This window comes from Neovison vison, chromosome 7, assembly GCF_020171115.1.
Source record: "Neovison vison isolate M4711 chromosome 7, ASM_NN_V1, whole genome shotgun sequence".
Lineage (NCBI taxonomy): Eukaryota > Metazoa > Chordata > Mammalia > Carnivora > Mustelidae > Neogale > Neogale vison.
The window spans coordinates 30,440,424-30,584,602 of record NC_058097.1 but is presented as its reverse complement, the minus strand read 5'-3'; the positions used below and the strand labels follow the sequence as shown (position 1 = coordinate 30,584,602).

The window sequence follows — 144,179 nt, the reverse complement described above, 5'->3', positions numbered from 1 at the left end:
TCATTGTTCGTTTTGGTTTTGTTTTTGTTGTTGTTGTTGTTGTGGGTTTTGGTTTTTTTATTTGTTTGTTTGTTTTTTGAGAGAGGGAGGGGAAAAGGGAAGGGGAGGGAATCTTCAGCAGGCCCCACACCGATCATGGAGCCTGAAACGGGGCTCCATCTCACAACTCTGAGATCATGACCTGAGCCCAAATCAGGAGTCAGACGCTAACCAATTGAACTATGCAGGACCCCCTCCCTTCTCCACTTGGTTCTTTATCCTGCACCCTCCTTGATTTCCATGCTATTCCTCAAGTCCACTGTACTCATTCCCTACTTCTGGCCCTTGTACCACTTGGGCCCACTATGTAGATTTCCTCCTGTTTTCCACTGGGATGGTTCTTCTTACCCCTCAGATCTCAGCTTAAAAGTGATTTTTTTGGAGGCACCTGGGTGGCTCAGTTGGTTAAGCAGCTGACTCTTGGTTCCAGCACAGTGTCCTGGGATTGAGCCCAACAGGGAGAACCCCATTCAGCCAGAAGCCTGTTATCTCCTTTTTCTGTCCCTCTCCCTGCTCACATGTGCTCTCTCTCTCTAAAATAAAAAATAAAATCTTTTTAAACAAGTGATTTTTTTTTCTTCCAGACTTTCCTTGACCACTCAGTATCTAATTCATTGCTCTCCATCTCATTCTCTACTTGAATCCCTTCAGAGGAGATGGCTTATTGATAAATAATTATTCATTTATATAGTGACTATCCCCTCCAGTTAGAATGGAAGATATTTGGGGACAAGGATCTTGTCTGACTTGTTTGGTGTTGTATTCCAGATCCTAGAAGAGTGCCTGGTATATAATAGGTTCTTAATAAATACCAGAAGATGATCAAACAGCCCTCAGCCTTCAGGTCTCCAACTTGTCCAAAAGGGCAACACAAGAAACCAGGTTAAGGGATGTTAAGATACACCATTGTACTGCATTCCCTTGAACTATGAGTATAATAATCGTATTTTTAAAAAAGAGGAAGAAAGAAATGAAATTAGTTCTGCATTACTTGTTAGCTCCTGGATCATTGCATTCTTTACTCAATGCTCACAAACTATCTGGCTAATAATATATTTTTTCCTTTATTGGTTTTCTTAAATTACAAAAGCAGTGCATGCTCCTTAAAAGAAATTCTAAGAACACAGAAATGTATACAGAAAAAGAGGCAATATCTATCCTCTACTCCCATCTCACTTGCCAGATGTAACCTCTGTTACTACTTGATGTATGTCTTTCTTTTCTCTATGCATATATACATATAGAGAGATATACATATGTAGCTTTAAGACAAACATAGGATGTGTGTGTATGTATATGTATTTTCTAATTTACTATATGGTAGACGTTTTTCTATGCCCATACAGGTTGATCCACTCTATATTTAATGGTTACATAGAATTCCATTGTATTCATTACTTTTTCAAAATATGCTTAATTATTTTATGAGCAAAGAAATAAAAATGTGGGATTGTAGATAAACAAGAATGGCAAGATATTGACAATTATTACAGCCTGGTGATAGCACATGGAGCTTATAATACTATTCTTTCTACCTTTGATGTAGAATTTTAAAAGAAATACTTAACAGACTTCTTTCTAATGGTGAATTGCTGAATACTTTTCTCTGAGACTATAAACAAAATATGGATACTCAGTATCACTTCTCCTGAACATGATAATGAGGGTTCTGGGCAGTATAAGTTGGCAAGAAAATAAAAGGGATATGAGATAAAAAGGAAAAAATAAAAGTCATTATTTACAGTTGATATAACTTCATATAAAGAAAGTCCAAAAGAACCCACAAAGTCTTAAAATCAATTAGTGAATCTAGCAAGGTCTCTGTTCACAAGGTTGACACACAACTCAATCATGTTACTATCTACCAGCAACAAGGAAAAAGAGTTTTTAAAAATCTACTGAAAACATCAAGTACTTCGGGATAAATCTAATGAAATATGTAAGACTTCGTTGGTGACAACTACATGATATGGAGAGAAATTAAAGATAATCTGAAACAATTACTTAACAAAACTTTGGTGTTCTATGCCACACACTCTGGCCGGCTGAGGATACAGTGTGAAGTAAAAAGAAACACAATCCTCGTATTCTTGAACTTGCAGGCTGGTGGGGTAACCAATACCCATTAGGTAACCATGAAAATTAATGTCATATTGCAAATGTGGGAAGGGTTCCAGAGAAAGGTACACAGCTTTTTGAGAGCTTTAGAGATTGGATTTGAGCTGATCAAAAAAACCAGGGAAGCAGTCTCAAACAGCATTCCAAATAAAAAGGAGAGCATCATCAAAGACTTTGTGCAAAAAGTATGAACCCTAATTAAATCAGCCATTCTTGGCACTGATGGTTATTGAGGTTATGGGGTAGACTTTTGGATAAAGAGGCTGCAAGGTTTCCCTTCTCTTGGGTGGTATGCTACTCTCTGGACTCTGTGGGGAGATGACGTGGCTTCCCTCGGCCGATGGGATTATATCAAATGTTGATTCAAGTAGATACTTAAAGATATCATACCCTGGGACCTTCTCTCTCTCGTGGCACTTTGAATCTTGGGAATGCCACGTGATCGAGTTCAGGCTAACCCACTGGAGGGTAAGAGACACAGGGAACAGAGATTGGCTCTCCCAGCTGACCATCCAGCTGCAAGCCCAAACCCTGCCAGACACCAGGGAGCCAAAAGCAGATCTGCCAAGTCGGCCAAGACCCAAAGCCCACGTGGTCAACTCAGAATCATGAGCTGAATAAAATGGCTATTGTTTTCCACCCCCACCTTTTGGAGTAGGTGTTAGGCAGCAAAAGCTAACCAATACAGGGTGACTGCAGTTTTCTTACAAATGTGATTTAAGAAATGACTTTGCATTTGCATCTTGCTGCGCCGGGCACATATCAAGGTCCTCGGGATGGGTACTTTTACTGTTACCAAGACAAATTAGGAAGTTACCCAAATGAGGAAACTGAGTTACAGCTAAATGAAACTTCAATACCAACCTTATGGTTGGAGAAAGAGATATTTGGGATTAGTGGCCAGGACTTCAAATCCCAATGCAGCAGTCATCCAAATCCATCATTGTCTTATCTCACTAGTGGAGAAAAGCGACACATTTTTCAAAGCCAAAAATCAAAGAAGTTCAGAACCAGTTCACTGGCTTACAACCCATCTATATTAAAACAAAACAAAAAACAAAAACAAAAAAAACCAAAACCTTGTGCCTTTTAATCCTGACAACAAACCTGAGTTTCTCAGGCTTTAAAGAAGGGCAATCCAACAATAAAGACTACTGGGAGGACTGACCCCAGTTTCAACAGAAAAAGATTGCTGTCCCCTGGGAAGGAAATATAGCAGACAAGCATTTTCCCTGACCCGGTTGGTCCAACAGTAGCCACAAATCATGAAGGGTTAAACAAAGATTATAAAGTCTCCTCAGAAGAGAGTGGTAAAGTTTATTATTTTTTTTAATCCAGTCTAGAGAATTACAAAAATATTATTTTCCTGGAACTTGGAAGGAGAGTTCAGCAGACAATATGAATTTCAGGAAAATATTTTTGCCATTAATTATGTCATAAGCAAAAGAGTAAAATAAACTGTTTATTATCACATATAAAATGCTTTTGATCAGTCAACTGAAAAACTAATTTCATTTTCTCATTACCCTGCCTCAGGCATCCGTTAACGTCAATTTTTATTATAGCAAAAGCAAGGAAATTAAAATGATCAGTTATGGTGCAGAGAGAAACATTTGCTTCACAATTTTTAAAAGTAAAAATAATAAAGTACTCAACCTCTTTATCATTCATAATAATCACAACTCATCTGGCAAGGGAGGAATTTGGCTCCAGGGGGACCATGCCACCATAACCCTCTCCTGGAGTCCCTGGGAACCGATAGGGTTGGTCAGCACTGAGAGATGCTAGCGGCCCTGTTCAGGTACCTAGTGGAGATTGGATTGAATTTCCATTCCAAGTGGCTCAACGTTCCACAGATGGAACAGGGTAGGAGGGAGCTCTGTGGCCACCCAGAGGAGCTAAAGAAGGAAGCTTGGTGGACGATTAGGGGAGCCTGAGCTTGGTCTCCATCTTTTGGCCCAGGAGCCAATGTTGTGGAAAGAGAAGTGATTTTATGGAGACGTGTTTTCTCAACGTGCTCCTGCCTTTTGCAAACTTCTTGATTGTGGGCGCCATTCACGGACCAAGGGTCCTGACTCAACACAGCATTATAAAAACATTAACGACCTATATATGTGAAAGTGAAAGCACTTTGTAAAGCAGTTATCAAGGTCCATTTTATAGTGGTTTTTAAGACAACCATGCCCCGGCTCAGGTGACCCTGGGACTTGGTTGTGTCCACTGGGGGAACCCTGGCTATGAACGGACCTCTTGTTTTCTGGCTAGAGGAAGAGGAAGTGATTCAGGGGTAGAGGGTGATGGGAAGAAGGGAAAGAAGTCTTGGTAACAGAGTGATGACAGAGCGTCTGACCCCTTGTCAGCCTGAATGGTCTGACGGAGGGCCCCATGGAAAGAGAAATAGGAAGAAACTAAATGAGCCATGACTCCATGATTCTTGGGTGAACGTCCCGACCCGGAGCCTAGAAGACAAGGTTGTTGAGGGGCCGTGTTCTCTCTGACCTGCTTCTCCACACTCACAGAGCAACACTGGCAGTGTCAGAGGTTACACTTTAGGAAGCAGAGGTGGTGACGTAATTCTTCACAAGATGGCAGAGGCAGAAGGAAGTAGGAGACCTACTCACCTAACCCTCCCTGCCCTCTGCCTCCTCCCTTCAATCCTGGGAATCCCCAAAGAAGCTCCGGCAGCATTCCTTCCCTGTGTCTGTTGGGGCTGGTTAAGAGAGAAGAATCTTAGCCAAAGGCAAGCACACTGTCCCCTCTGGTTTCCCCATGGGACCCATGAAGAAGCCACTGTCCTCTGAGATTTGCATAGACATCCCCATTCCCCAAGTTGTCCCGGCAGAGATGAATCTTGAGGCTGGACTCTTTCAGCAGCTCTGTAGGCCGGGGAGAGACAAAACAAGCCCGCAGAAGACCCTGCCCTCAAAGGTAAGTCAGTCTGCTGGGGAGTCAAAAGTCAGACACAAAGTGACCTCAAGGGCAAATCACAAACAACCTAGAACTGGTCCAGTTAGGAGGGAGGGGCCAGGTGGAGTGGAGGAGGCTGTCTTTTCAGAGGAGGATAAAGCCCACCCCCGTATATAAGGCTCCCCCTGCTCCCTGTTGTCCCCCTGGCCTCTGAGAAATGTACATGGGCTGTCCTCCCACTGTCCACTCCAAGGATGGACCTGCTCATGGGGCCAGCATCCAGATGCCAAACAACACAGGTGACTTTATCTCTGGGCTTTGTTTTCCTTAGCACCAGCCCCATTCCCAGGCGTACTATCCTACATGCCAGGCCTTTGGGCTTTCCAATCTTACATCCTGCCAGCATGGACAGAAAGAGGGCTTTGGATAGAAGTTCTAGAATGGGGTCTCTTTGACCCAGGATGGCCTTGGTAAGGGACCCTCAAGAGCCTGACCAATGCCATAATCTGATTGGCCAGCTTTGGGTCACATGACCCTCATCAGGGTGGAGAGAACAGGGTCTTTCTTCAAGGAAGAGGCTGTCAGGGAGGCAAAACGCACAGATGGCTCTGTAAGTACCAATGACTAGGCTCACCTTTTCCAAGCTTTCATTAGGGCTTGGCTTGGAGCAGGAAGATCTGAGGACAGATCTAGATCCCCTCATGCCTGTGGCATTTCGACAGGCACACGCAGGTATGGGGCAAGTCCCGGGCAACCCTGTTTTTCTCCATCCAAGATCGCCCAGCCTGATGAAAAGCACGATTAATCCAGCGGCCTCTCGGTAATCCAGCAGCCCATTTGCTAACCATCTGGATGCCTCATTCCATGGGGCAGCCCAAATGAAAGAGGCCCGTATTTGTTTTTTTGGAAAATGTTATGATTTTTCAAGTAAACAACAGAAACTTTGCAAAGCCATGAGATTTATTGAAACTGCCAGGCTGTCTGGACCTGATCACACTGGTTTATGCAGGTTTAAATGTGTGCTCTATTCTCTCAGTTTTATCATCATAAACAACAATTTCTATTTATTTGTACAGGATCACAACTTCTCTTCATGTTTCTCACATATTATTTCACTGACTCCCCACCAAATCCATGTTGGAAACAAGGGCAAAGACTATTCTGGGGCCCGTTTGATGGAGAGGGACGCTGGTGTCCCAAGTGGTAAAAGGGTTCTGGAACTCACCTTGGTACAGTCTTGGGCGGGTGGGGGGAGGTGTTGGAACCCCACTCTTCGGATTGAAAACCGTGTTTCTTCTGGTGTGGCTTGTCGTGTCTTGACTCCGCTTACAACCGTTACATCCCTCACATGCCCTCTGGCCTCATTCTGCACCAGTCAGACTACTCAAAAGAAGGTAAAAAGTAGATGAAAGAAGCCTTTGCTCATTAACCATACCTGAGATTTGTGCTATTTCTGACCTAGAGAGCCAAGGCCATTCTGTTCCATTTTATTCAATCAGCAGACTTAGTGTTTCTATGGAAGAAGCATTGTTCTAAACACCCTGGTAAAGGGTCACAGAGGAAGGAGCAGTCTTACTCATCTCCTAAAAAGCATGATGCCTAGTTGTGGATACAGGACAAACGGGGGGAAAAAAATGCGGTACGCTTTTGCAAATTTTATAAAAATGGTATTTTTATAATAATGTTTTTAAAGAGATTTTATTTATTTATTTGCCAGAGAGAGAGAGAGAGAGCAAGTGCACAAGCAGGCAGAGGCGGAGAAAGAAGCAAGCTCCCCACCGAACAGGGACCCCGCATCAGTGCGGGATTCGATCCCAGGATCTTGGGATCATGACCCAAGCCAAAGGCAGCAGCTTAAGCAACTGAGCCACCCAGGTGTCCCTATAATAATATTTTTTTTAAGTTTATGGATAAATTTACTTAAGTAATCTCTCCACCCACTGTGGGGCTCGAACTCACAACTCTGGGATCAAGAGTCACACACTCTTCCGAATGAGCTAGCAGGGTGCCCCAATTATAAATTGTATAAAATGTAGATAGAATGAAAGATACACAGATAAAAAAGCTCGAGTCGAGACAAAGGGGATGAGCAGGTGGCCGTCACAATGTGAGGTAAAATAGCACACAAATTGTACGGAGGACAAATGGAGAAACGCTTCAAAGAAAAGATGGCATCTTTAAGCCCTTGCCGAATCACACCTGTCAGATGATAGCAAATCGCCTGAAGTTCAGGGTTTTCCCAAGACTAGGTCAAGACCCGGATCCTCCTAAAAGCATCGCAGTTGCTACCCTGTAGGCTGTGTATGAACAATTAGATGCTTTTTTTTTTTTTAATGGCAATTAGAGACAACTCTTCTCAAATTTGGAAATGCTTGGGCTTGCCTTGTCTTTATTAGTGAATCATAAGCCTCCGGAGGACCTAAAACTTGTTTTCTACCTTTTCTTCCTCTCCTCACATTCCCTAGCAAGAGTTTGCCTCCAGAGCAAAAGCTAAGTCCTATAAAACTGATATTGAAATAAATCTAATTTAGCTAATGAGCTGTAAGTACCCAGCTGCTTTAACCATGCAATGTTTAGGGAAAACATTCCCTGAGAGGCTGGCATAACTTAGATGGGGGTCCTGAGAGCAACTGGGGAAACAAGGTGCCATAAATTTATCCTGCTGCCAATTGCACCTGGACTTTCCCACCTACTGCACCGTGAGTCACCCCAAAAGAAGGGAGAGGTGAGTAACTTGGTTGACCAGAGGCTTATCCCAGATTCTTAAGGCTGGGCATATCTCCCAGGGGACTCGTCTCTACCCTTAGTGACCTTTCCTTCATGGTCATCTGAACCAAGGAGGGACTTAGTTCCTGTGAACAGATCATTCATGACAGAACTGAAAACCGGAGACCATGGGAAGATACATCTGATGGAAATCAGTACATGACATAAATGAAATATCTGGAATCATTTGATGAAATCCTATGCTTCACGTCCTTGGGTTTTTTTTTTTTTTCTCCTCCTCTATCCTGTTAAATGTTCCCACTTGTGCTTGCAAGATCTGTACTGAAACCGCCTTAATACATTATTTCTCTTCCGAGCAATGAGTTGATCGAGTCTTGTTTGGTACATCTGTTATAACACATCACAGCCTCCCATAATTGCTCTTTTATTTAATTCTACACATTCTGATTAGCTGTGTCTGTTCCGGGCGAGCGCTAGGAGTGTGCTGAGTGTCCTTCATTCGAAAAGAGTTCTTCAGAACAGTATGAAGTGAAATTAAAGTAATTATTAAGTCATAGAAATTAAACACAGTTCCATAATTGGCAGATAGCTCGCACCCCGCAGGAAGAAGGGATCAGAGCGTCCTTCTGAAAGAATCCCTAAGTTCTGCTTCTTGGGAATGGCATGCAGTGAGTGAAGAGGCAGGAGAACAGAGTCGCGAACTGCTTAAGGATGGAAAAGGAGCCCTCTCTCAAACACGGATGAGGAACTGGAGAAGCAGCAGCCACGGAGAAGTGGTGTGTGTGATCCTGAGGCCCGCCAGGCTTGTCTTCCGGAGCTCATCTGCTTAGTTCTCATGAATATTCTGTGAGCCGAGAGGCTTTTAGTAGAGAAGAGACAATTAAATGCAAGCTTTTCACCATTGTATCTCTTGCACCAGAGAGAGTAATAGGGCACAGGGCAATAGACTGAAATTACATTGTAGCAGAACATGTGTACTGACCTTTCCTCTGAGCAGATCTATTTACTTGATGCAGCAGATCAACTTGTAGGAACTGATATACTCCTAGCTGGAGTAAAGGTTAAAAACTGTGTGCATCTTAATTCATCTGGATTTCAGCTCTGCTCGATTCCTCTGCTTACTCTACAGACCTGCATGGATTGGCATCAACCAAAGTGAGGAGGCGACATTGTTTTGAAGTTAGCAATACATTGGCTCTTCCCTCTCTGAGCTCATGGGTCCTCCAAGTGTGGTCTTCGGCAGCAGTGTCTGTGTTACCTGGGATCTCATTAGAAATGCAAATATTGAGGCTCTGTGCCCAGCCTGGTGAGTCAGAAACTGTGTTGTTCGACAAGTCCTACAAGGGAATCTGTTGCACGCTAATATTTGAGAACCGTGTTTGTGCATGCGTGTGAGTGCACTCAGTTTGTGAGGGGATCCCCTCGGACTGCTTTAAATATGCAGCCACCAATGTAGTACATGTTTCCTAAAAGGGGGCACGCAGCAGATAGGACCAGCAATGTATGAATACGAAGTGGTAGGTGACTCACTTTGGGTGGTTTGGAGAAAGTGATTTTAAGTGGCACTGGAATGCACTTTTAAATCATACTGAATCTTGTAGCGAGAAAGTTAATCCTTTTCAATCCTTCTCACTTCTCAAGAAGACTCAGTTGAGTACTAATAGACTTTCCACCATCTTTCTAACTTGTGATAATCTCCCTTTGAAATAAAGACAGATCAGGATCCAAGCTTAGAACCTTCAGCATTCAACAGTATCAAAATAGAATACAATTAATATCATTCCGTTTTATCTGGGTTATCCCTCTGGGTTGCTTTCTATTTATCCCAAATGACACCAGTTTTCATACTATGACAGTGAGATACATTTTCTTTTTAATTAATTTTTCCTAAAAAGAAAGGAAACCAATTTAAAAAGAAATCTGAGATCATTCAACTAATAGAGTACAAATGACTCTGAGGGACTCATAAACAGGCTAGGGCAGGAAGGCAATTTCCAGGGCAGTACCCAGTCAGTATAGATTAACTTTAATTTCCAACACCAGCTCGGCCTGGATCTCTAGGCCTTGACCTTCAGAAAAATGACCTGAAGTCTGAGACATTTGCCATCAGTAAAGAAAAATCCCATTCCGGTTACCACACAATTGAAAAGAGAGAAAAATGACTCATACATTGCCGGACGACTTCTAATCACAACCTTTTGAAATCAAAAGGGTTCTGAGGTGCTCAAAAATTAAAATATCAAAAATAGTCCATTACTCAAAATTCAGATTCATTGAATCTGTGTTGGTCATGGGGAAAAATCTTACATTTCCTAACTTTTATAAGAGTAACAAGTTTTCTAATATAACGTTTGAAGAAAAAAAGAGCCAAAAGTAAAAAAAAAAATCACACCATCTATATTTAGGTCCCTAAAAGGGACTTATTAAGATTTTGGTCCGTTTCCTTCTAGTCTTTTTTTCTGCGTGATAGTAAAAATTTTCCTTTTTATTTTAATGAGGATTTTATTGTGTGTGTAATACAGGAATAAATAGATGACTTATAATAAGTTTCCAGGTCCATATTTTCAGTATAAAAAGCATACCTTAGGTGTGCCTGGGTGGCTCAGTGTGTTAAAGCCACTGCCTTCGGCTCAGGTCATGATCTCAGGGTCCTGGGATGGAGCCCGGCATCGGGCTCTCTGCTCGGCAGGGAGCCTGCTTCCTCCTCTCTCTGCCTGCCTCCCTGCCTACTTGTGATCTCTGTCTGTCAAATAAATAAATAAAATCTTAAGAAAAAAAAAAAAGCATACCTTAGGATGCTTTTGATGGCAAATAGCAGAAAACCCAACTGGCATGGACTAAAACCACAAAGATATTCATCATGCTCATAACAGAAGGCCCAGAGTAAAAGTACACTGCAGGACTTAGTCTGATGATGACGTGAAGGATCTAGGTTCTCACGTCTTCCCAGAATAGTCTGGGGAAGAAGAATAGTCCCTTTCTAGGGAAAGAGATCCCTTTCCACAGAAATTCCTCCAACAGACTTTTCAGCCTTTGGGAGATGGGCTGGATCCCATGCCCACCTCTGACCCAGTCACAGGACAGGGTGGCCTGCTTGGTTTACACCAAACTCCTCAAGAGAACAATCATGCTGGTGTGTCAACTGCCTTTTGCTCCAAAAAGGAAAACAGATTGGCGGTTTTTGTAACAGACCAGCCTGGCAAGTAATGTCTGCAGTGCTTGAAGATGGATTTAATATCTCTCGATGGCTGGTTGCTTTCACATACTGCATGGAATCTAGCTCTAGATAACTTCTAGTCCTTTGATGTTTTGGTCCACTCTGCTTCTCCAGCTTCATTTACTCACCATTTCTGAGATAATTTTACGTTCTTGTCAGTCTTTATTCTCCCTTCTTCCTTCCAAGAACACAGCATTTTCCCCTCATGATGTCCTTCTGATTAAGGTTCACTTCAGCTCCCACTCATGACCAACCTCCATACTCCCTTATGTTTGTAGGACATTTTTTTTCTATAAAGATTTTATTTATTTGACAGAGAGAGAGAGAGAGATCACAAGTAGGCAGAGAGGCAGGCAGAGAGAGAGAGAGGGGAGGAAGCAGGGGGCTCGATCCCAGGACCCCGGGACCATGACTTGAGCCGAAAGCAGAGGCTTTAACCCACTGAGCCACCCAGGCGCCCCTATAGGACATTTTTTAAAGAGCGTTTCCCTCTTATAGCCGTGTCTTAGATTTGTCGATCTAACACCTATTCGCCCACTCATCTGCAGACGGCACCCCAAATTTCCAGGATGAAACACCCCTCCCATTTGCGATCCACATGACTCTACCTTCTGCTTAATAGGACAAGACAGCCACGATGTCTATTTCAGGGATGGACATAGGACCCAATCAGAGCCCATGAGGCTGAATTCCAAGACTTTGGGAACTGTTTAGCAGAACGAATTTGCTTTTTGTTGGGGTTGCTGATGGGATTTAAATCTGGACATCCTGGCAGACCTCTTGCTACCAAAGAGACAGCCTGCCTGGGAATGAAGCCAGAGTAAGGTAAAGCAGATATAAATCAGGAGATGGAGAGATAAGACCAAACTCAGAGAACCCCACCAGGCTCCCTGGATCCAGCTATGTCTGAACAGTATTCCCTCCGGGGTTTTCAGATGTGAACAAAGGCATTCCCTTTTTTATTTACACCAGTTTGAATTTGATTTTGTCCCTTGCAACCAAGAGAACCATGGCTTATGCGGCTCCTCCATTATTCTAACTCTGTTCATCCTTAAAGGCTCGGTGCTTTCTCTTCCAAGAAGTCTTCCCCATCTGCCATAGTCTTCACTTTTTTCTCTCTCTTAGCACCAAAGCATAGGCAGTTTCATCTATTTATGGCCTATTGTCCCTTTTTTTAAAAATGAATTTTAACTCAATGTGCACTATTGCAGGCAAAGGCCATGTTTCATGGGTCTTTTGTATTTATATCAAGAACTGAAACAGAGCTTAGTGCATAGTAGGGACTCCCTAATTTATTGTATGAAACAGGTCTCAAGAAGAAAAAAAAAATTAAAGATGCTTATTATGCAGAGGTACTCAAAAAGGGACCAAGATGGGCGCCTGGGTGGCTCAGTGGGTTAAAGCCTCTGCCTTCGACTCAGGTCATGATCCCCGGGTCCTGGGATCGAGCCCCGCATCAGGCTCTCTGCTCAGCAGGAGAGCCTGCTTCCCTTCCTCTCTCTGCCTGCCTCTCCCTACTTGTCATCTCTCTCTGTCAAATAAATAAATAAAAATCTTAAAAAAAAAAAAAAGGACCAAGATTTTGGGGCAGCTGGGTGGCTCAGTGCATTAAAGCCTCTGCCTTCAGCTTGGGTCATAATTCCAGAGTCTTGGGATCAAGCCCCACATCAGGTTCTCTGCTCAGCAGGGATCCTGCTTCCTCCTCTCTCTCTCTGCCTGCCTTTCTGCCTACTTGTGATCTGTATCTGTCAAATAAATAAAATCTTTAAAAAAAAAAAAGGGGGGGACCAAGATGCTATTGGACTTTCCAAATACAATGCTATGAGTTTCTGTCATTTTTCCACTATGATTCAAGGAGTCACATCCTATTCCATTCTCTGAGGGAGGTCCTTGAAAACAGAGCCCCCCAACCAGAACTGGCTTCTATGTCAGTTGAAGAAACAAAGAAAAAAGGTGAAGGCCAAAGCCAAAGGAGTACATGAATAGGAATCAAGGTGGAAGACCAGCTGTACTGATACCATACTAATAGCACCTCAGGTAGAGTTAATGACCTAGTCTTAGCAGCCCTGGGCCAGAGAAGCTTCCCCCAGAGTGAAAGGGCGAAGCAGAGATATCATGATCCTTGTGGACAGCTCACTCCCAGAAGAAAAAAGGTCAGATCTGAGTCTCCCATACTCAATCATTCCCCTCCTCCTTACAATCAAGTAGGTCCACTCTAACCCCCCACGGAAAGGAGAAGGAGAAGGAAACTAGGAGTTACCACATCTGAGGCCTTCCGTCCACCTCAGAGGGAATGTCAAGGACAGGGAGGTAGTACCTCCGTCCCTTAACACATGCTCTAGCCACTTGCCTTTGTCAAACCTTAGCACGTGATTGATGGCGGCTAACACTCTCTTCTTGCACGCCTAGTGATAGAAAAGAATTCCCAAAGAGACTTTGTGGAAAGAGTCTGAGAGAGCGATACCCTTGAGGAAAAGAAGACACAGTGTCTCTTCAGAGGAACAGTTTCTTTCTTTCTCTCTCTTTTAAATTCTTATTTCAGACCTGGCTTTCCCTCCTTCTAAGTTTGCTTTCTAAATCTTTCTTTTCCATGTTTTTGGATCTATGCTGAAGAGGAATTTTATGCTTCAAGAAGAGAGTTGATGAATCATGGAAAGTATAATCGACAAAGAATTGGCATGTTTTTCAACTCTTCTTTTTTCTGCATCAACTGAATAAGATTAGTGTCTTACATGGATTATTTTTTCAATAATAGAGAAGGCTATGTTGGCAACAAAAATTGCAAAACAGCAACATCATAAGCTTGCCTAACCATCCAGTGGCAGAGAATTTTCAACTTGAAAAATACTCTTGGTCCAGCAAACCAAGGACTAGAGTAACAATTACAACTGAAATCATTAAACATTTGCCTTTTCTCCTACTGAGAAATTGGATCCTCTAGGATTCTTAGAGAGAAAAGCAGAAAACACGAGGGGGAAGACCTTACATAATAACCTTTCTGTAAAGCTTGGATGGCATAAATGATTTTGTGAGACATTCAAGTCACATGTCATTAATCAGAAATGACAGTCTTTATTCACATATATTTGACTGAAGTCGCATAATTTTAGACTCCAATAGGTCTAGATAAATGACCCTAAGTATTGTACTTTTTCAAATTGACAATGATTGATGATGGAGGGGGGAGAAAAATGCATGCTGAAAAGGGACCCTGAAGTAAACATTGAAAATCAGTTGCAGTACTTTGGGGAAAAAAGAGTTTGGGGATTTTTTTTCTTTAAGACTTTCCCTCTTTCTGGGGCGCCTGGGTGGCTCAGTGGGTTGAGCCGCTGCCTTCGGCTCAGGTCATGATCTCAGGGTCCTGGGATCGAGTCCCGCGTCGGGCTCTCTGCTCAGCAGGGAGCCTGCTTCCCTCTCTCTCTCTCTGCCTGCCTCTCTGTCTGCTGATCTCTCTCTGTCAAATGAATAAATAAAATCTTAAAAAAAAAAAAAGACTTTCCCTCTTTCTGAGCATCTCTCACTCTTTAATTTTCAGTTTAATCAGGTGGGCATTGCAAAACTCTCCATATGATCTCAATGAAAATCTGAGACTTACTTAGTTATGTTTGTTCACATAGGCAGAAAGGGAAAATAATGACTAATTAAAATTTATCCCACTGCACAACTATTTCCTGGGGCCGTTATGTTCCGGGTGATATTCTACATACTAGGACTTCAGTAGAAGCTAAAAGAAATATAGTTTAAGTTTTGGGGGAGCTCACATTTTAGGGGAAGGAGACAGGCAATATCCAAGAGAATAAATAAATGAATGGGGTCCTTTCAGAAAGTGCTAAGTTGCATGAAGGAAAAAAAAAAAAAAAAAAACAGCCCAGAGGGAGGAGCAAGATGGTGGACGAGTAGGCGATCTAAATTTCCTCGGTTCCCAGGAGTTCACCTAGATAGTTACCAAACCATTCTGAACACCTACAGACTCAACAGGAGGTCTAAGAGAGGAAGAGCAGCAATTCTAGCAACAGGAAAGCAACCACTTTTTGCAAGGTAGGACATGTGGAGAAGTGAATCCAAGGTGGTATTTGGGAGGACAGAGTAGGAGAGTGGGGGAGGAGCCTCTGTGAGCCACTTACGGGCAGGTGAGAGAGCAGCAGAGCACAAAATCGGAACATTCAGAAGTCTTCTCCATGGACGTCGCTCCAGTGGCTAAGTGGGGTGTGGAATCCTCACAGGGGTGGTGTGGTCTCAGGGCCCGTGGGGTCACAGAAAGCCCCGGGGGTGTCTGAGTGCTGCAGAGCTCCCAGGTATGGGAACGGGGACGCTGGCTGCTGAGACAGAGCTGAGGAGGGGCTCTCAGCTTGGGGTTGCCATAAACTATGATCCAAAGCACAGTCGGGCCACTGCTCTTCGAGCAGGAGCCCCATAAGTGGCAGTCGGGGAGACCCTTCCCCCTTTCTCCACTGGGAGAAGCAGCGCAGGAGCACGTGACAAGAATATGTTGGGTTTGGAGACTCCAAACAGGGCAGTGCACCTGAGATAACAACACTCAATCACAGGCCTGGTGAGCATGGAGCGCACCCGGAAACCACGGAGTTGGGAGGGATTGGCTGCTTTTCTCCAAGGTGCACTGAGGAGTGGGGCCCCAGCTCTCCATCCCTGGGGGCTGGAGATTGGGAAGCCGCCATCTTCATTCCCGTCTTCCAGAGCTCTACAGAAAGCGTTCAGGGAACAAAAGTTCCTAAAGCAAACCTGAGAAGATTACTTAGCCTGACCCCTGGCAAGGGCCATGCAATCACATCTCGGGCAAAGACACTTGAGAATCATGGCAACAGGCCCCTCCCCGAGAAGATCAGCAAGAACATCTAGCCAACACCAAATGTACTGATCTATGAGAACTGAAAAATACCACTGTTAGGGGTATAAGCTAATAGAATTCATGGCTTTTTTCCCATGATCCTTTAGTCTTTCAAAGTTGAATTTTTAAAATTTTCATTATTTTTTTTCTTTTTTTTGAATTTTTCCTCTTTCCTATTTTAACTTACTCTATTTTATCTTATCAATACCTTTTTTAAAATCTTTTTTTAATTTCCATTTTTATAGTCATTCTATCCCTTCATTGTATTTAACCTTATTTTTTGTACACACATAAGTTTTATTTTCTTTAAAATTTTGGAGTACAGTTTCTTCTAACAGACCAAAGTACACCCAAAATCCAGTGTGTGGCTCTGTTCTATTCACGAGCCTGATCATACTTTTTTTTTTTCCCTTGCTTCTTCCCCTGGTTTCAGGTCTCTTGTGATTTTGGTTAGTGTATATTTTTCTGCAGTCATTGTTATTCTTTCAGCATTTTGTTCTCTCATTCAACTACTCTGGACAAAAAGACAAAACAGAAAAACTCACCTCGAAAAAAAGAACAAAAGGCAGAACTGACTGTTAGGGAACTAATCAATATGGACATTAGTAAGATGTCAGAACTGAGTTCAGAATGACAATTATAAAGATACTAGCTGCGCTTGAAAAAACACATAGAAGAAACTAGGGAATCCCTTTCTGGAGAAATAAAAGAACTAAAATCCCACCAAGTCAAAATTTTTAAAAAAGCTATTAATGAGGTGTAATTTTAAAAAAATGGAGACTACTACTAGGATAAAGGAGACAGCAGAGAGAATTAGTGATATAGAAGACCAAATGATGGAGAATAAGGAAGCTGAGAAAAAGAGAGATAAACTATTGGATCATGAGGGGAAAATTGGAGAGATAAGTGATACCATAAAGTGAAATAATATTAGAAGAATTGGGATCCCAGAAGAAAAAGAGAGAGAGGGACAGAAGGTATAGTGGAGGGGTGCCTGTGTGATTCAGAGAGTTAAGCCTCTGCCTTCAGCTCAGGTCATGATCCAAAGGTCCTGGGATCGAGCCCTGCATTGGGCTCTCTGCTCAGCGGGGAGCCTGCTTCATCCTCTCTCTCTGCCTGCCTCTCTGCCTACTTGTGATCTCTCTCTGTCAAACAAATAAACAAAATCTTTAAAAAAACAAACAAACAAAAAAAACAAAAAAAGAAGGTATACTGGAGCGAATTATAGGAAGAACTTTCCTAATCTGGGGAAGGAAATAGGCATCAGAATCCAGGAGGCACAAAGAATCCCCCTCAATATCAGTAAAAATAAGTCAACACCCTGACATCTAATAGTAAAACTAACAAGTCTCAGAGACAAAGAACAAATTCTGAGAGCAGCTTGGAACAAGAGGTCTGTAACCTACAATGGCACAACTGGGTCAAGAGGCCTCAATCATGTCCCCACACTCAGGTTTGCTCTTGCATCATCTTCACCTTCCTCTGTTGGACGCCATTTTCAGTGATGGGAGTGTATCTCCTAGAGCTGGTTACGATAACCTTCCATTTACTTCTGAACAAGCTAACAACAGATAGAGATTTTCCCTTCCCTAGAGATTTAGACTGTGGCTGTGTCCAGTCTTAGAGACCATGCGGGACTCTAAGTATATTCTTGTGGCCCATGAGGTGTGATGCTCTAATTGGCTGGGCCTGGTTCATATGTCCAAGTTTGGGCCAAGAATGAAGTCAGTAACACTCATGCCACACACAGATAAGGAAGAACCAGGATTCAGATACCAAGAGAAGAGGACTAGATACTAAGCAATCAAACACCTCTGCAAATTCTACTTCACTATGAACATGGGGAGGAGTAGAAGATGGACCCCAAAATTCAGGCTAGCCTTGTCCATCAGTGAAATCATTACCTAACACATAAGCAATAGGTAAGTCTCAACAAACTCTAAGGCACACGACAACCTTGTCAACGCAACCTCGAAACTGGGGGAGGCTGTAAGCACAGATCTAAAGATAGTCTCACTACAGCAGAGGAGGCATGAAAGAAGGTTTAAAGCTTTTCAGAATTCATAGTGTCAATTCCACTCTGGTATCTTGTGAGCAACCTTAACTGATACACTTTTATGGGGACTCAAAATAAGATGGCACTTCGTCCTGACGGTGGGCTCCTACAGCTGATATCAGATCCCGAGTTGCAAGGCCAAAATAAGAATGCTAAATACTGCTCCCCTGGAATGTTCTTTCCCAATTCCTCATTACCCAGGGGACTTAATATTAGATGAGTGAACTAAAGCTGCCACAGAGCTGATGGGCCCTGGTGAGGAACTGCTAACAAGATGTGAACATGCTTAATAAAATGACCAACTCTTGCTGATATATAGCCAACTAATTACCTGCCAAATATCGAGGCTGTGTTCTCCCAGCTGGAATTGATAGCAGGCTGTCAGTGTGAGGGGACAAAAAGGCAGTTCAAGATTGAGAAATAAGAAGAAGGGTTTGATGTATTATAGTGGACACTGTTACTCTGTATATCAAATTATCTTGGGCTGCCCAGGGTCGCACTGTCAGACAAGTCCAACCCAGTACTGTTAGGGAAATCTAGAGTGACATAGAGTCCCATCTATGAATCAAATTTTGGGGAAGGGGTGATGAAAGATATTTGTAGGGTATGGCTCTCAGGAACAGGGGAAAGAGACAGTACACTAGTACAGTAGAACTAAAAAAAATAGATGTCTTCTTTGCACATATCCCTCACTCTGGGACTGTAAAATATGCATGCATACATTCTCATAAAAATACCTTCCTTCTTATGAAGAACACCCACTTTGGAAACTTCTGCTTCTTGCATTGCTATTAATTTGGAGAGCCTGAGCTGCAAATCTAGTGCTTAAGACTAAAGTTTAGCTAGAGATTTCTGGCTAAGTAAACAACTAGCCACGTAACATGACTGCTAGAATTTGGCCCTTTGGCAAGAACATCCACATGCATTTAACAGGCTCACCTTGCTTAAGTGGTTAGAAGCTACTATCTGGGAACTAAGAGACTTTATATGAAAATAGAAAAACTCACTATGTGCTCAAGGAAAAAGCATTTGGTCTACTGGCCTTTCTTGATCCAGCTGTCAAGTGGTGCATCATGGTGCTTTTCCAATTTAGCCATGTGTTTATCTCATATATTAATGTTACATCTGAAGTTGAACACTTCATTCTCACACAAAGGGTATATTGACCAGGAAAGCCTGGGGGTGTTGGCACTTTCTGAAAATACAATGATAGGAAGCAAAAGAAGTCATCAGACATCTAATAGTAGGTCATAGAGGGCTCCAAAAGCAATAGCTACAGTTTGTTCATTTGCCCAAAGGGTTAGATTCCCTCTTTTACCACGTTTTTCTCTTTCCCAGGACAAATGACTGTAGGGCATACCATAGTATGGAATTGTCTTCAACCAGCTAGCATCGTGATTTAATTAGCTCAACTTCTTCCATATTCATCTGTAGCTCCTTCTGGTTTCAACATGTAATGCCCTTTGACTGGTCCCTCGAGACATGGTATATTTCCAAATTAGTAGTCTTTCGTTGTAAGCAAGAGAAACTAATTTTAGCCAATTTAAAAGACAAAAGAGAATGTGTTAAGTTTCTTTATAAAGAGTTGAGCCCTCTCAAGAACTTGGGAAGGAAGAACCAATATACCATGGAGAACCCTGAGTGGAAATTCCTAGACTTCCAAGTTATTTTCCAAATCAGCGTGAAGATAAGAAGCACCTAGGAGTGTTTGCTAAAACTGGTTTCTGCTTCCAATCCAAACTTACTGAATCAGTTTTGCAGGGAGTAGCCTGGAATCTGCATACTTAACAGAAAAGACTGAGAATATTAGCGAAGTGCTAACATTAATTCCACTCCATTGGCCCTCAGGCTCTGCTCCAATTGGCAAGTTCTGGGAGGGGTTGATCTGATTGGCTCACTGAAGCACAGGTGTCCCTGGTCCATCAGCTCTGGCCAGAAAGGCTATGTCGGAGGACCCTGTCCAATGTATCAGGAAACAGTGCCAGACAAGAAAAAATCACAAAGAGCAGGGAAACCATCATTAAGTGGTGCCCATTACCAATAAAATAAGCCAACTCTTTGTGGAATTCATTATCAGCTCTTCATAATTCATTTAGAGTTCTGAAATACCATATCAACAGTTTTTAAAATTAGGAAACATAGCTGTACTGAAAAACTAGAGGCAACGTCCCCATTGGCAAATCCAATCTGGATCGGGAGTTTGCATGAAGTGGAAAGATGTCAAGATACAGAGCCTTCCAGTGACAAATGCAACCTCCAGGATATCACGTAGGTTGTGGAGGTCCAAGGATGCTTCCCAGCTCCCAGGCCTGCACCCTGAATGCCCGCAAATTGGAGTACATCCCAGTCGTGCTGAATGTAAAGCATACAGTCAGTGTAAGAGCTTGGGCAGGGGTCACCTACCATGTCTTCTTCTCCTCTTCCCATGGGAGGCCCCACAGAGAGGGCTTTTGCCAAATGATGGCAGCTTTACAGACAGCCTTCTTTGTCCATGAGGTCTTAGTCACAGCAAACGTTCAATAGATGGTTTAGCTGCAGGCACACTTTGAAATGCCAGAAAAGCATCTGACAGTGTTGGATGTTTGCAGGGCTATTGTTAGGAAGATAAGTGCTGTCCCATGTTCAATCATTTATTCAACAGTCACACAGGGGAGCTCAAGAGGGGAGGCAAGTGAGCTCGGATGTTTTGGTAGGTTTTGCAGAGAAGACTCTCTCTCCTTATTTTATATACATAAAACCACGCACGGGGATTCTGAACAATAGGCGGGTCATACGGCCTCAATTTTCCAGGATGGACTATATGGGTTGACTCCAGGCAATGTCCTCACTTAAAAGGCAGGCTGAGAGCAAGAGCGAACCCATCCCCAAAGCCACAAAACTAATTATGTTGGCACACACCAAAGGCAAGTTTACCCTTTTCCCAGATTCCTGTTAGATGCTTTGAAGCAGCCAGCTCTATGAGAGGACTTTCCTTTGCAGAAAGTGTGTTACTTGCACTGTTAATGCCTCCTAGAATCCACTTGTTCTTCTAGCGACAATTCTCTAATTTTCCAGAAGGGAACAACCTCTCCCTGTTCTTACTCCATGTACTTCTAGGGGAGCGAAATCCATCCTCTCCAGGGATGAACACGTGGTTTGAGCCTAGCCAATCAGAGTGATACATTATCCTAGACCACTGTGATTGGTTCTGCTGGAGCACAAGACCCAATCAGAACCAACCTAACTCAGTGAGATTTTACTGGGTTGGGGAGAGAGTACATTCTCCTTCCTCCTGGGAATGCCAGCGGTGAGGGTATTATTGTAAACCAGTACTTCCAGAAGTCAAGGAGTGGAACCAGAGGATGAAGATAACACAGTAGAGGACAGAAAAAATGAGCCCTAAGGACTTGTCTGTGCTCTTGGTACCAGCTGTGCCTGAAGCCAGTTCTATCCCTGGACTTTTCAGTTACATGAGCAGATAAATTCCCTTATTTCCCCTAAGCCAATTTGATTTGGATTTTTAATCTCCCACAATTGAGAGTCCTAATTAAAACAGGAATGAACACAATAATCCATTTTGTTAATTCCATTTCTTTAAACACTATCTCTTGAGCACCTGCTGTGGGGCTTCCAAAGAAGTAGAAGGCATCGTCCTTCCACCAAAAGTTGCTTATTGCCAAAGAAAGAGACAATGTTCATGCAGCCGTGAGGTACAGAATCACTTCTACTTAAAAAAATGAAAAGGGTTAAGTTTTATGGATCAAATGATATACAAAAAGCTTGAGGTGATGCAAAGAGAAAGATCAATGTCGAAGGCAGAAGTCCTATTTTCTTGGAGGTGAGATAAGGTAGCGCAATGTCAATTTGGAATTTTTTCCCTCTTAGCCAGATAGGCCTGGACTAAACAGCTTAAGCTTGAGATAGCACTAAGAGTCATGGTCAAATTTGGGATCTTCTTAGGGGCCACGGGAAAATCCAACCAATTCAACTTCTCCTTCTCACGTGCTCCTTGTGAAGCTGGATTCTGGGGACCATCCCAGTGCTCCAGAGGCTGGGAGAGATCATTTGAAGTCATCTTGCCATCCCCCTGCACTAACTGTTATTAACATACTACTCTTAAACTAAAGAATTATTAATAAAGTAAATGTTGATTAAAAGTTAAGAACTCTTATTTAAAATCAATAAAGTCCTCTTCTTGATTTCACATGAAAATTATCTGAAAAATCAATCAACATATTTAAGCACCCATTGTGGACCCAGCACTTTCCTTGGTGATGAGGGACTGTGAAAGATTCAGTGTAAGACCCTGTGTGCCATGAGCTTTAAAATAGGTAGCAACCTATACAACAAAGAAGATAATAATTAAGTGCTTATTTGTTTGTTAACTCAAGTGCTCCATGAGCAAAAGCACCACATAAATATTTGTGAACAGATGCATGAATGAATGAGAATACTATTATTAATATTATGCCTACACTTGAGCCAAAAAGATAATGGGATAAAGCATAAGAAGTCAAGTCCATTGATACTCCATTTCATAAAGCTTAGAGAAAAATCAAAACATTTGTAAACATGAAAAGGTGAGAATAATTAATTGGTATCACATTCACAGTGAGCCATTAACAAAAACTAGGGTCTTGGAAATAAAATCCTAAACTCCGAGACTAACACCAGAAGGAACAATTGTGGGACGCCTGGGTGGCTCAGTTGGTTAAGAATCCACTTTGGCTCAGGTCATGGTCCCAGAATGCTGGGATCAAGTCCCGCATCAGGCTCCTTGTTCAGCAGAGAGTCTGCTTCTCCCTCTGCTTGCCACTCCCCCAGCTTGTGCTCTCTCTCTTTCTCTCTCTCTCTCTCTGACCAATCAATCAATCTTTAAAAAAAAAAAAAAGACAATGATTCTCTTTCATTAACAGTCCCTTGGGCTGCTTGCTGCTTGAACTGTAGAATTAAGCCAGGTTGATTAAAAGGGGTGACATATAGTCAAATAAACCAAACAGTTGTGATATATTGGTTAAGCTTAGTAGTCCATAAATGCATATGCATGTTTATCTGATCTATTAAAAAAAATAGGGTGTGTCAGTGCAGGTCCAAGGAGGGAAAATCCTGAGCACCCTTGCTTATTGAATATTCATATTCTCTTTTGCAAGAGAACCTGATCCCAGAGTTGATTATACATGCTGCTGCACTCATGGAGTCAGGAGCGTTCTTGGCCATCTTCCAGGAGCAGGAAACAGCAAGACAGTTGAGAATCTCTGGAAGGCTGGAGCCAGCCACATACCCAGACGTAATGCAGCAGGGTACCAAAGCCATGCTTCACTGCGTCCCTCCTCCAGGGCCAAGGAGAACAACCAGGAGCAGTTCTCCTTTTCGGAAACCATGCCTAAAACAGGTCGTTTCAATCTAGGCTTGGAACATTCAGTATTGGCCTCCGTCATAACAAGGGAGCTAACTCTCACTCTTCCTGGCTGCTAAGGCAGAAGACATCATGCTTGTTGTCACCTGGCAGATAAATATTCAAGGGCAAGGTCCTCGGAGCCACAAGGAGTGAGCTTATGTGAGTAATAGTCTCCAGCCTGGAGCTCACTCTTCTGCATTAGAAATCGTGGACATTAGAGAGGGGTCCAGACGGTAAAGATGCTTCTCCCTTCTTAATGATAACACAGGAACGTTGAAAACCCCTGATACTGCTGTAATAAAGACTCCAGTCATCAGAGTGCAATAATTACCCTCAAGAATCAGGCAAAAGTTCAGCAGTGGATGCCACCCATGAGCAGGAGTTGGGGGGGGTGGCAGTGCAGAGAGCTGCATTGATTTCAGTGTCCATTACACATGCATTGGAAAACAAGACTCTCACTGAAGTCATTTGTTCTGAAATTTACTTCCCATGCTCTACTGTTCCCAGCGAGAAAAGCTGCTGCGCTCACGGACACAGACCTGCTTTGTAAATGCAATTAAAAGGAAATGAAGTTTCGCTTAAAACGCTAATGAATTTTCTTTGTGCTGGTTTTGTAGCTTGGGGGTGATAGGGACATAGGCTTATCTTTTCTTCCTATTAGAAGACATAAGAGTTTATGTGTATAATGATCTGATGTCTGTAGATTCACTAATTCCATCCAGAAACATTAAAATAAGCATTATGCCGACGTACCAGTTGTCACAATGTGGCGTAACAGAACTTTGCTTGGAAAAAACTGAAGAATTGGGTGCTTTCAGCAGCACAGACCCATTTTTTCCTTTTTTTTTAAACTGCTAAAATATTGATATATCCACAACTATCCATTCATTTCAGTGGCCTACAGCAATTGGCTCCTCAAGTCCCAGGTGGCTTGCTACTGGAAGCAAATAAGGGCAACTGGTTTTCCTAGGGATGCCAAGAAGGAGAACCTGGGCGTTTTATATTTGCAACTTTGCCAAACCTTGCAGAAGTTTGTAAACACCATAAAATATGTTACGATGTTTACAGCATATGTCTCTTATTGTTAAGAACTATTATGAAAGTATGAACAGAGTCTACTTCTTAAAATATTTTTTATATAATAGTTATGGCATCCAATTATACAATAGTAATTGTGAATAATTATACCAAACCCCAGTCTGTTTTATGACTACTTCTCACGCTGAGCTCGTATACTCCACATAAACACCATCTGTATCAAACATAAAACTCTTAGTTGTTCTAAGAATACAGGCTTACAAAATGCAGCTTATTAGTTCTGGGGCCAAGCAGTTTCAGGGCTGTTCTCCGGGCCCCCAGAAACCACAGGAATCCAATCATCTCCTCCTTCCCGGGGCTGCGTTCTCTTTCATTGACGTAGTTCCTACTTACCTGTCAGCTCAGGCCTGTTGGAGGAATCGCGGCCAACGTGTGCAGACCCCTGACACACTTCTACAGAGTTTTTGTGTAGCACCGAGCATGCGTAATATGCTCTGGAGAGTTGTGTTCATTTCCTGCAGGAGTGACAGTGATGTTGACCAAATGGTGCTTTGTGAATTTCCCCCCGGGGAAGTGCTGGTGAGGTCTTGGGAGTGCCAGCCTTTGCATCCAGAAATCCCCAAAGGAAGTTTTCCCAGGGAAGAGGCCCCTCACTTTGTAAAAATTTTTAGCAACTACAGAGAACAACTTTTAAAAAACGTGACTCTGATCTTAAAGCAGTTTTGATTCAAGCATTTATTTTTTTAAAGACTTTATTCATTTAGTTGTCAGAGAGAGAGAGAGAGAGAACAAGCAGGGGTAGTAGTAGGCAAAGGGAGAACTGGGGTCCCTGCTGAGCAGGGAGCCCAATGTGGGACTTGATCCCAGGACCCTGGGATCATGACCTGAGCTGAAGGCAGACACTTAACCCACTGAGCCACCCAGGTGCCCTTTGGATCAAGCCCTGAATCGGGCTCAGTGCAAAGCCTGCTTCCCCCTCTCTCTCTGCCCCGTGGCTTGTGCGCGCTCTCTCTCTCTGTTAAAAAACAAAAAACAAAAAACAAAAAAAACTTAAAAAAAGAAAAAAGAATTTAAACCTCTGTAGAAAGTTACCTTCTCAAGAGTCTGACTTCCCTATTTTGTTCAAAATATGAACAAAGCACATATTTTATCCCCAATAAATAATATGTTCTTTAGCAATAAACAAACTTCAGGCACAACCTGCAAATAAATGTCTTCAGAGAAGTTAACCCAATGCAAAAAAGATCATTTGCACCCATTCTGAGTCATTCGGGCTGTTTGTGTCTACTAGTCGACTGAGGGCCAAGCAGGGCTCTCAATGACCTAGAAGCAAGATGGCTAGTAGAAGCCACCTTTTCTTGGCGTATTTCAATCCTGAAATTTTTTCCTGCCCATCATCCCAATCTCCTTACTAACTCGGATTTTAGGATTTAAACTGTGAGAAAACACACTTTTTTTGGTGGGGGGGGTAAGACGTTTCTACCTCCAAATAGCTTAAGCAACAATTTTATTTTCTGCCTAGAAAGGCTAGCACATTTCCCCCATGGAATTACGTTCTGCTTTGAAAAGAACGATCGCTCTCCTCACATTCGTTGGCCAACACATTCTGAACATCATTAAAAAGTCCCATGCTAGGTATGCCAGCATTTGGACACAATTTATAAAAATGTTATTATGGAGAAAATGGTGCCAGTCCTTCCAGGTAACTGTCCAAACATCCAAAGACGGATGTCTTAATTTGGCACCCAAAAAAGCACACCCGAGGTCGGGCTACATGTAGGTAATTTCCTCTGATGCTATTATTTGTCCCCTGGGATTCTACATACTCAATAGCAATTACGGAAGAGAGGATTAAGAATGAGCGGAGAGGACGGGGGTGGAACAGCAGGCTTGAATGATTTGGACTAAGATCTTGTATCAAATTTGCAAATTACCAATTAAGACAGGTTTAGAACACGGCATCATTTTCTCTCCTTGTGACAAAGTGAAAATTAAGACTCTCTCTGCATGTCAGAGGCATGACATGTAACAAGGACTGGTATCAGAAAGCATCTTACCGGATAACAATAGATCCATAGATGCGAGGTGACGCGACCAGAAAGAAAAAGTGGGCCAAAAATCTGAAGGTAAGCGTAAGATGTGCATCTCAAAATAGCCAGGACTCTGTGGACTCCGTAGAAGTCACTTACTTTGCAAATGAAAGCCCCTCCTGCCCCCCCAAATATTCATTTACCAGAATGCTCACGCCTGGTATTCTGGGTTTTAGAATAGTTATTCATTTCTTTCTTTCTTTCTTTCTTTTTTTTTTTAAAGATTTTATTTATTTATTTATTTGACACAGAGAGAGAGATCACAAGCAGGCAGAGAAGCAGGCAGAGAGAGGGGGAAGCAGGCTCCATGCTGAGCAGAGAGCCTGATGCGGGGCTCGATCCCAGGACCCTGAGATCATGAGCTGAAAGCAGAGGCTTAACCCACTGAGCCACCCAGGCGCCCCTAGAATTGTCATTCATTTCTATTTGATTTTAGCAAGGGACTGTCTGTGAGATTGCTTTAGAGCTCCGTTCATGTCAAGTTGTGGCAATAACAAAATCTTGCAGACAGGGGACAAAGGATTAGCGAGGTCCTCACCTATGTATTTCCTTTAACAAGTGGTGGCCCGGGGCAGAGCCCACCTCGCTCAGCTGTGGAGGAAGGGGCTGTGGTTGCAGAGATGGAGCGGTCGCTCACAAAACAGTAGGCAGGGTCACTACCGCATAATCCCTAAGGAGATGCCTTTCCTATACAGGCAATGATTTCCCTTGCTCAATATTGATTCACGGGATGCCCTAAATAATGCATAACGACCCACATCTACCTGATGTTCACCCATCCCAATTTCCTTCAAACCCAATTTTTTCCTTCTTTTTTTGCACAGGTGGAACGGTATCATGCTCTGGCATTTCTGGGCTAACTCTGGTCCTAAAACTCAAACGCCACAGGTCAAATCTGTTTGCCTGAATACAAAATAATTACAGAGAGACCTTGGTAGAGAAAACAATCTGACTGGAAAGTATTCACGCTCAAAACCCTGCCATGTGGCATGACGCCCCTTGGAGAACACAGACGGGGCGGCGTTCACTCTGGTTTAAGGTCTGTCCAGCCATAAGGAAAACATGGGTTACTATTCTCTTTTGTATTGATGGATTTCTGTCATCTATGCAAGTATCTATCTATCATCTGTTATCTCTGTATCTATCATCTATTCACACGCATATCTATTTGCCTATCTTGTATACCAATATAAAACAGATATAAGTATGTATCATAGATATGCCATTCCTATGCAAGTATTAGAAGATGAAATCACAGGAAAGCTACAATGAGGATATTTCCATTCCAGTTCCGACTGTGCCTCTTCTAAGCAGAGCTACTGGAACACGTTACAACTCTCTCTGTGCCTCAGTTTCCTAATTTGTTACAGGAGCTTAACACCTGCCTAACTAGAAAGGGAACGGCTTTGAAAAGGGCAGAGCACTATACAGAGGCTCGGGATAATGAGATGTTTTACAGAAAAGCATTATTCCTCTGCTAAGAAGTGTACATCCACGTTCACATTTTCTATCTGTGAAGGTTCGTCTTTGAAATTAAATTGAGACCATAACCAACATCCCTCCCAGTGCTGCCTGCCCGAGGTTTTACTCAGCAACAAAGCACGGGCTTCTTTTCATCATTCATCACATTTGAGTTCAAGCACCGAGAGGTACTTTTTACAGTGGTGAAAATAGCTTTCTTTTCACAGCAGAAACACAGAAAAATGATCTCCCTCTCGATGCTAATGTAGGGATAAGGCTTATTCTACAGTCGTCGCCCCAAATGCCTTCCTTTGGCTGTGTCGTTGGTGTGTTCTTGCACCAGGAAGGTAGACGTGGGGTGATATGAGACGACATGAATTGACAGATTTATTGAGGCGTGTGAGTCATTAGAATATTGAGGTACATTTTCAAGTGGCAATCTTGTTCCATTTTTCTTTCTGCTTCAAGGCCAACTGGATACCCCCTTCTTAGAAGTCAGTTGATAACCCTTCATGGATTTTATCAATCTTGATCATAGCTTGCTCATTTGGACTTCAGAGCCTTTTGAGTTAAGCCTAAGTCCCTTGCCAGCCTTACCCAGACCTTTGACAAATCTAACTCCTAATTTCCTTTCTAGTACATTCTCCTGCTCCCCTTCCCAGAAGCACTGTGTCCCCGGTTTGCTATAATGTCTACTGCTGTTTTGATGGGGCTGGTGCTATCAACCTGAATGGCTTTTCTCCTGCTCTGCTTGTCCTGATATCACTTCCATCCTGGCCCACTGAAATCCCACCCAAACTTCGAGGTACATCTTAAATGCCAATGATCCCATCAGCCTTCCCTAATACCCCTAACCAATTGCGACCTCTTCCCTTTCTCAATAAATGTTCAATTTCTTAGATTACCAAAGAAAATCCCAAAACCCAAAAACCAAAAAAACCCCACCCAGAACAATGTGCTATATGTGTCTTGTTGGCACACTCATCATTCTATCTGGGGATACGTTTCTTTGCCATCATAAACAAAATGTTCCTGATGTTGAAGATGGTTTATTATTATTATTTTTTAACTTTTTAAATCTTTATTATGGAAAGTTCAAACCTATACAAAGTAAACAGAAGGTCTTGTTTATTTTTGCATCTCCTTTGGGACCCATCACAGTGTTTTGCATGTAGCAGAAGTAAATTTAAGTAATTAGGGCAGTAGGCAAATGGAGTGTCTGTCTGCCTATCTCACTCCGTGATTCGTGGGTGGTTAAGCTTTTCCCCTCCGCAACATGCTGGCACGCACATAGCCTTCACACCTGTAGGATCACAATCAACATGGGTTGAACAGTTCACTGACTTTAAAATTCAGGAAAAGTGTTTAATCCTGAAGGTTACTTCAGATAGTTGGCAAGCTAACTATATTTGAGGGGTGAAAACCATCTAGGAATATTTTCTAAGAGAATACTAATCTGGTTGTGCATCTGTGTGATTTTCCCAGTAAGGCAAATTTTTTTTTTTTTTTTTACAAATTTACAATATTTGATGGGTAACTAACAAATAGGAGGGCTGTCTGTCTGAACACACCTGGATCAGAGCTTTTCTTTACCTTGCACTGTTAGCTCACAAAAGCCACGAGCATCCTCACAAGATATCCTTCCCTTCCCCACACCTCAACCTTGGGACTCCTGTTTATAATTTTTTTTTTTTTTGAAACTTGTGTCTACTTAGCCCGTTAATTTCTGCTATTACTCTTGTGTGTGTGTGTGTGCAATGAAATCCTGAAAGCGAACCAGAATTCTAGAGTGATAGATTACACGCCCATGCTGTGTCATATCCAATTAACTCAAATTGACTGTACAGTGCATTATTCTGTGAGTGCATGGAAGATCAATAAATATGGGGACCGTCCACCCCAGCGCCCCACTTTCCCATCCGATTCTCGTAGATCGGTGGCAGATCACGCTACTGTGATGTGGACGCCACAGCCCAGGCAGGCAGGTGGTGCACAGACACCATTCAAACTTGGCCTATTCAATCTCAACGCCTCTAACTCGCCATTCATGCATAGCAAAACACCATCTGGTCCTATTTTGCCTCCAGCAATCACAGCTGACCAAAACCGATAATAACAGCTGTTGCAAAACAAAAGCCAAACAAAGGGGGTGGGGGTGGTGGTGGTGGGGGGAAGGAAAGGTTAGATTGAAGTCCAGTGCTGAAAAATGCTCCATGAAGTGAGTTACGGGAAAGAAACCATTCAGAGGTCTGAAGCCCGCTGAATGGACACAGCGGAGGACTTCTACTTAAACTTGAGATATTAATCCATCTGTCTAGAACGCCTTCAAACCTCCGTCAGGTGCTAATAATATATGGCAGAAATTATGCTGCACGGAGGCATTTAAGCTTTTGTTCTTTGAGTTGAGAACTAATGACCCCGTGTCAGCTAAAAATGAGAACCCCCTTATGCTCCTCCATCATATGGCAGTGCAGGTTAATGCGAAAAAGGAAACGTGTTTAGCAGGAGTAACCTGGCAGGGGGAGAGAAAAGGTGTGCGTGATGGAGATTGCGGGGGGGGGGGGGAGTTTGTGTGGTGGGGGGTGGATAGTGCGCAGGAGCCTCCTTAATGCCCGAGACCACTTAGGAGGGAAGGCAGTTAGACCATTTAGAAATCCCACTCATCAGTTACCAACATTTCTCGCGCCTTATTTTTCATGGCCCTGATTTATCTCTGACCTGTAACCAAAGCAGCACAGCAAGTACTTACTGACGTTTCAGGACTAGGAACCAGTCACATGTATAAACTGAAATACAGGTTGATCCATAATATGCTTTAGCGAATCCTGAGAAAAATAATCGGGTGACAAGGTTGGAGAAGTCTTTTCATGATTCAAGCCTTTTGACATTTTAAACATACAGTTTTGCCTGATGATTAATTTTCCTAAACTGTAGTCATTAAACTATTTTTTTCCCCTTGAAATGGACCGTCAGTGGCTTAGCAGCATTTAATCAAATGTGATAAAACCCAAGATTTATAAAATCATTTAATAGATGTTGCAACACCTGCTTCTAACTGCAAACAGTTGAAAACAGACTTCGCTTGCAATTAAGTCTTATCACTAGTGACATTTTTTTCCCAAGCAATACTTCATGGGTTTTCAAAATGACAATGACAGAACTAATACACAATTACTGTCACATGTAGTTTAGCAATTAATTTTGAAGACATTTGTCTAAAGGTTTCACAACAGAATATAAAATGGTTCTTATTGTTATGTAATGTTAGTTTCAATTCACAGAAAATCTCTTACCATCCGCTCTGCTTCTGATGGGTCGGAGGCAGATCATTTCTTTGTGGAACACAATTGCCTCCTTGTAGATGTGATTAGGCATCGTTCTAAGACTGTTTGAACACTGATACCTGTCAACTAATACATCTTATGAAAAGCTTCAATTTAGACATAAATTTTCCTACAGCAAGAAATCTATAAATTTATAATTAGAATCTCTTGCTGTTCAATATTTGTACATAATACAGAGTACAAGAGGATTATGAAATATTGAAAGCTGAATTCATTATTCATAGCCCACAACATACAGTAAATATTCTTTGAAATACAACAACAACTTTGAGGAATCCATATCCCGTTCTTTCTGAATGTCTCATACACAGGAACTATGGACACCATAACCCACGCCCTCATTTTTGCCAGATTAGGATTCTGGTCAGGGTTGACACTTTCTGTTTTTAATTTTCATTTTATCATAAGCAGTTTAAGACTGTTGCCAGTGGTAATTTGCAATTTTTATCAAGACCTCTTCATTATAGCTTCTGACAGGACAGATGCTGTAATTAATCATGCAAGACAACTGGGGATAGTGGTTCACACTGTTCGCAAAGAGGAGCCACTACAGAGCAAGAAAAGGGGGGAAGAAATGAACACTGAAATAATTATTTTCACCATCCTTTTTAATAGCAAGAACACAATGCCATAAGTTCTAGCCCCAGACAGAGGACAACTGCTCTTTCCTCTATACTTACCTTGCCACCTGCATCTTAACAAAATGATAAAAAAAAAAAAAAAATTTCCGATTTTCTTAAGAGGTCCTGGATTTAGACCATATGATCCAAATTCCTAGCAATGAATATCCTGTTTCCAATGGAACAAAGAAGATGACGCTTTGGCTCAAATAAATGTTGATATGTGGCGTCCTTTCCCATCATACACGTATTCAAGGAACCAAAAGTGAAATTTGACATATCATTTTATTTGAAAAGTGAACATTTTCCTGGTTGTTGCATCAAAATACAGTCCACAGTTTTTACTGAAATGTGTTTATTCTATAGCAAGATAAAAGCATTTTTGTTTTAGTTAAGCAAAATACAAACAACTTAATTGCTGCTATCATAACTCATAAAAAAGTATAAAACAGCATAAAAACACAATAAGCAACGTAGCAATGAATGGTTTATGTCACCAGTGTTTACGTTAAAGCCTCGTTTATGAAAACTTTACAACACATGATATGAAAACTTACAACTTTGAAAGAAAATATTTACATTGATTATTCAGATGTGGTGCATTTTTTAAATATTCTACCGGTATCACATCATAATAAAAACTCTTGCATTTTTTTTTAAATCTTAACTTTTTGTAATAACTGTTTTCATTTAAGTGCATTTCCCTTTTTAAAAATACAGTGTTTTTATTTTTCGAAACTTGTCACTCAAAACACAGAATATAATATTCACATTCTTTTCTTCTAATTGGAATGAGTATAATGGGCTAACAGTGGCCATACATATCGTTACAACATATACTGTGGTCTGATTTGGAGAAGTCATGGGTTAAAAAAGTGGAAATGAGTCAATAATGGAATCTAATTACTTGCATTTTTTTTTTTCTTTTCTGGAGAGATTTAGGAAAAAAAAATAAGAGCTTTGGCAAAAGTCTGTGATTTACATTATTTTTTTTTCATGACAAAAAATGCCATCAACGATTCACGTCATACAAATGTTTGTATGAAACCGGATCTTCATATTTCAGGTAATTAGGACTGTGCTTTTTTATTATTTTAGGGCTCCGGAAGTTCAAATAGCCTCGAAGTGTGGTTTATTCACTTCTGGGGGGGAAATAAGGCCGTTTTCTATGACTCAGAGAGGCCAGTCTACAGTCATCAGTATGTCCCAGGATTCATTAAACTGTTTGATTCACATATTGTAGGTATATAGCCTGAATAAATAAAAAAAGGCATCACATAAAAGAGCACAGCTTCTCTTGTTTAAAAACAAAGTGATTTATAGTCAGCTAGAAGATGATACTCAGCTACACTGTGTTCTTATTGCCTATCTAATAGACACTTGAGAGGACCATGTGATCTGTTACACGTTTCCGCGTCACCGACAGCAACTTACAAGCTGCGGCCGCCGGCGCGCGGCGGACCCTCCTTCCGTGCGCCCACCCCCGAGCGCACCTGCCTCTGCCGCGGGCGTCTTCAGAAAATACTGACCTGCGACAGTACTTGAGTCTGTGTCTGAGCCTGTATTTGCGACTGGTGCTGCTGGGAGGCCGGCTGGGGGCTCCCGATGGCGGGGAGGGGCGACGTCATCTGGGAGGCGGCGGGGGAGTGCTGCCGGGGGGAGGGCTGGGACGGGTGCTGCATGTGCTGCAGCTGCTGCTGCAGCTGCATGTGCTGCTGCAGCTGTTGCTGCAGCTGCTGCTGGCTGATCTGCTGCTGGAGGTGCTGCTGCTGTTGCTGCTGCAGGTGCTGCTGCATGTGGTGCTGGAAATGCTGCTGCTGCATCTGCTGCTGGATCTGCTGATGCATTTGGTGCTGCTGCAGTTGCTGCTGCTGCATCTGCTGCATCTGCTGCTGCTGCTGCTGTTGCTGCTGCTGCTGCAGCTGCTGCTGCATTTGCTGCTGTTGGGTCTGCACGGAAGGGCTCACTTGGGTGGAGGAGGCCGAGCCCACCAGGGTCGCTCCCATGGAGCTTATCAGCGGGGCCCCAATGTTCGATGGCATGTTGGCTGCGATGGTGACCGACGCCACGATCTGGTTCATGGGGAGTCTCATGGTTAGGGGCTTGGGCGCGATTGACCGAGGGAGCGATTGTTGGAGAGTCTGAGGGGAGGCCGACACGGTTGTGTGTTGCGACAGCGGAGGGTTGAGAAGGAGCGAGGATGTCAGATTGGTGGACGCCAGGGTCTGCTGAACGGAGCGGATGGTCTGGGCTTCTGCTGATTCAGCAGCAGCCTGCATGGTGGGGGAGAAAAGTCCCCAAATATTAAGATAGGAAGAGACTGACAGATTGAACTGTTTTTAAGTACTATAAATGGATTTTTTTAAATAAAGATTTTATTTATTTATTCGAGAGAGACAGAGAGAAAGCATGAGAGGGGAGAAGGTCAGAGGGAGAAGCAGACTCCCCGTGGAGCTGGAGCCTGATGTGGGACTCGAACCCGGAACTCCGGGATCATGACCTGAGCCAAAGGCAGTGGCTTAACCAACTGGCCACCCAGGTACCCCTGTAAATGGATTTTTAAAACATGACCGCCGTTACTCATTCTTCCCTAGACCCAAGTCTCTGGTCATGTGACTTTTTAGCTTTTCCCTCCCCAGAGGGAGAGTGAAATGCCCCACCCCTGGGATCTTGGCCGAGCCTGGTCCCTTCTAATCGCTCTGGGAATCTGCCATCACCATGTGTGTGGTAAGGGACATACGGCCCAGTCACCACTGGGAAGTCAGCCAGCCAACGGCCGCGTACGGGAATGAGCCCAGGCCCCGCCAACCTCCAGGCTGACTGGAGACTGAGAAGCAGGACCAGCAGATCCTGTGGGGCCGAGACTGCATAACTAGCCAGTTCTCTGGTACCCTCTGAGATAAAGACTCCTCTGTTTTGGGAGTCTTTGGGGCTGGTTGTTACACAGCATGATGTAGCAAAAGGTGGCTGATACACTTCTTCAGTAGTTAAGTCTGAGCTGACCTGCATCACTAAGAAGCATATTGAAAGACAACAGAGTATCGATGCCTCTGTTCCAGTCATGCTCTGCTGCTGAACAACTTTGTGACTTTGGACAACTTAATGCACCCATCTGTTCTACACTTTTCCTTACCTACAAAATGGGGTTCTATGGCATTTACCTTACATAGAGGTTTTGAGCATTAAACTGGCTCATATTTGTTAAGCATTTAGAATAGGGCCTGGCCTACAGAAGCATTTAGCATATGTGAGTAATTTTTTATGAATTAACAGTTACTATTACCAGAAAACCATGACTTGAAAACATCAGGGCTCTGCACGGGCACAGCAGCGTGGGACCATGCTCTTGTGAATGTAAGAAAAATGTAACTCAATTCTGCAGAGATACTAAATGGAAGTATTTTACAACCTAAGAAATTGTTGTAGTTGACCTGGTATTTTCAAAGATCTGCACAATTTATCACAGGAGTCCTAGATGAGGGGAGAATGTTCAGCACTCAGGTGACTCTGTAACCTCTCACAGGGTAAGAACAACTGATCTGATGTGAGGCTCAACGACAGAGAGAAATGACCTATTACATTCTGCACTGAACATACACAAATACAGCCACAAAAATAAATACTTTTATTCATGCAACGGTGATGCACATAATTGTGCTTACTATTTTTTCTTATTCGTCACAGAATTAGGGGTTTCTGGAGGCATCGAGCTGATATCCAGTCTCTTCAGTGATATGGAATGCTTACTTCCAGATTTGTATTACTCACATTTTAAAAATCTACCATGAGAAGGAACCTGAGAGGTGATCTTATATTGGAAATCACTCAGTGTGGGAGAAGCCATGGCTAATGGCTTCTGTTTCAACACATTATCATTGTAAAGCACCATGCATCCGTGGACAGCTCTCTGGTTTCGTGCAGAGGCTTGGTGGCCTTGCATGTCTACTGGAGGGGCACATTCTAAACCCTTAGGGTAAGAAGAAACCTGCAAAGACTCATTCACCATCTTAAAAAACCGTTAAATCACCCATAAGGTAAAATACACACAGTGCGGTACATATTCACAAGAAAATAATTCTTATATACTCTAATGTTTAAAAATCACCCAGCTAGTCTTAGTATGAAACTACAAGGGAATCTATATTTAGACACCTGGGCAATCATACCCGTGTGCCTTTCAGATGCCACCCTGGGGGTGAATAGAAATGAGTAGATGAAAGAGATCTTGCTTGCCTGCCAGGTTTACTCCCTTATGTTTTACTATTAGGCTCCTATTAATTTTTGTTGGTTGTTGGGAAGATTAAAAGTAATATAGTACGGTGGCGCCTGGGTGGCTCAGTGGGTTAAAGCCTCTGCCTTCGGCTCAGGTCATGATCTCAGGGTCCTGGGATCGAGCCCCGCATCGGGCTCTCTGCTCAGCGGGGAGCCTGCTTCCCTCTCTCTCTGCCTCCCTCTCTGCCTACTTGTGATCTCTCTCTCTTGTGTCAAATAAATAAAATAAAGTCTTTTAAAAAAAAAAAAAGTAATATAGTACAGACACATCTTAAGAGAGGGGGCCCAGGCTCTGAATGTAGGGGCAAATGTTAAATGCATGTATGATGCAACGCTACTCACTATTTCTAATGAACATTGAATTTTTGCTGCCTGTGACCTCACTCCTTTGATGAGATCTTCTATCTGGGGCACAGAGTTCAAACTTGGGCTTCCCACGTGATGGCCTTTAACTTGAGGATCAAGATCACATGCCCCCAAGTCCTTGCCCCCATGATTCTTTCAATTATTTGAATACAGTCTGATTTTCAGTCCTTACCATCGTGGAGGCAACCCTCCAGAAGGGCTTTCAGCTGGTTACCATTCCTTTTTCAATTGTAGGGGCCAAAACAGAACGAATTCTTCAGATGTGGTCTCATCACCACGTTGTACAATGGATACTGCTTCATGTGGGCTCACCACTTTGGACGCTATCTCATACGTTTGGTTCAGACTGAAATTATTCGGAACATCTAACCTCAAGGACTATTTGAGTTCCTGCTAGGACTCTGAATATAAATTAAGGATGCTCTCAAACTGCACTAACTTAATGAAAAACAAAACAAAATGAAGAAACCCCAACAAACACTATTTTAGATTTTTTTTTCCTTTTAAATTCCATCATACTGGTTTTCGGGAATCACGGACTTCCATTCGGAGCTACTTCTGAATCCTGATTCTGGAACCCATATGTAACTTTCACAGTACCCCTTCCACCTCAGTGACAGACTCGATGAGTCCAATCGCGGTTGCTGTTTCCTGAATGCCTTTTGAGATACCCGCTCTTGGCTGAAATCCATGTGTGGTCAATTATTCATGCTCTAACGCACAAAGATCACCTATTCCTACTTCTGGGTAAATGAATGAATAAATGATCCACTTAGGAAGTACATGTACACTGTTCCTATTCACGTCACCCCATCTCATTAGCCAACTATATACCTCCCTTCTTAACATCTGTAGCCCACACATTCGGCTGTTGTCTGCCAATATGCAAATCTGAGGCCAGGACTGGTACATCTTACATGATAGGTCTTGCAGCGCCTCAGAAAAAGGTTTTACTATTGACCTGATGAATGTTTTCTCTTTCTAATGAAGTGGAAGGTATCCTAACAGCTGGCAGTGGAAAAAAGGGAGGACCTCTCCTGATCTGATTTGAGTAGCTGCCAATGGTACATCTTAATATAAAGAAGAGACAGCTCAGGTGAAGAAGAGAAAAAAAGGAATGACATCCTTTCTAAATGGCTTTGCTGGCAACACCTACCATGCCTTGTAGCCCTACGTGGAACCTGAGGCAACGCGCAAGACCATGGAATGGAATGCCAGATTGCCAGAGGAAATACCTCAAAAGCAAAAACATTAGTTCAAATTATTCTCCCGAAAGCCTCTCTAAATTCTAGGAAGGCCAAAGACAAAGTTAATTAAATGTTAAAATATAACCTAATAGCTCATGCTCCTTTTGGATCAAGGTAATAATAATCTAGACTGACATTTGCTTTGGGATATGGGTGCATTTTATAATACATCAAGGTCCATTTTATACTCTATGTATAATACATATACATGTCTTTTTTTTAAGTACTTGGAGCATAATTTTATTTTAAATAATCATGAGGTTTATTTATTTATCTGATATGGAACAATTTGGTCAAAAATGCGACACCCCCTATTACAATAATATAACCATTAGAGAATTTACTTTAGGATGTCCCAAATATGACCAAAACACCACCTGTTTAAACAGAGGACATTCGCATAGATCTCAGTCCCCGACAAAAAGGAAAGATAAAGAGGCTATTAAAAACCTGTCTACCCTATTTGTGTCTGTTATATAGTTTCAACACACAGAAAGAAAGACCACAGAATCTTCTGGAAACAACTCAGATTCAGCAGCTTCCATTAACTCCTACTTTTCGGGCCATCACTGTGGTCATCTCTCATGGAAACGAGTTTATGAGTTGTCCAAGATGCCTTTTTTTTGGTCAACTCTAAGGGGAGCTGCCTTGAAGTTTTCAACGCCCAGAGGGTGTTCTCAATGCCATGACTCAGAGACCCGCCATCCCCGCACAGGCTTACCTTAGAAACGAGGCTGGCCCGGTATGCGGCCAAGGCCTTCAGGTACTCCTTTTTGGCAGCTTCTGTTTTTCTTTTATACACCTATTAAAAAAAGACCACAATTAGCACCACCTTTAGCATACAGTTTCTCAGCCATAAAATCACAGCCGCGCAAATGAGGTCACAACCGAACTCACTGAAAAAGTTGGTCTGTGTGGCTTTGATTTTCAAATGTGAACACACACACACACATGCACACACACACACAGACATATTAAAACAAAACCCTGCCATGCTCAACAGAGCACAGTCTTGAGGTTTCCGATGATAAATGGAAACAAGATTTCCAGTTGTAGCACAGATGCCTTGGGAGAAACAGCGGAAGGCCTCACGCTAGGGCAGGAGATAAGGTGCAAGAAGAGTCAAATTGGCTACAAACGTTCAAATTACAGAAAATCACAAGTTTCTCTATCAGTGCCTCCTTTCCCTCACACACATTTGTAACCCGCACCAAATCAGAGGATTTAAAGACCAACCATAACAGGTACGTGTTGTGAAGGCACAAGAGAAAAGATGAAGCCATCTTGGGTTTCTTTGGAAGGAAAAAAAGAAGTCAGGAATGAGAAATTTCCGTTAGTGAGGCCAATGAGTTACATAAACAAGTTCCAATATATTAAACGTGATGGGTGCTTCCTTTTCTTAACGGTGTCTGATGGCCATCTGTTAGACCAAAGTGCAATCATCTTACCAGAGATAAAAGAGATAGGAGCCTGCCAGTCCCCTTAGGATTACATTTCGGGGACAGAAAATCAGTGTGCCACATACAACAATAAATGGTCAAATTCTACAGCTGCACTGCACCATCCCAAGCTAGTAGGAATGAGGTCATGATTTGTAAAAAAAAAAAAAAAAAAAAAATCGAGGATTTTCCCCCCATGTTCATTTCTGAGATGGTGATTCTATTTTATTACTAAGAGAGGTCCAGTCATCTGAAGACATGGAACGTCCATTCCTACTAATGGTCATTGGGAGTTTCACGCAAGGAGCAAGGAAGCCATTCTTCCTCTCTGTTTGTAGCGGAGATGCTGTAAGGGGAGGCCCAGGAGTGCAGACCCTAAAGAAGTATCTCCTGCCAGCTTGGCTAATCACTCAATACCTCTCATATGGCCAAGTTTTTCAATGACCTTGGAATAAAATTTCAAATGCCCAGCGATGGTAGTGAGACTCACGGAGGTGGGTTCAAAGTTTGGAGACCCACCAGGACGGCATAAAGGTTTGGACAGATGATCAAAGACAAGGCAAGCGGGATGGACCTAATTCCTTTGTAGTGCCCTTTCTGAACAAAGGGGGCAAATTTCACATTACTTAAAATGAAAAGATGATCATCAAAATTTAGGTGTGCAGGATGCCACCTGAATTTCCCCATTTCTCCTCTGAATGGGTTCTGAACACACACCCTTAAGGGGGACCGAGAAATCCATATAACTGGGGAGGGGCTTGGATTTACTCAACTGTGTTTCTAAATTCCATAGCTTAGAAAGGCCTTGATGAGAAACAGTCATATTAAGTGAACGTTCATGCAGGAAAGATGTAAGAGGGGCGCCTGGGCGGCTCAGGCTTAAGTTAAGCATCTGCCTTTGGCTCAAATCATGATCCCGAGGTCTTAGGATCAAGTCCACATGGGGCTTCCTGATCAGTGGGGAGTCTGCTTCTCCCTCTCCCCTTTGCTCCCTCTGCCCCCCGTTCATGCTCTCTTTCTCTCTCAAATAAATAAATAAATAAATAAAATCTTAGAAAGAAAGAAGAAAGAATGGAAGGAAGGAAAGGAAAGGAAAGAGAAGGAAACGAAAGGAAAGGAAAGGAAAAAAGTCCAGGAAATACTCTGGTGACTTTTTCCTATATGGCCGTGCTGGGTCTTTACCTCACCTGCTTTTGTTCTTCTCCAAGGCTGTCCCACATGGATGCCACAATTTTTGAGACCTCTCCAAAAGTGGCATTGGGGTTTTGCCCTTTAATTGCAGCCTGTGTGTCCCTGAAAAACAGGGCATATGCTGACACCGGCTTCTGGGGCTCATTGGGATCTTTCTTTTTCTTTTTCTTTGGAGTCTTGGGCTTCTTGCCAGAATCTGGAGCAGCTCTTTTCTCTCCAATGGCCTGCAAAGCAGGAAGAAAATTCACTGCTTAGAATGTCCTTGCAGAGAAGGTGGCAAGACCTACCCAGGTCTGCAACTGTACTGTGAAGGTTTTGTTCAGCTGATTCATCAACAGAGGAATCCCCAGCAAAAGCAGGGGAGGGGTGAGTTTTCTTAGAGTTAACTGGACAGCAGAGATTAGCATTTAGAACATTGATTAATGAGACCCAGAAGTATCTTCAATACATTCACAACATATGCTCTAAATAGCAATTATGAGTAATGAGAAACAGAGCAGTCTCTGTACCAGGCAAAGACATGCATGTGTATGTGTGCACGTGTGTGTGTGTGTGCATTCCATGTGTACACATACAATATTTTACATTTTCAGAGGCTTTAGAAGTAACTGTAAGTAATTCAGGATGTTGATCTTATCCAGATATTTTAAATGAGGTCCCTGGCCATAGTCACGTGAATCGGCTTTTGCAAAGTTTCATTTTTTTATTTTACCAGAATGTTACCTTGCTCAAGGGTCTCCAGAAACTAGCGGAAATTAGCTACAATCCCCGAGCTTGCACAATAAAAGAAAAGTCATCTCTATTTCTTTAAGTCATGATAACGTTCGAAACAATAGGCTAACAAGAACTATAAAAAATGTCAAAATTCCTTTAAGTGGAGATAGAGAGGAAATTTTCTTCATTAAAATTAAAAACCTCTAAGAGTGCGATGATTGTTCAAATCACCAAGGCTGAAAAGAAGATCGATAAGGAAATAGTCCCACGGAAAGGAACTCTGTTCAGAAGCCGACTGCCACAGGGACAGTAAGTGCCTCACACATCGTTACCATTGTACGCTCTGAGACCAAGGCCACAGAAATGACCTGGGTATAACTCCCCACGTTCATATACCATGCAGCTCCAGATTCACCTGCTACTCCCCTCATCTAACTTCAGTGATCATATATTATACTTATGAGAGAGGCAGGAGGAAAAACTGATCAGCCTTGCATTCTCTCCCTAGATTACAACAGGACTGAACTGAAGATCATCTTGTAGCTAACTTCATCGGGGAAACTGAAATGTGTGACAAAATCGGTTTTACAAGCCAGCCGTGGGGAAGATCAACAGAGATAGACTCAAGTCACTAACAGATTGGTTTTTAATGGCCTTGAGTTTCGGATCCTACATTCAAATTTTCCAAGAGTATCATTACCTCCTGAATGAGAGTCATTTGGAACTTAATCCGATTACTAAAATTCTTAGGGAGAAGACTGTGAAATAACTTGTTTTCTGAGAGCTCTGAACCCTCAAGATGGGGGGGGGAGCCACAAGTTTACTTCTCTGTGAACCCCCTCGAGTCATAACAACTGGTACTTCACACAAGTAGTTTACATACCTCCAATGGTGGTAAGCCACATCTCAACTCTCCTCCAAAATGCCATCTTTCATAACTCACGATTAATTCAATCATTTTCAATAATGGTCTTTTTGTTTTTCCTCTAAATTCTCAGGATAAATGAGTCTTGTTTATTTCTAGTTAATGAAACTGAACTTTTAAGAGACTCGGATGCTTTTCAGTTAGAGGTTCAGCAGGGGCAAAGTTTTCCTTCAGTGAAAAATATCACTTTAGGGGCGCCTGGGTGGCTCAGTGGGTTAAAGCCGCTGCCTTTGGCTCGGGTCATGATCCCAGGGTCCTGGGATCGAGCCCCGCATCGGGCTCTCTGCTCAGCAGGGAGCCTGCTTCCTCCTCTCTCTCTGCCTGCCTCTCTGCCTACTTGTGATCTCTCTCTGTCAAATAAATAAATAAAAAATCTTAAAAAAAAAAATTACTTTAGTCCCACAGGGGGGAATATATATATATATGGAGAGAGAGACACAGATTTTTCTAATTGAGTCCAACAACTATACTGTTTTCCTGGAAGAAAAGTTGATACTGTTGGCACCATCAATGTCCCAAACAATGGCAAGGTGAGAGTAATTTCCGGGGCAGCCTTTCCAAAAGAAAAACAATAAAATAAACAAAAAACAAAAAAGAACAACACAAAAGAATAAAAACAAAAGCAAAAAATAAACAAAAGAATAAACAAAACAACAACAAAAAACCAAAACAAAAGAATAAACCTAAAATGAAGAATCTCTTTTGTTTAAACAAAAGCTCGGAATTAATTCTCCAAAGGAAACCTGAGCGTTCGGGAAGGGGGAAGGTGGAGTTTATCCTCAATGATGATTTTAATCTTTCTTTCTCAGCTCAGGAGCTTGGAAGATAACCAATTGGATTCTGTGCCTTTGTACAAAACCTAGACCCTTGCTTACAACGGAGTAAGCGATGAGTTGTGGATAAGGTTCTCCTTAGCCAGGACAATTTCAGAGTGGTACAAAAGTAAGTGGATCAGGCGCCTGGGTAGCTCAGTGGGTTAAGCCGCTGCCTTCAGCTCAGGTCATGATCTCAGGGTCCTGGGATTGAGTCCCGCATCGGGTTCTCTGCTCAGCAGGGAGCCTGCTTCCCTTCCTCTCTCTCTGCTTGCCTCTCTGTCTACTTGTGATCTCTCTCTGTCAAATAAATAAATAAAATCTTAAAAAAAAAAAAAAAAAGTGAGTAGATCATCTGTGGCAATGTGAGTGAAATGAAAGGAATCCATGTGAATTGTGTCCTGGCCAGCTGTAATTTGGTGGGGCCTTTTTCACATCCCTTGAGTTTCTTTATAATCATTGTTCTCAGGTCACCTTCACAGAAATCTGTGAGCAGAGACTGTTAATGCATTAATGTGTTGACCCCATCTGTGTCCAGCAGGGTGCTAACATGTCCAGTGAGGAGCTAACATGTCCAGTGAGGTGCTAACATGTCCAGTGAGGAGCTAACATGTCCAGTGAGGTGCTAACATGTCCAGTGAGGAGCTAACATGTCCAGTGAGGTGCTAACATGTCCAGGGGGTGCTAATGTGTCAGGACAGATCAAACCCTTCTTATTCCAATCCCTGCAATATATTCTTACCTCCCTTCCCTCCTCTTCCTCACTCTCAACCTTCTCTAGTTCCTCTTCTTCCATTTGCTACTTAAAAATAAATGATGCCCAGGGCTCTGGCCTTGACTTGTTCCTTACACACACTGAGAAATCCCAATTACTTCCCTATCTTCACATCTAGGTGCTGATGGTCCCCAAATGTGTAGTCCCACCCCCCACCCCCCCGCCATGAACTGAGTTCTAGACTCAAACATGCTGCTTTGACTTCAACCAAGACCACGGCAAACTCTCATCTTCTCCATGGGAGAAAAAGTAACACTCCTCTTTCTGGTCCGATTCTCTCACTCCCTGATAATCCATGCTGGCTCTCATACTAAAATCCCATTTATCTTTCCTGGCTTCAGATCCCAGTGGATTACCAATACCTCGTGATCCTCTCTCTTACTTACAAGTCTCGCTCTTCTGGTACCTCCTGCCCATTCCCTCCTTGGCTAAAAGGAAACACTTCATAGCAACTGTTGATCATTTTCCTTTCCTCCAGTCCCTCCCTCTGTAATACATTCTCTACACAGCCAAAGCCATCTTTCTAAAGCATGAGTTGCTTATGCCCCTCCTCTACGCAAATAATTAATCAGCTCTCAACTACCTGCAGGAGAAAGGCTACCACATTTCAGCGATGGCTTTCTTCAATTCCTATTTCTTTCTTCCCCACATCAAACTGTTCATGATACTCATAAATTGACATGTACTTCCACTGCTCCCTCGACCAGAATGCTGGCCTCTCTCTTCTGCCTCACAAACTTTTATGTATCCTCTTAGACCTAATTCAAATATCACCTTCTCAATAAAGTCTTCCTCAAATCACTCTCCCAAGCAGAATCGATTACATTCTTAGCACACCAAGATACATCAATTATGCCTCTAATCACATCTGGAGCTAGTATTAAACATTGCTTTTCATCCCCAGTGGGGAGTCCCCCAGGTAGTAATTCTCTTATAAATCTTTATATCACCAGAACCAAGTAAAAGGCCAAGCACAGAGTAGGTGTACAAAATATGATGAAAAAGGAAAGTACCTAGGACAGGTAACGTTAATGAAACAGAATACCTTTCTAAGCATTCAGAAAAGTCCTCCCTGAAAAAAAAAGAAAAGTCCCCCCTGAAATTAAGTTTTGATTTCAAACCATGTATATTTGAATTACCATCCTCCATGACAAAAGCAGAGATGTGGAACGATTAGAACTTACTAAGTGGTCAACATAGAAGGTGTCAAATATGACAGTGGCTCAGCCAACTAACTGGATGAAACTTATCCACATGAACATTAACTTAGAAGCAGAGCACTTCAGAACTCCTGGGGAATCTAGTGGAATTCCTCCCTTCCGCAGAATGGGAAAATCATGCCTACAAGAGTTAAGTGACATTTCAATGCCTTATAACCAGTAGGAGAAGCTAGATCTCCCAAGTTCCAGTGGAATACGCTTTTTCACAAAAACAAGTAAGTAAAAGAGAGAAGAAAAAAATTAAACTGTCACGAATGTAAATGCTAGCCAAATGCAGAAAGGAGGTCATACCATGAGTGAAATTCGAAGACACAGCATGGGCTGATTCCAAATTCTTAGGTAGTGACATAACGAAGGCAGTCAGTCAACTTACTCTGTTGGATTCATCAGCATCCTCTTCATTGATGGAGCTGGAAGGGGAAGGGGTTGCAGACTTGCTCGCTGGTGGTGAAGGAGACGTGTGTGGCATACTGGCACCTCCCAAATTCAACCCCAACTGGGCGCTGAGCTGAGACTGGTTGATCGTGGTGAGCTGAGTGGGAGGCATGATCCCAGAGCGAGCAGCGTCAGTCATGTGGACGATGGACCTCATGATCAAGGAGTGATCCTGACGGTACTGGGGCACTTGTGTGTGGCTCTGGTCCTAAAAAGACAGCAGACAATGGTTGTGGGGTTGTGGGGGCGGGAGAGATCTTAGTCTTCCCAAATATCAACAGGCTGACAATGTTAGCACTGGTTCCTCAGATAGGTCTGACCTACTCCAGGATGATGGTCCCTGTTCATCAACTCTAAGGACTCATGCCCCAAAAGTTGAAAGGTCAAAAGCACAAAGCCCAAATGGTCCAGCCTCATTAGTCTATTTCACTCTAGAACTGTCACTGGGTGACTTTAAAAAAAAAATAATAAAAGACCTGGCAGTGAAAGAAAACTTCCAACTCTTATGGAGGAAATGGGTAAGAAAGGGTTGAAGCAGAGGCTCGGGCCTTTCTGGCTCAGCAGTTGGTCTAGTCCTTCATCCTTCTCACACACACTTTCTAGCTCCATTCCCCTTGACCCAGCTCTGTGAGGGAAGGTGAATCCAGTCTTTATTTTATCCTTCTGGGAATGCATCTGACATGTAGAGAGGACGGGCTTAGGGAAGCAGAGAGCCAACATCTGTTTGCTTCAGGGCACCCTTTGTATAAAACCCTCTGTGGCTAACCAGAGGGTCATTCCAATTCTGAATTACATTGTCAGAGGCATCTGGAAGTCATTCAATGTCTTTGGAATTGGATATCACTTTCTTCTTCTTAGACCTGCCTTGTTTTCTTTCCTTCAACCCGACATGATTTAATGGGCTAATAGATTTTAAAAATATGTATAAGGAGGAGGCAGAGATCATCAGAATTAACTTCTCTGAAAATTACTGCGGTCCCTTCAAAAGTAGCCTTCTGTTTTTGGCAGTCATGTAAAAGGCTGTAGAGTTGTTGCCGCTGCTCCTTTTTTTAATTCCAAAGAATCAAAAAAATGAAGACGTGCTTTTAAACAACTTACTTTAAGACTTATCATTTAGTGTGAGTCTGTGATTTTTACTGAAACCAAATTCTCTTGAATCACAGTGACCCAGAATCCAATTTTATACACAAGCCTACAAATTTTTAAGTGTTCTTCTTTTGAGTTTTTCCAGTATCTTATTTTTTCTTTTTAAAGAAGCAACAAAATGAGTTGTAAATATCTAAACTGGAACATTTGGTTTCTTAATATTAAATATATAAACACCACTAAGTAAGAAGCCATAACTATCAATAGGAAACTAGTTGAATAAATTATGATCTACCGTACTACAAAGTATTATGAGGCTTTTTAAAATAATGAATTAGATTTATGTGTATTGACTTAGAACAGAGTTTCCAATCTTGGTTCTATTGACATTTTGAACCAGATAATTCCTTGTTGTGGGGCTGTCCTTTGCCTTGCGGGATGTTGACCGCAACCAGCCTCTATTAGATGCCAGCAGCAACTTCTCCCTCTGCACCAGTCATGGCAATCACAAATATCTCCAGACGTTTCCCTGGAGAAACAAAATTCTCTCACCGGAGAACCACTGACCTAGAGTGATATCCCAGCTATCATAATTGAAAAAAATGAGTTGTAAAATAATTACAGAGTATAGCCCTTCTTTTTGTTTTTGTTTTTGTTTTTAAAAGAAGTATCTAGGGGCGCCTGGGTGGCTCAGTGGGTTAAGCCTCCGCTTTTGGCTCAGGTCATGATCTCAGGGTCCTGGGATCGAGCCCCGCATCGGGCTCTCTGCTCAGCGGGGGAGACTGCTTCCCTCTCTTTCTCTCTGCCTGCTTCTGCCTACTTGTGATCTCTCTCTCTCTGTGTCAAATAAATAAATAAAATATTAAAAAAAAAAGGACTATCTAAACTTTTAACAATAGCTATATTTTAAGGGGTAGAACTGGAAGGGTGAAGAGAAGAGCATCTTAAATGCTTCCATTTATAAAAACACAAAATGAATGAAAAAACCGAAAATACTTGAGTCAAGAAAAGCTTAAAACGGAATAGCTAATTGCTTGGGTTACATCTTAAATATATAAACTTCCCATTCCTAAATAGTTTGAGTTATTAAATTGCTGTGCCATCCCAGGCGAAACGTGTCACAGGTACTAGAACAGTCACACTCTTTTCTGTCTCACTGACAGTATCGATATCCTCTTCCACTGTTCCTAAAATATCACATTCTATTGGCAGGTGTTCCTCTGCAGACTTGTATCACAAAAGTGGATTTTACATTATCGGTTTGTCCTTTTTTTTTTTGATTAGCATTCTACTACTCGTTTAGCTTTTTCTCCTCAAAAATTTGAGCTGTCTACTCTTCCATGTTCTTCTCAAAAAAAATTTTTTTTAAAGATTTTATTTATTTGACAGACAGAGATCACAGGTAGGCAGAGAGACAGGCAGAGAGAGAGGAGGAAGCAGGCTCCCTGCTAAGCAAAGAGTCCAATGCGGGGCTCGATCCCAGGACCCTGAGATCATAACCGGAGCCGAAGGCAGAGGCTTAACCCACTGAGCCACTCAGGCCATCCTTACTCTACCATGTTCTGTTGAAGTTCCACCATTGCTTGCTTACATCACTTCCACCCTCCAACTACTGGCAATTAAGCTACCCTCTTCTTTTTATTTTTTTCTAAGTTTAACTATTATTTTTTTAAGTAGGCCCCATGCCCAACGTGGGGCTTGAACTCACAACCCCAATATCAAGAGTCATATGCTTTACTGACTGAGGCAGCCAGGTGCCCCTGAAGCTATCTTATTCTTCAATCTACACTCTATATATGTTCTTCAGAATGCACTTTAAAAGTCCTTTCAAACTTATTTAAATCTAGATGTTTTAAGTGTTTACAAGCAACTTCCAGAGTCCATTTGAACTACGTATTTTAATTTGGACTGTAAAATAGTAAATTAGCCGACTGGCATGACCGGGAGATACGATGATCTGATTTATGCAACTTTCTCATTAATGTAGAAGTTGCTTTGCTCCAAAACCTATGAAAATCAGCACGTACAGATACTTGTGACTTGTCCCATATCTACAGCATTCCAGATGAATCTCATCATCAAACAGAAGGCCAGGAAGTAAGTTTCCTTGGCTTCATCAGCTCTTTCTAGCCTCTGTGGAGCTAGGGGGATGGGAAAACTGTGCTCTAGGGAGCCATGGCCCACCAGTGCAGGCACGTGTTGACAGAGAGAGATGAATGGGGCCCCAAGGTCTCTACCACCATCACCTCCCCACCCTGCCCTTCAATGAAAGCACTCTGTATTCATTTATTTTATAAGTTGAGCATGCTCGTAACATTTCACTTTAAAAAAGAGAGAGAGAGAAATAATGGGGATGTTCTGCAGTGGGGACAGGGGAACACTACTCATGAAACATACTGGTGGTGAGGCCCAGGCCCGACACAGCTTAGAGCCTTCACATCTGCAAACATGCAGGCCCCATCTTTCTGACCTCCCATGGGACAACACACCGAGAGCCTCTGAAGTCTTTTCAAGGAACCCCTGACCACATCACTGATGCGTCAAAATGTGCTAGCTTTTGCCATGGTCCACAGCTGTCCCATAATAACTTCCTATGCGTGAGGGTTACAGGATGAGGAGATTAACGGTAAAAGGGTCTTCAAGTTCCTTTAGGGCTGCCAATTATTCACAACTACCTTGGGGAAGTTGGTGACTCTTAACAGTTCCAATCGTTTTCCATAAAAAAGGGTAACCTTTGAAAGACACTTCCTTTGATCTTAGGATTCCCACTTAAAGAAAGATGTCAGCACAGTTCAAAGGTACTTACTGAGCACCTGTTATGTGCCAGGCCAGAGAAACCAATAGACCGATTGCTCAAATCCTTGAAAACTAGAAAACCAGCATGTGATTCTTTTAAACACTACCCGAGTTAAGCATAATTTAGAATGGTTTAATAGATTGACAAAGCCCAGGCAAAAAGAATTCATATCTACTCCTCAAAAATAGCTTGCGATTTCTCCTAGTAGTCGTAACACAATAAGGAAATATAGAACCATCGATAAAGCCCTAAGAGATTTAATGCATTTTTGAAAATCATGACCTCTCCCCTATTAGAATTCAGTCTTAAAAGACTTACCCATGATCACTGAAAGGCAAAGCAACTAGTGGGTTCTAAGAGATTGCCACAATCATGTCCGATGTAAGAGCTGAACGCTAGCTTTCACCATTACATTTTCTATCTAGAGTTCTCTTGTATCATTTCCTAAACTGTTCATCCTTTGGGAAAAAAAACTCCTTCTTTCCTTGGTCTCACTCTGTCCTCTGATGTTTTAAGATAAGGATTTCCCAACCTCAGCAGGACCGACACTGTGGTCTGGATAATTCTTCATTGGGGGAGGAGTATCTTGGGCACAATAGACTGCTTCGCACCATCTCTGCCTCCTACACACTAGATGGCAGAAGCCTCCCCTCTCCAACCTGGTTGTGACAATCAAAATGTCTCTCGACATTGGCAATTGTCCCCCTGAGGATGGGGGGCAAAATGCCCCTTGTTTGAGAACTACTTTATTAAGCAATTATAATGTAAACATCTTGGGTGTGGAGGAAGAGGAGGAGCCAATCAGGAAAGGAGGGGAAAGAAATCATGTTCCAGGCACAGGGAACAGCATGTGCAAAGTCTGAGGTAGGAGAAAGCTTGGCATGCCTGAGAAATGGAAAGGTGGCGGGTACAGGTGGGAGCAAGGTGGGCCAGGTGAAGAGGGCAATGCAATGGACGGAGAAGTGGGAACGAACCATTCCCAGATGACCCCATCGTGCAAGGTGGGGTCATCTGGGAATGCTCCCTGAGGAGGTGACCCACTAGAGCCAAGGTGCAAAAGGAGCATAGAAGCTACTTAGCTAGAAAAGAGGGAAGAGCATCCAAGGTAGAGAAGAATATGTTCAAAGGCCCGGCGCACAGAGAAGTAAAGGAGAGGCCAGTGTCACCGGGCCAGGAAAAGCAGGACTAGCTATGAAACTGGAGAGACAAGGAATGGCCATAAAATGACAGGGTATCCTAGGAAGTCTGCATATTATTCAGAGTGTAGAAGGATGTCACGGGAAGCATAAAGGGTGGTTATCTATCTAGCAGGGTTACTTATTCCAATAGATATTAACTGATTGCCCCTCCAGGGCAACCCATCTAAATCAATGGTAGGCTACTGGATTATAATATAAGTAATATAAATATATATCCTAACACTTTAACCTACATTCTGAAGAGGACCCAAGTCTTTCTGAACGGGCAGGCCATGGATTTTTCAAGATAAGAGCAGGCACACTGCTTTCCGGTTGCCCATAAGTACAATTCAACAGAGCTTTGGTGGTCTGCACACGTCTTGGTGCGGGGAGTGCCCAGATGACATGCCCTTCGCTCTCCACCTGGTAAGAGCCTCTCTGTCTTTTCTTCTTAAAACAGGAAACCAGGGAATGGATATTTCTGGTAGTGGTCCCTCATTTTCTTAAATTGTCTGAGATCCAGTTTATTCCTGAACATTAATTATTTGAGTGAACTGTTAAAATCCGAATAATTTTATGTGAAAAGGGAAACCTCTGGAACACTAGTATAAATTAAAAGCCAGGGACATGTGGACCAACGGAATGCCAAATAAATACCCAGAAAAGAAAACAACACGGTTGTAGTCTGTCTAAATACAGGGCCTGCCTAAGGCTCTGAGCCAGACTTCTGCTTTCTCTTATTTAAAAAGGATAAAAGAGGTGCGGAAGACTTATTAGCCCCACACTGAGACTTTCTCCTGGACTTAAACAAGACTGAAAGCAACTGGCAAGGTGAAAAATGTCCTCACTAAATTACAGTGGGGTATTACCCTTGGACATGAATCATATAGAGATATGTCGGGATTCTGGGGGTGGGAGGGGGCTGGGTGGGAAATGGGCAGTTTCTTACCTTTTCAGCCAACAAAACTCTGCCTCCTCTACATATTAAATCTGTTCTTTCTCATTCTACCAGGCCTGGAGCAAGGGCCGGTCCTCCATGGCATTTCCTTGGTGCACGGGTGAAGCCCCTTTCCCTCTTCCATTGGCATTTATTATAATATCTGTGTGTCGCACGCTTAGTAGTGTATAATTACACATCCTCAAGTACTGGGTTCGGGTTTCTTTGGCAAATGCGAGACGGAGGCTTTCGAACGGATACCTTATTTGAGGGATCACACATGATTTTATTTATACTTTTCTCATGGCAGTGTCACTTACTTCCTTCTGGGTTGATTTTTGCCATAAAAGATTTTTAAACATCTAATGTGCATCTTCTGTGCACGTTTACAAATAAATAGTCTCTGTAACGATCCAATGTTAGGTTTTCATAACAGAAGACAGCATCTAATTAAGAAGCAAATAACCCAAATATATTAGCGAGTGTGACTAAACACATTGGCACTGGGGTGGTTTTTTAAATCAATATTTCTTGAGAAATGGAGCAATTAAACAATTATCAGTAATAAAAATTGCTTTGTATTAATAAAGATCAGAGAACTACAGATATGAAATTCAGGTCAGTAATTTTACGCTCAATTATTTAAGTTCCTGCGTCCTATAGCAATGTTAAAACTTTGTCTCCAAATGAACAACAATCAACCGTCAGAGCCAGCTAGTGTATTCCTGACCCCAGTAAACCCTGAAATAAACACCGTTATGACAAATGCATACCAAGGATAATTACAGACCTACATACCACAAACCTTAACTCCATCAAAATATCTGCCCTGAAATAGATAATTTTTCCTTAATAGCTACCCTCAGGGTTATAATCAAACATACCTACACATGAGTGTTTTGTGAAAAACAGTCTTCCTGGAAGTTAATTAATAGTTTCCTAGCAAAATAAAATTTCCAAGAGTTTGCCATAAAACACTTAATGGTATTGCACCTGTAGACCCCGTAACTCCCTTTCTTTTACCAAGGAGTCAGCTCCTTGTTGATTTCATTCAGCCCCAAGGAAAAGTTCAAGGAGGAATTTCATGTTTACAGCTGTTTATACTTCAAATGGCCTCTTTCATTTTTACTTAATAATCAAGTTATGCTCTTAATAGCAAATACATAATCTGTCTTCCATTCATTCTTTTATGCAACAGATAAAACACTTATTGAGCGCCTAGTGTATTTTAGCCCAGACACCATTCCAGGTGTGAGCCTGCCTGCCGCCCATGAGACAGGCAAGAGAAGGGGACAGGCTGTGTATGGGCAAAGGAGGTCACTTCAAAGAGTGACAGGTGCCACAATTAAAGGAAATGGGGCAACAGCACGGAGTATAACCTTCATACCTCTACAAAAAAAGTCTGAGCCCTCACGCCAGTTTTATTCGGTAATCTGAGCATTTTTGTAAAAAATGCTGTCTCTCCTGTCCCTGACCCACTGGGAGGTGCTGGCGGTATCACCATATAGTAGGTGACTATAGCTTATATAGGCTAAAAGCAAGATCCAGGGCAATAAATCAGGGCATGACTTTCTAACAATTCTTTTTCTTGAGTGTTACCAATTAGGCAAGTGATCACGTGTCACGCTTTGCACACACGCAAACCGGGGTTAGCAGAAGTTTGGAACATGCTCCACCTTTTAATGGATGACCGTGAAGTTAACTCAACTTTAAAGACAGAATAAAGATAAGCCACCTGGGTGGCTCAGTGGGTTAAAGCCTCTGCCTTCGGCTCAGGTCATGATCCCAGGGTCCTGGGATCAAGCCCTGCATCGGGCTCTCTGCTCAACAGGGAGCCTGCTTCCCTGCCTGCCTCTCTGCCAACTTGTGATCTCTGTTTGTCAAATAAATAAATAAATAAACTTGAAAAAGAAAAAAAGAACATTTATTTTAAGCTATGCCTGGGCCAAGGCTATTTGCTCTACAGAGAAAGGCAGATCATAAAAATGCCTGTGGCCTGTGTATTTGGGGCACACAATGGTCAAGGTGTAGTAACTGCTAAGTTAAAAGTGTGGATGAGAAGCCCCTTTAAAGCAGTCATCAGACTCCGCAAGTTTTTGGATGGCCTGGAAGAGACGCTGCTATTTGAGAAAGTAACTTTGTACATAGGATAATCACTCTCTAATCATTGAGAACAATATATGGCACTCTGGTAGGTCTCAGCAAATACCTGCCAAAGGTTGATACCATTTCAATGTGCTCACATTTGGACTTGAAACGGATAGGTCCCACTCCACTCAAAGTGGGTGTTCTGTTGAGGTCATTGGTGCCTTTTCTACTGTTGACTCAGGATAAAAAATACTTTTTTTGACTAATCACTTGACCAAAAACATATCTAACTCGTTGTTATCATTCAATCTGTAATCATTCAATCTGTATGAGAGACTGTCGGTCCCTCCAATGGCTATGTGGTAATTATCCTGTGGCATGTAGCTGTGCAGACTCTGTTGACAATGGCAATGAACATGTGCATAACAATAATAAGGGCTTGTTTTAATAGAACGTTCCACGCGTTAAACACATTAATGACCCATGAAATAACTGTTTTATCTGTAACACATTAAGCAACATCGCTAAAACAATGTATTAATTGAAAGTCTGCTATTTCTCTAAATGTAAGATTTTTTCTTAAAGTACAAAAATGGCATGAAAGTCATTTTGTAAAAACGAAAATAATTCAACTTTGAAATCAGAGCCATCACAAACAATGACTGTGAGAAAAACTTTGAAAACAGTGCTGGTAGTTTTCGGTGTGTTATTCTGCTGGTAGCCCCATTTCTCTGCTTATAAGTGGTATCTGTCCAGAGCGTGACTTAAGAATCTTATGAATATTTTAAAAGCTTTTAATTTTCTTTTCTGCACGCATATCTTCTATAGGACTTTTATCACTCCTTTTCTTTTTCCTTAACAGGTACAGAGCCTCCCATACTCCAATACGCCTCCCTTACTTCCTGCCTTTTCAACTTCCTAACACTATGTCTGATATGACCAGAGCAACGGGAGTAGCATTTTTATAAATATGCGGGATCACAATTAAATCCAAAGCAATATCAAACAGAAAAATGTCAGTCCTCTAAACATGAAATATAATGTATGAAGGAAAAGTATGGGAATTATCAGTGTGTTTTATAAATTCTCTTTTGGGGGGCATACAAAATATCAGACTAGAGACAATTATTTTACTGTCTGTTTCTTGGATATCAAAGAGAATTTTGAAATTCATCAAAGCTAACCTTCTGTTATGTACAACAGGCTAAGCTGAAAAGAATGTTAACAAGTTCAATTTTCATTCAATCAGCACTACTGCTCTCTGAAATGTTTCATTGCAGGAAAGAAATAAAAATAATCTATATGGTAATTATGAGGATGAATCCCCCAGTAACTTTCAGCTACATGAAAGGTCAGTTCTATTCAAGATATTTTATCAGTCCCCTGCACATACTCCTGTCCTGTCATTTTAAATCTGAACAGCATTTTATTTTCCCATTTACTGCTACCTGCAGAATTAAGTACTTAAGCCAAATAAGAAAAAAAAAAAAAAAGAAAAAAAAAAGAAAGAAATGTTGAACGCTGGCAAAGGCTATAATAGCACAGAGATAAATCGTTCAGCTGCTCTCTCAAGCCTCTAGGGCTGCCGATTTTTCTTCTCCTGGTGCACTGTGGGTATTCAAAACTTGTTCAACATGATTTCATTTCATTTCAGGCACTGCCTCAGAAAACTAAATTACAGAATCAATCATACAGAAGGTCAGAGTGAGACTTCATTACAAGTATTGCATGCTTGCATGAATATCTTTCATTTATGACTGACCCAATATGTCACAATAGCTGTCTAGTAAAAATAATCCACTTTCTGAAATTGATGTACTACTGATGTCAGTACTACTCAGCAGGCTGGGCAGATTATAGAGAGGTGTTAAAAAAAAAAAAAAAACAACACCATCAAACCCTTTGGAGCGCACGTTGTAGATTTTTAGAATTGCAATCTTTTGGAGATTAAAATAATTTCCAGATGGTCATCTGTACGACAATAATGCTTAGAGGTAGAGTTTTTTTTTTTTTTTTTTTAACCAGAATATACTGTTGGTTTTGACTGGCCAGCCGTGTCCTGTTTCAAAATACACATATACCCTCCTCCCACACCCACACACACGCAAATCAAGGTTGTTCTCTGAAGTCACAAACACATCCACGTTCAATTTTTCAACAATTTGCTTTCAACTACGAGGGCATTCTTTGCATATGTTGCAAAATGAATGCTAATCACTGGGCTCTTTTTAATCCCTCCTGTTTTGTTCCCTGCTTTCTGTTTTTACATATAATGGCATAAAGGTAAGGAAGATAAACAGGTTGTGTTTGTTGCCAACAAAAATGCGGCTCATCAGTCATGTGACGAAGCTGTCAGTCTTTCTAAAGGAAAACCAGTGAAGCTCTGAAGAGAAGCCGGTTGGATACAGCATAAACAAGCTGGCTTCTCTCCTTCTGGGATAGTCTTAATTCACCGCAGCAATCCTTAACAGACGGCCATATTAATTTGGATAATAAAACTTCTTACTTGGATAAGGTCTGAAATATCCTGAAATATCCAGCACACACCGGGAAACTGAATGCATGATGTATAAAGTATTATTTATTATTTTTCTGGTGACCTTCCTAAGGCAAATCTCCAAGGAGCTGCTGTGGAGTATTATGATGAAGCCAGCCAACTCGGTACCCGGAGGGAGATCTAGAAGAACCTTGACATAGCCTATTTTTAACCATGCCTCTGGCGATTCTGAATTCAAGTTTATAGGTGAACATGTCAGGTAGTACACAGAACAAAGCCAACGACACATTGTATTCATCATAATTCTGTCCAAGTACATTTTATTCTTTCCAACATTTGTGATTTAAAATCCCATGACATTTCTTCAAGGTGAAATCCGACTAGAATTTTCAATACAAGATTAGTTTGTTTCAAGCCAAAATAAATATCACTCAGGTTCAGCAAAACTTCAGAAAGGCACTCCGTAAATGTGATGAGGTCTATGTCCGTACCGTGACAACAGCCTGCACTTAGCTAAAGCACTTCTCCTTTTAAAAATCAATGAAATAATTCAACTGCTTTAGTGATTAGCAATACATTACAAAAGAAGCATTAAAAATTGAGTCCTCTCTCCCAAGGCCAGTCCGTGAAAGCATTGTTCTTTAAGTGTATGTGAATATCATAATTATTTTATGATTCCATCTTTAGTTCTTTCCAATATAGTAAATTCAATTGACCATGAAATGAAATTTCATAGTCAAAATGCCTCCTTTACACTTTTTTATAGCAGCAATAACAGTTTTAGAGCGTTAAGGCAAGGTAATTCATCAGATGTTTAATTTAAAGGCAGATTCTTATATTATTAATAAATATTTACCAATTTAATAAAATACACATTTTAGCATGCATTATATGGTCTTTTAACTATTTCTGCAACTGAAATGAGCCTCGCTGAGCATCTGTGAATAATGGCGAACCCCGGTAAACTCCCCTGGTGACTAAACACCCTTTTTATTTTCATGAGTTTCTGGGCACAGCACTACAAGGCTGATTGTAGAAGAACAGAGGACAGAACCCTCCATTCCAGTGTCAAAGGGACAGCAATGTTAAGAAAGTCCACAGGAAACAATTATTTGCGATGGCAAGGGACGTTTATGAATACTTAATGACCATTTCCCGACTGTTCGCTGCATTCTTTTCTGACAAAAAAAAAAAGTAAAAATAACAGCCCTGATGTTCAGCTCAAACACAAAAGATCACAAGCAAAGAAAATTATGTTGCCGCAATCCTATTTGGGAAAGTAATCTTATATCTCAGAGAGCACGCTGAATCTTTGCGCCGTTAATCCACTATATATTTTGCAATCATCTGTTGTTATCTGGGGAATTAACAATGAAACCAATAAACATCACTGGCATGGTCCTAATGTGCAGAGAAATATGTAAACAAGAAATAGGATTTGTTTTTTGTTATACCAACACATCTGTTTCATTTTAGCAGGGTTAAAAAAAAAAAAAAGCCCTATAAACCATTAATCTTGTTTTAAGACGTCTGCTTAGTACCTCACCTAGATAGACACAAATGTATTATATACAGTATGATGGAAGAAAAAACCAATCCCAGCAGAAGACTTTAAAATACTTAAGCAGATTTACTCTGGTGATTGCTGACTATAATTGCACACTAAGAAAAACAGAACCAAAATTATTGCATTAGTGATTTTGGCTCTCTGGAGTGCCTTAGTCCATGTTTATGACAATAAATAACACAATTAGGTATATTTCACACAATAACCGACTCTATGTTTTCCTCTGCTGGCTATGAGCAATTACTCTTTTTCCCTTTCTCTGTATCACAGTTTGATATTTCATTTGAGGTAGGAGCAAATCATGTAGCATAAACATTATGTTATAATCCAACGAATGCAAAAGGCCTAGGTACCCGGTAAGGGCCTCCATTTCTAAAATCTCTCCTGGGCAAACTTCCGACTCAAGTACATCTCTGTGTTAGACCAAAGCCAAGGGAAGACTGCCTACTTCCCAACCAACGGATCAGACTTGTTGAAAATCATCTCAGATCAGAAGGATCTTGCTGGGTCATCCTCCTTCATGTGATCGTTAATAAACCCATAACCCTCTCGCCTCTGTGTTTAAATGGCACCGGGAAGAATAATCCTCAGGTCCTTCGGCAGATGGGCAGAAGCCCCTTTCAGAACGTGCATTCTCAGGTCTTTATCATGAGAAGAGGAAACAATTAAAAAAAAAACACTTTCAGGCAATAAAGGTAGCACCTACCATATGCAACCCACTGCTATGAAGCACGCCATCTTGTTCCACGAGATTTCTTGAGATTGTAATGGAAGGAAGATCCAGGCTTTGAGGGGGAAACTGGGGTGTGAACTCACTTCCCTGGGAAGGCAATGGATCACTGAGGCCTTGAAAGGGTAGAAGAACATCGGGCATGCCCAGGGCGGGGTCTGACTCTGGAGGAGGCGTGATAGGGGGGATCTCAAACTCCTCATCCCCAAGGCTTGGCGTATGGAATGTCTGCTAAAAGGAAACAAAATAGAGACATCTTCATATTCTCTTCCTACGTCTTATTTCTCCTTAGAGGGAAAAAGAAAGATTTTGCATGATAACACTGCATAGCTAGGCCAAATATTTATTTCTCAAATGAAAACATCTTAAACACAGATTTCCATATATAAAGTTTTGCTGATCGTTCTGATTAAAGATTTAAGTCTCATTATCATATGGTTTTAATGGAGTATCAGTATTAACAGTTTTTTAATGCGTACTTAATTAGCAACATCTGTCTTTGTTGTTAGTGAGAGCATCAGCGACATTAGACTTGGCTATATAACAAATTGCCACTTTATTGATATGTTAGCGAAACAGCTCAAACCGCTTACATTATCCACATGCTTCATAAAATGCTGACGATTTTGTGGTGCGCACACACAACATTAATCCGGAAGTGAACATTACACATATTTACTTTCTGCCACAACATATAAAACACGTAATATTAAATTTGGGGTGAGCTTTTTTAATTTCCTTATTGGTCTACTCCCAAGCGCAGTGAAGGCTTCTATGGAAATTGTTACGGTTTATAATACAAAATTTTATATAAGGATTATCGGAGCATATATTAGAAGGTCCCAGGGCTTTTATTTAAACTATAGGGAGAGTTCTTTTCTTTCATGATGATTTTAATATGTATCCATCAGAACACTTCTGGCAGTCTTCAACTTCGAAAGACTATCTATAGGGGTGCCTGCGGGGCACAGCTGGTTAATCATGAGTCTTGATCTCAGCCAAGTCTTGATCTCGGGATTTTGAGTTCAAGCCCCATGTTGGGCTCCACTTAAAACAAAACAAACAAAAAGACAAAACCAAACAAAAAAAAACCTAGAGAATGAGCACAGAAATACACTGATACCGACGTACTGAATCGACTGAGGTTGCTCACTTACTCGGAAAAGTGTTATTTCTCAAGACCTAAGGAAATAATAACAGTATATTCTTCATTGCTACTTCGAGTCTTAAAGAGAGTGTCTGAAAACTGGGTATTTGGATGCAAACCAGGGCTGCCATGTTCTATCAAGCTAACCACCTTTCTTAAACTAGAACTTGGATTTGGTGGGGTTGGGGTGGAAGACTAATATCCAGGATATTCGTTTTGGCGGGGTGAAGGGGTCAAATATTTTTTGTTCCTAGCTCAGAGGATCAAAGGTATCATCCATTACTAGTAGCATTTTTTTTTTTTTGAAGAATTAACTGATGCAAGGTAATTTGAATCTGCGACAACTGGTTTAGAGAACTAATTAAGAGCTACAAACCATCACTCCTCAAACTATTAATGATACTAGAACTTAATAATCACTTGTGAGAAAATAGCAACAAACTCAAGGAAAAAAAAAAAAACAAAACCATTCCCCATATAGGATCTGTCCATTGTTCGTTGTATCTTCCCAGAAATAAAGAGGTCACAAGCTATGGGAGGCTACGGTGGCACAAGTGAACATCTTGAGGTCCCTAGCAGATTTGCTATATATGCAAAACATGAGAGCATAAACAGATATTTGAAAGCTAGGATGGAGTATGAGATTCTTTGACATACTTATTCTAATCCTGACCCCCCCAAAAGATATCAATGTCTGACTATGGTACCCCGAGTTCTCAAACACAAAGGGATAGATTGGCCACAAACGTGGTTGGCTAATGAACATAGCCCTATAGCTGGCATTTGCCGTTACTTTGGCACTAATGTGGTCTAGTAACAGATGCAACTGTAATTTGTGACTCATTTGCTACCCCATTACTGCTTAATGAAATCTAACATATCACATTAACAATACGGATAAACACTCATTCTTGATATGTGGCATTTGGCTGTTTTCATTACCACTGTAATTAACACTTGAAATATTATTTCAATAAATATTTAAAGTACTTTAAAAATGGTCAGGGTAATCATGACACAGACAGAAAACATAAAGCAAATGTGTGAATTTCCAACTCGGAGTATCTGAGTCCCCGTGGTGTTATCTACAGGGCAGTATCTATGGGAAGGGAATTGGTTTCAGGCACAATTTCGACTTTCCAGCATTCAAACCTAAAGTCTGCCTGAATTACTTTGCACTCATTAAAATGTTAAAAAACCAAATAAATTTACTTTTAATGCAATGATTGGGAAATTAGGCACATGCTATAATGTGGTGCATTAACATTTACTTGGGCTTTATTTTTTGTTCAAGAAAAGATGTACGGCAAAATCATTGCATAAGATCAGGTCTTAAACTCTAACGTAAAGCATGTCTTCTGCTAGGCGGTCAAAATTAAAGAGGCTTTTGTCTTTATTTTTGTTAAGGGACAGAGAGATGTCTTACGTGTAATATGTCCCTGTGGGGTAATGTAAAAAAAATTAATTTTAAGGAAGACTCGGGTCCATTACTAGAGCATAACCTAGCAAAACAATATAATAAAACGACATTATCATAAATAACCAAAAAAATGCTAAGATCTTGAAACACTTTTAAAAAGAGGTAATATATGAACAATAAAGTTAAGCATTCCTTAGAGAAACGAGAAGGTGCAAACACTGGGTATGTCTGAAAAGCTACAATAACTATGTACGGTCCCACCACCGACAAAAAAAGACAGACTTTTGCAGCCCTGCCGTATGACCGGTATCAGGTTCATCATGGAGAGCCAACATGATTCCTTCTCACAGATACGGACTCTTCAAGTGTTTACCTTGAACATGTTAAAATAGTATGTACATGGTTAAATACCATCTGTACTGAAATGTTCAAAACATTTGTTCCTTTTGATAAAAATGCAAATCCCGAGAACTGTTGTATCAACATATAACAGCCAATGTCTGACACGGTGAATTATCACAGCTGGAATTAAATTGTCTCTGAACAGCTGCTGGCAGTAGAGCTTTCATCAATGTTTGATTCAAATGTAGGGAAAAAAATCCTACAGAATGAAACATCATGTTGTCCTTACAGATGGGGTTTGTGTTCATTATCACAAACAACACAGCAGCTAGTGCCAGACAATATCCCTTATCTGGGCCGTCTTCTTGGTGAGAGAGAGGATGGTCACTGGGAAAAATGATTCATCTACGAATACCCTTAATTCTTGATTCCTCATTTTTTTCTAATTTCTCCAAGTTAATTTCTTTCGTACCACTTGCTTCCCTGTACCGAGATCATTTACAAAGCCATTATGATTTTCATCCTCTGGGGTCAAGTTAGTTCAGTTTCCTATATTTGAGAATGTATTTGGGAAAATGAAGACTTTTTATTATAGGAACCCCAGGAGGAAATGTCCCATTTGGACCACTTTCACCTGTGTGTTCTTGTTTAAAAATCTGGTATCTCACAGTTTGCCTTTTTTTTTTTTTTTTTTTTTTTCGTTTTAGGAAACTGTTTTCTTGATCTCGTCAAGATTGAGGTTTTTCTTGAGGGCCAGCCAGTGAGCACAGAAAACAGCCATAGGACAGTAAGCAGGGCATGTAGTAAAAACAGCAACAGGAAGACGTTTGATCCCTTTGTTCCAGTACGTTCTAGACAGACCCAGAGCCTACGTGGTGCTGCCTCTCAAGTCTGCCACCCAGTTTTTCCCCCCATGGCCAAGTCTTGGAACATATCCTTTCATTCATTCATTCTATCTCTATTCATTGAACACCTACTAAGTGCCAGGCACTGTAATAGGCTATGGGGACTCTAACGAGAAAACAAAACACTCGCTTCATATCACTCTCCTGAAGACCCAAGAAACCATAATACTACCCTCCCTCATCCTTTCCCCAACCAGGGCATCTTAATGAAATTATCTCCAGAGCTCAGCCAAGTTGAAGTATTTTCTATTGAAAGTCATTTCCACCCTAAGTTTTTTTTTTTTTTTAAAGATTTTTATTTATTTATTTATTTGACAGATAAAGACCACAGGTAGGCTGAGAGGCAGGCAGAGAGAGAGGAGGAAGCAGGCTCCCTGCTGAGCAGAGAGCCCGACGTGGGGCTCGATCCCAGGACCTTGGGATCATGACCGGAGCCAAAGGTAGAGGCTTTAACCCACTGAGCCACCCCAGCGCCCCCCACCCTAAGTTTTAAAATCACCACTTGATTTGCTCAGATACCCATTTGAGAAGATAGATTTTATGTACTTTCTTATGTATTCACTTTCGTTTGCATGAGCATTTCTTTGCATCAAGAGATGTGTGTGAATTACTAACGTTGGTAACAGCCTCTGGACAAGTGATAGACTTGTCAGGTCATTTTCTTTTCCAAAAGGTTTTTCTCGTTTCTCCTCCAGAGTCATTACCTTGCACCACATAAGAGAGATAAATTCGATCCTTTGCTTTTTCCCTGCAAGCCTTTTAAACCATCTAAATGGCACACAAAACATGAACAGACATATGAAGGCAGACACCTACCTCACTGGCTGCAAAGAAAGCACTGTTTGCCTCAGCCATGTTCATGTAATTATTGTTACTCCCGAACTGAAAGAAAACAGATTGTTTTACGTTAATATGCAGAAAAATAAAGAATCCTGATGGTTTCCTTAATACTCAGATGGGATTTGGCAAGAACGGCGGTGTCAAAAGATATAAGAGTGGTTTTCCTCAGACCAAATGGGGCCTGGGACAGAGGCTCTGTGCTACGTGCTTTCGGCTGCTTCTCTCAGGAAAGAGAGCACAGAGTTCAGCTAACTTGGAAATTCTAGAAAATGGTGCTCCTCATCAAGACGGGCCACGAAGGGAGACGATGGACAAACATTTGGCCAACTGGCCACGAGTGGGTGTGGCTTGCTGAACCGGCCTTTGTCAGAGAGCGGAAGGCAAAGTTCCCAAGAAAATCACCTTGACACATTTTTAGAGCATGTTGGGATTTCGCAGCGTCCTTTTCAGGAACAGATGTCACAAGTGTGAGGAGGTTAAAATGTGAAATAAAGGGAATAGAATTCAATTCTCGGGACTCAAATTCTATTTTCTTGTGAATGGGGTGTGGCATGAATATAAATAAATAATGAGACGAAAGAATTTTTTTTTTAATCTCCAAACAGAGTTGAAAACGATATCTGTGTCCATCAGAGCTGTTGAAAACACTGAGAGATATTTAATCTCTCAATGTAACATTAAGTGCAAAGAGGTTTAAAAAATAAGCGGGATCCTATGAACACAGCAATTTTTTTTAATTCCCTAACACAATAGCCTATTCATACCATCACAAATAAGACTGTATCAGCATTTCAGACATAAGCTCTTTACTGCGACAGACCTGTTATCAAAATGTAAAACTTGGATTTTGCCAGAAATGTATTTTCAGGTTCAGATGGTATAAGTAGGCACGTTTTGTTGCTTTAAACATTTCGTTATCAGTCTGGCAATGTGGAAACTTTCCATGAGCGTAATTATTTGTTGCTATATTATTTTCATCATCTTTCCATGGTGGAAAAATGCCCTTCTTTTTTTTTTATAACGCGTATTGTTTCCTGCCTTCAGTGCATCAAATAACACGCAGGTTTGGCCTCCAAAGGATGAAATGTATATGCCCATTCTCTAACGTAAACAGAGCTAGTTAATTACTTAAAGTAAAAGCGTAACTTTCCCAAGGAGTGAGAGGAGAAAGAGAGAGAGAAATACAGATACATGGACAGGTAAATGCAGAGAATAAATATAGACACGGAAGACCCACATAATCCTCCCCTCAACAATTCTAGGGGGCTCTCAGCCCCTGACTCAACCTGTAAGATCCGCGCACAGACGCGGGATTGATGTGCTACAGTTTATCATGTCAGGGATCCAAGAACTAAGCGGGATTTACACGAAAGGCTCTAATGGCTCCGGAATGCCACTCTGGTCTACGGAAGCAAAATCCCACCCTGGAAAACGACCCCTAAATACATACTCACACAATGAGCCCTCAGATTCATTTGGATAAACATCTTTATAAGGATTTCTGAAAGATGTATTTGTTAGCACTTAAGAAAGACCTTTATCTGGTTTCTCTGTAGGCATGTGATACCAAAAACATGAGGGGATGCTTTCACCCACGTGTACTTGTGTCCAGACTCACAAAGGCGTCTACGTGAACTATGCACAGTTTGTTGTGTGTCCACTGTATTTCAACACAGGGGTTTAAAAACAATTTTAAGATTAAGAAAAGTACATATGGGAGCAGGTACCCGTGCACTGCCGCCCCCCTCCCCAGACACCGACATCTTTCCCCCATTTTTCTACAATGTTAGTTATATGCAAGAAAAAGCATAGGTTTCTGTCTTGGAATTTTCCATGAGTTAATGATGCTAGGATAAAATCTCAAGGCCTCCCTTCCGAACGTTCTTTTTGGGTATTTTCTGAGAACCTGGGTCATGACGTAAATTCCAGGCACCCGTCCCGCCTCCCCAGATAGCCCGGCAGCCTGCATCCCAGCTTTAACGTTATTTAAATGTAGGTTTTGCTGGGGAATTAGAAATCCATTTAAGGAAAGCAGCTCATTATCAGAGAGTAATTTTTTTTTTAAGATTAAACTCACTTATTATCAAATAGCACCTAAAACAACAAAGAAAAATAAAATGGCTATTAAACTAAGGGCCTAAACAATTCAAAAAACAAATTAAGCTTAGAGTGAAGTAAGAACTGGGTTAGAAATCCTCTTCTGAACAGTTAGTCTGCGAATGTAATTACTGAAGAAACTACAGCTAATCAGCTGTGAATTGTATCCATTAATTAGTATTTGCCCTGGAGAAATGAGAAAAATCAGTAACAACGCTGGCACCGCGGTGTGCTGATGAGCCACAGGCCCGCCGCGCTGCGTTTAGTCAAGCAGGTGGCTCCAGTGGTCCACATAATTTGAAAAGCTCTCACCTGAAGTACGGGGCTGGAATTACAAAGCACTCCTTGCATATCTTTTGTATCTATATAAGGCCTTAATTAATGGCTTTTAATTTGGAAACCCTTGGCGATCAGGCGGGAACAGTTATAAATCATTTCAAATAGAAGCGAAGGTTTTCCGTTCAGTGTGGGGTTAAAAAAAAAAAAAAATACCTCCCCTACAAAGATGCCGCAAATATTGACTTAGGTGGGGAATGAACGGCTTCTCTCTCTCTCTTGCACAGGTGGCTGGGCCCCTGGTTCAGCGTGGTAGAGTAGCTTAACAGAGGGTACCCAGTTAAATTTGGTTTTCAAATGAAGAACTTCAAATGTAAGTATGTACCATGCACTATTTGGGATATACTTATACTAAAAAAAAAGTGTTCTCTATCTGCGATTCAACTATAACAGGCCACTCTGTATTTTTACTTGCTAAATTTGGCCACTCTACAGTGTGGTTAAACTGATCAGGGTGAAAAGGATGCCACTTTCCATCTGATTTACCTTATCTGGTAACACTAGCTTAATTTAATTTGTTTCATTTTAAAATGTGACCTATGAATCCTCCTCTACTTGTTTTGTGTATGAACAGATCTGATTCTGAGAGAAAAAGTGATCCTTTGGGGCAGATCTCTAATATAATGACCTCGGAACAATTAACTTTAACTGAATTGTGTACAATTAAATTTACTTTATGTTCTAAGAGACAGCGACATCGATAAACACAATATATTACAAAAAATCCCTAGGTCCATGAGGAAAGGGGCCTTCACTGCATTCACTACTGTTTCCCCCCAAAATCAACAACAATGCCCAGCATATTATAAACATTCCAATGTTTGTTGGAAGGCTATTTAGAAAGATTGATCACAATTTTTTTTGAACTTCAGTGTCTCATAATCACACATTTTGCCTGGAGCAATTTCATCATTTTTTTATGATGATATTGAGACAATAATGATAGTAATAATAATAATTACCATGAGAAACCCTCTACATACATTACTTCCTTTAACTTCCCCAAGTGTGACTAAATGCAATTTGTTTACCCCAGCACAAGTTAGGAAAAAAAGTCATTATTATCCCTATTTAGTAGATAAACAGACTGAGGCTTCTAAAGGTCAATGGCCAAAATCATAGATGTAAGCATAGGAGTCTGGCATCCCTCTTGCCTCATAGTATGTATCACTTATGTTCCAAGGGCCACAAAACCTTGACTATTTCACTCAATGATCAATTCAAGGTTAAGACTCCATTTTCATCAGTTTTACTCAGGGCCAGAATTTCCCGGGAGGTACTTCCAGGCACCTCATTCTGGGAAAATGCTCCTGAAGGGAAGAGTTCCAAGGATCTTAAGTTTGAGAAAGGCTGCAGACCACTGCCCCTCTTTGATGAGCCACAGTGTCCACCACACCAGGTTCAATGTTCTGAGAAGTCCTGCAGCTCATTCATTCAACAAACATTTACTTATGCACCTCCTGTGTGCAAGGCACTGGCCACAAAATGGTGAGGAAGGTGACAAAGTTCCTATCCGGATGAAGCTTATATTTTTCTTTAAGTGGGAGATGGTAAACCCTCCCCCTTTCCCCAAATTGCCATGGGATGCTGCTTTTGCATTCCCCCGCAACAGTCTGTGGGAACACTCTGGGAAACCTTGTTCCAAAGCCTTTACTGACAATACTCTTTTATTTTCCCTGAATCCTTACCAAAGCTAATATCCTCATTTTGTACCACGGTAAACTTCACGCATTTTGTGAATCACCTGAGTAAGAATTTCTAAAAATTAGGCATTCCGGGTCATTTAATTGGATGATTTCCGAACTTTCTAGATAGTAGCTGTTCAGGGATATTCCTTGGAAGATCCCTAACTCAACCAATATAAGGTTTTATAATGTGATTTCAGGAGTCAAAACAAAATATTTCAAATAAACTAAATGAACATCGGGTGAAACGGAGTTACCCGCGGCAAAGAGCGTATAAAAACATTGTGAAAGAGAGTCCAATTCCAATGGTTTCCAAGGGCTTCTATCTTGGGGAAAATGGTCACTACAAGGCAGGGGCATTTATGAAGTACACTGGGGATGATCGGTCCTTTCCACTTTGATAGGCTCTAATAGATGTGATCCCCAAAGATATAATCCCCAAAGATATAATTATAAAGCAGAACTAAATTACTCTGCCTGTCGAACTTCTGTATCTTAATAATTTCACAAAAGAACATCTTCATTGTACCTGGAGGTAGATTTGCTTTGGCTGCTTGATGAATAATTACAGCTTCGGCAAATACAATTTATGAAGGACATCAATTAAAAGGGAGCATTGCAGGATTTCTAAAAAAATTTATTAGAAACCATCGTGTTCATGGCCTGTCTCACCGTGTGAAGTGCCAAAGTAAATTAATGGAGATTGTTAATTCTAGCTTGTCCAGCAAAAGGCCTGGAAGAAAGTAGAGCAGCACAGACAAAAACCCATCTGTAATCACAAGACAAAATACTTCAGCCCGATGAGTCCACACAGCATCATTTCTCCTGAAATTATTTTGACGCCCATGTGAAGAATTGTATGGGCTTCTAATAAAGCGGCATTAACTACCGGGTATCAAACAGCTAAATGGCACAAACGTAATCCTTTAAAAAAAAAAAAAAAAGATAATCCTTCGAATTCTCTTTTCTTTTTTCCCCATTACATCTGTTAGCAAACACCATCCAATGTGATGCCTCAGTAAGGATGTCGGTCAAGTTGCTTACCCAAACGAACCGGGCCATCGTGGCTCCAGCGGGCCAAGCACGGTCACGTGAAGGGAAGGGCAGAATCCCGCTCACTCGCATGGTTCACGCACTCTCAAAAGCTCAGCTACCTACCCCCGTGGAAAAGAACTTCCCCCAGATAACCCAGTTTTCACCGTTTCCAGCAGCGGTCGTCTGTCTCAAGGTAGACAGCCCCAAAGAGTGAACGCAGCAAGTCCAGTAGGACAGATGACAATAAATACCGGCGATTACCGGGTGCACCTGCAATCAAGACGGTCTACGCCAAAGGTTATGGACAAGACCACAGCCTGGACACGAAACACTTCCAACAATGGACCAGGAGGTATAATGAGTGGGTGATGGTACACAGACGTGCACAAACACGCCTGCTAATTATGTATATACAGTTAAATACAGAGAGAGGCTGATGTACACACATATGTATAATTATACACATGCATATACATATGCATACATATATTAACAGGTTCAAATATAAAGCAAGAATTTTTTAAGGAAATAAACTTTCAAAAATATTATTTGCCTTTTCCATATGCTAAAAACTCCTAGATAATTATCTCCCGAGTGCCAGACTCATCTATCCAACTGCCGACAGCATTTGCATTTGGATGTCAATAGGCAGGCTCGATCCTATGCACGAAACTGAATTCCTCATCTTCTCCCCAAACCCGCTCCACCCACAGCCATCCCCAGCTCCTTTGATGGGGAGATGACTCACTTCCGGTGACTCAGGCCACAATGCCTCCTTGAATCCACTCTTTCTGCCTGCCCCCATCAAATCATCAAAGATTCCGTTGGCTCATCTTTCCGGTTATGCCCCCACGGCTGACCACTTTGTCACCCAGGCCCAAGCCACCCACCCCCTCGTGGGCCACAGCGGTCACCTCCCAGCTGGTCCTGCCTTCTCTAACATGCTGCCCATCAGTGTGTTCTCAGCACAGAGCCAAAGAGATCCCTTGAAAACCTAAGTCAGAGCCCATCTCTCCTCGGCGCAGAATTTCCAATGGCTTCCTCCTCCCTCAGGGAAGAAGCCAAGACTTCACGATGGCTCCCCGTTTCTTCTCTGACCCTTAGACAATGTTCTCCCCCTTGCTTATCCTACCTTAACCCTGTTGGCGTCCCTGTTGTTCCTGCAGGACCCCAGACACATTCTGACCTCAGGGCCTTTGTACAAGCTGCTTCCTCTCCCTGAGCCATCCTCCCCAGCAATGTCCTCAAGCCTCTCTCACTTCCCGTCCTTTGGAGGCTTTTCTCAGATGTCATACTGTGACTACGCTATCAAATGTCTGCAGCTCTCCTCCTCCACCACCACTTTCTATTCCTCTTTCCCGTCTTGTTCTTTTCTGCAACACTTTTCCACGTAACATGTTTATTGTCTTTCTCCCCCAACTAGAAGTAAATTTGATGAGGATAACCATGTGTTGCGCTGTTTGCGCTGATGTCCCGGTGCCAAGGAGAGAGCTTGATAAATAGTAGGTGTTCAACAAATCTGCACTGAATGAACCAACAAAGAAATTAATTTCCAGATGGGAAATGCTGGTATGCAGACCTGCTCTCCCGGCCCCCGTCTATGCACCTGAAATTCAAGCCAAAGGAGAAACCAGGCATCGATCCCCACAGGTTCCAGCACTAACCACACCTATGAGAAAAAGGAGAAACAAGAAAGAGTTCTATATTCTCATAATATTAATATTTTAAACAATAGAGATACTGAGCTTGAAAAAAAAAATGCTTTGTTCTAGAAAATGCACCAACCCTTTTATAGAGAAGATATAGAGGCCTGGGTGGGTGGGGTTGGAGTCTGAAGTGGAGGTAGCTGAAAACACACTGCAGGGAATCACACTGATTTGGGTCTGCAGGCAGAGAATCCAGAGAAAAAAAAGCTAATAACCTAACATCAAAGGGGCAAGAATCTTCAGTATTAAATACTTAGTAAATAAATAGGACAGTTGATTTTTTTTTCTGATTTAAAATACTGTTTTTTAAAAAAATGTTTGCTTTATTGGCTAGGTCAGAGTTTCTCAAACTCTGGGCGCCAGGGAACGCCAATTGGCCAGGCTGAGCAGATGCCTGTTAAAAATGGGGATTACTCGAAAAAATGGGGATTACTCGATTCCCCAAAGTTTACTGTATCAGCATCTCTAGGTGGCGGGGCCCCATGAATCTGTATGTTTAACCAGCTTCTCAAGAATTCTAGGACACACTAATATTTGAAGATGACTAGCCTCATTCCTTTTAGACAAATATGGATTTTTTTTTTTTTAATAAACCTTTCCAGACATCTGATGATCATCTCACGGAAATGTTGATGGGGCATGAGCTGTTCTGTTTAGAGCAACAAAGGCTCGGCTCAATTATTTCCAATATCTTCTTACGTCCTCACTTACAGGAAAATGGAACCAGCCATGATGGGACCATTGGCCCCTCTCCCAACCCTCATGTGCAGAAGGAAGGATGGGAACATCTTAAGTTGGATCAAGTAGGGAATGAAAGTTCCACTACTAGATTTCTCAACAAGTTCTGTGGACCCACACAAGGGACAACAATGCCTAAACATATGGACTCTACCCAAACACGGGGGCCTTTGGATTTTCATGATCTGGACACATTTGAGTCTGTAAATTGCATAACCATCTGGACTAGTTAGAGGTGGCAAGGGAAAAAAAAAAATACCCACAACACCCTCTCAAACCCAACTGCACTTGTTTAATATCAGAAAAACAATTAGAAGCAGAGGAGAGGCTCCTAGGCTCCCCAAATCAAGCTTTCTTTTTAACAAAAATGGAGCAATCTTTGGGACGGGCCCGGCCGGCGAGCATCACCAATATTCAGAGAATGGAGAAAGAAAGGCCTGATTTGCCTTAAACACACACACCAACAAAAAGAAGCCAGTTGTGCTGCACCGAGGGCTAAGTGGTTACCTCTTTGGTGTAATTCTGGTTTCTCCATGCACCCCCCCCCGCCCCGCAAAAGGCCTTACCAACTCTAAACCCAGTACCTACTAGATCCCAACTAGTAGCATACGTCTGGGGAATATATCTACCTTTCCTAAGACAAGAAGCAGAAGTAGAAGACACTCTAATTGCTTTTAAGGGATGACAACCCAGTAAGGGAGATGAGGGCAAAACATTTCTCCACCTAAGGGCCAAGTCAGGGAGTGACACTGACCCATGACCTGCTCATTTAGAAGAACCAAAAGGGAACGAGGAACTTGTTCCACTCTGAGGAACAAGTCTTGAACCGAGGAAGGAGGGGGAAGGAGAGGGCGTCCCAGGCGGAGGGAACAGAGTATGCGAAGCCGCAGACCTACATGAACAACACAGAGACCAATGTGGCCGCAGGGAGGTGTCTGTGACTCGGTGGGGAGGGGGGAGGCTGGGGGAGATGGCAGGCAGCCAGGCCCTGGAGAGCCCCCAAGGCCATCTTAACACTTTGAAATGCACTAAATTTCAAGGTCTGTTGGGAGGAAGAAGGAGAGAGAGATGGAAAACCCAGCCCCGAGCACACAGATAGTCTGACATGGACAAGGTTAATTACAAGGGAAAAACTGGAAACAAGACCAGGTAAGACTTCAAGGCAGGCATGAGGCTGCAGATGTTTAGACTGGGCAGAGTCAAGAGTGGGAAGACTCGAATACGGAGAACACTTCATCTCGAGAGTCACCAAAGTGGCTTTGAACCCCAGTCCTACCATGGTAGCTGTGGGTTGGTAGTAGGTAAGTCACTGAACTGGTCTTAAGGACAATTCAAATCCCAGCTGAGGTACTTGCTAGCCACGGAACCGTGCACCGGCCACTGGGCCTCTGTGTGCTTCAGGGTTTTGAAGACGGAATGGGTTTGTACCTAAAAAGCCACCTTTTCCATCTGTACTAATGGCAAGGTAACACTTCAGTGAGCCCTGCGACACCAAAACAGGCCACGCATGTCTGTTTCGTACATTGTCGTGGCTTCTAGCGTCAGAACAGGAGAGTTTTAAGACTCAAAGAACTCCAATGGCTCCCCAATGATATTTACAGTAAAATCCAAGTTCCTGTATGAACTGGCTCCTGTTTGCTTCTCCAGACTCCCTCCTCACTGAGCCCCAAGCACGCTGCTCCGACTCCTCACTCTCTTCTCCGGGCCTTTGCACGTGCCCTCCTCCTGACCCGACCACTCTCTCCCCTCTCCACCCTTTATGTAGCTTTTGGCTTCACAACTGGTTCCACCTGGTTTCCTCTGGCCCCCGGGCAAGGGGTGGCCCATGGTTTGTAGGTGCTCAGTAAATATTTGTCCAACGTGTGAGTGAAGGAATGGGCCAGAGAGATCCAAGTTCAAATTCCAGTTCTGTCACTTACAAGCTGAAGATCGTCAGGTAAGCTGCTTCATGTCACCGCTCTGAATTTCTGTTTCTTTACTTCTAAGGGCAGAAGAAAGGAGCTTTAGGGGGACTGGGCTGTGTTAGAAGAGAGACAACACGAGCCCCCCCCCCCCCGCAAATGGTCTTAGATGGAAGAAGCACTTGGTAAATGTCAGAAAGCTGAGAGTGAGGAGCCTGGAAAGCTAGGACTTTGATCATCTGGGGAAAATAAATGGGTGATGGAAATATTTTACATAGTATTTATTAGGTGCCTATAATCTAAAAGAGATAATGGTGGTATTAGGTAAAAAAAACATGGAAGACTCAGACTCCATGTGGCAGGTGCTACTGCGTATGGATATCACGCAAAGGATGCCCCATGAACAGTAAGCAGATTTCAAAGAAGAGAAGCCACCGGAGTGGGGCTTTGAAGGATGCATAAGAGCTTGCTGGTGAGACAAGAGCATTGTCGTAGAGAAAACCACTTGGGCAAAGGCCCAATGTCATAAAAATGGGCCTGGCTGACAAAGAAATGGGGATACAAGCCTTCTTGGCAGAGACAGCAGAAAGAGGGCTGAAACAGGAGCCAGCAGGCACGGAGCATACTTTGGAGAGGTTTAGCTCAAACATGCTTTACGGATAAAAGGAGATTCGCACATATTTGTAGGTGGCAGCAAGACCAAACACCAAAGTGAGGGGAAGAGCAGCCAACACGAAGCAGAAGATAATATGATTCGGAGCACATTTTCCAGAGAGTAAGAATAATGCCTATTCTGTGTGTTTTCGATTGTTTCCAGCAAACTGGGGGCATCTTTTATGTAATGCCAGTGACTTGTGAAACAGATGTGCTTGGTCTGTTCTGGTTTCTTGAAAAGCACTGAAATGATAGCTAAGAGTAGTGATTAGTCCGTATGGAAAAGGTGGCTCCTTTCTCTGAGGTCAGGATTAGAACCAGAAAGACTGTGGCCCCTGACGTTCTGACCGTCACATGCAGATTTCCATCACGAGCCGCAGTAGACTGCCTCACGCGCGTTGCGAAAGGGCTGTGTCTCGTGATGGATTCTAGTATCTCTGGGAGGAATAATAACTTAGCTCTCATCTGGTAGAAGCACCTCAGTGCGAATTCGTTTACAGGGAATGGATTCCCCTGAAGCACACAATAGGTATCATCAGCAAGGATGGTAGAGAACTAGCCCCTCAGAAAAGTCCTCCTTGGGACCACCTTGCCCACCGCTGACTGCACCGAGTTCTCCTCCTCCAAGCTCCAAGGCAAGCTGTGTGTCTCTATACTGTGCTCAAGTGATCTACTTTCACACCTGTCTCCCTTGAGGGCAGAGGCTATATGAGAGCCCCACTGGCCACCAAGCACCATTGCCCAGCACACAGTAGGTCCTCAACTGATAAGGCGGTGCCTCGGGGTCAAGTTCAGCAGTACTTCCAATTGGCAGCTTCGGTGGCATTAAAAACCTGTAACCAAACTATTTCTTTTTATGTACACGTGATTCCGTCCACATCGAATTCAGGTGAACCACCATTAACATCAACCAAAGTACGGCCAAGCCTTGAAACAGAACAGAAAGGGAAAATCAGAGAAGAGAAAGTCAGTTATTTTCCTCATGCTTCCAGACTCCGTGGTTCACGCTGCAGTCAAATGACTAAGGGCCCCAGAGACTTTCCACCGAAAACAAACTTTAAGGTCTCTAATGATGTGACCTATTTATACCAAACACCCTTAGTAAGTCTCCTGGGTGTGGTGTTCCTTACAGACCATATGAAATTTCAAATGTAAAAAAGGACCAACAAATGAAGCCAAATATTCCTCAGTCGTTTTTAAATGAAATTGTTTTAACCAATAACAGTATTTCTTGAGTTCCGTAACTAAACTCTATTAACCAATGGTAAAGCTCACCCTCTCTCATTTCAGTTGGTCCCTGTAATTATGATTTATCATGAATTCCTTCAAAAATCCATGACTTCTATTATCGGTCTTCTGTTCTTTGATCGCTGAAGTAGAAAATGCAGTGCTCTTAAAGTGTAGGGTGTTCAGGTGCCTAGAACAAATATGCTAATACAGAAATGGCAGATAAAGCCATAGATGGAGAGAGAAAGATAGAAGCAAAGAGGTCTACAGATCACACATTCTCAACCATGGGCAGTTTTGTCCCCCTCCCCCCGCCAGGGACATTTGATAATGTCTGCAGAGTTTTTACTGTCACTACTAGAGGCTGCTTCTGGCATCTAGAAGGATATTGCTAAGCGTCCTACCATGCACAGAACAGCGCCCACAATAAAGAATGATCCTGTCCACAACGTCAACAGTAGCAAGACTGAGAAACCCTGATAGTGATCAGTCTACATATTCAGCATAAACAAAAGACATTCAAGTATTTTAAAAAATAAATATTACAAGATTATTGCTTCTGCACTATCCAAACACAATCGGGGGTCTGTCTTCAAGTGGGCATTACGCGAACTTTAGATGGATCAACGTGTAAGACTATTGCCTGTAATCAAGGATTACTTAAATGCGTTTTCAATATGTATCAACTAGTTGGTTGTCAGCTAGGAAGCTTTCCATGTACATAAATACTCTGTTGCTTTTTCTCCCCCTGCTGCACATACATCAAGAAATAGAAACAGTGTAACATGGTATGCTAAGGCTAACATTTTAAAAAAGAGCAACAAATCTATGAATTCTTCCTGAAGAACTGTAAGTGATTTCATGTGTTTGTTTCCCAGTCTCGATCATATTTGATAAACCAAATACCGCAGGCCTACTTGACTCAAAAATCATCAGTGATAAGAAGATACCAACCAGATATAATATGTCATCATTTAAATCAAACAGGATTCATGCCTATGAATTCACATCTATCATTTCCAAAAGTTAAGAAGACTTTTTCGATAAGAACGAGCATTTAAGAAACTACTGGCAGGGTCTTGGCTACTAGAACAGGTCAGGACTAGAGTTTTATAGCCTGGTGGCCCGGAGCTTTTGCTCACACTGCAAGAACATCTTGATTACATACATCTTTCTGTGATTTTATGATTGCCTGAATTCTGTAGGGACAACTTTTTACCAGATGGGTGATTGTACAGCTTTCATTAGTTTCCTGTATCTTACCAGTTATGTTTGTTTTTTAATCTAACATCTTTGACTAGGAAAGGGCTCATGCAAGACTCCAAATCCCACTTCGGATAAGGTCTTGGGCCAGGAGGGAGGAAAACTACGTTCCTTGCAACCAGCTCTTCCAAAATGTGTAATTTAAGATTTCATAACACGTTTATTTTTGAAAGAGGGGGTTTTGTTATTTTCCCCCCTAGACCTATATTTTAATTGGAGTATGAGGCTAATAGCTTCTTAAACATAACCATAAAATAAAATCTCTTAGATTTCATCTGGGAGACAAAAAATGGAATTCAGTCAAGATGCCGATGTTAATATGGTATATAGCTCAAACTTATTCTAGCATTTTCATATAAAATAACCATGAATTTAAGTAGTCCTAAATAAAGGAGGCATTTCATTCTTGCAACCCCAAAAGTCGTTGTGTACTAACACATTCAAGATTACCTTAACATTACCGTGCATGAATTTAAAGAGATGTGATTATACAGCAATTTGTCAGCAGCTCTCCTTAAATCACATATCAAATTTTATGCACTTCAGCAAAATCCCAATTCTATTCCAGAAGAGTGACTCAACTATATATGAAGGACAACTGTATCCAGTTATAAATGCAAAGGCAACCAAAAACGAGGTAAAACAGAGGCAAAAATCTTAAAACAATCATAAAAGCGTATTTGTGAGGCTGCTTGTTAAGCTAAAGACAGTTTACGGATACTATCTAAAAAAACTGCCCAACCCTCTTGACACACCACAGTTAAAAAACACAACCTTATTTGGGGAGGAAATTTTTGCTTAGAAACTTTATCACAAAAGGACAAACTGCTTAGCTTTAAAATAAAATGTTAGCACCTTTTTATGGTGACTCAAGTATACACACTACCAACCTGTACTGACTCCATTTATTCCTAGAAAGATATTTTTTTTTCTCATTGCTACTAGCCCAAGAATATATATGGCACAAAGGAAAAATTGCTAGACATTTCACAGCGCTGGTTAATAACGGAGGAAAAAAGTAAGATCCGTCTATAAAGCCTATCTATAAATTTCTTCAGCTACCATAAAAATAAGTTAGAGGTATGATTTTTTTTTTCAAGAACTGCAGCTGCTTTCATATCAAGATTAATATTGAAAACAAACCCCATATAATAGGGCCCCCTGGGATAAGTAACAGATTTCATGAGGGGTGTCCATCTGGTACTGGCCATAAGCGGAAGGGTCCCCATCGGACTGTGGAAGCATTCCATACCAAAAATAAGCGCTCACAGAAAGACCATGCCCTCAAAAGCCATGCTTATTGCCCAAATTGTTTCACTCTTAAGTTTTAATAACTTTCATAAGGTGATAAAGCGGGGAAGCTGATACCGGAATGAACAATGGGGCAGGGGGAGTGGGGAGTACATAGAGCACAGAGTTTAATGTCAAAGATGAGGTTCCAGGGCACCTGGGTGGCTCAGTGGGTTAAGCCTCTGCCTTCAGCTCAGGTCATGATCCCAGGGTCCTGGATCGAGCCCCACATTGGGCTCTCTGCTCGGTAGGAAGCCTGCTTCCTCTCCTCTCTCTCTCTCTCTCTTCCTGCCTCTCTGCCTACTTGTGATCTCCGTCTGTCATATAAATAAATAAAATTAAAAAAAAAAAAAAGATGAGGTTCCCCCATTGGGAAAATAAACCCTCCAGATAACAGGATATAGTGAGTCAAAGTTCTTGATTCAAAGTGAATCAAGTTCTTGAGTCAAAGTTCTTGATTCTGGCACTGACCACAGAGCAGAGCAGAGCAAAGACCAAGTCGGCATCTCGTTCCAGCACCGAACAGTGAGGAACTCTCCTCACACGCCTTTTTTGAAAGTGAGCTAAACCCTCACATACCCACGCCTCTCCGGTTGGCCAAAGTTTACTTTAAAGCTGCTGCCTCGGGGGGCGCCTGGGTGGCTCAGTGGGTTAAAGCCTCTGCCTTTGGCTCAGGTCATGATCTCAGGGTCCTGGGATCGAGCCCCGCATTGGGCTCTCTGCTCAGCAAGGAGCCTGCTTCCTCCTCCCTCTCTCTGCCTCTCTGCCTACTTGTGATCTCTCTCTCTGTCACATAAATAAATAAAATTAAAAAAAAAAAAAAAAAGCTGCTGCCTCTACGAGTCAGGGCAGTTTTTAATACAGGAAAAGTAACTTAACCAAAGAGACACGATTACATTTCTAATGACAGACCCCGAAGTCCATGCTTTCTGGGGTCACCTGGAACTGTATAGAGAGTGGTTCTGTGACCGATACTGACCAACGCGTCCTCAGCCTGCTCTTGAGAAACGTGAATGATGAAAGGTCAGAGGTGAACACGGAGTTTTACAAAGTAACAGCAGGACTAAAGTAGAAAACGTACCTTTGACGCTAAACACAACGTAATACGCTGTAAATGCAGCCTAACTTTCATCAAACCTTCTGGACTCCAGGAGTGTAGAGAAACTCCATTAACTAGGTAAGGTCTTTGGGAGAGCTGTAACTGCAGCAACTATAAACATTCTGGAAAGGCTGTAGGTCTCAAATTTATTCATTTTATTTTAAACAGTTCTGAAGTGGTTTTAACGACGTAGGAAAATGGCCAGGGTGTCCACACCATGGTTCAAAACCATACACAGTGTGATGTAATTTTTCTTCTTTTATTTTTGTATGCTTTCTAAAATTAGTACCTACTAGTTCTGTACTCAGAAAAAAAAAAATAGATTTACAATGGAACTGCTCAGGAAGGATTTCCCTAATCTCTATCAGCATAAAGCATGTAAGTAAATAAAAATCCTGGAAATAAAAAGAGCAATAATCAATTTTTACTGTTCATTCATGTACTCATTCTAACAACAAACATATTCTGATAACATCTATGTTGCCAGGCAGTTTGCTGAAGTATTGAAAATACAACATGAGCCCAAAACGTCCTTGCCTTCACAGAGAACATAGCTCTGATCAGGGAAATACGAGAGCCATCACATGATAAGAGAAATACATGGTGAGGGGCGCCTGGGTGGTTCACCTGGTTACGCATTCGACTCTTAATTTTGGCTCAGGTCATGATCTCGGTCATGAGACTGAGCCCTGTGCTGGGCATGGGGTCTGCTTAAGACTCTCTCTCTGCCCCTCCCCACCCCTCTCTCTCCAAAGAGAGAACAGAAGGGAAGGGGAGGGTAAGGGAAGAGAGAGAAGGGGAGGGGTGAGGAGGGCAGGGGAGGGCAGGGGAGGGAAGGGGAGAAGTGAGAATATGGTGAAATGTCACCTGTGAAGTATGCCATGAAGAAAGACATAGAGCGCAGAATGAATTAGGAATGGGGCCGGTAGACCAGCTAGGAAAATAATCCCACAGACCAGATGAGAGATGATGGCAGCATGAACTAAGAAGGTAATGGAGGACAGAGGCAGGGAGTGGGGTCAGGGGCAGGTGAGGGATGAGAAAAATTAATAAGTGGATGGAGTCCCAGGATTTTGACCCTGGATTTGATGAGTTGAGAGGGGAGAGCAAGAAGGGGCTGCCAAGGAAGGCAGCTGGGGTTGGAGCCTGCATAACTGGACACAAGGCAATATCATTCATGGAACTAGGGGAGGCAGAAAAGAATGAGTCTTGGGGGGAGGGGGGCTGAATCATGGTGCATTTTCAATATGTTGGGATTCAGGCACCAAGAGATGTCTGTAGTTTAATGTAAAGGTGTAAAATAGAGACAGTGTGTGTGTGCGTGAGAGAGAGACCTGGGTGCAGATGTTCAATGAAGCCAGGGACACGAATGAGCCCTACGGAGAGGGCACCTACAGAGCTGGGCGAGAAGAGCCACCGAGGGCAGAACCTTGAGGAACTGGAGTGTTTAATGACCCAGATGTAGACCCCGCAAAGGAGCCTATGAAAATGACAAGGGTTATAGATGCAGCTTAGAGAGGGTCGTGTTCCTGATGTCAGGAGAAGGTTTCAGGAAGAAGATAGGGATAAGTAATGGTAGATACAGAAACTAAAGTGTACTTGTTTGTTTCATGACACCCAGACCCTTCGCCATTCACAAAAAGCACAGAGCAGAAATACAAGGGAGGGACAGGACCCCCAGCCCTGGAGGAGTTGTGAAGGTGAGACAGACAGACTTCCAACAGCAGGGAACCGTATCCAAAATCCCCTCAACTACTTACTCCAGGTTTGGTAGGAGAATACAGAAGGGGAGGAGCAAGAGGGCATGCTGTCACTAAGGACAAATCACACATACGGGGACTCCTGAACAGTGTGGGGGCGAGAGGCATCAACCCCCACACCGTTGAAAATCCACATATAACTTTGATTCCCAAAAAACTTAACTACTGACAGCCTACTGCTGGCCAGAAGGCTTACCTACAGGTAACCAGTCAATTAACACATATTTTGTATGCTGGAGATAATACATCCTGTATCCTTCCAATGCATAGCAAGCCAGAGAAACGAAAATGTTACCAGGAAAATCATAAGGAAGAGAAAACACATTTAGAGTTCTGTACTGTATTTACCCAAAACATCCACATGTAAGTGGACCCATGCAGTCCAAACTTGCATTGGTCAAGGGTCACTGGTATAAAGAAAATGTGCATACTCCTCCTGAGTTCCTGATTTATTATGGAAGGAAAGATGGCAAGCATTATGCCCATGGCAAGTAAATTACCCCTCAACAGATAAATAAGAGTCTAAAAATATCTGTCAAGGAAAATTCCTTAGAACAAATGGACAAAAAAGATTTTCTTACAATGAAGCAGTGATGTACCTTTGGGGATTACAGAAATGACCTTGCCCCACCTACGAACCGTGAGTGCTGTGGGTTCCAGAAGCTGGTGGGTTTCCGGTGGTGAAGGGGAACAGAGTTATTACTCCGTGTTCATGCCGCTACCTCATATCCCTCCCCATCAGGGGCCACTGGAGCAGCGGAGTCAGAGCTGACAAAAAAGGAAAAGGAAAAAAGACATCCCCTTCATCATGAGTGGTGCAAACCGGAGTAAAACTGGCTTTCCCGATACCCTCTCACTGCCAGGAAAGGTCATATATTAAAACGTATTAGAGGTTGACTCCAACCTCAAGACTGAATACTAATCTAGGGGCAATTCAAAATTAAACATCCATGTATTGAACAAGAAACACCTCTCATCTCCAGTTTTACTGACCCACACGCTTCAGGATGAGGAACATGCTTAGAGGAAAATGACATCCACTAGGAGAAGCAGGATGGAAAGCATTGCCTCTGTGTCTGGGACAACTGGAAACTGTCACTGTCACTGTCACGTGTCTTCACGATCATGTTTTAAGAACAAGAGAATCAAACCAGACTTTATAGTTCAAGTTAAGGCAGGGCAATAGAAACGGGACATTTGAGGAAATTTCTCATAAAACTTGACACTATTCCTCACACAGCAATTTGGTTTTGATAAACATTGGTGTTGGGGATCTATTAAACTGTCTGCGAAACAAAGTGAATTCTACAATTTATACAATTTTTAGAACTGCAAACGGAATGATTAAGAAAATACGGAAATATGGGGTACCTGGGTGGCTCAATGGGTTAAAGCCTCTGCCTTCAGCTCAGGTCATGGTCTCAGGGTCATGAGATCAAGCTCCACATCAGGCTTCCTGCTCAGCGGGGAGCCTGCTTTCCCCCTCTCTCTGCCTGCCTCTCTGCCTACTTGTGATCTCTGTCTCTGTCAAATAAGTCAATAAATATTTTTTAAAAAAAGAAAACATGGAAATAAATTCTGAAAGAAAACAAAAGTAATGATGAATGGGGAAGAGTGAATTCCATCCACGTTCCCCACTCCTATATTGTATGAGGAATGAAATTCATCCACATGGACTCCTTTCCCTTTCATCTGAGGTCCTGTCAGCTCTATTAAGGAAGCAGAAAACTTCCATGCCCCCAAATTTGAGTAACTAACTGGCTGCACTTTCTCTGTATGGGAAATCCTGGAATATATTTTCTGCCTCTAACATACCCCGCAGTCTCCCAACTTGGTGCGTGCGTGCACCCGTCTCCATCTGAAATGCTTCTTCCCACCCCCATTCCAACAGGCCCTTGCCCGAAGCTAGGGGCCTCCCCTCGAAATTCCTTGCATTCATTGAGATGCCGAGCAAACAGCTCTGGCAGAGAGCCTTCTCAGCTCAGGCCACCAGAGTTGCTGTCTCCTTCAGAATCTTCAAAGCCCTTCCTTTCTATCTCTTTTATGGCACTCAGCATGTGCTGGTAATAAGGAGTTTCTCCTGCTTCCCCCCACCACCCCCTTCTCCCACTCCACTGGAAGCTTCTTAAGGGTAAGGACCATCTTGTCCCCTAGGACTCTTTGGCAGGACTAACTATCCACAGAAGGGACACAATTAAGTATTTGGTTTGATCTTTTCATTCTCCGTGAACATTTTTTTTTTTTTTTAGTGTTAGAGGAAATACCAACTGAAGACAAAGAAACACAAAGGTCATAAAAGTAAAACATAACGAGGAAAAGGGACTCAAGTCTTAACATTATATTATCTGGGTTCCATGAAATAGACCCTCTCCAAATGGTTTGCAAATCTACAACAATTGATTCATTTATTCAACAGAGGTGTATTGAGCCTTCATTACATAATATATAAATAGACACGGACACACACATATATGTACACATAAAGGATTAAAATAAGCCTTGGAGACAGGAGCACCAATAGTATGTATGTCCCAACAGGCATGATCTATCTCTTTATTATTAGGTTTCTGATCTCAGCAGAGCCCCTGTGAGTACACAGGAATCCCTAGTAACTCTTCCTACTCATTTCTTAGAGCAGCTCTATCAAACCTCTGCCCCTTCTCCCCTTCCCCTGCCCCCTCCCCTCCAGCATTCTCTCCTATCCTCCTCCAAAGAACGTTGTTCCTTACCAAGAAACAGGTCATGAGTTGAATTCTTCACCTGTCGCCCCAAAAACCAGCACCTGAAACCATCCTTTTCCTTCTCTTACCAGAAAAAAACACGTTCTTCTACCACTACTCCAAACCCCCGGCCCCATCTAGAGGTGACGTCCATCAATTCACCTCTCATTTGGTTCTGCAGGTTTTCCCACCGCACTGCTTCGTCCCTCAATTTACAAAAAGTGTTCCAACGCTGTTCCTCTGGTGTGGAGGGGGAAGGAGGGGAAACCACTGAGATCACAGAGTCGCTCTCAAATCAGTATCACCTCCCTCCCCCACCCCCACTCACTGGCTCCACCCCCACACCTTGATTTTTCCATTCCCCCCTAACCCTCCTGCCATCAGTCTTCCTCTGTAAGGAACCGCTCTCATTAAGTCCGCCACGGACTCCTAAATACCAAATCCCACGGACGCTTCCCCATCGTGTCTTGGTCTCCAGTGATCACTTTTCCTCCTCTGACAGGTTCAACCACTCTTTTTACAAAAAGAGTATTCTCGTTTGGAAACAGTTCCTCTCAGTTTTCTTATCCCCCTGAAGATTTCTCAGTTTCTTCTTAACACATGCTTTGATAATTCATCACGTCCGACGTGTCAACCACCACCAACTCTCCAGTCTAAACATCCGTTGTTGTACTGAGCTACAGCTTTCCAGCTCCTTCTGAATAGGACCAAGGGCGTCCTGCCAACTCAAAGTCAACAAACCCAACGCAGAGCTTTTCTTGACCAATCTTCTGCTTTTCTTGACCAACTGCAGACAAGTTCCCCTCAAGGAACCCACCACTATCAGTTCAACCTTCCGTCGAAACATCGCCCTGGATCCTCACCCTCATCTTCGACCAGAGGGCGTTTGGCTAGTCCCCTGGTCAAGCTACACAAACCTTCTTTCCCATTGTTCTTCGAACGGCCCTGTCAGTCCCAGCCAGACCTCAGGTCCCACTCCAGATTGGAATCCTTCTAACCCATGTCTGCAATGACCTTTCTTTCCATTTATCTTCCCGATATCAGTTTTATTACACTGTAGAACAAAATATTGAAGAGCACAACGAACAGAAAAGTCATTTCTCAACCCACCAGATACACCACCCAATATTTTCGTATAATGCTTTCCCAGCGTTTTTTGTCTTTCCTCTCCACGATGTACAGAGTAATCTCTCAAATAAAGTTGGGACCACAGCGTATATGTAATACTTTTTGAGCTTAAAGGTATTCTCCAACCATTTTCCTCCTCGTTACCTTCGAAGATGTGACTTTTAATAGCTATACCATGGGCCAACGCTTGGGCATGGCAAAATTCACACCATCCGTGCTCAGTAGGTCCAGCCTTCCAAAATGGAAATCGGACCATGCCTGTCCTTGTGGGGCTCAAAATCTTCAAAGGCTGCCCACAACTTACTGACTACTAGCTCTTTTCCTCAGGAGGACAAAAAGGCCATTCACAAATGGATGTCCCCTTATCTATACAGCATTATTCCCGTTCCTTCCCCTCCCCTACCGTCAACCTCACCCCCTCTACTCCCATGACCCTCTGCTTCTTGGTTCAGCATTTCTTCTAGAAGTGTCCTCTCCTTCTATTATCCAATGGTGACAGGTCTGCTGCCAAGATGCCTGGGCTGTCTTTCACACTACATATGACTGTTTGTCTGTTTCTCTCTTTAGGCTGTGAGCCCCTATGAGACACATCATTTTCTTGCATGGCTGAAGACTCAGCAGCCCCTCAAATTTGTGTTAAATAAGCGGGGACAATGGGGACAACAACAGGCATGTCACCTGTGAGGACTTACTGTCCAATACCTATTATAACAAGAGCTCAAAGTTATTGAACATGAAGTGTGAGCCACGTGAAATGTTGTCTGAGCTTCACAGTGGCAATTTTATTTGTATTTGTATAATTATTTGTCAGACATACTTGCCCTCCCCATAGACTGGAAATGTCACAAGGGAGCCGCTTCCCTCTGTGTTCAGTATTTGGGTTGAGTATTGGACATACTGGGTGGCACAAGGTAGGTGCTAAATCAAGGTTTCCCACGTCGATGAACAAATGGCCCTGGGAGGTCACTAACAGGGTCATCTTCCTCCTTCAAGAGTGGAAACTCAAGTTCAAACGCTCAGGTTGGGGTGTTATACCAAAACTCCGATGATGTGTCAGTATGGTTTCAATGTCCCCTGACAACTTCTCTGAATGTTTCTTGTCTCTCATGAAAGAAGACACACGCGGCCATATGCCAAGCAGTGCTCAGGGCTGGATGCCACGTCGCCTGGAGCAATAGAAAGTTCGGGGCCTTTGAAGGACTCCTATCTGAACAGCTCAGATACGCCCCCTTGACAGGACAAAGGCCGACCTTGAAACAGTACTCTCTCCGTTGTTCCTGGCTTTATATAGCAGATCCATTTTGAGAAATGGAGCTCTACAATGAATTTTGGTATCAAATTCTTTTGGCAATATTCTGAAAATGTTTTCATGGAGCTACTCATGCCAGTCATTTTTAAAACTACCAAAAACATTCCTTCACTTGCCTTTTATGTAGAATATTCCCGAGAAGCTGCATTTTCCATATACCGCACCTAGGACCCAACACAGATGGCCAATCAAAGCTAAGTCCCTCTTCCCCTTTCCCAACTGAGTCGGGGCTCCAAACGTTACCAGGTGTTCTCGGCTATGACAAGAAAAATAAAAGGCCATATCTTTGCTTCTGAGTCACAGAATGATGAAAAGCATCTTCTCCTTCTTCTTCTTTTTTTTTTCCTCAAGAGTGGAGTCTTTCAACTCTCAATTTTGTTTTCATGAGAGGCACAAGGTAGATCAGACAACGCAACTGACAAAAAAAAATTTCACCTCAGCTTTCGTTCTGAGAACAGTCGGATCAAAAGAATTTTTCTGAAGGCAAAACAGGTGGGTTTTTCCCCTTTATACTTACAAGTGAAACAAATATGTACTTTGTACTTTCACTGAACACAGAACGAGTGGACAGAACTGGGCTCCTCCAGGCTTCGTTAAATACTCGCACCTGTAAAGGACTCCTGTCTCGCAAAGGAAAGGGGGACCAAACCAGTGACTTATCGCTGAGGCAGAGGGAACAGGAACTCAGACACAGCACTGCAAACAACTCGTGCAGAATAAGGTGCAAGGAAGGGAGAAATAAATGTAAGGAAATGTTAAGAAATATTTAACTTTGAAAAAAAAAATATTTAACTTTGTTCACTCACACACACACACACACACACACACACCCCTCGACCTGCTTCCCCTCAGAAACCGGCTCTTTGGAACAGTGAGAGCTACGATTTTTACTCAGGTTCGGCATATCCATAAATTGGCCCATAAAATAAAAGTAGTAATGGTGAGCTCCCAGGAGAGGTTAAAAAATAAACGTCTAAGTAAACGACGGGCTGATGAGAAGCAATAAAGCACTTTTTGTACCAAATCTCATCCGAAGAGAATTACTTAATGGCAGGAATAAAGAGAGACAGTCGGTTACAAATGTTTGACAGCCCTAAATACTCTCTTTGTCCTTCTCGACCCTTCTGTTTCTCCCAAGGAAATGTCCCCAGTGTTGTCTTTTCATCCCAGTCTGTCTCGCAGAAATCTTCAACAAACTGGGCCTTGGTTGGAGAACATGCCTTCTCCTCCAAACGTTTGTTCCCACCCCTTGAACCCCTACCATCCCTGCAAAGCACCCCCCGCCTCTATTTGGAAGAAAGGTGGTAGATATTTTCCAAAGCCCCATCCCTTTAAGCGCCTAATTACCCAGACAGCTCTTGTCACTGCCATCCCCCCCCCGCCTTTCTATTCGATGTCAGGACTCAAGATGCTTTTCCGGTGTATTCGAACTCTCCCTGCAGACGTATGCTCTTTAAACATTTATCTGCACCCATACTGAAAGGCTCGAACATTCTGTCTTAGCAGAGCAGGCACTTCTGACTGATAATCCGAAACTCCCCTTATATGTTGAGGAATAATTTTCCAATCTCTTCTTCCAACTCCCCAAAGAATCCTCCCATCCGGGCAAGACCAACCTGCTTGTCATTTGCAGCTGCAACTGTTTTCTGCAAATCAGGCTCCTCTTTCCATCAGGAAGCAGGCCCAGAAAACCCCCACAAGTTCCGTGAGACCCCGCACCCAGCTCTCACGCAAGCTCTTGCCGCGGCAGGGTGAGCAGAACGAAGGGACGTCCCTCTTGGGGCCCAAGCAGTTGAGAAGCAGGTGTCGCTTTCCCACTTCCTGTCCCGGCTGGCTATTGGCACTTAAAAGGAAGATGGCAGAGCCTCCATTAGCCTAAGTTCACTGCCCACCAGATCATCCTTGAACTGTACAGGTGAGGAAGAAATACACCTCCACTATGTGGACCCCATCTCACAGCTGAGGTCTACTTGTTAGAGCCACTAGACCAGTCTCACTGGGCCACCGTCTCCTGTTTCCTCACGTTGTCATGCCTCCGAGGCCATCGCCTTGGTTCTACATGACCAAGATCACCCTGCGCCCTTCAAGTCCTTCACACCTCTGACCAGGTTCATCTCTTGAAGAGAAACTTCCACCCAAAATCACCCTCTGGACACATGTATTGTTTATGTCACCACTCACTTGAGCCTGGTTCCTTCAGCATTTCAATCCCTCCCTCAATAAATATGTATTTAGTACTTACCATCAGATAGGCAAAGTTTCTACCAACCAGCTCATCGGATACTAGAGGAGGAAGGAGGGCTTTCTCATTTGCATGATCTCCTATGACAAATCAACCACCTGTGTCACAGGCCGGGGGGTACAAGAATTTATGTCCCCTGGCCAACAGGGGTTTAATTCCATCATTTATGACAACACCCTCCTTCGTACCTTCCAAGGAGGGGTGGTAAATAAATCCCCTGTGAAGAATTCCTCAAAATAGGAACAGTGCCTAATGTTGTGGAAAAGGGCCTGGGTGTGCAGTCTGGGGGACGTGGGTTCAAATCCCACCCACCAGCTGGGGTGACAGAAGTTCTTCACCAGATCCTTGAATCCTCCGAGCTTCCACTTCCTCATCTATACAAGGGAGCTAATGCTGAAGTTGGCCTTGCAGGACTGTTGTCCATCAGCTGATGAGAGACGTAACCCCTGTACCTTGAAGACCTCATACTACCGGCTTCCAAAGAGTCAAGATTTCCACAAGTGCTTCTGGAAACAGGGAAAATCTTCCTGTTCCTCAAAATGCAAACTCCCCTGATGCCTCACATCTCTTCAAAATTCACGGGCGATGAATTTGAAGGGAAGATTTGTTGGTAGACGTGGAGAATAGCCATGTGACTTTACACTAATCATTATCAAATAACGTGGCGGGAGAGGGATCGTTAGGTCCCAAATTTAGCACTCCCGAGTCAGCTTTTCCAGATCTTATTGGCTCTGAAACAATCGACGAGAGAGACCACGTGAATGACGTTTACTGGCAAATTTCAGTACACCCTGCCTTGACCACGAACCAACGACGGATGCACTAGTGTCTGCCCCCGTTGCAGACACAGCTGATTCTCAGAGAAGTTTAGTGTCTTGCTCAAAAGCCACACAGTGCACACGTGCGGTGGACACAGGACTGGAAGGCGGTCTGCCTGTTGCCAGATGGTGTGTTCTTCACCGCCAGCACGGTGTTGACACACACCCTGGCCCTTCCAGAGCCCAACTGGCATGTCTATAATTTCCAGATTCTTGCAGCAACGCACTGGATCCTAAACTTTCTTCCCCAAATCATCTAGAAATTCTCTGAACCATCCTGGGTGGGGGGCGGCGGGCGAAGGTACAAGCCCTATTTCCGTACGGTGAAACCCATGGATCACATTTTCTTCCATTTGTTCTCAGTATGGACTTTAGACATGAGAAAGGTGGCCGGCCACCCCCAACCCACCATCAACAATGATCGGACACGACCATCGTGACCCACAGGCCAGTGAAAAGAGGACTTCGATCCCGTTTTATTAAATGCTGTTCACAAAAGAGTATCGAGTTCTACGTATGAGTTTTTTCTCATTCTCTTTAACTAAAGACTTAAAAGCCTACATAAAATAGTAACTGGGAGCTTAAGAAAACATGTAAAATACCATATAATCAAGATTGTTTAAATGTATAAAACTGTCAAGTAGATTATCCTTTATGCAATTCAAATGAGCCTTTGGGAAACAGAATTAACTGAGGGCAAACAAGAGCTTAACTTTAAAAGACAAAGAGTTGGCTTATATCAAGTTGACACTTGCAGATAAGATACCGCATTATACCAGGTTATACTCGCAATAATAATTTTTGATTGGCATATCATTTGCCTCTAACTACTGCTTGGCTCCCACTGAGCACACGCAACATACTATAAACTGTTTTGAAAGATGTCTTTGTATTGTTCAATATTTACAGGGTGTGTTATTTTATAAATGCTCGAGTTGGCATAAGTTAAAAAAAAAAAGACATTAAAACATTTCAGATCAAAACGATCTCCTCTTGCCTTACAAAAGAAGTACTCTCTAAAGACAGGTGACGATTCTGTTCAGAAATCTTCACACCAAGGCTAAGTAAATGTGCAGTGGTAAAAAACAGAATTGCTTTGTTCAGCTGCACAAACAGATTTCTACATCGCCTCTATTTGCGTATTCCTGAATATCCCCTTTCAGATCCCACTTTTATGGGGAGCAAAATCAATTTTCTTTGGGACAAAAAAGTGAGATCTGGTCTAATGATTTTAATCTTTTAAATAAACATGAACTGAACTTGGAGCACAAGCTTTTTCCCTTAAGAAAAGATCTTTGTTGTTCAGAAAGATCTCTTTCAACCTCGGAGCAGTTAATGCCAGCGACAAGCTAACCTGGGGTTGGGGTGGGGGGAAGAAAATCTGTATTTCTACCAATGTCTTTTTAAAAGGAATAGCGAATGTTACACACACACACACAGACACACACACAGCCGGCGAACACATTATCCAGCCCCAAATGCAGACTGATGTGAAGTTTAATTTTCGAAGCAAATGAGGCTCCCCAATTCAATTTTCAACAAATAGAAAATGAGAAACAGAAAACTCTGACATAAAACTTTTATGGCTACTTTGCTAAAAAAGCACACTCATGTTTATGAAAGAGAGTCTCCCGTAGCCTCAAAAGGGGAATTATTCCGAAATTCGGCAATGCCGCGGGACCCTCACAAACAGCAGCCCCGTGCAGCTTTTCCAGGCCTGTTTCAGGCCTGCTAATAGTTATTGTTTGTACAACTGTAACCAAGTACATTACCAACCAGTTGTTCAATCTATATAAATTTAAGAAACACACATTGCCAAGGAGTGACTCATATATCAGTCTATTATATGCTACAGGGCTGACTGTATTAAACAAATCACTCTGCCTACAGCCGAAGAATAGAAGCTATATACAGAGCAGAGGTGATTGTCTAATTTAAATCTTGGCTCGCTTCCCAGTGCTGTACAAGATTCCAATTTGTGGAAATGTTGCTCTTTGCTACTGCCAGAAAGGCTGCAGAAAATGGTATTGGGAGCCTTCCAGAAATATGTCTGCAAAACGCCAATCAACAAGTCACTAAAGATTAACAGTATGACTGTACCAAATTAATTTAAATTATAGAAACATATGGCTAGGATGTTTGCTTTGCACTTAAGACAACACCTTCCTCGCGACGAGGTAGGTTTGCTCGGCGGTGTAAGATCCTAGCCCTGCAAAACGGGAACGTCGGCTAATAAATTGGGAGCCAGAGGTCCCTGCCGAGCCCGTCCTTTTGAAGGTTTAGGGTCTTCCCTCGAATATATTCAAAACATATGGGAAGGTATGTGCTCATCACAAGGTAGTTTTTCCCCTCCAAAGATATAAAGAAAAAATCAACATTATTCAGCGACTGAAAACAATTTGCTCTGTAATGTGAAGAAAATTCCGGCTTTATTGAGATTTGCCGTAGAACCTGGAGGATGATGTGATCTACTGCACATTATTCCCAATTCTAAAATATGAGAGTGGGCTAAGAATTTAATATCTCGCCAAGAGTAACGCACCAATTATATGGCCAAATCACGAAAAATCAAAAGACAACACAATTTATACCCCTCCAGCTGCTCTCAGTATATATGACATTCATGCTGCCTCCCCATTATTTTCACACGGATCTTTAATATATACAATCATGTCATCAACCTAAAGGGGGGAAATCAATGGCACTTCAAGCCATAGTTACACATTAGTGTACGCTGTATTTCAACTGAATAGGAAGAGAACTGTTTTATGTTTCTCTCCACTGCTTTTCTATTATTGCCTAGCTAATGGAAATACATCAAACAAATGTTCTACAAGAGCAATAAATATTAAAGTTGACCTATCCGTCTGGGAGAAATGAGAACAGTACTGCTCACTTTTAGCCCAAATATGACACTGATAAATGGAACGATGAGATTCTATCACACTCGCAACAGTCTGGGCCGCAGCCCCCGCGTGATCCCGGTACCAGCAATTTTCTCCATTCATCTTCATTAGGCAGTCACTTGACCTGCCTCCCGACATCGCTGTCAAATCAGAACCTTTGGGGGGCTTGTTGTACTTTCTAACAATGTAGCCCTAAATGTGCTCTTCATTTTTTTTTTTTTTTTTTAGAAGCCAGAGGAAGGCCTCAATGAGCATGAAAGAGGGTGCGAACAATTCCTCGGGATGCAAAGAGACATCAAATGTTAGTCATGATTAAAAGGGAAACCGCGGTATGAAATGGGGCCACGCAGCCCCCTGCTTGCCAGCGCATCGCCAGGGTGGCAGGGGATGCCTGGGGCGGGGGCAGGGGCAGGGGCAGGGGCAGGGGCGGGGGCGGGGGGAGAGTAAGGGGGAGCAACACACACCCCCTGAGCCCTACAAAGACAATTAGGTATTCAAATGAAGGATATATGTGGGGCTTTATCACAGATGTAGAAATGCTTTCCATTTCCTTCCTCAATCACAGTTGCAAGTGAGCTGGAACAAGAAAGGAGGACATTCTTACCTCGCACAATGAGCGGGTGTCATCACATTAGCGGTTCTACATTGCAGTTCCCATTATTTTCTATTTCAACGGCATAATAAGAGGGGTGCTGATTTGATTATTCCGTAATAGTGAAAATGAATACCAATGCAATATAAAATTGCTATTATAACACAAAGCTACTAATATGATTCACAAGACCCCCTGGAAATTAGGTTTTATAACCATGATCACAGGGGAAAAATTAGAAAGCCAGTAGGCAAGAAGGGAATTAGGTGTTCCTACATCGGTCTTAAGCGAGGCGGGCGGTTTGCTCAAATGAAGCTGGCGTTTCCTTCCAACCACATACAAAACCCAGTCCACGTGAATTATCTGAGATGTGCTCCTTTGCATCGGTCTTTCTGGCATGTGTTCTAAATACTCATAATGTTAACTAAAGCCATGTTCAAGGGTGGTACTAAGGCAAGGTTTTCTGATTCAAAGAAAGCCGTAAATGAAAGCACGCTAGGCAAAGTACAAAGAATCCATCACTTTCCCCAGAACCAGAGTTTTAAGACCAGACGAATTCTAAAAATCCACAATAAACAGAACGAGACAAGAAGTACAGTTGCCCAAGGATTTCCATCGAAGGGCCTCTTTTATCCCTGCCCTTCACCCCCCAATAAAAAAAGATGCCAACCTCACGATCAAGGCTAAACCAACCTCCTCCCTCGCAGTCTTGGAGGATCTAAGACCCAGCTCTGGATCTCAGGAGGCAGGGAGTACACACCTGATATCAGAGAGGCTAACCAAGCTGAAAATACACTTTCCTTTTCGCTTCCAACACAGGCCTGCCTGGACAGGGAGTGGCCGTGAGCATAGAAGATGCTGGACCACATCTCTGCCATCACGAACCCTCTCCCCTGCCCTGGGTACAAGGTGAAGATCCAAGACCCTCTACAAAAGCTCTTTCCAAGTCAGTTCTCTTCCAGCTTCTAAGGGTGTATGAGATGTCTAAGACAAGCAAAAATCATAGCAAGCATCAATCTTTGGCTTCGACACAAGTGTCACCAGCCCCAAAGGGACAACTGTAAATTCTCGCATCTGACCCAACGTGAGAAGGGATACTCTTACAGAGGCCGGAAGTTGTCCACCTTGGCAAAGACAGGGCGTTCTAGAACTGGAAAAGGATTTCCTATTCCTTACAGGACAGGATTTTCTTCTCCAAATAAAAGAGATGCTGCTGTATCCAAGAGACCTAAGAAACAACTTGCTAATGTTCTGTTGGCAGAGGAAACCACCTCGCATCAAAGTTTACCCTGTGTCTGCGTATTTCCTTTGCGTGTTTCAACATCTGTTATGGGAGGAGGCGGCATTACGATGAACAAAAACCAAGGATTATGTAAATAAAACAGGTACATCCCACATACATCACCCCTCAGCACAAGCCATAACTCCTGATACAGCCTTGTCATCAACAAATACCCTGCCAGTTGACAGGGCCGGTACCATCTCAGCAGTATTCGGTCATATGAACCAATGGGATCACAATGGAAGGCCGCACCAAGAGCTCCAGAACGTTAAAATGCTGCCAGGTTTCTTAAGCAGGGCACCGGAGAGGCACTTCCAAGACTGGGGAAGGCTGTCAGTGACACTCCAAAACTCTGCACTCAGCGCCACCACGATTGCGAATAATCCATACGCAATGTGTCTTGACAACAATATTTACTGAGCACCTTCCGGACGCTGGGTATTATGCTAATCACGTCCGAGTTATTTCATTTATCCTTTACAACTATCTTAGGAGGTAGAAACTACCATATTCACAAAATCTAAGACACCACTGATTGTAAAATAAAACCCAACTACAGATATGTTATAATGTGGAAAAAAATGTATGCCTTCGGTCAATGAAATATGGCATGATCATTATTAGTAGTAGTAGTACTATTACTATCCCCATTTATATCTAAGGCTCAGAGTTCAAAGCTCAGAGAGGTTAAGTAACCTATCCACAATCTCACACCAGGAAAATCTGGACTCCATACTGAGAACAGTTGGATTCTGACGTCTTAAATTCTAAATAAGTAGTCTCCGGTTATTTTTATTACATGCTTCTACTAAAGATATTCACAGAAATAATCATAGTTCACACATTGCTCTTGCTTTCCATGGTGCCAAACACAGTCCAAAGCCCTCTCTGTGGGTTAACTAATTCATATGTCTCATTAACCTGCAGGACTGATACCATCACTGTACCCATTCTACAGAAGAGCAACTGAGCCCCTTGGCCAAGGCTACACAGTGATGCAGACAAGCAGGCTCCAAAACCCACACTCCTGAGCCACTGCACTGTCTCTCTAAAAAATGGGCATCCACCCCAACATATGCAAATTTACTTATTTATAATTTATATATACAATGGTTACCATCTGACAAATTCAAAACATCAAAAACTATAATAAGAAAGGACTGAAAATACAGAATTACTAATATTTTCTCCGGCCATAAAAGTCACTCCCTGAGCTCTGTGAACGGTACTAGGGAAAACCACTGCCCTCAAGCCACTAATCTAAACAGATTTGTTTTGACAACCTTCCCTATCTAGAATGATCTATAAAAGATAATCATGCCACCAAAGAAGGCTCCCTCGGCCTTCCTTCCCAGGGGGTAGCATGGACTCTTCTCAATTAAGCCCTACAATTACTTGAGGGAAGGTAGCAATAGAAAAGGGCAAGCAGTCTCCCATCATCTGAATACCCACCAAATAAAACCTGGGCTGTGTCAATAAGGGAAAAGAGGAAACCATCCCCCAGGGAGCTTATCAATACACAGTAACCTGAGACACCGTAACTCCATTTCTTCCTGAAAGTTCCTTCCCGCCATCTACTAAGAAACAATTAAGCATCTCTTGAGCGCCCACTGTTTGCCAGCTCGTGTGTGGTACCAGGAGCACAAAAATAAAAGCGAGAGTCCCTCAGGAAAGAGATTCCTCAGTCAAAACGAGGAGGAAAATCAAACATTGGTGGAAAAAGCCCCACACTTCCATGTTTCAAGTTTAATTCTTATTTCTTAAAGGTCTTCCCTTAATATTAGCCAGAAAGCCAGTCTCAATAAGATAAACTCCAATAAATACGATGCAAGTCAAACCCACAAGAACAGATCTTCAAGAAAAGGAAACAATTTTCGGATCCATGCTGCCATGTCTAATGAGAAACAGTGAGGTTTCTAAGAAAATCTTCAGTATTTTAGTTTGACCAAAAATATTAATTATGTTGTAATCAAAATGAAGAACTCCACAAAGAGTTCTCAAATATCACTTTTTAACAACACTAAGAGCAGAGGAAGTATTTTACAATCATGATAAAAAAAATTTTGAGGGACTAACATAAGAATTCCATGATATCCTATTGAAGACTAATCCCAGTAACTCAGTTTCTAAGAATTTGAAAACACTGTCAAACAATATTGCTTCTTGCTTCATGTATAACATAGCTGGCAGAATACTAATGCTACTAATAAAAATAACAATGCATTTTTTCACATTATTTTAAATCAGGGGTTAGCAAACTTTTTCTTAAAGGACCAGATCATAACTATTTTAGGCCCTGTGGGCCGTCAGCTCTGCCTGAGGTAGCATGAAATCAACTACAGAAGACAGAGAGTACAGAAATGAATGAGCATAGCTGCGTTCCAATAAAACTTTATTGACAAAAAAACAGGCAAACCAGCCCACGGACCCTAGTTGGCTGACCCATGCTTTAAATTATTATTTGAATCTACTGAGTTTCTTTTCAAGATTCATGTTTCTCAGGCTCTTTTCATCACAAATACTAGTCTGTTCATTAAAGACATTTGGAAAGTGTAAAAATGCAGAAAGAAAAGAACACTGGGCTAGGTCGTCAAACAAGGACGAGGTTCCAGGGCAGCTGTGGGACTCTGAGCAAGTGAGTCCACCATCTCAAAGTGTCATTTCTTCACTCAAGAAATCAAGATGATGACCATCCTGACTAAATTTTTTTTTTAAGATTTTATTTATTTATTTCACAGAGAGAGATAGAGACCGCTAGAGGGAATCCAAGCAGGGGGAGTGGGAGAGGGAGAAGCAGGCCTTCCACTGAGCAGGGAGCCTGATGAGGGGCTGGAGCCTAACTCCAGACTCTATCCCAGGATCCTGGGATCATGACCCCAGCCAAAGGCAGAAGCTTAACGACGGAACCACCCAGCCACCCTTTATCCTGACATGAAGCATCATCCACATTCCCAGAGGAGTGAATGTGAGCGGAGTTCAAGCCCGGCGCTGGCACTCTGTCATAATTACTGCTATCAACTTCCTTCCAATTCATCTCTGAGGATATTAAAGCACACCCAGCATGATACCCAACATAACTAAGTAGAAGGTACTCCTACAGAAGCAAATGAAAACGGTAAAAGGATGGAGGGAGATGGCGAATTTTGACCTTAGTTTCCAAGTTAGCGTAAAACATGAATGAACCTCTTAATGTTTTCTAAAAAAGAAAGGCAACAGAGATTAATCAGAGATGTTTGAACTGCATTAGTAGGTTTTCTAGAGAGAATTCCCATAATTTGTTTTGCTCAAACTCCAAAAGAAGACCTAAGCGGTAAAAGATACTATACTATATGACTTGAACCCAAGGATGAGGTCACAGAAATGACACACAATACTCCAGGAGTAACAGTACCAGGCAGTCACACATCTCTCCAAAGCTGACTTTGTCACTGTTTTTAAAATCAAGGGATCCTGGGCGCCTGGCTGGCTCAGTGGGTTAAGCCTCTGCCTTCGGCTCAGGTCATGATCTCAGGGTCCTGGGATCAAGCCCCACATCAGGCTCTCTCTGCTCAGCGGGGAGCCTGCTCCCCACCCCCTTCTCTCTGCCTGCGGCTCTGCCTATTTGTGATCTCCCTCTCTCTCGCTCTGTCAAATAAATAAATAAAATCTTAAAAAAAAAAATCAAGGGTCCTATGTTGGTGTATGTCTCCCAACAGCATCACCATTTTAGTATTCACAACAGTAGGAGATGAAATATTTAACAAATAATAGGTCAGGAAAATAAGGGATTAAGTCATTTCTTTTGACAACACTGGACAGGAGAGCAGCATAGGCCAACCTAGCTGTGCAATAATTTCTGTTGTTGGGAATTGACGAAGTCCAGTGTGTTCCCTGAAGGAGATCATGTTCTAAAATAGGGAACATGAGGAAATGTCCCTGTGCCCACAGGCCCCCGTAGACTCACATTAGCTGGAGAGCACGGTCAAGTCAACACGCTCTCTTACCCACATGGCAATTATTTCAAAGCACGGGTGAGATTCAAAGAAGGGAAGGGGAGAGATGTCGTTTGTCTCACTGAGGGAATAAAGGAGGCTTGCAGACATCTACGGGGATGGCCAAGTAAAGAGTCAAGTGTGAGAGACAGGCAGGGTGAGGGGCTCAATCTAGGGAAATGGGAAGAAGAGATGAAAAGAGACGGAACAGCAGTCCTTGGCGATGTATTAAAAGAAGAGAAACTCTGAAAGAAGCAGGATAGTGAAGATCAGGTAAGGAAGGCAACAGATGGGAAAGGAAAGGCCTGGCTAGGAATCTCTAAACCTTACCATTTCTATATGGTGTCATCATAGTCATCGATGCAGTGAAGGTATAATGATTAATTGATGCCACCAATAGCCCTGCTTTTATTAATCTCTTGCTCAAACAACAATAATCTGGCTAATCTATTGCTTCTGAGGGAGGACTTATTTGTTTGTTTCCTTAGCTATAATAAATTGTGAATGCCAGGGTCTCCAAACTGAGCATTAAACAAACTGATTGATAATTTGGAAGCATGGGAATAATTACAGATTATGCTAGACAATATAACTAGATTGTGTTTTCATGAAGCTGATGACTGGATTTTGCCACCAAAATCACACAAACTGCTTTGGCGTCCAGAGAATGGCCTCATGGATAAGCCCCAAGTTCCTTCTGGAGAATGCAAAACAGTCAAAATCACATTCAACGAGCTAATAATTCTGTATCACGATAAGAATTCAGAATCCCTAGGAAGGGTCTCCATTTTTATCTAAACCTATTTGAAACCTCAATGATAAATTTATTAACTTGGCCCTGAATCGATACTTCTAATACCTCAATGATAAATTTATTAACTTGGCCCTGAATCGATACTTCCAATCAAAATTACTATCACCGGAGAAGGGTCTCATCCTTAAACTCTTAGGCTGTTTTATTTACATTCAGGAATTTGGGGAGCACTGTAATGAAAATTTCCCATGCTAAAAACAAGGCATCAGAAGTACTTCTTAGTTTTAGGTCTCATTACGCACATGCCTGAAACACACAAAATGCTCAAGCTGCCAATACCCAGGTGCCCAATGGTACAGCTACCAAAAAAGAAGAACAAATAGAACAGACAGGCGTATTTTCCGCCAACTGGTAGAAGCCAAGTCCAAGGTGGAGAAAGAGGACAGAACACCAAGTCCTACTGCCTTTATCTCAACCCAACTCACCAAGTAATATATCAAATTGGACTGTAGAGAGATTAGAGGCTTTTTTTAAAAAAAGAGATTTTATTTATTTGCAAGACAGTGAGAGAGAGAGCATGAGGGGGAGAGAAGGTCGGAGGGAGAAGCATGGAGCTCCCCATGATGCTGGGAGCCCGATGTGGGACTCGACCCTGGGACTCGATCCCAGGACTCCAGGACCATGATCTGAGCCGAAGGCAGTTGCTCAACCAACCAAGCCACCCAGGTGCCTGAGAGATTAGAGGCTTTATAAAGTGGCTTCTCTATACAACCGAAGAGCTTTGTGAATTCGTAGCCCTTCTTTGAAGAAGGAGGGCTTCTGGACAGTGGAAGAACCACGGGGTCATGGCGGCCAACCCCTACCATAAGATACTCATGACATAGAAGCCTACTGATCAGGTTCATAAAGTAATGAGGACCCTTTAGAAGCTACAGGCAAGACGTAGCAAAGAAGACTCTTAGTGGGGCAGGAGAACAGGGCTAGAGAGGCCTCCAGTGACCAATGAGATACTATTTACAATCATTGTAAAGATGAAAAAAGGTGACTAAATCACATCTTAACACTCTCTTCCTTAGAACTCTGCCTTTCCTTAGAATGCCCTTCCAAACCTATTTCATCAAACAAGTGCTACCATTCATAATGTAACATGGTTTGTGTCAAATTCTCCAAGGAGGTTATCATGGAGACTGGAAGTACCTGGAAGCCCTAGACAGAGTCACTCACAGAGTTGTGAATTCTGCTTAGTGTTCGAAGCTTCCCAAAAAATGGTCACCGACCCTCTCGGTGATGAGACCCCGTTTAGCTCACATTTATTATTAAAATGTGTGGTGTTTGGTACCCCGCTACTGGGACTCACAGACACCCGGGATCCATACAAAACATGTGCAGAGTTACAGAGTGCAGAGTTCCAAACGATCAATTTTACTCAAAGCATGGGGAGAGAACGGGATCTGTGACTCACGTATTGTAGCAAACACGGAGACGTTATATAAAAGAATGCAAACTCTGTATTAAAAAATAAAACAAAGGACTTTGAAGAGCTGCTGCGAGCTATGGGGACTTTGAAGAATAGGAGCTCTCTCCCTTCTTTGCCATCTAGGTGCTCCTGGGATAAAGCTGAAGAAGGTGTGTCTTTCAGAAGCCACTGACATCTTCATTTCAACATTTATGCCTACCTGTTTGTACATATTGTAGTAAATAAAAGAAGCCACAAACAAGGAAAGAGTTAGGAAAATATTATGTCAAAGACTAATTTTAAGGAAAATGATCTACAGTCAGTATGACCATGTTAATGGAGCAAAGGAATGCCACAGACAACCCAGGAGACCTGGTTCTGGAGTCTAGAAGTCATCCACCAAGAAATGAAATCCACCAGACTTTTCACAGTTTATCTATGATCTGAATTACACTTTAGAGGGATAGTATCTTTTTTTTTTTTCTCCCCTTGGTACCTAGATGATATTATTTGAAAATAATAATCTAACCATATGAGGTGGCAGAAGAAAGCCCAGGAAACAGAGAAAGTAAATCAGATAATTCAGCTATGTCCCAAATGAGCTATGGAGTTTGCATACCTACAACAACATCGTAAGTCTCAGGTTGGTTACAGAACATGTTTAATATTTGATCAAAAATATTGAGTGCTTCTGATGAAGCATGGTAAGCAAAGAAATATGGCATCCAAGCAGAACTCCTCTAAGTTTCCATTTTATAAGAAGTTTCCCTCTAATTTAATCAGACGATCAAGCCTATAAATATCTGGAGATAGTATTATGGAGACTGATTTGGACAAGCTGTCCAGCAGAGACACATTCTGGATGTTGCAACCACTCTGGACAACATTTCACCGTGACCTAATCAAGCCTGTTACCCTACCTGAAAACCCATGAGTTCTACCTCTTGGTAAAGAGATGAAAAGAACTCTTGCATGTTGCACTGGGGTGCAGACACTTGGATGTTTGTAGGGATACCGTTCCTGTGGGCAGGATGCTCAGAACATATCAAATGTCCGCTGACCATGTTGGCATGTTCATACAATGGAATACTACAGAGCAGTGAAAACAGAAGTACAGACCCGTGTGTCAACGGAGGGGAGTATCACAAAAATAATAACTGGGGGGAAAAGAGCAAGTCACAGAAGGAAATGCACAGCGTAATTCCACCGCTACAGAGACGAGAAGTATGCAAAACCAGACAATACATAGCTGAGGGATAACCAGATGCCTAGTCAAACTGTAAAGAAAGAAAAGAAAATGATAAATTCACGAGGATGACTACCTCCAGGGGATGGGGATGGAGAGAACTGCAACCAGAAAGGACCCCAAGGGGAGAGGGGGAGGTAGGAAATCAATGACAACTTTCAATTAAGTTGGGTGTTGAGTAAGTAGGTGATCATTTTATTATTATTCTTTAAAAGTCCTCATCAGGGGGTGCCTGGATGGCTCAGTGGGTTAAGCCTCTGCCTTTGGCTCAGGTCATGATCTCAGGGGCCTGGGATCAAGCCCCGCATCGGGCTCTCTGCTGAGCAGGGAACCTGCTTCCCCCCCTTTCTCTGCCTGCCTCTCTGCTTGTGATCTCTCTCTCTGTGAAATAAATAAAATCTTTAAAAAAAAAAAAGTCTTCATCAATCATACTCTTGTATATAAAATAGATTTCATTATTTAAATCCACATGTATAGCTCTATATACACATATATATTACATATGTAACAACAAAGAGGCTTAAAATGCCATGGAAGAAAGAATAAGCCCAAATCTCTGGCATGCGAACAATCAAAAGATGATCGTTATTAATAAAGTAACTCAAAAAGAAGCATTAGTGTATTGCCAAAAATCCCGGCTGCTGTGATGTTCCTTCAACCCAGGACAGCCAAGTTAAGGAAAGTTCCACTTTGTGTATCCTTGTTCTAAGCCGCAAGTATGAATAAATGTTTACTTGGAATTATCTCTATAACTATGCTTGAAGCTAATGTTGCAAGCGAAGCTATTTATATAGCCTCATCATTGGTTTGAATGCTTATCACTGCAGTTTTATTACAAAGAACATCTAAAAGATTTCTTTCCAAGCTAAGAGAAAAAAAAAAAAAAGCAGTACTATAATAAGGTATCTTACATTAGCAGGTAAAAATACTCCGTTTAGAGAACATAATATAATTAGTTTCTATTCCAAGTCTGTCAGTGTGCACTGTTAACCTCTGACAACTATACATGAACCTTTTAATTAGTGTGTTATCTTTGGTGCAATTAATAACTTGTACCTCATGTTATAGGCAAATTAAAGTTTTCCCACTAAAGCCAAATTCTTCAGTTAGCCCTAAAACTGTTTTGCCATTTAAATGAAATTTTAACATTCACATCTCTTGCTCCCCAAACACATAAACCATTTTTCCAGAGCTAGACAGCTTTTTGCTATCACTGTTCTTTCAAATATTTTACCTAAGACAGAGAATCTCATATTAAATTCAATTTCACACTTGCCAATCACACCCACCCACTCACAATTCCTCCAGATGATGTGGCGTGGCCTAATGCCTGTGTGTGTGTGTGTGTGTGTGTGTATGTGTGTGTACACAGCACGCACAGAATGCTTAAATACACAGAAACACATTAACTGCTAGGGACTGATCAAACCAACAGATTTTTAGCATACCATCTTCTTATACACTGAACACAACGGCTGATAGTAGCAGTTCTACTAATACCTTTAAATGTGAACTGGCAAGTCCAAGGTCTAAGGTCCATAGCTGTGGTTCTCAAGTTCGTGCTATAATGGTGAGTCATGGTGTTTATGAGATAAATCTAAAAGGAACCCCTCTCTCCCAGTCCCACCTCCCAGAAACCAAAGGTATTTGCTACTGGTAATGGTGAGGAGGGAGCTTCTAAATGCAAAATCAGCTATATTCCTCCAACCCCTGGAAACCCACCTCCTCCCCTTGTGCCTCAAAAAATACATGTTGCATTTCCAAGAGAAAGAACAAAGGTGGTAAAACAAAACAAAACAAAACAAAAAACAAAAACCACCACTTAACAAGATAAAATGCAAGGCTCTTTTTCACTTGTCTTTTCCCTTTCTCTGATGACAACCTTAGATAATCTCAAAATATCTGTGTCAGTAAAGTGATGCACGAGACATAAAGATTCAAGCAGAGAAAAGTGATACTTAGCATGAGGGCCTTAAAGATCTAAAGTAGCGATGTTGAGCAGAAAAACCTGTGAAACATTTATATTAGAACAAAATAAAAATGGATTTAGTAAAGCTGGATTTAAATGGAAAATAGCTATTTGAATTCGTGACTTTAACAAAAAAAAAAAAAAAAAAGATCTTTTCAGCTCTCTTCTTAAAATGACCTAATGGAGAAGTCATTTCTTCCTTCTAGAAGTATGTACATGGAACTATAGCCAAACTTTAGACTTGAATCTGTTCTCCACTCAAAAAGATCAGAGCTCTTTGGAGAACAGTGGATTCCAAGTGTTGGAACAGGAGAATATCGAGATTGACTGGAACTTTTTGTGATTCTCAGAAAACAAAAATGCTTTCAGGAATGCATGGGAGTGAGGCTGACAGACCATGGAGGGAGCCCCAAAGGTCACACTGTGACCATCTGAGAAGGGACAGGAGAATATAATTAATCAGAACAAGAGCATCTTAGAAAAAGCTGAATTGAAGATGCTAAAATAGAAAGGTTCATGTAAAGTATATTTTAAAAAAAAAGGTTATCTGTAATACAAAAGAAGAGTGAGTCTAAGAAGATATTTTAAAATAAAATTTAATGGGGGGGTGAAGTATTCACAGATTCTGTTCTGTTTCTCCTATTAAGCATTCGCCTCTTTATAAAGTACAGATCTGCATTCTTCATTATGTTGTGTTTGTATGAAAGAATGAAAACAGGAACTCTGAGTAACCCAATAGTTCCAGAAAAGTACAATACGTTCCGAGAAAACATGAAGGATCCCAGCCCCAGTTGGAAGACTGATCTTAAAGTGTCAGAAGTTTGAGAACTCTTAGTCCATACTCTCTTGAAAATGTAGCATCCTTCTTCAGTATAAAATCCCAGTGGAGCTCCTGAGGGAGGCAGCAGAACACAGTGGAGAAGCAAATCTGGAATCAGATAACCCAGGTTCAAACACCACCTTCCCTATTTCCCAACTTAAAAAATGTTACCGCCTCCTACACTGTTGGTGGGAATGCAAGCTGGTACAACCACTCTGGAAAACAGCATGGAGGTTCCTCAAAATGTTGAAAATAGAGCTACCCTATGACCCAGCAATTGCACTACTGGGTATTTACCCTAAAGATACAAATTTAGTGATCCAAAGGGGCATGTGCACCCGAATGTTTATAGCAGCAATGTCCACAATACCCAAACTATGGAAAGAACCTAGATGTCCATCAACAGATGAATGGATAAAGAAGATGTGGTATATATACACAATGGAATACTATGCAGCCATCAAAAGAAATGAAATCTTGCCATTTGTGATGATGTGGACGGAACTAGAGGGTATCATGCTTAGCGAAATACGTCAGTCGGAGAAAGACAACTATCATATGATCTCCCTGATATGAGGAAGTGGAGATACAACATGGGGGGTTAAGGGGATAGGAGAAGAATAAATGAAACAAGATGGGATTGGGAGGGAGACAAACCATAAGTGACTCTTAATCTCACAAAACAAACAGAGGGTTGTTGGGGGGGAGGGGAGCTGGGAGAAGGGGGTGGGGTTATGGACATTGGGGAGGGTATGTGCTACGGTGAGTGCTGTGAAGTGTGTAAACCTGGCAATTCACATATCTGTACCCCAGGGGTTAAAAATATATGTTTATAAAAAATAAAAAATAAAATGTTACCGCCTGCCATTCCTCCCTCTCAGAGAAAATGAGAGGATCAAATGTGTAATAATGTGTTTCAAGTGACAATCTCTGAGGTTTGTATTTGTTTTAGGGCATTTGCTAGTCCATCTTTAAGATAGTTGGACCATGAAAAGATTAAGACATTTTATTATCACCATACTTCAGAAATCAGGACTCATTCTGGAAAAGACAAATATTAGCTCTGTTGACTTTCTTTTGACTGAATCAAAGGGGTAAAAAATTTACCTCAGGAACAGTTGCTAAAGTGTCCAGAAGGTTCTGGAAGGAAAAACTACCATACTGGCAGATGGCAGTCAACCTCAAAATGACTCCAACCCCAAATGCTCTGTAACCCAGAACTTTACTCTGGGGGATATTCCAACCCACATGACTCTCTGTTTTCCGTTTACCCAGAGCATAGCTACCACTCAGTATGTCCATTTATACAACATATACCATGTGCTATTCTGTGTGCTTACAATGTAACTGGCAACAAAAGAGAACAAGGTCCCTGAGTGTGACAAGTGGGGACAGGCAAACACAGTTGGCCATCAATAAGAACTGCAGATGAGGAAAACGCAACAAGATTATGTTACTTAAAGTGAGTTGGTAGAAAGATACTTTTGAAAGGGGGACCAGGAAAGGCTTCTTGGAGAAGGTGACACTTGGAGCTGAGACACACACAATGAGAAGACAGCCTTAACCAAAAGCTGGGGCAAGAATTCCTTGCAGAAGAAAGAGCAGAGAAGCCCTGAGTTAAGAATGAATATGCCTACAGCAAAGGAAACAGTCAACAAAACAAAGAGGCAACCCAGAGAATGGGAGAAGATATTTGCAAATGACAGTACAGACAAAAGGTTGATATCCAGGATCTATAAAGAGCTCCTCAAACCCAACACACACAAAACAGATAATCATATCAAAAAATGGGCAGAAGATATGAACAGACACTTCTCCAATGAAGACATACAAATGGCTATCAGACACATGAAAAAATGTTCATCATCACTAGCCCTCAGGGAGATTCAAATTAAAACCACACTGAGATATCACCTTACACCAGTTAGAATGGCCAAAATTAGCAAGACAGGAAACAACATGTGTTGGAGGGGATGTGGAGAAAGGGGAACCCTCTTCCACTGTTGGTGGGAATGCAAGTTGGTGCAGCCTCTTTGGAGAACAGTGTGGAGATTCCTCAAGAAATTAAAAATAGAGCTTCCTTATGACCCTGCAATTGCACTACTGGGTATTTACCCCAAAGATACAGATGTAGGGAAAAGAAGGGCCATCTGTACCCCAATGTTTATAGCAGCAATGGCCACGGTCGCCAAACTGTGGAAAGAACCAAGATGCCCTTCAATGGACGAATGGATAAGGAAGATGTGGTCCATATACACTATGGAGTATTATGCCTCCATCAGAAAGGATGAATACCCAACTTTTGTAGCAACATGGATGGGACTGGAAGAGATTATGCTGAGTGAAATAAGTCAAGCAGAGTCAATTACCATATGGTTTCACTTATTTGTGGAGCATAACAAATAGCATGAAGGACATGGGGAGTTAGAGAGGAGAAGGGAGTTGGGGGAAATTGGAAGGGGAGGTGAACCATGAGAGACTATGGACTCTGAAAAACAATCTGAGGGTTTCAAAGGGGTGGGGGGTGGGAGGTTGGGGTACCAGGTGGTGGGTATTAGAGAGGGCACAGATTGCATGGAGCACTGGGTGTGGTGCAAAAATAATGAATACTGTTATGCTGAAAATAAATTTAAAAAAATAAAACAATATAAAAAGAAAAAAAAAAAAGAATGAATGTGCCAAGAAAAAAAAAAAAATGAATGTGCCAGAGAGAGGAAGAGAAGAGGAGGGAAGATTAGGGGAGGGGAGGGGAATAAGAAAAGAATAACAGGAGAGGAGAAGAGAGGAGAAGGAGGGGAGGGGAGGAGACCAGGGGGAAGGGAGAAGAAGGAGGGGAGAAGAAGCAGGGGGAGAGGAGGGGAAAAAAGAGCAAGTAAGCAACCAAACTAAGATGGCTTTAACAAAGTGAAAGCCAAGAAAAATTATGACTTGAGCTTGGACAGGAAGGAAGGAACTAAAGAACATAATGTAAGCAAGGTAAGCAAAAATAAATAATATCACTCTTAACATCCAAAACTTGATCAATTTTCTTTTTGCAATTCCAAACACTATGTCAGTACATAATATCACATTGTGCACAAGTGCAGCAGGTGAAAAGGAATGAATGGTTATAATGTATATAGACGGCATTCTTACAGCGGATTCTTACAGGGGCTTAAGAAAGCAGAGGTGAAGGGATGCTGGGTGGCTCAGTTGGTTAAGCGTCTGCCTTTGGCTCAGGTCATGATCCTAGGGTCCTGGGATCTAATCCTGCATTGGGATCCCTGTTCAGTAGGGAGCCTGCTTCTCCCTCTGCCCTTCCCTGCTGCTTGTGATCTCTCTCTCAAAAAAAAACCAAAAAACAACAACAACAAAAACCTTTGAAAAAATAAGTAGAAAACAGAGGTGGAGATGCCAATATGCCAATACAAAAGGCCGAATAAATCACAGCCTTATCCAACAAACACTTGTAAGGACGGACGCTGTAGAAAAGGCAACTGGTTCTCCATTTTCACTCATGCCCAGCTGAGAGCTATCACTACCAGTAATCTTCCAAGCAATCAGATGCACATCACCTGTGTCATAGAAACATTCTGTGTTATGATAATGGGAGATTTATGGGATATTTGTTACAAGGATGCAACAAATCATCTCCTCCTTTGTACACTCAATGTAAAGACATATCTAGGACCTAGTCCATTCTTCCCAAACAGTCACATTAACCGGAGCTGTTGTAAGGGTAAAAGCATGAGTGAAAATCACAGAAGCCTAGATGACACAGAAATTGAAAATATACTGAAAATGATTTCTCTTGCAGTTAAAATAGGAAAATCTATGCAAAGCTCCTAGCAGAGTACCTCAGATCCTATAAGGGTTCAGTAAATGCTAGTTCCTTTCTAAAATAAAAGTAACCTGGTTTTTTTTCACTGCTTCTACTCTAGTTCTAAAGCTAACTCTACTGAATAAAAGCAGAGTGATCTAGAATCGTAATGGAAAGGTCAATTGAAAAAAAAAATCTAAAATAGAGAACTTTCAAAATGAGGAGGAGTTATTTGATTCATTAAAACTACTCAGCAGAAGGGCAGGGAATTTACATATATTTTTCTAGATGCTTTACAAACATTAAACCTTCCAGTGGAACTGAGGTGGATATTACAATCTCCTTATTTCTGAAGAAAAAAAATCATGGTTGGGAGATATTAAGTAATGTCAACAAAGGCACAAAGCCAATAAACGGCAACTGTGGGAGTAGAACAGAAGGTTTTTAGGCTCCAAATTTAGGTATTTTTCCATTATATCAGATTGTCTCTCAGATACAAAATTTAAAACTCCAAAGCATTGAGACCTAAATAAATATATTTTTTTATTAAACACTTTATGTCTTCTTTTTTGTTTCTGGGTATCACTGTAGCCATAAATCAAAAGCTAGTGCTTTCTTTTTTTTTTTTTTTTTAAGGTTTTATTTATTTATTTGACAGAGAGAGGTCACAAGTAGGCAGAGAGAAAGGGGGAAGCAGGCTCCCCACTGAGCAGAGCCTGATGCTGGGCTCAATCCCAGGACGCGGGGATCATGACCTGAGCTGAAGGCAGAGGCTTAACACACTGAGCCACCTAGGCACCCCAACCAGTGCTTTCTAATTTAACTCCACATGACTGATCTTCAGCAAGATCCTGACTGATACTTAGTCCCTAAACTACTCATAGCACACTTCATTCAACTTTGAAACAGCCATTTTAAAAAGGGGGAAATGGGTATTGTTTTCACAGTGTGGTTGTAAAAGATGAGGTAAGAATAGCTCTAACAAGCTAAATAGAGCTAGAAATAGAAAACTCCAGAAGCCTATGAGAGAATGGGTATACTGGAAGAAGACAAGTAGACTGAAAATCTAAGAACAGGTATTTATATGGGAGATAGGAATTATCTTGGAAGGGCCAAGCCCCAGAGAAAAAGAAAGAGCATATAACTTTAGAAAGGAACCAGCTTTATAAGGGGACACAAGAGAATACAGTCCCATGAGAGCAGAGTTTTGGTCTGTCTTGTTTTGTCACACAGTAGACACTAACTAGGTATTACTGGATAAATAAATGAAGCAAATGGTAACTTAAAAACATAGGTATGTAGAGTTTATAAAAAAGTATTTTTTTAGTGGGGAGAGGCATGCCTGTGTCCCTGTCCTTGGTCCTGAATGGTTGTGTTTGGTTACATATGGTTTTCCTAATCCCAGGTCACTGGTGTTCAGATTCTTTGTTTGAATTTTCATCTTTATGAAATAAAAGAGGATGATTTTTTTTTGAGCTGTTGAACAAATCATCCCCTGACTTCTGCTCTGAGCTTGCATTGCTGGCTGCATGGACTTAACAGTTCTACCATGCTCCACTTAACAAATATTTTCCCTACTCCCTTTGGGAAGTTGGGCGTTGTGTGTTTCTCATCCTCCCCTGATGTTATACTTTAGTTTAAAAATAACAGTCATTATCACTCAATTATTCAGTGATCAAGTGTAACACCAGGTGCAAACAAAAGTTCTGACAACACTAAAACATGCCCTTGTTACTGCAGAGGATTTAAGAGCCTGGCATTCATGAAGCTAGTGATCATGTTACTCTCTCAGTTTGAAGGAGGTAAAACAGAAGACCAGCTTAAGCTGATTTTTTTTTTTCTTTTTGCCCTTGTAACTTCCCTTTTTTGGTATTAAGGATAGCTGTAGCAAACTATATGTTAGCTTTCCATTTTCTTCACTTTCTCATCAACACAATCAACATCGAGAATGCTTTTAAATTATTTTTATAATCAACCTTCTGAAACAGTAAGTCTAAAATAGCAACAGTATAACAACTTTGGATTTTTCTCTTTTCCTTTTCATTTATTATTCATGTGTGTTTTGCGGGGAGGATCTGTATATACATAGCCCTATACAACCACACACACACAAATATAATGCACACATATATGGGGGGGGCTCAAAGAACTATGTATTTAGCAACTGAAAGGGCATTTGAGTCCAAACTCGTAGTCCTACAGATGATCTCCAATGTAAATTAACTTTCAAATTTCACACAGATGTGTAACATGGTCATGGATATAACAGCTAAGAAAATCAGCTAAAGATTATCATTAACATATTTAGATTTTAAAATCTCATTTAATATTTTTATCAGTTTTCAAATTCCAGGAACTAGATCTTTAAAGCCCTGTGCAACACACTATAAAAGGAAAATTACATTTTTCCCAGTTTAAAAATAAATATATAAATGAAAATTTATAATTGCAAGAGAAAGGGACCTGGATGCATTACTTATATGCTTTTAGAAAAATCTATCTCAGGGGTGCCTGGCTGGCTCAGTCAGTTAAACATCAAATCTTGATCTTAGCTCAGGACTTGATCTCAAGGTCATGAGTTCAAGCCCCATGTTGGGCTCCATGCTGGGCATGAAGTCTACTTTAAAAAAAAAAAAAAAAAACAACTATCTCATTCATCAGCAACACTGAAAAAGAAAGGCTGGCAACAGAGATAATTAATTATACTTATTTTTCAAGAAACAAATAATTGGGGGTATTTAAAAATCTTTTTTTGCTCTAATTGATATAAACTCTTCACTAAAATTCCTGGCATTCTTTCTTTCTGATAATGACTCAACATCACCAAAAGTAGCAAGAGACTGAAGAAATAAAACATATGTTAATCCACAGAGGTTTACCAATATGAATATATTTAAACATTTACATACTTCTTGGCTTAACTTAATTGCTTTAAAAATAAATGTATATCATAAACACTATATAGACAGAGACAAGATGAGTGGTTAGGGGTTAAGTTGTACAAAGGGGCACAAAGAAACTTTTTTTTTTTTTAAGATTTTATTTATTTAGTTGACAGACACAGCGAGAGAGGGAACACAAGCAGGGGGAGTTTGAGAGGGAGAATAGGCTTCCTGCTGAGCAGGGAGCCCCATGGGGTGCTTGATCCCAGGACCCTCGGATCATGACTTGAGCTGAAGGCAGACATTTAAAGACTAAGCCACCCAGGCACCCCTAAAAATAAACTTTCTGAGGTGACAGAAATATTCAATTATCATGGTGGTGGTTGTTCACAACTATCATATTTATCAACTTACCAAACTACACGATTAGAATTGGCAAGTTTTATTTTATGTAAATTATCTCAATAAATCTAAGTCCACCCCCGCGTTCCCCCCCCAAAAACCCAAACCCTGATGTACCATGACTCCTAAGAATAATTTCTATGGAGTACCTGTCTAGAACACCAGGTGCACACAAATCCTATGACCTAACATGATATAAAGCGTGCAGAATGTACATGGTGTTCTCCTAGACAACCACACACATGCTACATGTTAAGGAATAATAAGTACAAAAATTCAGTCAGACACCATCATACAGCACAGAAAATATATTTCCCACCCCCTACCCTGACTATCCCTTAATCATGCTCAGTCTAACTTAGGGCAGAATGGGAAAAGTTCCAGAAGTGTCGTAAGTCACTTCCTCCAGATATCCACCCCCCGAAGACTGCCCTCCTTCCCAGGCACTTCCGTCTAGTCTCACTCCATGTTCAGAATGATCCTGACAAGGAAAGAGTGGCTCCCCTCCACCCACACCACGGCCTCAACACCAGTAAGAATGAAGCAGAGAAAGAGATTCAGATACAGGAAGGAAAAAGATCTAGCGGCAAGCCAGGTTTGTTATGGCAAAACCTCCTCTTGACACACTGATAGCTCCCTTCTCCTCGGAGGTGCCCTGGGCTGGCCCCCAAGAGTGTCTATAAATAGCAGAGGAGAAAAGCACTAATAACGACTAATGTAACATAATTAAATAATTTATGAAGGATAAAATATTAGAGCCAGGGGAGCTCTGGAAGAACAGAAAGGCTACATGTGTCTTATGCACAAGTTCAATCTTTAAAAACCTAACTGTAGGGGCTCCTGGGTGGCTCAGTCGGTTAAGCCTCTGCCTTTGGCTCAGGTCATCAACCCAGGGTCCTGGGATGAAGCCCAGGGTTCAGCTCCCTGTTCAGTGGGAAGTCTGCTTCTCCCTCTCCCTCTGCCCTTCCTACCCACCGACTCCCGCTTGTGCTCTCTCTCTCTCAGAAAAACAAAATCTTTAAAAATAAATAAATGAAAATAAACAAATAAAAGCCTAACTGTCTCTATGGTGCCATCACTCTCCACGCAACCTAATAAATCAGGAGCACTGTGGTCTTTCTGGTCAGAGTGAACCCATCAAGACCACTTTGAATGTATGCAGGAAAACACAAAAGTATCAAACCATAGCATTGTATTTTAAAAAATATAAACCACTCAAAGTATGAAAACATTTATATTCAGTCCATCTGCGAGCCCTCTTAAACCCCCAAGCAAAGGAGACACACACATTTCGGCTTCCAAAAAACAGTTTTGTCTTTCTCTGTTTTTTTTTTTTTTTTTTTTTGGACAAACGGTATAATACATGTGCTTTCAATTTTCAATTTTATTTAATAAAAAGTAGGGCGAAGTAAAAAGCAGGTGCTTCTACAGATGGAATATGCTAAACACATGTAACCCCTCTGATAATTCCAGATCCCCACCCCACCCCCTGCTTTTGGAATTTACAACAGCCCTAAAAACCTGCATTTCAAATATTGCTAAATATTTAGAGTCTAAAAGGATGGGGGTCGTTATTTTGCATGGTAACACATCTTCAAATAATATTTCAGGCTAGTTTTGAAGATCTGCAATTGATATCTTTTCCATATATACTTAACCTCCTACAGATTTATTTGATTCTCAATAATTACTATTCTCTGGTAAAAGGCATATGTTATTACAGTACACTGCACTCCCACAAGCTGTCCATTCAGTGTATTTTAATAAATCTCTGCCAGAGCTGTATAAATTTGATCCTGTTTAAATTTAATAAGGATCAGAATATATCAAAGCACAAATACCCATGGGAGAAATAGATATTTTGCATAGTTATTGAATGGCCTATTCAGGGATACAATATGTAAGACCCAGACCATCAACCTTGAATTAAAAAGAGAGATTAATGTGTTCAAAGCCGGCTACTTGTTAAATAACATATGAAATTAGTATTTAATAAAACATCTTCTCTCTATTGCTGCTAATGGTATCAGTCCTAATACAGCTTTAATATCAATATTCCCACACAGAATTCTAATATTTACAAGAATTGTCAGCAACATATTTCTTAAATATCTACATTTACTCTGATAAAATGCAAGAGTGGCAAAATGCTACATGGCACAGGGATGAGCAGTACCTTATACTAATTTAGAATCCTTAATGTTCACCTGAATAATAGAAATTAAAAGAACAACTACTTCACTTGATACATTTCTCACAGATTCCAAGCATGATGAACAATGAATCGTTTTTCCAAACATTGTCTTCCCATGGTAGGATGTTTCTGATTTGAATCCTATTTCAATGATCATTAACATTCTGTGATTAAGCAAATCATTTCAATTTTTTTCATACCAAAATTCATACTTGAGTGTAAACACAAAAGACAGTGACTCATGAGCCTGGATTTAGGACCAGGAAGAAGGTTAAAAAAAAAAAAAAAAAAAAGCAAAATGTCAGTCATCAGGAAATCCTTCCTCATTGTGAGGACAACGATCACCAAGATCAAAGGGAAACCGTATCACTCAAGACATGCAAAGCCAACCTCTTCTAGCCTAAACGACCTTCCATGGCAGATGGATGGGCTAACAGGGCTTGAGTTATCTACAAATATTTTTGGAGGCTACAAACTGTTTAAAGCCCATGAAATCGACATTAGCTCCCACATGTTACATTGAAATTTATGCTTTGTTACTCCCAATCACTTTCATCTTCTTTAGACTAGAAATGTAAGGGCTAGTTCATTCATCACTCGAACTGATAAAATACACTACCACTTGGCCCACCAAGATCCATTAGCCAACCTTACCAGAAGATTAGGTCTTACTATCAGATGGGTAGCTATCAGGTAACTAAGCCTTATGTCAACACGCTCTGTGCCCTGAGCTAGGCAGTCACCCCTCCTTCTATATTCTGTGAGCATCTGAGTCTTTCTTCTCTGCCACTGCTGCCTCTTCTGTCCCTCTGCTGGACTGGGTTGGGTGAAAGAAAGGAATCCTAGTGAGCAAGTGAAGGCAGGAGGAGAGGGTTGGGCCATCAGCCATTTTTCTTCTCTAGTGAGAAGACACGCTTAAACACAATGACCTACAGATACAATAGCCAATGGAAACCGAAATGTGGATGCAGGTATCGAGTGTCAGATAAACCCAATGGTATGAAGTACTCCTGCATAAAATCCAAACGTAAAAAAGAGATCCGTAGGAGTAATCGGTGCATTTCAAAGAACCTTGAGGTCATACCTCTACCTCTATTTACAAACTGGCTCTTGGTTGAATGTCTTCAGTTTTCCAACGACAGTAGTGTAATTTTTCATACTACAATTTCCCTGAGAAGCTTTTAAGATCAGTTTAGCAGCAGGACTAGCCCCTTATCTTAGGGAGAAGACAGAAAAAAGAGAGATGCAACCCCTAGCAACTGTTGAGAGCAACAAAAGCTGAGCACTCTATCAGATGTCATGTTTGTTCCTTTCACGTTAATAGAGTCACCGCGAATCACAGCTCTTCACCTTAGATCAGCAATTGCCAAATTTCAATTATTCATATAACATCTTTATGCATTTTGCCATTTAAAGCAGGTGCACATTCATCTTTATCCCTAAAACTTTGGAGCCAGAATATGTTTTACAGTTGAGAGTTTTTAAGGTTTAGAAAAGTAATACAGGACATATTTCATCGATTTACCTAATACCTCTAGTGGTTGGACACGGAACCTCATAATATGCAAATATTTCTGCAGCAAAATGTCTTAACATGGACAAATACATAATGAAAACAGTCTTGTGTGAGCTCAGTTCAGGTTTTGCTGCAAACGTGTTGCCATAAACTTATTTTTTAAGCAACTTTGTTTTACAGAGCTTTTAGAATTTTGGAATTATGGATAAGGTATTGTGAACCTTTATTTCTCCTTAAGTCAGCCACTTGAATAAAAACAATTGTGTTTTTTACTAACAAAGAGATACTTGATAGCCTAAGGTGGGGGGGGGGGAAGGGGGGGGACAACAACATTCTTTGCCATAAATGGAACATAGTCACCAAAAGAAATACAATGAAAGTAAAATAAGTGATTTCATTCTAGCAAACTTCTAGCTCCAGGATTCTGTAACTAAGTAACTAAGTCCCTGGCTCTCTCCCTTTCCCATCCCTCCCTCTCTCCTTTTCTTCACTCTCCCTCTCTCAATCTCTGTGTTGAAAAAAAGAGATTAGCAAGTGTTAGGTGTTAAAGACAGATTGGCACCAACCTGAGATTTTTCTCATTGATGTAATAAGAGAGACTCGAAGGGAAATGGAAAGAAAACACTTTCTATATAATCCAATATGGTTCACTGACATGTCCTTGTGGCTAAAAATCAAGTCACACCCTCCCAGTGGTAGAAGCTCGCCACCATCCAATTTCCTCCTGCCCTACACCAATGCATCCATCCCAGGGCTTGCTGGTGACCCTGGCCAGCCCTACCTTCTCTGTCCGATGTCTGGAAACTCACAGAGGTCTCCAGTATTTGCCTGAAAGGAAACGGAAGTTTATATAAGGCCACAAGGGAAGTGCTTCATTTCCCAAAAAAACCCATCTGAGGCCTGTTTAATAGGTTTTGCCTTTGTCTAGGGATGCCACGGCAGAAGACACTAGCATCCCCTGAGTAGGCAAGCGTAACAGAACACCTGTGTGCGCAAAGCTCCAGTGGACGCCAGTGTATTCTCTCCAATGGCCCCTGACCCCTTCCTTCAGATGGTACTCAAACTGAGATCCCAAGACAACAGCATCAGCATCATCTGGGCACGTCAGAAATGCACATTCCTGGGCCCCGCCCCAGACCAAGTGACTCAGAACCTTTGAGTGTGGGACCCAGCAATCTGGATTTTTACAAGCCCTGCAGGGGATTCTGATGCTCGTTAAAATTTGAGAAGCAAGTTGGAGGAGGTGGGGGGTGGGGGGGGAGTTGGGTTTAAATCCCTGCTCTGACACCTTCTAGCCTACGACAGTGAAAGAGTTCCTTCATGTAACCAGGCCTCTATTTCCTCATCTGCCAGCTGGGACATTAGGAGGGCTTGCCTTGAGCTGTTGGGGGTTCAATTTACTAATACACCTACAGTGCTCAGAATAGGTCCTAGAAATACTCCACAAATATTAACATCAATTCACGGAAGCTACGTAAAACCTTTACCTACAGCTAATCATGACATTTATTTTCTCCAAACAATACACTGAATAACCATGTTCTTCATTTACCACTTGAAAATTAAGATTCACGGGCCCTCTCTCCTAATGAATTGAAGTCTGGGTCTACTTCAGTAGAGGTAGCCAAATGACAGCCCACAGGCCATATGTAATCCTTAGACAGTTCCAGATTAGCTGCCAACATTTACAAATGAAAAACTACCACAGAAGGAAAATCTCTCGTTCCCCTTGAAAATTCGGAGCTCAGAGAACACTGGCCTACAATTCCCCAGAGCTGTCAGAGTTATGACCACTGCCTTCACAAGGGTCTGTGTCCTCCCGTTCACCAAAGCCCCCAGCCTCACACAGGAGCAGGTCTGCTGTCACCAGGTGTCGTCTACCAGGGGTCTGTGACCTGTGGTTTTGGGAGTCCTGTCCTCACGCAAAGTCCAGCATCTTCCAGTATGTTCTCTGTGCCTATGGTAACCAACTGTCCCAGCCTGCCTGAGACCGAAGGTGTCCCCTGGACATGGGTCTTTCATGCGAAAATGGGAGAGTCCCAGGAAACCCAGAACACCGTGGTCACCCTTTCCATGCATAGGGTCACCAGATCGGTATTCTAGGTGCCTCTCCTGACACTCTGGTCCAATATCATGGGGAACATTTCCCTTGCAAATTCTACTTTTGCCTCAAAAAATGCCTTTCTTTCCTTCACCCGTTCCTTCCGCAAACACTTCCTGAATGCCTCCTCTTTGACAACAGGGGTAAAGCAATGAAGAAAGGAGACAAGGCTCTCTGTCCTCACAAGGTTATGTCCAACATAAAGGAGAGAGCAAACTGATAAAATAAGTGTATGTTTTAAGACCACGCACTTGGAGAAAAACGAAATAGGGGTGGAGGAGACGGAGAATATCAGGTGGAGGAAAGAGGGTTCAATTTCAGACAGGGTCGGTCATACATGGCTTCCCAAAATACCCCGAGAAGATGAAGAAGCGAGATATGGAAGTATCTGAGGAGGGTTGGGGGCAGAGGGAGGTAAACCAAAGGCCCTGAAGAAGGGCGTGTGCTAGAGTTTCAAGTGATAACCAGGTGGCCAGTATACAGCAAGAGCAGAGTGAGCCATGCCCAGAAATTTCATGGTCAAGGACATCATGGCGGTCACCTAGTTAAGGCGGTACAGGCCTGCATGTGGACTATGACTCTTACCGTGAACGGATTAGAACCACTGGCAAGTTCTGAGCACAGGAGCAATGGGAGAGATAATAAGTAGCTCAATTACTTTTCTAGAATAGTCACCACCATACAGTTGCCTTTTGGTCATATCCAAGTCAGCTCAAGGAAGGTAGGCTCTACCCCTCTATCATTTCATCATCGTTCCCATCCACCACGGGAACTACACCGAACATCACAGGGTCCTTAAGCAACAAAGACTGACAGAGAATCAGGCAGTCGAAAAGCGTGTCTAACCTCAGTTCCTCCACTGGGATTTATGTACTGCGGGCTCCTATGCTATTTGTGTTTATGAAGACATTCTGATGAACGATACTTTTTTTTTTTTCCGTTCATGAAATTTTCAACATAAAAGAACCCTGAATTCCTATTTTGAAATCCATTGTGCCATTTTTATTCTGCCTGTATTTTAATATAGCATCAATATTTAACTACTCATTAAATGAAGTGTGACTTTTATAGTGAAAATGTCAGTCTTTGCAGTTCATTAAATTCATTTAAAGCATAGCTGCTTGATATTTTTTTTTTTTCCTGGAAGAATAAAAGGACTATGAATTGAAGGCATAAACTTTAAATTTAAGCATGTGTTTTCCTCAAAATTAACATTCAGGATCTGGAACATTTTTCATAAGATTGAGGGACTGTTTGTATCTTCCTGCATTTTACTGAGTGACTGTCGTCTTTATGGAGTATAGAGCTGTTTATCACAGTTGGATATGACCAGTGGAATGTCACTGTGGACATTAAGATGTCATAAGCTATTATGAATCTCTGGAATTCTGCATGTAGTATTAAAAAAACATTATCTTGAACTATGGCATCAGAAAAAATAAAACCCTGGGAGACGTGAAATTTAATAACTCGCTGCATCCGATAGGGGCTAAAAGTGGCCTATTTCAGTTTAAAAAAAAAAAAAATTCTGGTAGGACATTAGATTGCCTGAAAGGAAAGGGTAGATTAAAGATGGAATTTGAGCAATGAATTCAAATGAATTTTTTAGATGTTTCCGATTTTTTTTTTCTTCCTAAAATTACTATGATTTACATGTATGGAGCAGTAAATGCAAATGATTTCAAATCACCACGGGTACGTGTGCATGATTACAAAGTCTCCTAATGAGATTTTGGAAGACTTCAGCACTCACAGAACAAGACATAAAGAGAATGAAGGCTTCCAGGTCCTTCCTTCTCTGGCAGAGGGCTGAAAGGGACTCAGCTCTTGGGACAAGGACGGGGCCACTCCAGATACTCCTCCCTCTCCTCCTCTCCCAGGGGTGCCCCTTGACGCCAGTTCCAATCTTCCAAAATGGAAATCTAAGCATGTCCCTTGATGTCCATGGAGCTATTAAGTACCTAAAAGATAAAACCTAAACTCTGAAGGATAACAGCCTAAGACCTTCCGAAATCTGGCCTCAACTCTCTCCTCCCCAGACCTCCTGTCTCTGAGAAACCCCAGTTTTTCCCGTTCCTGACTCCTTGGCCTGCTGATGCTTTTACCTCACCCCCCTCCCCTACCCTGGCACACGTCCCCTAATGTTCTTCCACTGAGGTAAAATTCCCCAAAACAGTTTCTTTAGCTGGAGTGATCATGATAAAAGAAAAATTCTACTTTATCCTATTCTGGTTTCAAACATCTAAAGAGAAAGTTATTTGAGTGGGGAGAAAAAAGGTTTGTGGGTTTTTTTTTTTTAATTGTTCTTTTTTTTTTTTTAAGATTTTATTTATTTATTTGACAGAGAGAGATCACAAGTAGGTAGAGAGACAGGCGGGGGGGGGGGAGGGAAGCAGGCTCCCTGCTGAGCAGAGAGCCTGATGTGGGACTCGATCCCAGGACCCTGAGATCATGACCTGAGCCAAAGGCAGAGGCTTTAACCCACTGAGCCTCCCAGGTGCCGCTAATTGTTCTTTAAAAAAATAAAACTGCAGAACCTAACTGGGACTGTGTGTGCCCGATCCCACCACAACTACACAGATATAGTAAATAAAGTGACTGGAGATTCTTTCTGACGAATGCAGAGGTTGATGGCTGGGGGAGGGACTATCCATGGGTTATGACGCGATACACTTGAATCCGTTCATGGGGTTGTTTCTTCCTTCTCTTCTTCTTTTGTCCTTTTCCCTGCAGCCCCTCTGTTGGAAAAGAAATAGAAAGAAAACTTATCTGGACCCCAGAGTACCTACCTAAATTACTCAGACAGTAGAGCACTTATAAAATAAAATAATAGGGGGCCTGTGTGGCTCAGTGGGTTAAGCCTCTGCCTTCAGCTCAGGTCATGATTTCAGGATCCTGGGATTGGACCCCGCACCGGGCTCTCTGCTGAGCGGGCAGCCTGTGTCCCCCCTTCTCTCTGCCTGCCCCTCTGCCTACTTTTGATCTCTGTCTGTCGAATAAATAAATAAAATCTTAAAAAAATAATAATTATAATAATAAATCAAATTTGACTTCAGGCATCCTGGCCACTTGCTAGCAAGTGTGCATCCTGCTTCAGTGACTTTACCAGCTACACCTAGAGGGGCAAACACTAATTTCAATTCAGTGGCTAGTGTCAAACGCTTATGAATTTATCTCATTGCTTCTTAGAGATCACAGATAGTAAGGGCATGAATTACAAAGGAGCAACCAAAGGAAGGACCTCTTTCCAGCCTTTGCTCCTCTCTCCACAACCCCACTGGGAAGTCCATGGGGACAGGAGGTGCCCCAAGCCAGTGCACGCACACACCATAACATTTTCCAGTATTTTTGTATTTGGGGATAATGGCAGGAATACTCTGTAATACACAACTGCCAAGAAAACCGAAAAGGAAGAGAAACTTTAAAAACGTGTAATATAGCCCACTGAAAGATACCTTCCAGATTAAATTATTTGAATTATTTGTTCCTACCTTTAAACAGCAAAAATCTAGGTCTGTCATAAAGAAATAAATGTTCATTTGTTTTCATTCAGATCTTCCAGAATTGACTCTACAAGGACTGCCCCTGAGCTCCGAAGTGGTTACTTTTTATAAAAATTTCCCACTGCCTCGAAAACATTCTCCAACATTCCCACTGGCTTAAGCATTCTCTCTTACTTTTCCGCCTAAATTTGTCACTCACCAAATTTAATTACCCCAGAACAATTCAGTCATCGACAACCATCTAAAAGAGTATGGAATTTTTTCCCCCCATAAATCTATTCATTGAGATTCTACCGAGCCTGGAATGTTCAGGGAAAGATTCAATAATCAGGGGAGAAATGAGTTGCAGAAACTCAAAGAGAACAGAATAGCCAAGGCAGGAGATTAAGAAGCCAGGAGATGAGGGCTCACTGAATTAAACATTCTTAAGCAGACTTACATACATAATGAATTGGTCAATTCTGTCCAATGTTTCTGAAAGAGATTACCCTTCCAACAAGCCAAATGAGTGTTCAAGGATGGCAGCTCGGATGGATTCCCGAACAAAATAAGTGTTAATCACTTTATCTCCTCCAATCTTTTTTGTGAAGAAGAGCAACTTTTCATTTCCATAAAGCCTTGAAATCGTTGGCTGGCGGGGGCTTGGGGGGGATGGGAGAGAGCTGGTTAGAGGATGCGGACAATGAAGTCCCTCAAAAGGGGGATTTCCTGACAATAAAACCCTGATCACAGCCAGAGAGGGGACATTGTTGTCTGCAGCACTCCCCCCTTTCCTTTGGGAATTCCAGGCATGGTAGAGAGGGAAGGGTCATGGCGACAACTGCGTTAGGAAAGATCAACCAGGTAGGCTTTGCAATTTACTGCTTGGGAAATAATGCCGGACTAGCACAATGCATGTTCTTGGAGTCTGTCCTTTCAAACCGAATGCTGCAGCTTCCTTGAGACATCCTCCCTCAAAATGGTTCAAAAAATGTGTAAAGTAAAAAACTACAAAATCCTTAAGCAAGGGACACTGAATTGTGGCATGAAATCTTATAATGAGTTACATGTTGAAATGTTCCTACACACCAGGCACAGTGCCAGGCACTGAAGACGGGGCAGGGAACAAGACAGATATGGTCACTGCTCTCTGGAAGCCAAGTCTGATAGGCCAAGACTGTTTCTGAAATTTCTATGCATGCCACACCATACACAGTAGCCATTCCCAAGATATTTGAGGAATAAATGGAGAGACTTCTGAGGGGCACCTGGGTGGCTCAGTGGTAAGCCTCTGTCTTCGACTCAGGTCATGATCTCAGAGTCCTGGGATCGAGCCCCGCATCGGGCTCTCTGCTCAGTGGGGAGCCTGCTTCCCCCCCTTAACGCCCATGCCTGCCTCTCTGCCTACTTGTGATCTCTGTCAAGTAAGTAAATAAAATCTTTAAAAAAAGAAGAAGAAGAAGAAGAAGAAGAAGAAGAGATTTCTGAGCTTAGGGTTCATGTGATTCAAGACAAAAAAAAAAATTAATTAAATTCAATTAAATATAAGCAGCATATAAACTGGAAGTGACCAGAAATCTGAAATAGTCAACTTTAGTCTGCCCTCAAATTAATAGAAATCGGATGAGAAATTGAAATTTTTTTTAAGATTTTATGTATTTATTCGAGAGAAAAAAATGGAAAGGAAGCACAAGGAGAAGGAGAAGAGGGAGAAGCAGGCTCCACTGAGCAAGGAGCCCCGTGCGGGACTTGATCCCAGGACCCTGGGATCATGACCCACACTGAAGGCAGATGCTTAACCGACTGAGCCAGCCAGGCATCCTGAGAAATTGAAATTCTTGACAGTCAGGTCCTATCCACTATTCTGATACAATCACTGCACAGAGCTAGTCACCAGTTGCTCACCAGTGTTTTCACAACTCCTCCCCAATGGTTTTGCAACCAACTGACTTAGTTCAAGCACCTAGAGACACAGGTAGGCCCCAATGGTGCCAGTTCCCCAGATGATGGTCCCTTACTCCCTCTAACAAATGCAGGCCTTCTCTTCCCCATCCTCTAGATCACACAGCTTCCAAAATTAAAGACATCTTTACTAATTCCGTGAGATTCCCAAGAAGAGAAGCAAAATGAGGGGAAACCATTGGCAGGTGTCAAGACAGGTGTCGACTCTTGTACTTGGCCCTGGAGCCTCCCTTCCCTGCTGGCCATCCACGGCTCAGAATGGATGCCGGCCTTTGTAGCCCTTCTGAGGAACATGCAAGTGAGAGAGGCTTCTTTTAGCTCCATCAGGCCCGGGAGAAGAAACTGCCCTATATTTAGACAGATGCCCTTTGTAACAAAGGAGTAACTCATCCCAGTTAGCACTCCCTAAATGACAAAACCAGAAAGCTTTTCCAAAATATTCCTTTAGCTCAGTGGTTCTCAAGCCGGGGCAGTTTTGCACACGTGCGTGTGCACGCGCGCACACACGTGCACACACATGGAGAAGATCTGGCAATGTCTGGAGACCTCTTGGGTTGTTGTCACTGTGGGTGTTACTGGCATCTGGTAAGTAGAGGCCAGGGGTGCTGCTAAACATACCACAATCACAGGAAAGTCCCACAGCAAAGAATGATGTGACCCAAAACGTCAATAGTGTTCAAGCTGAGAAACCTGACCTAAGTATAGAACAGAGAGGGTCTACCCAGCAATGCTCAAAGTGTTAACGTCTCCCCAGTGAGTTCTGTTAAAATATCAAAATATTCTGTGGCAAGATTCTTCTCCCATGGTCCGTGTTCAGCAACCTATCCATATGTTAGGAAATGTCCCAGATCTCAGGACAATAACAGTATCTTATAATAACCATGATGACAATAGCTAACATTAAACGGTACTTTGTATGGGGTTACAATCAATACGTAACAGCAAATACTATTAGGATTCTCTACACAGGTAGCTTCTCACCCACAATAACCCCACACTGCAGGTGGGTTTCGAAGTCCCCAGAATCTAAATGTGATGGGGCAGGACTTTCTTGGTTTCATTCACCACTGTTTACCCAACACCCAACAGAGGAAAATGCCCATTTTAAGAGAGGAAGACACTAACAGGCTCAAGAATGTGCTGGAGCTCCCGGTGCCAATAAGTAAGTGGTGGAAATGGGTTCAAACCAGGCTTCTGCCCGCACGCCTTTCCAGCCTGCCAACTACTCGATATCCGAGGACATCAAAATCCAAAGTACTTCTCGGGCCTGACCTTAGATAAGTAAAACTCACAGCAACTTAAGCAGGAATGAATCAGAGACTGCTTTCCAAAGTTACCAAAATAAAAATGTCCACTTTTCAGGAAGCTGTTAAACAAAACAGTGACCCCAAGACAATGGTGAAGTGTATTTGCATGGCCATGAGTCACTTGAAATCAATCTGAGAGGGTGGCTGGTTTTACAAGAAGTTAGCTGCTTCTTTCAATTTGAGCAGGGCTCAAAAAGCACCAAGCAGCTTTCCCCAAGTCAAGCCAGCTTTCTCAAAGGACAAATGCCCTGGGTGAGCACAGAAACTCTTTTCAACCACTGGGAAGCCAACTCATGGGTCATGAGATGCACGTGTGGACCCAGTCAACACTTGACAACAGGTCCAATGGATGCCCCAATGCCAGTCCAATCTTCCCACACATCTTCCTCAATTCAGATCGATGCTGATTCTGGCATGATGCAAACTTTCGGGAATTTGTATTTTTTGAATAATAAGAGAGCCCAGACTTATTGAAAGGCTCAGGGAGCGAACCAATTTCCCTATTTTCACTATTTCAAGAGATGCCATGATTCCGGTGGAAACATCCTGTAAGAAACAAATTCTAGGGAGAGCTATAAATTGAGAATTACATTCATCTTTATAAAAAGACCAAAAGGGGAAGTGTTCAGTTTTTTTAGTTCTACAATACTGGCACAAGTAGACTTTAGCTTTTTTAAGTGGAACTTTCTCTTGTAGAAAGATAAGCAAAGTATCCTTGACACTACACAAACATATTCATCGCAATTCTAAGTACTTGAAGTATTTATTCACAGCCTGCTTTTCTCCACAAAGGAGTTAGGGGTGAATTTTAAAAGTACTTTTGACTTTAAAAGGAGAGGTAATACTTAAAAGAATCAAAGCAAAGAAAAAATAAAATTAAGAAGGTAATAAAGCCAAGATGGCCAGCACACGGAATGCGTGTACTACTGTGGTCAGTTACATGTTGGTTTTATGTCGGACTCCAAGCTTCTTGGAAGCTAATGCCAAGAAGGAAACGAAAATGACAAGATTAGTAACACTCCTAAGATAAAACTAAGTGATTTTTTTTTTTTTAGCTCTTCCTGATACAGTAAGCTAAGGCAACTCTCTGGTAAATCATTATAAAAATGGACACTCTTGGGTGCCTGGGTGGCTCAGTGAGTTAAGCCGCTGCCTTCGGCTCAGGTCATGATCTCAGGGTCCTGGGCTCGAGTCCCACATCGGGCTCTCTGCTCAGCAGGGAGCCTGCTTCCCCCTCTCTCTCTCTCTCTGCCTGCCTCTCTGCCTACTTGTGATCTCTCTGTCAAATAAATAAGTAAAATATTTTAAAAAAAAAAAATGGACACTTGATATGTAACAGGCTATAGTCTAAACAGAGCCCCCAAAAAGGACATTCACAAAACTATTATTCGTTAACTCCACTCAGTGCAAAGTGAGTGTGTTAATTCCACACATGAGAGACAGCCAAGGAGGGCAACTGCGCAGGGCCCTTGGCAGTGATGAGCCATCATGAGCAGCTCCTAGGCTGGCAGAAGCCTCCCATCAGATTAGGTTTTCTGGATGAACGGAAGCACTGCATCTTCTTCAGACCACTCTCCACAAATATATCATTTCTAACAACAGAACATTTAATAAAGATTCAGCAGCAGACTTCAAGACTTTAATTTCTGATAAAAAAAAAACCAAAGAACAAAAATGTGGTGTCAATCATTAAGCAGGATTGGCAAAACTTAGCATCACAAACAAAATTTCCCAGAAAGTTGAATTCTAACCTGTACACGTTATATCCCAGTGGGAACTTTAAGTCAGCGACTAAAATCAGGCAATGAGGGTAATGAGGTGGTGTTATCCTCCAACTTTAGGTGGAATTCGCCTCATGGCTTAAAATCTACCATCACTTTTTCCACTCCACAACTAGATACTGCTTTTTTTGGTCTCTCTTCCTTATTTAAGAATCTTCTAGATCACTCTCAACCATTGTCACTCTTCCTGTCTTCTGTTATCACTATTCTTACTTTTCTCATTAGTCTATCAGAATTCCCTTAACTTGATTTGGGTTTCTTCACTTGGTTTCTCCCTTGAACTTCCACAAGTTTCTCTCTAATAAGCATGCAGCCTCGAAAAATGCGGAGGAAGGAGAATGGAAACTGCTACCCACCATCCTGCCCCTGCTGGAATGGCAGTAAATTCAAAGTGCCAAACTATGAAGAGAAGCTCTTCATAAGAAGAAAAGATCTTCTTCGTAAGAAGATGATCAAAGCAGTATGTATCGTAACTACAGAGTTGCCTAGGAATCTAAGATTGAGACAAGCCACAAAAATGGAAATACGTACTATATGATTTTAGCCCACTGGCAGTTAGAAACCTGTTAAGCCAAAGCCAGAATTGAAGAGGGTATTTGAAAAATTATTAAGGAAGACAGAGCAAGGCTATTATGCCACCCAGAAAGCTATTTATTATGAACAACTGGGATTTGGGGGACAGGGAAAAGAGCTATTTCAAATTAATATTTTCAGAACAACTAATATATCTATGTAACATCTGAAAATATTAAGACAGGCAATCCTACTTTGTGGTTCTGATCTATAACCACTACAGTGACCTTGAGCAGAACTCTAAAATTTAAGAGAATTCACTAGCTTTTTTCTAAGGAAGTTTGGTTTTTCTTAATGTGGTAACTCTGGCACTAGACATGGAGGGTCTTCAATGTCAAACTGAAGACACAGCAATTCATCCTGTCGGCCAGTTCTCTCAATATCTATTACACACACTGGACTAATTTAATTGGTGTATAAAGTTTGTAAAATGTTCATAGTTATGCATTTATTGTATGGATAATTTTTATATATTGCAAGCTATACAAGGTTGCCTTAGGCAATAGTGGAATTAATTTTAAAATGAGTCAATGCAGGGAGGCCTGGGTGGCTCAGTGGGTTAATAAGCATCTGCCTTCAGCTCGGGTCATGGTCTTCGGGTTCTGAGATCAAGCCCCACATGGGGCTCTCTGCTCAGCAGGGAGCCTGCTTCCCCCCTCTCTCTCTGCCTGCCTCTCTGCCTACTGTGATCTCTGTCAAATAAATAAATAAAATAAAATAAAATGAGTCAATGTAGGGGCACCTGGGTAGCTCAGTCAGTTAAGCCCCCAACTTAGATCACAATCTCCATGCTCAGTCTGGAGTCTGCTTGAGATTCTCTCCCTCCGCCCCTCTCCCTGTTCTCTCTCTCTCTCTCTCTCAAATAAATAAATCTTTTTTAAAAAAAACATTAAAAATAAATTAAAATGGGTCAATGTAAAGAAATTCAAATAAATAGCAATACCCATGGTAGGTAGATGTGGCATAGATGAAGGTGGCGGATCTGAGAAAACACTGCTCGGCACAAGGACAAGTGATCCAAAGTGTTTTCTGAAGGAGAATGTCAGCTTACACTGGTAACCTTCCAAGGATTAAAGCCGAAGTGGGCCAGATTCAGCTGGAGATGGGAGAAATGCAGGGTACAGGGGGTCAATGAGGACCCTGCGACTCTAGGCAGAGGCCCAAGCTAGGATCCGTGGAAACACAGACACAAAAGAGATCATCAGATGGAAAAACAAAGACCCCGTGAAGACTCATAGGATGAAGGGAGCGAAAGGGGACACGTAATCGAAACTCACTTTGTGTACCTGGGAACACAGGGGTGTTGAGAAAAATGGCAAGAACCTGAACAGGAACTTCGGTTCCATGAGGTTTATGTTGGACTTGAACCGCCATCCCGCCATGAAGGGACGGCCTCCCGTGGAGAGCCGCGTGCCATCTAGAAGGTGACACATACAGGTTAGGGTAGGGGTGGGGATCTGAGACCTTGGGATTAGCTGCAAAAAGGGACCACAGTCCCTCCCACCTTCCTGTGTCTACACCCCTTTGTGACTTGACTGTTAATGCTCCTCTCCTGGGCATATGGAATTTATATCCTTTCCCCCTGAGTCTGAGTTGGCCTAGGGACTTGCTCGGGACAGCAGAGATGGCAGAAGCAATGGTGCGACGTGTCTGCACCTGGGCTCAAGTGCTTCAGGGTACCCCTCAGAACGCAGCCCCCGGGAGGGCTCTTGGGAACCGCGTGCTGGAGAAGCGGGACTCTGTGCAGTGAGAACTGACAGGGAGGCCCCAGCTGGAGCTGGCCAACCTCCAGAAGCAAAGTCAAGCCTGCAGTCGACTGCCGACAGAGCGGGGAACCCAGCCTACGGGGCAGACTGGCAAAATCACGAGGGAGATGGGTTTGCGGGTTTGATGGTTTGTCCGAAGCCTCAAAGTTTGGTTTGTTACACAGTAATAGATGACTGATACAAACAGTACCAGAGTGGGAACAGTTGAAGACAGAAAACAAGAGGCACAGACAACGTCAGAAGAATACAGAGGCAAAAGAGGAAGAAGCCAAGTTTTGGGAGGATGTCCCCCAAGGCCTAGGAAGAGGCTGGAGAGCAGACAAGGTAACAGAGCAACAGCAATCGGAAGCGGCCACATATACAAGAGTAGAGAAAACCAGGGACATGGGAAGGTAGGGGAGACACAGGGATAGGACGGAAAGACAGAAGGTCAAGGAGTCATCAGAAAAGCATAACCCCAGGGCTCAGGGCAGTGGCTGGCCTAAGGAGGTGCTCCATCAGCTTGGATGAGTGAAAGCAGTCAGGTCTGGCAAGATGGAGTGCCCTCGCTTCAGAAGAGCGGGAAGATAGTTTTGATAATGGAACAGAGGGGGCCTGCGGCGTGCTGGGGAGGGCCAGGTGAGAAAGACATGGAAGCCTAAGTAAAGATTTCCGGTTTGAGGAACTGTTCAGAGACATGTTGGAACAGGGGCCCGTGGAGTCAGGAGGACTTCTGAATGTGCATCGTCCTTTCTCCTGGACTCTACAGTTCCAAGAGGGGCCAGCGGCCAGCAGCAGCAGGAGTCCCCTGGCAACCTGTGGGCAACGCCAGTTCTCAGGCTCGCCCCAGACCTGATCTGCATTTTACCCAGAGGCCCAGTTGACTTGCATGCACATATGAGGAGAAGCAGCAGCACCGCTCTGGAGGTACAGAGACAACAAAGCGAGAGAGCCTTTAATTACATCTTGAGAAAGTCATTCTGTTTTGAATTCCCTTTCAAGCTCCCCACTGGCGTCTCCCCCACTCCAAGATAAAATCAAAGACAAAGTCTCAGTTTGGTGCTAAGGGGTCTTCAACACCTTCCTCACACTTGCAAATCTCCCTTTTCCACAAACAGAGGCAAAGCCTTAGGCAAGCAAGGTCTCCAGTAAGCTTTGGATAATGATGTTTACTTCCCTTGTGTTTATTTTCAGGATTTTCTTCTGTGTAAGGAAAGTGATAGGGTTTTCCATTTGTGGTGGTCTTCATTTCACATTTATCTAAGGGAAGAACCAGAGTTCCACAAAAACATGAAGCGAAACAGAATGTGGATGGAATGAGGAGTGAGCCAACGTCATCGCAAGGGAAGCGACACTCAGCAACCTGAAGACTGGAAAATCCTTGTGTGGGTCTGAAGACACTTGGGCACTGATGGAAAGTACAAAGGAACGAAACAGGAAAGACGGGAGCTGTCTGTGAAACCAAGAGTATGCTATGCTCAGGAAGGGATTAGCACCGCTGGAAGGATTTATCCCAAAGAGTAGAACTGCTCTCCCCTGGGTCTGGAAAAATGACAAGGAGGGACAGCAGACTATCAATGTTCCCCATAAAGTCAAAGACCAGAGCTCCCATCTAAGGAGAGTAGGGCTGCGTGGACTACACCAGCAGAAATCTTGGACCAGCCATTGGGGAGAATGGCCAAGAGAATCAAGAGATGAACAGGAGTTTGACACAGCAAAGGCCCAAGTGCTCCTGGTTAGTCAGGAAAATGGGCGCCGAGTTCAGTCACCCTCAAGTTGGGAGAGGCCACCTCCTAGAACGTACGTAGCAAAAGGGAAGGGGATTGAGGGGGTTGGTAGGGGCTGAGGATGGTGACAAGTCTTTGTCATCAAGGCTGCACAAAGGTCAAGAGTGAACAAAATCGGCCAGTGGAGGGACAGAGGAGGAAAGAGTATACGAGAGCATAAAGAACCACAGGTTTCTAGGGAAGAAGACGCAGGGGAGTCAGAGGTAAGCTGGGTTTGATTGAAAGAGAAAAGCATCAAGTAAAAAAAAATTTAAAAAAAAAAGTCGAGTTTAAAAAATGTTAGGGCACCTGGGTGGCTCAGTGGGTTAAAGCCTCTGCCTACAGTTCAGGTCAGGATCCTAGGGTCCTGGGATAGAGCCCCGCATCAGGCTCTCTGCTCAGCAGGGAGCCTGCTTTCTCCTTTCTCTCTCTACTTGCCTCGCTGCCTACTTGTGATCTCTGTCTGTCAAATAAATAAATAAATAATCTTTTAAAAAAAAAAATGTTGCCTGAAGATTGACCTGTACTCAAAATTTTATTACCAATGGTCAGGACTGCTGAAATGGCAGTATAAAAATTCAAGAGGTATTTTTTAAAAAGAAGAGAAATGTGGGCTGGAAATAAAGGTAATCAATTAAAATCAGGACATAAGGATTTGCAGTTCCTGCAAGAAGAAGATAAATCATTGGGTATTTTAAGCATGCCCCAAATAAAACCCCCGAATGAACAAAGGACTGAAAAGCTCTCTCATCACAGTGCATCGCCAAAAGGGGACCCCTCCAAAGAGCAAATGAAAACTAAAATATTGAATAAGGTTTACCAAAATATAGTGGTATACTTGGTACAAAAAACCTCAAACATGAAGATACCCAAGAAGTCTTCCTTGGACCCCCCCCATCATTCACTCACTCCCATGCACCTGCTCAAATATGCATTTTGTCCCTGCCTGTCCACTCAGCCCTTCTTCCACAGCATGGACCGCATTTCCTGGATACCTTAAAGGTAGAAGTGCGGCTATGCATCTCAGTGCCCACCAATGAGAAATAAGCACGTATCACAAGGCGGCCCCTGGAAACCTCCCTTTTCCCTTGACCATCTTTCTTCTGGTTAGACAAGGATGCTGATGGCGCTCTACCCTGCCACGGTAAAGGGTCACAGGTAAGTCCGAGGTGGCTTGGCTCCCAGGTGTCTACGAAGCCCCAAAAGCTCTGGACTGCTTACCCCTTGAGTTCATTAGAGAAAAGAGAGATGAAGGTCTACCTCATTTATGCGATTGCTACTCAAGTTATGTTTTTTCTGCTGGCCCACCTTAACTAACACACTCTTCTTTGCCTTTTAGCAAAGTCTTCCTGTCCTTGACCATTTGACCTTCCTCGGCCAGCCTGGATCCTTGGGATTGAGAACAGTCATTTCAAACTGCCCTTCTCGCAACCCCTGTTCTTCTCTCGTTCCTGCCTAAGCAAGACGCAGGCCCTTGTCCTCACCACCCCTCGCTCTGTCCCCTGCCAAAAGCACACGATACAATGAAAGGGGAAATTTAAAATAAAGTGTAATCTTAAAGCCATCCAAGAGGGATCATCCTTTCAACCCCAGGCCAGTTCCTCAAGAACAGGGCAGGTGACCCCTCACCATCGCCTCCCACTGTCTCCAAGTATCTGGCACTTAGTAGGTCCAGCATGTGTTTATAACTGAGGGTTTTGGAGGGGAGGGGGGTGGGGGGGTGAGCCTGGTGGTGGGTATTAAGGAGGGCACGAATTGCATGGAGCACTGGGTGTGGTGCATAAACAATGAATTCTGAACACTGGAAAAAAATTCAAAAAATAAAAATTTTTTTAAAAAAAGAAAGAAAGGTTAAACTTCCACGAGGTCAACTCAACAGTACTCTTGACTCCTCTCCAGTTCGCTCCTTATCATGCCTTCCTTCCCATGCTAAGCACTGTTCTAGAGGCTGGGCATAGAGTGGTCAGCAAAGATCCCCACCTTCACAGAGCTTTGCATGCTAGTGGTAAGAAGTAAATAGGGAATATATAAATGAATGAATGAATGAACAAAAAAGTTCAAACAGAGATATACACTACGAATGAAGACAGTGACTGGAGGTTAGTGGGGGGTGGTGGGGAGGGATTTTAGATATTCAGATGTTGTTTTTTTTTATTTTTTAAAGATTTTATTTATTTATTTGACAGACAGAAATCACAAGTAGGCAGAGAGGAAGGCAGAGAGAGAGGAAAGGAAGCAGGCTCCCTGCTGAGCAGAGTCCGATGTGGGGCTCCATCCCAGGACCCTGGGATCATGACCTGAGCCGAAGTTAGAGGCTTTAACCCACTGAGCCACCCAGGTGCCCCAAGATATTCAGATGTTTTTAAGAGGCGGGGGCCATACTGGCAGGGTAAGACGCACACGGCCAAGGTGGAGGGACCTAGGGCCAGAACGGAGGTGGAAACAGGCAGGGGATGGATCCTGGGTTTGTCAGTCAACTCCCCAACCCGTTCCTCCTCACATTCTCCTCTTCCTCCCCGCTGCTTCCCTCCCTCCTTCTCACTCTGTCTCTGTCTCTCTCCCTCCCCCCACTTCTTGTCCACTAAAACACACATCTGAATCTTCAACCATCTTCCCTTTCTGCCCAATTATCTCAGAGGAAGGGGTAGCCAACGTTCAAGGTGAATAGCCCTCTGTCTACAGCCTTTATTCCTACACCAACTGGTCCGTCCATCAGTACGTCACTCTCTTCGTGTGTCTGTATTCTCTCCTTCAAACATTCTCGGGTACAGCTCAAACAGCCTCTCATTTCCCCCCACCAATTCAAATGGTCATCCTCTACGTACACACACCCCACAAAACTGGCCCACATGGAAATACACACACGCGCCGAACAGATGCACCCACACACACATACAGGCACACATCCTTTACCAGTATCTGGTGAAACCTCAGCTCTGTCACCAGACATGCTGGCATCCCCAGACCCACATCAACCACCAAAGGAAACATCTATACAGATGCAAACTCATCTCCCAACACTGTCCCACCGACCATCCTAACAGGCCTAATGGGAACTTTGCTAGGGTATCACGCTTACACAGAAGGCCTGCCTGGAATTCCCTCTCCAGCCTTCTCTTCTCTAACACCCCTTTTCCAACTTGTCCTTTCCAAACCCTCAGCCTCTGTGAGCTCCTGCACTGGACCACACCCCCGCGCCCCCCGCCCCCAAAACCACTTCTCTTGTCCCATCCGTTCCTGGACTTCTTTCACCTACTACAGTATCTCCCTTAGGCTCACATATACTCTCTTTCTCTGTTTCTCTAACACACACACACACACACACACACACTTCATGAATGCTCACGTGCACACACCTATGGGGACGTGCTGCAGGAAGCCTCCCCCCACCTGAGTGGGGCCTGACAGGGAAGCCAAGAAGGAAGTGTTGGTAACATCCCTGGAAACTCTGGGTTCAGTCATGCCTGAGAGAAAGCTCACTACCCCTTTCCTATTTAATTAAAAGTTTAAGGACTTTTTCCCATCTACAGTCGAAAGAATTTTCACAAATCCAACAGTTTTAACTACCTCTCCATTAAACACTTCTATCAGAATTTATATAAAAGCCAGATAATAAGGGTTGAGGTTCTCATTAAAGACACACAGGCATAAAGGAGGAACAAGACAGATCTACTGAGGGGTGCCTGGGTGGCTCAGTCAGTTAAGTGTCTGATTTCGGCTCAGGTCATGATCCCAGGGGCCTGGAATCGAGCCCCACATCAGGCTCTCTGCTCAGCCCGCTTCTCCCTCTCCCAATTGCCCTGCTTGTACTTACTCTCCCTTTCTCTTCTGTCAAATAAATAAACAAAATCTTTAAAAAAAAAAAAAAAAAAAAGATCTACTGAGTATGCTGGAGTAAACCAACTTCCAACCAATCATACGTATTTCATAAAAGCTTGGTAGTCAGTCAGCATTTGGGACTTCTACCTCCTATACCAAGATTTTAAGAGAAAGTGCAAAAACTTTTATTATTTTAAAGTACATCAAACCCCTTGCTCATTACAAATCAGAGGGGAAAACTACTATAAATTTTCACAATATGGTACCATCCCTGAAATCACATTAATGTGGAGTATTAAAAAAACTCACCTCCCTCACCATGTTTGCTAGAGCACTTCTACATGAATGATTCAGTCAATGCAGAAATGACCACATTCAACCTGCACCATTTAGAATAGGAAGGCCTAGCTTAAAACGTATCTTCTCTAAAAGAAGGAATCCATACCCTTCCCATAGGCGTTTAGAGCAAAATCCAAATACTTCTCGGTATTGGCCAGTTTGTTTAACTTATGGATTGCCAAGACATTCAAATTATTCTTTTATAAGTGAAGTACAATCAAGTTAAGATTAAAGACAGAATGTTGGTCATAAGAGAAGGGCCATTGCCCAAGGTCAGATGTTCTGCGCACAAGCACAGAACATATTTAAGAGAACATGGCCTCCCTGAGGAAGGGATTAAGTATACAAACCCAAGAAACAAAGAAAACAAAATAATCTACTACAAAGGAAGAAGACAAAACCTATCAGAGGCTCATGCAGACCTTGAACAAAAGCCTCTACTTTATTTTAAACAGGGTTTGGGGAGTTTCGTTTTTGTTTTTGTTTTTGTTTTTGTTTTTAAAGAGCTCAATCCACTTTCCAAATACCTTTTATTTATAAGCATCCTTAGCGAAAATCCCATCCTTCCTCATTAAGCACACTCAAAACAGATTCTCCAAGGTACTCACGATTTCACTCATGTCATAAAATCCAACTAGAAATTGCACCACTTACATAAAGAAAAGACACGAAACGTTTTAATTCCTAAATGGCTGAGAGGGTTTTCAATTACATTATTATAAATTTTACATCATTCCCCCTTAATAACAACAATATAAAATTGTTTCTTCCCAAACAACTATTGAGATAAAAAGGCTGCACCATCACACACACACACACACACACGCACACGCACACACACACACACACGCACACAAGCACGCATACGTACTCCTTTTTTATACCATTGTTGCAATGGTACAGCAGGACTTCCAAGTTTTCTGAGTCCCACACATCACTTCCTGAAACACCGCCTCCCCAACTGGGGAGGTGAGTGTGCAAACTTTGGGGGGAGGCAGTCACTTGCATTTCCATCACTCTACTGCCTACAGGACTCCCACTTGGGTCCGCCTCAGCCCTGAGGGCTCTCCAGTGCATTCATGCACGTGTCTACATGATGTCTCTGTGGGAACAGAGCACCAAAATAGCCAATATCAGCTTTCGCTTTCCTTCAAAACCAGCTTCTTCTGTGACATCTCTGCTTCGGCTCCAGACCCTACCATTTGTTGAGAGCCCTAGTTCAAACACCCTGAGTCACCCGTGCCTCCTCTGTCTCCCTTCTAAGTTATAGAGATGCTCTGTTCAGTGTCCTCCTCTCCCTCTCATCCATAGTCACATCACCTTAGTTGGAATCTTCTCACACCTTTATCTCCATTGGGTGGTGGCATCCTCTTTTGTTCCCCCTACCTCTTATCAGGCTCTACACTAATCTAGTCAAAAGGTCAGATCCATTCTCACAATGGACAACTCCAACCACGATGCTGGTCCACGCCAAAGTCTTCAAATGTGCTCAGTGGTAGAGCTGGTTGTCTTTCCAAAGGCCTTCTTCCTCACTCATAGAGCATTAAGATCATTGATGTTCATGTGACAATGTGCCTGGCCCCCAGGGGATGACAGGGGATTGGTCTAAATTGATCACAGCAAGCTCCTTCTTTGTCAATGGCTGGCCTATGCCCATCTGAGGTCAGCTGATCCAGTTCTGATCAATAAATCTAAAAATCCAATGGAACTGTTTCCAGGAAAGCTAGTCCTTCTTATTAAGAGATATATAGAAGAATTTTTGCTGTAACTTCCACCCCCACCACTTTCTTGCTTCCTGTTTTGCATGCTATCATGTGAGGATGTGATGTCTGGAGCTACAGCAGCCAATCTGTGACCATGAGGAGATGGCAGAAACTTCAAGAATGGCAGAATAAGAAGAAAAGAGGGTCCTTGAAGACATGGTTGCTTTCATCCAAAATAGCCTGAGACTGACACCCTAACAATTTCTCTGTAAGTAAACAAATGTCCTTACACTTTACACCACTGTCTGTTGGGTGTTCTGTTACCTACAGCCCAAAGCATTCTCACAAACTCTTACAAGGAACAAACTCTTTGCCTTACTACTGGAAGGTCCTCTGTGCTATGTGTTGTACTCAAAGCACAACATCAGCATCAAGTGGGAGCCCCAGTTTAGACTCCAGGATTCAGAACCTCTAGGGGTGAGGTCCAACAGTCTGTGCTCTAAAAAACTCTTGGGGTGATTCTTGTGCATGCTGAAGTTTGAGAAACACTCTCCTATAATATGATCACAAATTACTTTTTCCTCATTCACCTATTACCCTACATACCCTAAGGAATACTGGAGTCTGTATTTCTCCAGTGGTGGTAACCCCACTTCACTAGGTTTGAGCATCACATTTTTTGCTTATTTAACTTCATCTCTTCTTAAAGTTTTCAAACTCAAAGCCTCCGGGTGCTGGTGAGGGACACCAAGGACTAAGTATGAGGAAGTCAGAGTGGAGAGGAAAACATTGCTACGCAAGGGAACAGATACAGGACTGCCAAATTTATGATTATGTCAAGGAAGGAAGGGAGGGAGGGAGGGAGGGAGGGAAGAGACAAGTCAAGAAAACAGAAAGGAAGGAATGAAAGAAAGACCTAAAGACAGACAGATTTACATGCAAGATTTTTAGACATAGACAACTAACTGAACTTTTTAAATTGCTGGTCCAAATTAGATAAAACAAGTCCTCAGGTGGACTCAGCATCCCCCTGACTGTCTGTGACCCAAAACATCAAGTTCTTAAAATATGTACACGTACATTGAATGTTGTGGCCATCTACATCCATCTACTTGATCTAAAACGACTATGATTATTTCTCTGTGGCTTACTGTGTATCAGCCTTTCCTGCGCACAGGGTCTTCATCAAAGCTCCCCTGTTTGGGGTGGCAAAATGATAAGTTCATGGACCTTTAGTTAGTGTCAACAGGACTATTTTATCCATCAGTCAGTGAAGATGACATCTAGAAGCACAGTCTTCTCGAGGGCTTACAAAAATGCTTATGATGTAAGGAAAAAATTAATTGGCCACACCCCTACCACACACATGTGACAGAGTTTAAACTAACAGATGCCTACAACATGTGAATATAAGTCAACCAAGCAGCATCAGCTCAGATAGCACCGTAAATGCAGGATGTGGACACAGCATTTTAACGTCTGATATGATGTGGAGGGGAGCCAGACCAACAGGGCTTAGGACCTGCTGAGGTCTGGAAAAGACCCCGAGTTTCAACATGGAACCAATAATCACTCCATCCTGAGTCTTGTCTACTTTACAGCAATCCCCAACTTCTTGAATCAGTTCTACTGCCCCTTAAGGTTGCTTACTCCAAAGGAGGATTCCCAGCCTGAAACAAAGTTTTCAACCATGGCTGCACGTTGGAATCACCTACGGAGCTTCAGAAGCATGGCTGCCTGGTTCCCAGTCCCAGAGGTTCTAACTAAACTGCACTGGGGTAAGGCTGTGAGGCTGAGTATCTTTCACGAGCTTCATCCCACTCACCATAGCTCGAGTATAGCCAGGGTTAAATCCCCACCATTTTAGAAACATTCTGGAACACTGTCTCTGATATAGATCATCTACCCAGTTACACCACCTCGTTAACTAGATTTTCTTTCTACTGCCAAGTCTTGGAACAAAGGAAGGCTGTGGTGCTATCAAGCATTCTGGAGATCTAGAACAGAGGTCAGCAAACTGTTTCTGTAAAGGGACAAATACTTAATATTTCAGGCTTCGCAAGCCATACCGTCTCTCTCACAGCGACCCGACTCTGACACAGCAGCATGCGAGCAGCCACAGACAATACATAAACAAATGAGGGGGCCGGGTTCTAATAAAACTTTATTTATGGACACAAATGTGAATGTTATGTAATTTTCACACTGATGAAGTCATCTTTCTTTGGATTTTCTGCCATTTAAAAACAGAAAGACCATTCTTAACTCACAAACCAAGCAGGAACAGGTGGTGGGCCAGATGTGACCCATGGGCCACAGTTTGCCAACCCCTGATCTAGAACTATTCCACAGACTCAAGACCGACAATTAATGAATGACAGAATTTATATTAACCAATTAGAACTATGCTGAAAGTGGTCAGATCCTACGACCTGCACCCATTCCACCGAACTGTCCACGCAGGTGGATGTCAGTAGAGCTGTCCATACAGCTGAACATAAACCATAAACAACTTACTAAAAAATGATTTTCAAACCTCAGCTGTATCTGAGTTTATCAAAGACAAAACCCTGCAAAGGAGCAGTACACAAGCATGTTTTAAGGGTCTTACATAAGGATTTCAATAATGGGTTAATTTGCTACCAACATTTAGCATTCAGGCTATTTCACATAAAAACTCAGATTATCATTCTCTTGGAAAAATAACTGCAAAATGCAGATACTGGGCCCAAACGTTGGCATGGCAACAATCTAGGGATGCTGAGCAAGGCTACCCCTTTACACGGGGCATGTTCTCCATCTGACCACAAACCCTATCTTCATGTAGGTTAACTGGCTGTCCCTACAGGCATTTTGAGTTTATGACCCCTTGTCTACCGTCCTTAGAAAAACCTTCTATCTCTTTCACAATATGGCTTCAATAGCTATCTTATTTGAAGACCTCACATGGAAATCTCTCAATCTTCTCTCAAAATTCAACACCCCCATACACCAGGCCCTAGAAACAAAATCTCTGGTTCTCACACCAGTGCAAGGTATCAACTTAAAAAAAGTTTCAATTAAATCCCCCTCTCATTGTGGCCTCAATTTGAACCACGGTCTCCAATAAGATAGACAAATGACAAACAACCCTTCAGGTCTTCTTACTCTCCAAGCTGGCCAAGGTAGAGGACAGCCCAAGGAGGTGGGGCAAAAGCACTCACATCAGAACACCTTAATTAAGCAGAGTGATCAATCACACATATAGTAATTAGAAAGCAAGATTTGGGACTGATAAATTAAAACCAACCAAAGGCCATTCTGCACAGGGTAAGAAGTCAAGAGCCAGATTTTGGAAGGGGGCAGGGGGTTAAAAACAATCAAACAAAACAAAACAAAACCTAAGAATACACAGAAAAAGCTAGTAACTAGAGTCTGGTCCAAGTTCATTATTAACCTACTGTGTCATTTCACTTGGCTCACACCCACCTTCAATACAATAGTTTATTTGGGGGTGGCAGACTTCTGACAACTACATGCTAATTGATCTGATGCATATTATCTTACTGGTGAAAGAACTGGGTCCTTTCCCCTTCCCTGGGGAAAGAAAAATACCAGATATATAGACAGCGGATCCCTACTGCACTTGGGCAACATAAGCCTAGCCCCGCCCCCCCACAGCCTTTTTAAAAAATATAGGTGTTAGTTTAATTTGTTAGCCACATCAGAAAAAGGAATGTTCAAACAGTAGATTTTCCACTTGAAATTAAAATGGAAATTAGCCCTTAGAAAGCAGAGATGACTGTAAGTTTATACATCAGCGGCTGGTTCATGAATTATTAACTGATTTTAATGATCCTGGCTATATTTTATTTGAAGTTATTCTCCTACTTGCAATGACTTTTGAACCCTCAAAACTCTTTCATCCATTATCCATAGACAGTACACTTTCCGAGCGCTGACATTTTAAAAGGATCCATATACTCACAGAATGTAAAGATAATACACACAACATATAATTTATATGAAGACTCTGGTTATTTGTTAAAGAGAGAAATGAATGAAACCCTATTATTCACGGTTTGTAAATAAATTTAAAGATAAGTGCTAACTTTTCACTTGTTAAGCCTGGAGCAGAGGGTTCTGTATTTCTTCTAAAGTTTCCCAGATGGTAGTTAAAAACAAGAAAGGGCAGAAACATACTTTGTTTGAAACCCATCATTTTGCCTCCAGAGTGATAATATACCTCACCGAGAGTTAAGTCTTAAGAGATTAATAATTACAGGTATTTCCAAATTAAAATAAATGCATGTCTTCGTATGCTAGTTTTTACACTTTCAGTATAAATCTGTACTGAATAGTACCACCTCAGACACACAAGTTAGCTGTGAAACAAAATGCTATAAACCCTTAATTATCACTTGCTGTTTTATACCCACGAAGTTAATACTTCCTCTTCTACTACATTCTCCCTATAAAGAAAAATCACTGTGAATAAAATTGGGTTTTTTCTCTGCTAAAATTAAGAGTACGAAGATAAAGTATTGGGGCTCAAATGCAAGATTATTGGATTTTTATCTGCAAGGAATTAAATGCGGACATCCCTTAAAAGAAGTACAATTTGATTTCCACCAATATTAAGCACTGTCTAACTTTCATAAATCAGATACACACAGCACTTGCGACCACCAGATTGCTGAATTACTAAGAAACCAGGTTGTTCCAGGCAAAAAGCTATGTAAAGAAAATATGACAGCAAACCAACTTGCATTCTCACTCCCGAAGTTGAACAAGCATCACCATAAATAACGGGTGGGTTTCGAGCTTTCTATACCCTCCTGAAGTAAATGTTCTGAGTTTAAATGGGCTCAAAATAGCTTTGCTCAAAAAAATAAAAAAGAGACACACACAAAACACCCACAATTTCCTCTGGTCCCTTGAAGTACTCTTGGGATCGCAGTGAACAGAGAGATTTGCCACGCACTACAGAGACTGGATTAGCACAAAAGGTTTCTATTTTGGTGTCATTCGAGTGTTGCTGATCTTAAATCAGAGAAAGAAGTAGTTACATTAAGCAAGGTAATGGCTTCCAAAAATAAGAGCATGCCCAGTTCTCCCAGGCTTGCATACACAGGCTAAGTTGTAAGCAGATAAATAATACCCCACTGGAACAATTAGGTGGGTTCTCAGAAACACAACATACTTAATTAGGCTGCCTAAGTCACTAACTGAGCATACAAGGGGGACTTTTTAAAGCATTTAATAACCTAAGTAAATCCAAAATCAGAGGACAGAAACTAAAACCCTTAACCCTGGCTACTGACAGAGGCCTTTTCTTGCTTCCCTTTCCAAGCTTCACGTACCACTCTTGGAATTTTGAGAGCGTGAACGCTCCCCCCCCCACCAACCCCGTCCCTCCACCGCCGGCACACCAAAGGGTTAAAACACACTGAATAATGTCCCTTGGTTCTTTACTGGTGGGGAGGCCCGCGGTGCCAGGCGCGGGGCTGGGCGACGGGGACACAGGGGTTAGGCAGAGAGACCCTAAAGGTCTTTCACAAACTTCAGCACTGGAGTTGGGAACGGAGTATAAACAAATAGAAAGGAACACGAGCCTCCATCAGCCACGGGGCACAGCACACAGTTCCTCACTCTAGATACAATCCCTCCTCTTCCTGTTATTTATTCATTAGTTTTGTATAGCACCTTTCTTTCAGCGGCTCCTTATTTCCTCCTCTGTTATCCAAGCAATCATAAACAAACTACGATTTGAAAGAAAAGGGAGGGGGGAGGGAGGAGCAGGGGGAAGGAGAAAGAAAAACCACATTCAAAAGGCACAGGCCATCCAGAGCACAGCTCTTTCTCTGAACATCGCCCTCGGGGTGAATGTTTCCTCCAAAGCTTGGCCCTGGGGGCTGCAGGAAGGACCCAGAAAGGGAGTCCACGCCGCCCTGGCCCAAGGGTTGCGACTCCAGCCCCGCCTCGCCGGTCCGAGCTGCGCCAGCTGTCCTTCCGAGACCCACCTTCGCCCACCTGAAAAGCTCGGTCCTCGAAGCTGCCGCGGGGGAGTGGGGGGAGAAGAGGTGGGTTGACCCAGGGCGTGGTGGGGAGGTCTCCAAGCCCGATCTCCCCGAAATGCAAAACTTACCCCTTCCCCCAAAAAATGAAAGATGAGAAGAAGCTTGGAGCTAACGAGGGAGGGGCTGGCACCTCCGTTCCGGGGTCCAAGGCGCCCCAGCGAGAGGGCAGCAAAAGCCACCTGCGGGGGTCCCAACACTTCGCGCCCCCACCGCCCCCGCCCAATCCAGGGCACGCTCAAAAGTTTGTTCCTTTCCTCCCCCCGAGCGGCCCCGGGTCCAGCTCTCCAGTGCGCGGGGAAGGTAAGAGGGGTTGGTGAGGTGGGGGTGTGGCGAGGTCATCGGACCACGAGATCGGGGACTCGTGAGGTACCCCCCCAACTCAGGGGCGCTGCGACCATGTTTACTAATAACAACAACAAAGAATCACAAGCGTGTCCCCTCTTTCAGTCCTCGGGCTGCTCTTCGCTTCTTTGGGGCAGCAAAGGAGAGTCGGCGGGGTTGGAGGGGGGACTAGAGGGGGGAGAGAGAGTGTAGCGCCGGCATGGGGACAAAAAGGGGGGTGTGGGAAGGGGGCAGAAAGAGTAGAGTGAGAGAGTTGGACAGAGACGAAGGCGCAAAAAGGAAAGGCGTGGAGAGGGGAGAGAAAAGTGCAGCGGACGGGGAGCTGGAGCGCGGGGCGCGCCCGGGATGGGGAGGTGGCCCCCGCCCCGCCGCCCCCCGGCCCCGGCCCGGTCACCTTGCTGTAGCCGTAGTAGCCCAGACACTGCGCGAAGTCCAGGCCGGCGGGGTCCCCGGCCGCCGCGGGGTAGAACCTCACATCCATGCCGGAGCCGGGCCCGGGGCCGGGGGCCGGGGCTAGGGCTCGCCGGGGCCGGTGCCCGCTTCCTCGAAGCCGCTAGATCCACCGTCGGGGGCGCCCGGCCGGGGTTGCCCGGGGGCGGCGCGCGGGGCTCGGGGCCGGAGGAGCGCTGCGACCGGAGCCCGAAGAGCCCGGGAGCCGCGGCCGCCGCACACAAAGGCGCGGCCACGCGAGCCGCGGGAGAGCGGGAGGCGGCCCGGGGGACGCGCCCCGCCGGGGCACCGAGGCAGCGCTGCGCGCGGGCCGGGCGCCCGGGGCGCGGGGCGCGGCGCGGGGGCCCGAGCGGCGCGGCGAGTTCAGGTGCGCGGGGCGAGGCTGGGACGGCGGCGGCGGCGGCGGCTGGCCCCGCTCCCCCCCCTCCTCCCCGGGCGGACTGAGGAGAGGAGCCGCGGAGACAAGGGGCCCGGCCCCTCCCCTCCTTCTCCCCCTCCTGCCTCCGCCGCCGGTCCCCTCCCCGCGCCGCCGCCGCTCCGCCCCTCCCACCGCGGGCAGCTGGCGCGCCGCCCGCCCCGCCGGTGCGCTCCTCGGCCCGGACCGCCCCCGGGCGCGCCGACCCCGCCCCGCTGCGGCCCCTGCCCCTCGCGGCCCCTCGCGGCTTACCCCGCGCCTCGCGCAGCCCCGGCTGTGCCCATCGCGCGCGCCGCGGCCTCCCCCTCCCCGGGGCCCCTCTTCTCCCCACCTCGCCCCCCTTCCCTCTCCGGTCCTCTTTGTCCCCGATGCCTCGGAGCGCTCCTCGCTCCGTTTCGCTCCTCGGCCGCTTCGGCGGGCCGGCCGCCAGCCCGGTGCCCGGTGTGGCCCTCCCACCCCCCATTTCCGAGCCCGCTTTGCTCGGCCCCCAGCCCCGGCCACCGGCGTCCACACGCCGTCCGCTCTCTTGCCACCCCTCGTTCCGGCATTTCCTCCTCTCGTCCCCTTCGTCCCTCGTGGTGCCGGTCCCCCAGTCCGTCTACCCTACTCCGCCTTCACGCAGGAATGGCCCCTACTCGGAGGCACCTAACAGAGCAGCTAACCGGCATGAGGGCCTCCCGGGACCCGGGACCCGGGACCCCATGTACACCTGTGGTATTTTCCAGAAGGGGTGTTGGGGCCTGACCTTTCACAGGTAGGCAGACTTGAAGCTTCCCGAGTTAAGCCTTGTGTCGGTTCTCTCCGTATTTCCTTTGCTCTTGTTTGTATTCGAAAGGCATTTGAGTAACTGGATCTAGGCGGATCATTCACTGCTCTCAGAGAGAAAATGTCCCCATTTTCCTAAAAGGTTCTGGGTGATTAACTTCCTCAAACAGCACTCACCCACCTCCTCTTTATCTCTCTTTCTTTAAGCTACATCTCTCTCTGTCCCTGTCTCTGTCTCTGTCTCTCCCCACTCCTTCCCCTCTTCCCTCCACGCCCCCCCCCACTTTGCTTTATTGCTTTGGGTTAATTTGAGAGTTTGACCCTCAGCCTTGGCGAAGGGAAGTGACTTGATTGCTTAGATGAGAACGTTAAGGAAAGGCGGTGGGATTTTTGCCCCCCCCTTCCCCAGTTTGGTTATCTAGAAGCTGCTTTAACCGGAAGGGTGAAAGGGAGAAATGTCAAATATTTTAGCGGACACTCTCCAACACTTCCGTGGCCTGAACACACTTGGCTGCCCCCGGGGCCTGAACTTTTTCAGACGAGCTTCAGATGGGTTGCTTTTCTTCTGTTCTTCTGTTCTCCAAAGTAGGCTCTCCAGCTTGGTGACACCTGTGTGTGTACCTTCCCCCAGTATTATCTTTCTGGAACCAAGCAGGAAAAATAAACGTCAATTAGGTGAAAGTTTGTGTATTTGCTCTTCTCTTAGCCTAAAGGTGTGTTTGGACACCGCCTGAGAGAGCGGTGTGTATTCAGGGAAGGAACAACTGCTTACATTGTCCCTGGGTTGACTCCCGTCCCCCCCCTCCCAAAAAAAGCTTAGGTCCTCTCTCCCGGGTCTCCATTTAACGTTGACAACCCAGCGGCGCTCCCTAATGGCCCAGCGGGTTGCACAAATTGGCAGCGAGCTGAGATATTATCAGGACAACACCCCATTGAGCAGGTTCTTGAAACTGCAGACGTGGAGGCCCTTTCTCTGGGCCACTGGGCGCCTGTGGCCTTTCCACCAATCAGAGCGGGAGGGTGCAGTGGCCACCTGTTGCCTCGAACGAGAACATCTTTTAAGTTTCACTATTAGTATTAACAATGGCGTATAGGGCAGCATCTGGCCGCAGGAGAGAAGCAGCCTGCTGATCTGAGGTACCAAAAAAGAAATTATTTTTTTTTTCTTGCAGATAGTTGTTAACCGGAGCCCCAAAGGCTGGGAAGAAGAAGTTTTTCATTTCACACTTTCCTTGCCCACCTTGTGCTCACTCTGGTGTAATCTGAGCTTGATTCCACGGGATGAGGGAAAGTATAATCAGAGTTACGGAGAGACTAAACCTGTAGTTGTAATCAGACCTCGGGGATCCGGAATACAAATACTCACAGTGGAAACCCCACTAGCTGCGAGCCTGGGAATTGCATGTGGGCTGACGTGTTGCCACAGCCCTGAGCTGTAGACGCTGGAAACTGAAGCGAGAACCTTCTCCCAGGAGGCTCCGGAGAGTTAGGAATGCGGGGTCACATCCAATACCACCTCTTGTCCCTTGTTTTGAAAAAGCCTTCCCCTTAAAACCCGCCCCCTCCCCCTTATGATGCAAATGCCTTGGGGAAGGGAACAATATTCATCAGTCACTATTTTATTATGATGATGATTTAGGAGGTAAGGTAGGTGATTTTCGAGCGTAGATCTTGATTAAAAGGGGGGGGGCGGAAGGGCGGAGAAAAAGAAAGTGAAGGGTCTGAGATACGTGTGTTCAGGCATTTGGAACGGAAAAAAATCCCTGGAACAGAAACAGGTCCTTTGGGAAGGCTGCTGACCTCACAGTCTTGCCTACAGTCTCCGTGCCCTCAGCAGCTCCTCGCTTGCCTACCCTGTGCTGTTTTGGGCACTTGTGAATGAGAAAGAGGGTCCCCAGATGACATGCATGGAAATCCTCTGGGGACACTATGGTTTGGACCCGTCACACTCCTTGACACACATATATCCCCATGCACACATGGATGTATACCCCATCCCATCC

The 144,179-nt window shown here is 42.8% G+C and overlaps 1 protein-coding gene across 4 annotated transcripts; it reads right to left on the bottom strand.

Moving 5' to 3' along the window:
* Positions 1 to 32,448: 32,448 nt before the first annotated feature.
* TOX3 (TOX high mobility group box family member 3) lies at positions 32,449 to 142,252 on the bottom strand. Of its 4 annotated transcripts, none has more exons than XM_044256158.1 (7): positions 142,157 to 142,252; positions 62,747 to 62,812; positions 58,093 to 58,347; positions 45,175 to 45,444; positions 40,352 to 40,579; positions 38,447 to 38,527; positions 32,449 to 34,113 (listed from the first exon to the last, which is right to left on the bottom strand). In XM_044256158.1, the coding sequence occupies exons 2-7, from the start codon at positions 62,789 to 62,791 to the stop codon at positions 33,355 to 33,357; spliced, it is 1,638 nt and encodes a 545-aa protein (XP_044112093.1). In that variant the 5' UTR covers positions 62,792 to 62,812; positions 142,157 to 142,252; the 3' UTR covers positions 32,449 to 33,354. The 4 variants fall into 4 exon arrangements, with proteins under 4 accessions (XP_044112093.1, XP_044112094.1, XP_044112092.1 ...); XM_044256159.1 differs by having other exon boundaries at positions 58,093 to 58,344; XM_044256157.1 differs by lacking the exon at positions 142,157 to 142,252 and adding an exon at positions 140,941 to 141,027.
* Between the last annotated feature and the right edge of the window lie 1,927 nt (positions 142,253 to 144,179).

What these genes read in the sequence shown, in the direction of transcription:
- TOX3 (XM_044256157.1), bottom strand. Translation starts at nt 141,027, where the DNA reads ATGGATGTGAGGTTCTACCCCGCGGCGGCCGGGGACCCCGCCGGCCTG. An exon ending in TTGGAGAAGAACAAAAGCAG is followed by an intron (nt 38,528 to 40,351) that starts GTGAGGTAAAGA and finishes TTTTTTTAATAG; the next exon opens with GTGTATAAAAGAAAAACAGA. An exon ending in GGGCCAGCCTCGTTTCTAAG is followed by an intron (nt 34,114 to 38,446) that starts GTAAGCCTGTGC and finishes CCCACCATGCAG; the next exon opens with GCTGCTGCTGAATCAGCAGA.